The sequence below is a fragment of the Phasianus colchicus genome, chromosome 16, assembly GCF_987193195.1.
Source record: "Phasianus colchicus chromosome 16, bPhaCol1.hap1.1, whole genome shotgun sequence".
NCBI lineage: Eukaryota > Metazoa > Chordata > Aves > Galliformes > Phasianidae > Phasianus > Phasianus colchicus.
The window spans coordinates 9,727,005-9,863,539 of record NC_143451.1 but is presented as its reverse complement, the minus strand read 5'-3'; the positions used below and the strand labels follow the sequence as shown (position 1 = coordinate 9,863,539).

Here is a 136,535-nt window from a genome sequence, read left to right as displayed (position 1 = left end):
GCTTCCAAGCTAACAATCTCAACAGCATGCTTATGTCTGTGCTTTTTGTTGGAGCTTAGCTGTACCCCTCCTGTTGAGATGCACATGCAGGCTGTCCTGGTCTGCATTATTGTTGACCCATTCTATCTGCCAGTGCAGGAGCCCAGAAAGGTATGTCTCTTTTTTTGCCTTGCTATCACAGTTCCTTTTTGTGCATAGCAGCTATAACCAGAGATTATAGTATTTGCCACTGAGTGATGTATTTTTTTTTCCATTGCTGTTGCCTGCTCTGTAGATTGGGGAAGTAGACTTCCTGATGAGCCCTTCTGTTTTTAGTGAAGCAGGGGACAGTCAGCCTGCTGCTTTTCATGGCCTGCAGCTTTTTGCCTTCTGTTTTCACACTGTTGTTACTTAGAGGGTTTGAATTTTTTTTGTTGTTGTTCCCACTGTGCAATTGCTCTGTCAGCCTAACATGAACCCGAGGGGCCAAGTTCAACAATCATCTATGAATTTGTCTTAATTAGATCAGAGTCCTTCAAACTTACTGCTTTGCTAAATGTGGGAAAAGTAAAAGGATCATGACTCTGTGCCCATATTCAGAGTACAATTTCTCCTGAGTTTGTGTGTAGCTATGCATGGAGTGGGCATTTTTCTGGCCTCCACATTGCAACAAGTGAGTACTGAAACCTTGTGTTTGGGTAAAAGCAGCACACTGATATTGCCAGAAGACAATAGTATCAGTCACAGGGGCAAAACTGTATGGATAAAACATTATTTGAAACACTGCCAGTGTAGAACTGTATCTGCAGTTGCTACAAAGAGCATAAAAATTGGAAAGGTTCCTTATGGAAACATGCCTTTGTCCTTGCTCTGTACCACTGTTTTTCTTTAGGAGGCAAACTGAGAACTGAAGGGGCTTGCAGAGTTCAGTGGGACACTGACAAAATATCTCTTCCTAGGCTGAGATGCACAATTGAAAAAGGTATAAAGAACTCAGTTCTGCTATACTAGCTTTTTTTTCTTCTTCTGTCTTGTTAGTCACAGTTGGAGCAGCAATTAGTTTTTAATATGGATGTGCTGTCTATGAGACCAGCCTGCATTTTCATGGAAAGATGGGTCTGATTCAGCAGGCCAGGAACAGTTTACTCATCAGTTGCTAACATGGCTTGGTGCTGCACAGCAGATCACTTTCTAATATCTGAAGCATGGTTACTCTGAAAATGTGCTCGGCTCTGACCTGTTTAACTTCTTTGCTGATAAGGCCTGGAGCTATCTGAAGTCGTGCTGGTTTTAAGACATATGTCTATTCACTGATGGTTTGCACTGGGTTGTTAGTAGGTTTAGTGTGTGCATATATTGTCACTTTCTCATTTGAGGAAAAATTAAAACTTTCCAAATGAGCTGTTACATCACATCTGCTCATTGAGGCTGGAATTCAGGTGTGCGTGTCTCTCCTTCGTGCCCCTTCATCCCCAGCCCTTTTCCTTTACACAGAAACTATATTCTCCACACCTGAGCCCTTTAACATGGCTGCTGTCACCTTCCTGCTTTTTTGGAACTCCTCAGTACTGCATCTTGGATCATGCTGCGGCCCATTAAGCTGCTTGTCTTGCTTTTAATGAGCTTATAGCATGCGAGGCCCTTCCACCTACAGATCTGTGACTCATGAGGGCTGTGCTTCTGTGGGGTGTGCACACTGCTTTGCAAAGCCATTTGCTGGATTGAAGACACAGCATTATGAAAGCATACCTACAGGTTGGGAGCATGTAGGTTCTTTCCATTTCTTAGAAATGGTGTAGTGCTTCTGAAGCAGACAGCAGTAGATGTTTCACCTCTTCCTTGCTCAGAGTTGGCTGCAGCACCTGGGGATGTAGCTGTGCTGGGTCTGTTGTTCAGCCAGCTGGGCTGTGTTTCCAATTCATTTTGCTTCAGGTGAGTGGAGGTAATGGAATTTCACTCTTTTTTAATCAGCAGCATCACTGTCACCTGGACAGGTTCCTGGCTGCTCTGCCCTCACAGTGTGCATTAACTCTTGGAAAGGCCTTTCCATCATTTGGGAAGAAGTCATGTGGGGTCTGCCCCACCACAGGCACTGCCAGGTGAACCTGTGAGACAAAGATCAACCACTGGGAACCAGAACTCATCCCCCCTCCTCAGCCTTGCCGTAAAGTTGGCTGACCTCGAGCAGTATCCATCTCTGATCATCTCTCAAAATTCTCCTAATCTCTACCAACTTTCTAATATCCTACTTGTGTATTCATGCAGATGCTATTTTCTTCCTTGCTGTTCACAGAATAAGAGCTTGTTAATGGATGATCAACCTGTGGTGTTGGACTTGCAGCTCTGACCAGACTCCCCCTACTTCCAGTGCTCCTCTTTCCTCCTTGCTCTTCCTGTGCATGGCTCCAGGCCAGTTGATGGCATTGGTGCTACTTGGTCTGGTGCTGGCAAGCACCCAGAGGGATGTGCCCATCCTCAAAAGCCTTAGTTCAAAGTAATGTGCCAAAAGCATCTGAAATAGCTGGGTCAAAGGTGTTGGCAACTGAACGTGTGGGAAACAAGATAAGGTGCAGTGCTACAGCTATGCTCACAGCTAAGCCTGGTGGTTATGTGACAGGTAGTGTTGTGATCAGTGAGAGATGAGACTTAAAAACACAGATCAACTCAGCAGAAGCTGGGAGTGTCTTCTGAACTGCAGGAGCTGTTCTGTGCTGTGATGACAGCCGGTGCCAACGTGACAGTCCTGGTGGCTTCTTCTGAATTAGATGGGCAAATGCAACAAACATCACTTTGGCAAGGCACTCTCACAGAGCATATCTCCTGGCCCTGGTGCAGCCCACCAAGACATGTGTTTCTGATATAAATGGGCTTGTGATGTGGCTCACTGCAGCTCTGTGCTCCATCAGATAGGCCTCACACTGGCAGGATGTGTTTTGCAGGGATGGGTTCCTGATGGTGCTTTGGCTGGTTTCTGCACAGACAAGCTCTGCTGCGCCTCAGAGCTGTTCACTGAGAGGAGCACCTCTGGCAGGAGCATGGGGAGGTTTTCCAGACAGATTTGGCTTCTGCCTTGGTAGAGTTTGATGAATTTTAATGTTAAATATCAAGGTTAAGGTCCATATATGACTGTTTACTGCTGTCCATAATCAGCCTTGCTCTGCATCTGCACATCTGACCCCAGTCAGTCCCTAACAGAACAAGGTACCCCTGTGTAAGAACCCTTGGAAATTTCCATCCAGCATTACTGTAGCAATCCCCAGTGCTGCTGTTACGCCACAGGATCGCACGTGGGCAGAGGTCAGCCTGCCTGTGTCACTGCTACGAGCTGCAAATAATTCTGCAAGTTCTCATTCAATAGCAGTTGTGTAATCATTTGATTATCAGTCCCCAAGATAAATACTGTCAAGATAAGGCGGTGCCAGATGGGTTCCTTTATTGCTTTGTAGGAGCTGGATATGGATGCTGACTGTGCTCAGCCTTATTGCAGCAGTGCTGTCATGCAGCACCTCCACCTCTTGTTGCACTTCATAGAGGCATCCAGCCAGAAATCTGTCCCATCAAACATATCAGTGCAGTATGAAGAGGCTCTGCCCGCAGCTGGTGCTGCATTTGGGTGCTGCTAGATGATGGCAGTATGTTCTTGGTTAGTGTTAGCACAAAGTGCTGCTTTGTGTTTGGGTGGGTTGAGTTTGGTTTTGTGGTTCATATGGAAAAGCAAGTTGTGGACCTGCATGATTAAGCAAGGAAAAGAGAGCAAAATGCTTTTGGGGTGATTCTAGGCTTAAAAGAGGTATTCAGACCTCTTTGCATATAGATAGATGGATGTTAGAAGAGTTCAACTCCTAAAAAGGGGTTTTCTGAGGTGCTGCTTGTTTTGTACTACCATTTCCTGTACTGATTGACACAGTTGCTGTTGTCACTTATTTAAGAAATCCACATGATCGGTGCAAGCACAAACAAGGACAAAAATAAATGTCTGATAATATGAACAGATTTATCTGTTCTTATCCCCACGCCTTTTCCCATGAGTGTAGATTGCTTTCAGCTCCCTGAAATAGACCCTTCTTTCTGAGCATTTAACCTTACCCACAGAAGCGCAGGGTGCGAGGAGCAGAGCTGTGTCTTTGTGTGACAGTGGAATCCCACACCAAAGGCAGGTGAGCACACAAGGGTGGCTGCTGGGGTAGTGTTCAAATAGGACTGAATCTGTCTGTAGGAATTCCCTTTAGAATTTCCCTTTAGAATTTCCCTTCCCTGTTATGTGAAACATTGTGCTGAAGAGCTAGAAGTCCAGGAGAGAGGGTTCAGAGCAAACAAAGAAAATCCAGTACCCCTGGCCAGTTCGTGGTGATGAATATAGATCCTCTGTGTCGCTGCAGTGAGGTGTGGATGGCACAGGAGTGCCTGGCAGAGCGGGGTGATGCTCTGCTCCCTGGGAGCTCTCCTTACCCAGGCTGCGTTGTCTGAGCGCGGAGTGTTTCCTGCAGCGGGCTCAGCCAAACATCCCTACTCCCTAACAATAATGGTAAATGTTTAAAAGCCAAGGACACTGAGTTAATCTTCACTTTGGAGCTGTGACCTTCTAGTGCTCCCAATCCATTGCTGGGAAAAATCTGAAGAAGACTCTGTGCCCTCTGCCCTGATGGCATGGCACTGCCACCTGAGCTGCAAAGACAGTGGCTGAGAAGTGTCCATCATCCCCCCCCGGTCCTGCACTGCTCTGTCTTTATTCAGCACTTTGAGAAGCACCAAATGAGATCTAAATGTGGTGCAGTTACCTCTCATAAGTATCCTAAAGAATCAAGCCTCTTTGCTCCTTTTATCCAAACCTACACTGCTCCCAGTGAAGCCCTGAGCCATGCAGAGGGGTTGGCTCCATGCTGGGACCCTGCTGGATCTTGGCAGGCTGGGGACACAGCATCAGTTCTGTACCATGAGTCTGTGCAGGGGGATCTGAGGGATGCCCAAGGATCTGCCAACCACGTGGCTCACTTTTGCTATTCTAGTGATTTTTATAAGCTCTGGCTAAGAGGTTTTGTCTACAGGGAACCAAACCTCAGCAAGAAAAGAGAATTTATGGAGGTGCCTGAAGCAGGGTTCCATTCACCTGCTGCCTGGCCCTGGTTTGCATGGCCACAGCAGCCCCTCTGAGACAGACCAGTGGAAATTTCCTTCCTATCCCCAGTGCCTTGTGAAAACACCATAAAACATCGTTGGCGTTCTTTACACTTGCTTACAAGAGAAAAAATACTTGTAAGCCCCAATCCTTAATGACCCACCACAAACATGAAACGATTGCTCAAGGAGCTGAAATGCCCCCAGCACACATCTCCTGGGGGCTCAGCACCCATCCCCAGCGGGATGATAAACACATCCTTAGTGCTTGGTGCAGTCCTGGGGCCTCATGCCACCAGAGCTGTCTCTTTGCCTGTGTGGATGGCAGCAGAGTGGCATTCCCTGCCAGGCTGCAGCTGGTGGCATCCTCATACTCCCTCCTGTGTTTGCACTATGCTGTGTGCCCAGAGATCCCCTGTGTGGTAGGTAGGCTTTGGAGCACTTGTGAGCACTGGCTCAACATCAGCTCTTAGAGCTGCAGGTGGATCCAGGCACACTGCTGCCAGTGAGGTCTCTCTGTGCTGATGCTGTCTGATGTCCTCCTTAAGATCTTAATGCCCACTTCTGTTAATGCAGCAAAAACAAGTAAATGCCATTTGTTCACTGAGTATGTAGGTAATGACAGTGGGAGGTTTTTTGGACACTTTGCCTCCACCCAGGTGCCCCCAACACTCCTTCTCCAGTGCACCCACCTGCTGCCCTGAGTGCTTCAGCCCCAGCACTCCCCATCCGTGCACATTCCATGGCACTAAATTGCACTGCGCCATGAGGGCACAGCACAGCACTGATACCCAAATCTTTGCCTTAATCCTGGGCTGGGGCTTTCCTTTCTTAAAGTGAGTTCAGCCATGGCTGGCAGTGCAGGATTTGGATTCTCCGTGGGCAGAGGGGGGCCCTTCTCTGCATTTCTCAGGGCACTATTGGAATAGCATATGCCCCAGTGCACGCAGTGTCAGGGGATCCTCATGTGTTCCGTCCCAGCAGCAGCAGCTGGCATCCCAGAAACATGCAGCATGCACTGTATGAGGAGTCACGTCCTCTGCCGTGGTAGCAAAACCTAAACCAACAATGATAACCAAAAAAAAAAAAACAAACAACAAAAAAAAACCAACCAAACCACCAGGTGAAGGGAAAAAAAAAAAAGCAAAACCTTGAACCAAGGAATGACGGTGATAAAGACGTTTTATATTCCTGGGGGCTGGCCTATCTTCTTTATTGCCCCTTTTTCTCTGTTGTTTTTTTTAGCAATGCAAATGCAATCCATCTTCTAGAGCCTCCCAGTCACAGCCTCTCCATATACAGGGCAGGGGGAGCTTGGTAGCAGTTGGGACCGTGCGGTGCTCCTCAGCACCCACTACCTCCTGTGGCCGTGCTGGCGTCGGGCAGCACCACCATCGAGCTCTCACAGGGTGAGTGTCCCTGGGACAGCATCAGTGCCTCTCTGTGCTGGGCTGCCAGGCTGCTTGCTGGGATGTAGGCTGTGCTCGGTGCACATGGGGCTGGGATTTGGGCTTTCAGCTCCTTGTTCAACAGGACGTTGCTTTCTTCCAGCCCCCCTCGTGCAGTGTGGGCAGCCCTCCACCAAAGAAGAGATGGAGATAGTGGAATCCAAGCACCCGCCAGCCAAGCAGCACTGGTACGAGCGCTACGTGCTGCCCTGCTTTGCTGAGCTGCTGGGCAGTGCGGCCTTCGTCTTCGCTGGCTGCATGTCAGTTGTGCAGGACACAGAAGGCACCGGGCTGATGCAGCCAGCACTGGTCCACGGGTTGTCCATCGTGCCCATCGTTGTCAGCCTGGGGAACATCAGGTAAGGGGCTGGTGACCCCCAGGATGTGCTCACGGTTCTCCTATCACACAGCCCTGGGGTCCCTTCCTCCCTGGGAGCATCCCCAGGTGCACCGTGCCTCTTGGTTAATGGTTGTGAGTGAGACTCTGGGTCTGGGGGAGGTTCTTTGGCTTTGGTTGCAGCATTCTGATTTTAGCTCTTTTTAACGTAAGGAGAAAAAAAAAAGGTCAAAGCTGAAGTAAAAGCGTCGCTTGGGAAATCTGTGGCATTTCCTTCTGAAGCAATGTCAGGATGACACATTTTGACCTGTGTGCTCTATTCCCCTGTGCACTGGGAAACACTTGGATTCCATTTACAAATGGTTTCAATTCCTCTAAAGCAACATTTAGACAAAGCTGCTCACTGAAATAGGTGCTATTTGACTCCCAAACACAGCTTCTTTCTGGATGGAAAATCTGAATGGGTCCCTACGGGGCTTCACTGCCTTCTATATCCATCTCCCTACTCTGAATCTGTGCAGCTCAGGATGGGTCCGGGGGCTGCCCCTGCCCAGGGGCTCACAGCACCCTCCTGCCTGGGCCTGTCTGAGACAACCCGACTTCGGATTTTAATTAAAGCTGAAGAATAAGACATAACTGTGGGCTCCTAGGCGCTCTGACTCAACGGCTTCACCAGCAATTATTATTAGGGCTGATTGGTTATGAAACTTGTTCATTAATGCGTGTCCCATGATAATCTGTCTTAATTAAGAGATATCTGATCTTGTCTGGCATGTGGTCTTTGAGATTAACAATCTGAGTCCCATTGCCAGGCAAGTGCCTGCTGCTGCATTGGAGTTGGGGCATAGCACTGCCCAGTGTTGCGCTGGGGGCTGTGGAAAGAGGGGTGTCATGTCCTTTACATGGGGCACAGCCTTTGTCCTGCCCTCTGCCTTCTTGCGAGATGTGTCCTGCATGGAGTGGAGTGTCCTGGCAGCTTCAGGGCAAGGGAAACCTGCAGCCATACCATGCCGTGCCATGCTGTGCTGAGCTGTGCTGCGCTATGCTGTGCTGAGCCATGCTGTGCTGTGCTGTGCTGAGCCATGTTGTGCTGTGCTGTGCCATGCTGTGCTGCTGAGCAGAGGAGCAGCACAGAGGCCAGGGCTTGGCTCATTCCCAGCCTGTAACACTGCAAACTATTGTGCACAGAAGAGGTTTGTGCACACTTCCCCCTCTCTGCTCCTGGAAGGACCTGGTGGACTCCTGAGCTCCAAAACCGTCTTTCAAACTGTGCCATGGCATCTGATTCCCTGCATGTGCTTTGGAATGGTCTGCATATCCCATGTGGAATTGCTGCTTCTCCAAATAGCAACTGCAGAGAACAGAAACAGCCGGATTTTGCTCCCCTGCAGTGCACAGCACTTTCTTATAAGTGCTAAAAACATTTTCATGGCTCCAGCCCATAGTGAGCTGCTGGATCTGAGGAGGGCAGCGGGGACAAGGCAGCAGGCAGAGCCCCATTTGGGATGAGCCCCACACTGACTCTTCTCTTCCTTTACAGCGGAGCTCATACCAACCCAGTCGCGTCCCTGGGCATATGGCTGATCGGCGGGATGGAACACATCATGCTTATCCCTTACATTATTGCCCAGCTCTGCGGAGGGATCTTAGGGGCTGCCCTGACAAAGGTACACACGCCAGAGGGGGGCTCGCTGGGGTTTGATGACTGTGCTCCCACTTTGCCAGAGCTGGCATTGCCCTGTGATGACGCACAGCCACAGGTATGTGTTGCAGTGGGCAAGGGGCACTATGGCACCAGTTCTCAGTGTAATTAAGAGCTCTGATGTTCATACGATCCTGCACCACAGTGTGCTTTGTGAGCACAGGGTGTGCTTTCTGCTCTGATAGTCCTGCTTCCAAGCTGAGCTGGGTGCAGGCGTAGGGGTGCTGCCCAAGGCAGAGCGTAGCACATCTTCAGCTTCAGCTGCTTAGGTGCACGGCGTTTCCCTGCCACACTATTCTGCACCATTAATTGAATTTGGTGTGGCCCATCCCCGGGCTCCGAGCCCTGCACAGCCCTGTGCTTTGTGTGTGTCCGATGGAGCACAGCCAGCTCATTATCTCTGGAGACATTATGAGCCTTTGCTAATGAGTTTATATTTGCCAGGCGCTTAGGGCTGGCTTGCAGGAGGAAAGTGCTGAGATTAGCTCCTCTTTAGCCCAGCCATCCACCCGCCCACACTGCCCTAACAGTGAGCACATATGTTTGTAATGCCAACAATATGGAGAGGGGAAGCACTAACCGAGTGTCTCCCCCAGGCCGTGGCAAACAGTGGGAGCTTCGACATCAAGCACGGAGGGGCCTTTGGCGTCATTGAGACAAATGAGCAGATCGGTCCAGCGCTGGGCAACGAGATCATCCTGACCACCTTCCTGTTGCTTGTGGTCTGCATGACTGCAGTCAATGAGGAAACCAAGAGCCATCTAGCTCCTATCTGCATCGCCCTGACAGTCACCATCAACGTCCTGGTGGGGTGAGCTCAAGTTCCCTCTGAGCAGCGGGTGCAGTCCTAGTAGTTCCACTCCAGTGTCTGCAGCAGCCAGGATGGGACCCACAGCTACAGGGATGAGACTCCCACTCACAGTTCCCTGCAGCTTGTGGTGGGCAGAGCCTGGGACTGCCAACTCCCAGCACCAGGGCATCCCACTGCCACCCCAACTGGCACTAGAGTTGCTGCATCCTGCAGCAGAGAGGGGAGAGGAACAGGATGGGATGGGATGGGATAGTTTTGGGTAGATTGGATTGGGATGGTTTGAGTTGGTAGGTTTTGGGATGGGACGGGACGGGACGGGACGGGACGGGACGGGACGGGACGGGATGGGATGGGATGGGATGGGATGGGATGGGATGGGGTGGGGTGGGGTGGGGTGGGGTGGGATATGCCCCCTTGCAGCCCTACTCAGAGCCTTCTGGGCAGGGCAACTGATGGGTTCTGAGCATATCTATGGATGCTGGCAGTTCAGATGCTTGGTCTGCTGGCACTGCTAGGTGGGAATTGCTGTGCAGACCCCAGAAATGTGGCAGGGAGGCCGGAGGCTTGAGTTCAGCACATGGACACCTCATGCCACACCAGCCTCTGCAATTACCTGCTATGGGCTGATAAAAGTGAGCAGCCACCCCGGCAATATTGACAGTAGGAAGCCCTGAGCAAACAAGGGCAGCTCCTCAGTGTGTATCCTCATGGCTGCTGGAATCGCTGCCAGGCTCAGCTGTGAGGCTGGCTCTGAGGGCGACCAGCCCGCGTCCTATGGCACTGCACCCAGATAACCAGCACAGACAATTCTGAATGTTAATGGATTGTTTGGTTAAGGCAGTGCCCCCTCTAGCGGGATTCACAGCTCTTATTTAAACATTGCTCAAAACTCATGTGCAAATATTTATCTGTTGCAGTTTTTTTAAGCTGTGAATGCTGTTGTCTCTCCTATACTGCTCCGCTACCTGCGCACAGCGCAGAGCATTCTCTGGTTAAAAGCTGGGCACGGGTGAGCCCCAAAATGGGCTCAGCAGCTTTCACACCACGCTGGGCATCCCTGCAAATGGATGCAGGACATGGGAGCTGCTCCGCACTCTAAGGAGCAGCTCATGTCGCTTGTTGCTTTTTCAGAGGTTTCATATCCGGACCCTGCATGAACCCTGCTCGAGCCTTTGGGCCAGCTGTGATAGCCAACTACTGGCTCTACCACTGGGTGTACTGGGTCGGGCCTCTGATCGGCTGCCTGATCTCCAGCATACTGATTAGGTACGTGGTGCTGCAGTGAGGCTGCCCTCTCCCTGCTCCCCGTCCCATCCTGCAGCAGAGCCCCAGACCCCTGCTTTTTCCTCTTCTCTCTAAGAAGGAGGCAGCAAAGCATCGTGCTGCTTCCAAGCCTGGCATGTCCGCTGGCTTCATCTGATCTCCTCATGGGGCTGGTGCTGAGCTACTGCACTCTGTGTTCCCTATGCACACCGCAACAGTGCAGATGCTGATCCTGATCTTCTTTTCCCTCCTGCAAGGTTTGTGATCGGTGGCCGGGCAATCCGCCTGTTCCTGAAGTGAGGCTGCACAACACAACCCTGGCACCTCCTGCTGAGCACACTGCTGAGACACTCTGGGATGGCACTGCCATGACCCAGCCATGCACCACGTCTGTCCTGCAGGGCTGTGCCTGGCATTTGTGGCACTGCACGACTCCATGCCACAGGTGCAGCATCTGACTATGGCCGGCAGCTCTGTACCACTGCTGCTAGGCTGCTCCTGGGCCCCTCTGCTCCCCTGGGGGTTGTAAGAGCCACTGGTTGCTGAGCACAGCAGCCACTGTTACCCCCATACGATTGGCACAAAGCTGAGTAAAGCAACACGTGGCATAGCCCCCCAGTGCTGGCACCAATTGATTCCTATATTGTTTATGACTATTATTTAAGGAGTGTGTACATGCTGGGAGCTTCCCAGCTCCAAACACGCTGGGGGCACCAACACTCTCTGCCCACTCATGCAGTATGTGGTTCTCATTCCTGCGTCTCTGCTGTCCCCCCACAGACTGTGCAGCATTCAGTTTTCCCTTGCGTGCACCTGGGGCTCTTTGCTGTGCAGGGAACCTGACTGCACTGCATGTGGCTGTACTGTGTGTGGCTGTATTGTGTCTGGCTGTGCTGCACTGCGTGTGGCTGTGCTGTGCGTAGCTGTGCTGTGTGTGGCTATGGTGCACATGGCTGCAGGTTCTGCACTGTCCGCATTATTTTGCAGTCGGTGCCAACAGAACTGCCCCTGCAGCTGCATGCTAGGAGCCCGGATGCAGTATTTAGACGCTTCTCGGCATGCTGAACAAAAAGGGAAATGGGAATGGTAGGGAAGCTCACACTGGCTGCTGGCAGAAAGACATGATTTCTGAGATAGCATCTGGCACAGGGAGAGCAACCAGTGCCAACATCTGCACATTGGGGATCTATCCCCAGCCCTAAATAACCCTGGCCCCTCAGGGTGGGGGTGCTGGCAGTGACCCCTCCCGCATCTTGGCAGGCTCTGCACAGCAATGACCCCAGCACACGGCCATTCTGCAGTCCCTCCCAAGAGATCTTTTGGTTGTACTGAATTTTGCAAACTTTGGAACACGGCTGGAGGTCTCTGAGCACATCTGAGGAAGGCAGCATTGTCTGGGGGGGGGGGGTTAGCAGAAGTGGCTGAGGTTCCAGTCAATGTCTGTTGCTGTTCCAGCCCCTACAAGCACTGCAATGAGGCGCCCAGGGAAAGGGGTTGTCCTGGGGATGCAGTGCCACACTTGGAATGGGGACAGACAGGAGCATTTCTATGGGGATTGTGGGGCAAACCCCATGGGGTGGGCTGGAACACAGCACCAGAGGAGGAAAACCAATGGGGTTGGGCAGAAATGGCCCCGCAGCACCTGGCACAGGGAAGGAGCCCTTTCCAGCTCCTGGCCATCCCCGTGGGTCTGGCAGAGTCCTTTCCAGTGCATCTCACTATTTTCAGCTCACTCGCTATTTTCAGCCCAGGAAATGACACACACATACGCAAACGCTTGTACACAAAGCCGTACTTTTTATTGCGAGAAGAGTGAGGCTGGAGGGAGGAAAGACCCCACCGGAACGGCCCCGGCCCGGGTGAACGGGGCGACGCGGCCGCTCGCTCGGGAAGGAAAGCGGCGCAAACCGCTACGAGACAAACAGCGCGGAGATGTCACCGGGACGGTCGTCATGGCAACGCTGCAAAAAATGCCGGAGCAAACAGGGAGCGAAGGCGCTGCTTCCAACCCGGAGGACTCCCCGGGCTGCGGGGCTGCGGCTGGGGGGCACCGCGGGCACCGGGAGCCACGTGCGCTGCTCGGGGCAGAGCTCAGCCAGAGCGCGGCTGCGGCCGCCGGGGGGTGGAGCGGGAGATCACCTTCCTCTTTCGGGAGGAAACACGGCCCGCGGCATCCGCAGGAAGCACAGTTATAGCTGCAGCTGCTGCTGCGCGGGAGCTGTGCTGCACCCCTGCTCCGTGCTGCACCCCTGCTCCATAGTGCACCTGTGCACATCCTCGCGTCCTTCCCCTTTTTGCTGTTGATGCGTTCGGCGCACTCATTTTTGATTTGTCAGGGTGACTTTTAATAAAGCATCTGTAATACATGTTGTTTTTCTCCGAGTATTATTAAAGAGCTTAATTTATGCTAATTAAATACCAATTAACTTCCAAGCACTTAATGTGCTTTAAGGACATAAAATACATCTCATTCCCATTCAATTAATTCCACATCAGGCCTGGCCATGGGTCTGCACTGCGTTTAATGGTGCGTGGATCTGCAGCACAGCCAGAACCCTGCATGCTGGCTGCGAAGCTCCTGGTGCCCATCGGGAGGGTGTCCCCAGGCTGTCCCCACGCTGCTCCCCAGCACTGCAGCTCTCCTGTTAAAGAGCAACTTTTCATTTTTTGCATTGGCCTTTTCCTCTCTGAAATCCTAGCACTAGGAGCTGCTCTGTCCTGGGGCAGGTGTAAACATTCTGCATTTTCGGACCAAATAGTTTCCCAGTGGCGGTGTGGAGCTGCTGGCAGCCATGCTTTCTGCCTGTGCTGATGACACTTTTTTGGTAGCTGGTGGCTGCACAGGGCACGGCTGCTGGGATTTGGCACCTCACTGCAGGGCTGAGTTGCTCCATGCACATCTGTGAATTAACGAGCCAGCTAATGTGGCTCAGTTCCTCCTTGCCTCTCAGACCTCTCAGCACCACCACAGCTGCAGGGATGGGGATGGTGAACTGGGGGAGCTGGGCAGCAGAGCAGGGGACCCCAGTATTAATGCCTGTGCTGTAAAGCAACACATGGCAGCGAGGCTGTGCAGCAGGATGGAGGCTGGCAGCAGGGTCGGGGCAGCTGTCCTTTGTCCTTGAGTCAGGACCAGCCAGGTTGGTTTGCTTGTTATGTCCACCTGGGACAGGGCCTCCCTCCTTGCAGCCAACACAGCTGCATCTGCTGAGGGAGGAGGGCTTTAATAAGAGCCCCACAGCAGGGAGGTGCTGTGCTCACCTTTTGCCTGGGACTGAGTGCTATGGCACAGGAGCATGCACCCTCCTGCTCCAGGAGGTGCAGATTTCTGCAGAAGAATGTCCTGTGCTGCTGAATGAGGCTGCAGGAGCAGCAGGACTGTGCTCACCTTTGTGTCCTGCACTGCTGCAGTAGGCAGAGTGCTGCCAGGAGCTGTGGCTGCTGGCACTCAGCTCCTGGGAGCTGGGGAGCACCCATGGATGCTGGATGTCAGGCCAGGCCATGCTGGGGGTGAGGATGGTGGTGGCTGCGTGGGCACCAGCATGGGGACACAGGGGATGACGGAGGTGGGTGATGATGTGTGGGGCTGGCACCGTACATGAGCTGGCATCTGTATGTAGGAGATGGGGAGAGAGGCAATGGGAAAGGGAGTGGGAGTCTGCAGTGTGCACTGGGAGAGCTGTCACCGTGGGTCTGTGCGGGGCAGGGGTGGGCTGGTGCCCTTTGCTTCTGTACCCATTTGGTGCCTGAGGCTGGGGAATGTGCTGCTGTGCTGTTCTATTTGGTCTGCAGCTGGGGACCAGGGCACAAATGCCAGAGCAGGCTCCCCACTGATTAGCGTATATGCAAAGAACCCTAACGAGCTTCAGCATTGTGCACAGAGCTCTGCGGGGGCCCACAGCTGGGTGTGGGGTGCTGGGAAGAGGCTGAGGGGATATCTGCTTGGAGCAGCAGTGGCATCTCCAGCTGAGCTCTGGGATCTCTGCCCTGGGACCCTGTGTGAGGGCATGAGAGGTCCTAGATGGAAGAAAGAGGGGCTGGGGGGTGGCTACCACTCTGCTTCCCACCCCCACTTCTGCTTTTTCTTCTCATTCTATTGATCTTCAATTTCTTTTCACTTTCTGTCATCGCAGCCCACTCGGGCTCCCTGGAGAGCAGCTGGTAGCAGCCTCCTGGGGGGAACGGGGGCTGGGGTCTCCTCCGCATAGGAATGCAGCACTGTGGGACCGACTCCCCCCCCTCCCCCCCCCCCCCCCCCCCCCGAGCCCCTCTTCCTGCCTGCGTGGTGCCTCCAGCCGCGCTCCCTGGCCCCGAGGTGTTTCTCTACCCAGCATTGCTTGAGTCAGGAGGATTTTCATTTTGCAGGGTTTTTAAAAAGGGTTCAGAGAGAGTTTTATTTTCAAGTAGTACATTTTTTTTTTTTTCTTTCAGCTTTTGTCATTGTGATTGTTTGCAGAGAGGAAATAATAAACAGAAACCACACCAGGCAAAGCCTTAGCTACTAATTTGCACTCATGCAGATGTGATGAGGTTCAGGCATGTAACTCCTCAGCCTGCACATGCATGACCAGTACTGTGAGTCTCAATGCCCCATTACCCCAACCCATCTCTGGTCCTCAGAGCTCCCTGGGGCACAGCTGCTGTCCCCCGGCACACAGAGCCAGCCCTTGCTTCTGTCACCATGGAGACCCAGGAGGAGGATTTTGAACCATCTCAGAGAAAATTTGGCAATTCCCTAGGCTTTGTATAGCCATAGGTTTGGGCTGCAGAGCTGTCTGTGTGACCATGCACCCCATCCCAGGCCATGGCAGTGGTGGCCATAGGACGGGTGGCATGGGATGACAGAAATCACTGCATCCCTCTCTTCCAAACTGCATTCCTAATTTGTCCCTATAGTGGACAATCCCACTGTCAACCTTCAACCTGAGGAATGGGTTTGCAGAAACAAGGGTTGCTGTTTGCTGCTGCCGGGTTAGATTTAGGAGGCCATGAAACTTCTGGCTGTGTCTCAGCAGCAAGCAGCCAGATGGACAGGCGGATGGATGGATGGACAGATGGATGGACACGGTGGTGCTTGCCTGCAGGTCTCTGTGTGCAGGGTTCCCTGAAGCTGAGGACGGGTAGGAGCAGAGGCTTGGTTGAAGGGGAATGCTAATCAGAGTGTGTGCTGGCAGCAGGCAGAATGCTGCACAATAAATAGCCATTTTAATTACCGCACAATATTTACAAGATTGCTTCCTCATTTGGGAAATTAAAACAAATGCTCCATCAAAATGATCAACATTGTACAGAGAAGCAGAGGGCTGATAGAGAAATATATCGGCTGTTAATGAAAGAGTAATTGGCACCTTGGTTCTGGCGTGGTGGCTTCCTCCTCTGTACAACCACGGCATGAATGACGGCACAGGACAGCCTTGGGTGGATGGCAATGGAGCAGGACACAGACAGCAGTCCCCATACTGGGCTCCCAGCCCCACTGGGGCTCTTCAAAAAGAGGATGTGGGAAGGCTGGGTAGGGGATACTGAGCTGCAAAACTCTCTTTCACTCTGGCGGGGTTCTGCTGGCTGCTTTTGTCTGTCTGTCCTGCAGTTACCCCAGGAATTAATGGCTGAAAGGACCCAGCTCTGGCTGCTTTGCTGTCTGTCTCCTCACGTTATTCCCAGGTCCTGGAATCATGTGAGGATCTGGGGACTCAGGCTTGAGGAGAAAAAGCTTTTTTGGCTATCCTGGACATGGATAAAACATCTCAGAATGTAGCCACAGACAGGCAGAGGGGATGGAGTAAATGATATTGGGTTTCTGAGTATTTGAGGTGGGAAAAGCTGTGTTGGGACTAAGGGAAGTGGGACAGTGCTAAGGTCCCCATGGGGGCACTGCTGTGGTGGTCCCCACACCGATGAGCATCCCACCACCCCAACCCACAGGGACTGTCCTGGGGTGTTATGGGCCCTCTGGGAACTGCAGCCCCTCTCCAGGCTGCCCCTTCCCTTCCCCCTCCCTATGCCTTTCTTCATCTCCATTCTTTCTTTTTTTGCAGCGCTTCTGTTGCCATGGGAACAGTGATATCAGTAATCGGGGTGGGGCTTCATGACATTGATGAGCACAGCAAAAGCCCATTTATGTAACGAGCGCGGGGCCCCTGCTCCTGTCTGGACACACGGAGGGGTGAAGCACTGTCATGGCACCCCACCCTGCACCCCTATGTGCCTCCCACCCATCTGGTGCAGAGGCTGGCAGGTGCAGAGATTGCAAGGTGTAGGGATGCATGCAGTACAGGGATGTGCGGGGTGCAGGGATGTATGAGATGAAGGGATGCATGGGGTGCAGGGATGCGTGTTGACACCAACCAAGGCAGAGGCAGGCAGGCGGGGACCAGCTCTGTGCAGCCCTGCCTGGCCATCATTCCTGCCCACTACACGGCGCTGCCTTTTGCTTTTCCCGCCGGGTGTATTAATCACAGCCTGTGTCAATAGCTTTTACTGTTTGGTCATTAAACCACAGAGAACGTCAAACAGTGACAGTGCCCTGGCAAAGGCAGGGCTCGTTTGCTGTGTGGCTGGGGAGGTTTGGAGGACGGTTACAGAGATGCATCAGAAATAGGTCAGGCATACGACTTCCAAGGACATCTGAAGAAGCAGCAGGATTTAATTATGTTCAGATACCCGCTGACAGTCCAGCGTTCAGAGGAGGAGATTCCGCCTCAAATGAATCAGGGGAAATCATGACAGGATGGCCCTTCCCATGCCAGAGAAGGGATCTCCTGGGCTGTGCTTGGGGCCCTGGCCTGTGGGAACGCATGGAGCTACAGGAGAGGTTGGGGAGATAAATGGCAGTGGGAGAAGGTGGGCAGCTCTGGGCTGTCACCAGGAGCTGTGGGGCTGGGAGTCACTGTCACACAGTCTGGGTGTGATGAGTGCGTGGTTGATGGTAGCCACAAACAGAGTGGGGCAGAAACCAAAATCAGAAGCTTGGTGCACTCAGTGCCTGCCCAGAATGCTGCCTGGGGCAAATGGGACCTGAAAGCAGCCAGATAAGCTCTGTGCTCCTGTCCAAATCAAGTCACAGTCATTTAATTTGCAAGCAGTAAAAGCCCCACGCAAATGTTTTCCATTCAAGAATTCTTTTGATTTCTAAATTAGGAAAGCAGCAGTTCTTTCTGTGTGGTTTGGATTTATTTTTTTTTTTTTCTGTTGTCGATTTATTTATTTACTTATTTATTGGTGAAATATTTCAAATATTTCTGAACATTCACCAACAGGTAGGTTGTTCTGTTTTCACAAATTTTTCATTGCTTTTCCTTCCAGTTTTGTTTGACTTTACATTCATGGCCTGGGGGTTGCTATCAGGTCCCCCAATGGAGAGCAAAGCGTTCCTGCCCAGCTCCCACCAACAGTGGGTGTTAATGGTGTTGGTGGCATCTGAGCTGTGGGTCAACAGCCCAAAGCCAGTTCTGCACGTTGCTGTGTTGGAAGCTCAGTGCATGCAGCTGTGCCATCACGGCCCCAGGTCAGAGATCACTCACCAGCACAGGACAGGGAACAGCAGAACAGGGTGTGCCTGGTCCTGCTCTCCTCTATGCCCTCACAGTATGCTGCAGTAATTCCTGGTGGAAAATAGGGGATGGGCCAAGGCCACGATAGGAACATCTCAGGGTTTCCATCAGGGTTTAAGGCTTTCCCCCAGGCTGGCACCAAACCCTGCGGCACGGCACCGTGACGCTGCGGGCTCTGCTGACTCAGGGCAGGCTGAGGGGTGCCACAGGCACAGCGGCTGTGAGCGATGCTCGCAGTTAATGGCTCGGCTGCAGGGGAAGCCCTCGCGAGGCAAAGCTTAATGAAGAAGTCATCGTGCACTGGGATCAGACCTGCCGCCTGTAACCGAGCCTCATTGTTATTTAAATTGGGCTCCTGGCAGGGCTGGGAGAATAACTCACGATCAGACAATTCTTCTGAGCAATGCGATGAACCGTGCACACGGAGCCAGGAGGCGGGCTGGGGAGAAGCTCGTGCTGTGGGGCAGCGGCACTGAGCAGCTCCAAAGGCAGCAGTGTGCTGGGGCTGCGGGTTTGCCCCGTTCCCCTTGGCACACTGGGAAGCAGGAGTGCTCCCGTTGCCACACAGGCTCACTTGTGTGCTCACCCCTCTCCCAAGGCAGTGGAAAATCCCCGCGGTTTGAATCAATGGCAAGGAGCGATGCCTGCTTCCCCTCTTACAGTCAGAGGATATGAAAGCCAGTTATTGATCAAATGGATTTGGAACCAGGCAGCAAAACCCATAGGATTTTAGCACTAACTTTGTTTAAGCAATGGTGCAGGAAGGCGGTTTGATGTGAGCCACTTTTGGGTACATGAAACAGAATTAATTTGTTCTTCCTGAAAACCCAGCAGAGAGGAATATGAAATATTTAAACCGCCCAACTGTGGTTGTGATGCTCCGAACCACGCGGTCCCAGCGGGAATGACACTTCCTATGTGTGGAGGTCTGGAGCACTCCCACTGCAGCTTTGCTGTCCCTGCCCCTTGCCCAAATGGGAGACCCAAAGAAAGACAGAGATCCGCAGGCTTTCCTCACTGCGTTTATTTATCTGCAACGTGCTGTGCCTCGAGCGGCGATGGGAGGATTGTTGCACATCCACAACAAGCTAGGAAGCAGCTCACTGCTTGCAGCCCAGCAGATCTGTATCTCCCTGCCCCGTATGCTCGTGGGTGCTGTGAGTCCCAGCAGAACAACACGGGCTGGTGGGAGAGCCTGGAAATGGGGCACAAGCTGCTGAGAGTGTGCTGTGGTGGGAGGAAAGCCTTTGAAGCCCCCTCCTCTGAGCAGATCTGGCAGCACCCCCTCGGCAGCCCCAAGAGCCCCTCCTGCAGGTCCGAGGAGGCAGCAATTCTGCGCCTGCCCTGCTGCAATGAGAGTTGGAAGTGAATACGAGGTGGCTGCTGCTGGGGTCTGGAATTGGAGCAGTGTCTGTGACTGCACAGCTCTCCCACTGCTGGTGATCCTGCCAGGGTTTACGTAACGTCCCTGTCCTGGCACTGAGGCCGCTTGGCTTTGTGCTGTTGCTGAGGATGCTCTCCCCACAGTGGGTGTGCAAGCTGGGTGTGCAAGCTGGGTGTGCAAGCTGGGCTCTCGCCACTTGAATGTCACTTCTCTCTCTGCTCTCTGTCCTCAAGATGTGAAACATGCAAAAATGGTGAGAGCAGAAAGGGAAACCCCAGATCATCTGACAGAGCTCTGGGCACTGGGGAGCCCCCTATTTACCCCCAGTGTCATTGGGGCAGGACAGGGATACTCGGTGGGGGGCAATATGAGCCCCACAGCACTGCTGCAGGCACATGGCCACAGGTACCAAGGCAGAACCCCCCTGCAGCCCTGTGACTGTGAGCAATGGGAGGTGCTTCCAAAGCCTGATGATGTCCTAAGGAAGAACACTGTATGAGGGTGTCTGCATGGACAATTTGAGGTGAGAGATTTTAAAACTCTGCTTACATCTCCCCAGAGCTGGGGCCAGCAGGAGCCATCCTCAGGGTCACAGGCAACTGGAGCCCATCCCTGTGCTGGGTTTCTTGGCATGGCGCAGGGCGAGACGGCATCCGCACAGCACACAGGGGCTGCTGAGATACCTTTATATCTCATTAGAGCTCCACTCTTCCTCCACCTGCTTCCTGTGGGGGATTTAGGTTCCTAAGAAACATGCACTGAGAAAATGAGAAAATCTGCCGTCAGCCTCATTGGATTTGCTCAGAGGGAGCTGATCTGGCACAGCTGGCACAGTGTCCCCATGCCACAGGGGTTGGTCAGGACCTTGTCTGCCTCCTGTGTGCAAGATCCTTTGGGGAGCACTGAGCTGCAGCTCAGGGAGGTGTAGGGCTGCACTGCTGGCTCTGCTCTGTCTGGAAGGTTCCATAAAACTGCAGGTTTATGGGAATGGGAATGAACTCTGCTGGGTTTGCCTCTGCTCCATGCAGTTGCACTACTGTGAGAGTGTTGGATCAGTTCTGTTCATGTGCTTGTCCTCTCCTTGCACCTCTGAGGACTTTACTTGCATTAATAAATACAATAATTTTCTTATGAAGGAACTGCGTGGATGCTCAGCCCGACGTGTTCCTGGTGTGTGGGGGATCTGAGTACCCAGCTCCCATGGAAATCAGTATGGCTTTGGAAGTCCCACTTTTAATATAACATGAGCCTCAGTGTGTTAAATAATGAAAACGGTAAAGTAAGGGAAAACAAGAAAAAAGAAAGCAGCCTCCTGAAAGCAGAAACCATACCTGGCTTTTGTGTTTTGCAGCTCACCAGAAGGAGGAAAGCTTGAATGTGAATACTGACATGATTATCAGTGCTTGTATGAGGAAATTAAAGACATCTCCGCAGTTCCTGCTGCTGCTGTGTTTCATATGCAACAGCTATGAGGGCTGCGTTTGGAAAATGGGTACATGCATTAAAAGAACAACAAAGAAGAAATAGCAAAGCACAGTTAAAATGAGCAGAATTTAGCTTGGCGTGGCTACATGCTAAGTGCAGCATGCACTTAGGATTATATACCAGTTTCTTTTGCAAGAGTACACAGGAAAAGCATCAAAATGACCTGTTATTATTTTTCTTATTCCTCCCATTCCTTTGCATGCATAAAGAGCTATTTCTGTTGTGAAGATTTCTATGTGCAAAGCTCCATGAATGGGCCCAGGCCTCAATCAGGGGCCCCGCAGCTGCACCGCCTCCAGCCAGCAGCCAGGAACGTCTCTGCACCTCCACGGGACAAAAGCTCTGCACGAAGAGGGATGCCTGCAATTTGTCTCCCCTCCTTAGCATTAAGATTGCAGGGTGCTGGGTGTTAGTAACAAGCTGTCTGCTTATGGAAAGACACTGCCAGCAGGACAGGTCAGCTCTGGATTTATGATTATAATGGAGCTTTTTAAACAGCTGCATAATAGCAGCTCTGGGCCTATTTCTGGTGCCCTCCTGGGCACCAAATTCCATGAAGCTCGGAGGGCATTCTTTGGAGCAAGAACCTGTGGGCAGGAGGGCTGAGATAAGGCAGGGCAGAGACAGTCACAGTCATAGTTGCTATGTTTTGGTAAAGCTGCCTTCCATTCTGATTTAATGCTCCCCAAGCAGGCTCAGTGCACGGGGTTGGCACAAGGAGAGCTGAGGGGGTAACTCTGGAGGACGGGTGGGGGGGAGCTCTCTGTAGTGCCATGGGCAGGGGGTGAGGAGGACGGTTGGTATGGGATGGGAGTTGACCTGGAGGCTTCAGTGAGATGGGAAAATGAGGTTATTGTTGGAGCTGTAATCGCACCATAATCTTTTGAACTGCTATTGTTTGTACTGTGATCACCCTAGGTGCACCCCTGAGCTTTGCATCGCCTCTTCCCGGGCTGCTGCTGGCTCACATTTTGCAGGAAATCAGGGCAGAACAAACGATCCTGGCTTTAGCACTGTAAAGCTTTTGAGTTTGGGAACAGCAGTCTTCCTGCCAGCTCTGCAGCAAGCATTCATCACCCAGCTTAGGTGCCTCCTGCGAGTGACCTGAAGCCAGGATTTCCCCGCGGATGCTTATACCCCAGTTACTGTCTCTACTGTTATTGCGTGCCCGCAGCCCAGTGACTCACGCTCGCCCCGTCCCTGTCTGCAGCACGGCACGGGCCGAGGATGCGCCCCCGGGCACGGGGCTGCGGTACGGCCCGCCGGGATGCAGGTGCTGTATGCAAATCAACGCGTGGGCGGAGCCCCGTCGGGCCACGCCCACTCGCGCATCAACACGGCGCTATGCAAATCAGCATGCAAAGCGGGGGGTGGGGGGCGGGGCTCGGGCCGAGAGGCTCGAGCGGGAGGCGGGGTCTGTTCGCTAGAGGGCGGGGCTTGTTATGCAGATGAAGGGCGGGGCTGAGGTGATATGTAGATGAGGGGGCGGGGCGCTGCCGGTGTGTGTCGCTGCCTCCCGCCACAGCTGCAGCCAGAGGTGCTGAGCGCCGCCGAGCCCCGCAGCTGAGCCGAGCCGGGTGGAGCCGAGCCCAGCCCAGCCCGGCGCCCGCAGCGCAGCATGGCCGAGCCGCCGGCGGCGCCGGGCCCCGAGGGAGAGGAGGGCCCGGTGCGCTTCGCCCGCAAGGGAGCCCTGCGGCAGAAGAACGTGCACGAGGTGAAGAACCACAAGTTCACGGCGCGCTTCTTCAAGCAGCCCACCTTCTGCAGCCACTGCACCGACTTCATCTGGTGAGCGCCCGCTCCGTACCTTCCCGCACCCCATCCCCCCTCCCCATTCCCGTCAAACCCCCTCCGCGCTCCCCATCCCCGGCCCGAACCCCCCTCAGCCGCACCAGACCCCGCTCCCCCCCTCCCGGTCCCCTCACCCTGCCCCGTCCCCCCTCCCTCCCGGTGCTCAGCCTCTCTCTCTCTTTCCCCGCAGGGGTTTCGGCAAGCAGGGCTTCCAGTGTCAAGGTGAGTGTCGCGCATCGGGATCGCGGGGCACAGGGACAGGGCTGAGAAGCAGCTTCGTCATTTCATACCCTAATCTGGAGCAGACGGTCGGTGCGTTAGGGTCGCTCGTGGGTAGGGTTTTGGCACCCCGAAATGAGTGTAGAAGGCTGCATAGGCACTCCCTTCATCCCTGCCCCTCGCATCCCCCCCTCCACCTTTAAAAAAAAAAAAAAAGAGAGACAGAGTTTGATGGTTTTTAATACATTTAATGCATTTAATGTGTAGTGGTTTGATAATGGCAGCGGGCAGCTGGCCCGGCAGCGCGGGGCCGTGGCTGTGCAGGCTGAGGAACTTCAATGGCTCCGTTGTGTTGCTGGGGAAAAATGAGGCGTTACAGCAAAATGTGCTGTGAGACCTGCTGGGTTACTACAGGTGGAATTCTTGGTTCTGATAGTGCCAGGGGTCAGGAGGGGCTCTCTGAGCTGCCTTGCACATCAAGCTGTGGTAACCCTCCTTTCCCTGGCTCTTGTTGTGAGGCTGCGAGATCCCCAGCAAAGGAGAGGAGGAGCGGATGCGGGTCCCACCTGTGTGGGGTTACAGCCCTGGGCTCACCACTCAGCCTTGTAATTGCTGGCACTGTCACCTTCCTGTAGTGAGGATTTGGGTAAAGCTTTGTTTTGGCAGGAGTCTGAATGCCAAGATAAGGAATAAAACCACTGTACAAATCAGTAGTACAGGAACGGCTCATTTTGGCACACCTTACTTGTGCCTCGTGCTCCTGGGTGACCTGGGCAACCCACCAAGGCTGCTGTCTGCCTCAGACCCCCAGATGCTGGTGCTTTTGCTGGGGCAGAGGAATGCTGCAACCTGTCCTGCTGCTGCTCCTCAGGGCAGCGCTCCCCTCCACCTGAGGTTCCATAGACAGGCAGTGAAGCGGTGCTATTTGAAAGAGTTCTGTGCATCTTATACCTCTGTGTGTCTTCCTAGTCTTACTTAGCCCTTAATTCCGCCTTTCCTTATGGTGTGTGCAGTGTGCTGGTGGGCATATTTGTACAAACACAGCAGCTCTGAAATCTGTCGTGCCCTAGGGAAGGCTGGGGGACAAGGGGGGGTCATCTGAGGGTGGGGCAGGGCTTGTTCTTTTCTCCTGTGTAATTCATGGTTGTTTGCTCCATTCTTCCTGTAGTATTCAATGTCAGATCATTTGAACCTTTCCAAGCATCTTTCAGCTGTTGAGAACTATTGCTGAAACCTGTCATTGTGGGCTTGCTTTGAGGCTTAACTTAAGGTTTTTGATATCAAATTTGTCTCTAGTATAAAGGTAGTAAATGGGATCCATAAGAGCAGCATCAGAGGTACTGATGCACAGCTGTTGGCCATCAACTGTCCATGCCTGGCCGTGGGGCAGAACAGAGCTCCTGTGCCCTCCTGGAGGCTGCGGGGCTGTGATCACACCATAGGATTCCCATCGCAGTGCTCATTGCTGTGCTCGGCGATGCTGCCAAAAGTGTGTGACTGGTCTGTAATATCCTTCTGTCATAGAAACTGCTTTCCAGGTTATTCTGGTATGACAGACATGAGAACAGCTTTAATTCAACTTTAATAATTGCCCGACTGTTGTATCCTACTGTTATCAGGGATGGCTGGAAACATAGCTATGCCTGTCTTGTTTCTAAGCTGTTTCTTATTGCCATGCTTAAGTAGGTTTTCACCTGTGCCCTGATTTCTTTCTAGGGCATTTGCAATAATTAGATTGTTAATTAGCTCATTACTTGTGACTTTTGGCAGGAAGTTTGCAGAAACTGACTCATTGTAGCTTGAAATACTAATGTATACTGCAAATGCCACCTAACTGCTTGCTAATCTCTTTATCCTTGTATGCAATCTCCTCCTTATCCTTGCATACATCTGAAGGGAACACTTCTGGAAGCTGTCAATAATGGAGCTCTTGGTCGTCTTCTGCTGGGAGCCGCTGCCTCTGTTAGCATTTCCTTTTCTGTTCATATTCCTGTTTAGCATCCTTGGGGCACCTTTCTCCTGTTGGCCAGCAGCTCTCAGGCTCCGTAGGTCGGGGTGCTGGGTGTGCTGGAGGCATTAGGAGGGCACCTGTGCTGTCAGCAGGGTCTGCTCAGCTGCAGTTAATGCTGTGCTGCTGGGCTGTGCCTGACCCAGAGCCTGGGAAGTGGTGCTCATGGGGAGGTGAGGAGTCACGTAATGTGATTCTCAGTTACAAGCAAAAATAACCTGCATCTGTTACACTGCTTTCATGTGTACGAAGTAGGAAAGATCTTGGAAAGAAGGATCTTGGTTCCTTAGGAGGAGAAGGGGAGGAATAAAAAGGGCACCATTCAGTGATGAGTGCTTGGATCTCCTACAGTGAGTTTTCTGGGTACATTGTTCACTTCCTTCCCCTAGTAGTGACACAGTAAGCAAAGATACCTTTCAAATTTAACCTTTCCAGACTTGGTCCCATATGCGCATCCTTCTTCCACAGCTTCTTCTCCCAGCCCTCCAACACCAGTGCTCTTCTGCTCTCGGTACAACGCTCACTACAAAGCCTGAGTGCCTGAGGGTGTCAGGCAGGGCTCACCTCCTCCTGGAGTGTTTCTCATGTATTTCTCAGCTGTCACAACCCCCTTCCTCCCCCACCTCGCTGCCCTCCAGACGGAAGTGAAACCCACTGCAGTGAAACCCAGCGTAGCTCAGGGCTGGGTTCATCTCATCGGCCGTGCGCTGCTATTGACTGCGTGAAGCAAGGGAGAAACAAAAGCAAAACAAACTCCAATCATTCAGAGTTGCCTCAAACCCAGTAATTTCGTGTCAACATATTATGCACAGTGGAGAAATGTTAGTGTTCAAATAGACTAATTAAAAATGTTACTGCAATTACTTTTGCGACACAAATGGTGCTAATTATATAATGCAGCAGAAATTGGAAACATAATTTTGGAGGGTTTCCGTGTGTCTCTTGGTGGTAGTACAATTTTCAGCACGTGGCAGTGTGGTCTGTGATGCAGGGAGTGCTCTGTGGCTGTGGGCAGTGGTGCAGGGGGGGAGGGAGAAGTGGGGTCGGACCCCGGTGCTGTGCCAGGTGGTCGGTGCTGCTGCAGGGCTGCATCAAACTGAGCTGGCAGGGAAAATAGGAGGTGTGTGTCCCTTCATGTTGTGGCTGTGTGACCAGAGCTCCTTCTAAGATGAGTGTTACAGCCTGAATGGAGCTGGTTTCTCTAATCCTGCTCTTTCCTGTGCTGGATACCTCCTTCCTCAGCTGCTTTTTGGAGTTCTTTGGGCAGGAAATCTGGGCTGGCGGAGGCCTCTTGCAGAGCCTGGCCCATGGCTATCAGGTTCAGCAGGGATCACTGATACCTTCAGCCCTGTCAGTGTCTCCTTACAGTGCTGAAGGGTTCATTTTTGTTGCTCAGTGGATGTGGTTTCTCTCCACCCTCCCCCTTTGCAATTAGCATGGTAGATTTTTCTTTATCTCCCAAGGTAACCGTCATCCTACAGTGATCTTAAAAGTTTGATGACAAAGTGGTCAGCTTCCTTCCTGGGGTATCTCTGCTGACTGGGGCCAGGCAGGGGGCTCTGAGCCAGCCCCATGGCTCCATGCACCATAGGTTTGCAGAGCTGTTGGTCCCAGGGCTCCGGTGAAGGATTTGAGTCTCTGTGATGGTACTGCTCCAGCAATTGAGCCTCCCGGGAGAATTCAGTGCCTGGGCAGTCCCTAAGGAGACCCGCAGCAGATGGCATCAGCTCTGCCGTGTGCCTGCTGGCTCGTTTGCACGCGATCCTGTGAATTCTTCCAGCCTCATGGACTCGTGGGGTGCTGGTGCCTGGAGGTGGTGCTGAGCATGTGGCCGTGTACGGCTGTGCGTGGGTCCCCTGTCCCAGGGACACCTCCTGGGGAGTGAGCTGCAGGTTTTTGCTGGGCCTCCATCTCTGCAGATGGACCCCTGAGAGGAAACCACCAGGGCCGCAAAGCAGAACAAGACCATGTATGATGAATTTTTGGCATAAGGCAGGAGCTCCTCTTAAGTCTCTCCTCTTCAAGTTCAGTGTGGGTTCTGTGAGTGCAGGGGTGGAGCTCAAGCTTGAGGAGTACCACCAGCTCTTTGGCAGTGCTGCTGCCCTCCCAGCCAGCAAGCAGGGCTCTCACTCCTCTGAAGGCATTTGAGTAGACCGAAATATCAAGCTGGATACACTCATCGGTGCTGTCCAGCCCCCCTTTGGATTTATCAGCAAAGAAGTTGCGTGAGCACCATGACTAAGAAATTAACTTCTGACTGTGCCCATTATTTAGTTCAGGGTAGAGCTGCCTGCAACACATAATTAAAAAGTGCACAATCAGAAGGGAAATGTTGGAGTACTGTCTTCTGTTCTGCCTCGAACGTGCGTGGCAACAAGGAGAGATGCTTGTGAGGGTAGAGAGGGGATGGGATTTCATCCAGGAGAAGTGTTTGGGTGTGTTTTTCCTGCAGAAAGTAGCTATGCAGGGGATTAGCCCTGTGCATCGCCCTCAGCAGGGCTCTGGACCTGCTGGAGCCCAGCTGTGGGCTGCTCCCATTGCTGCATGGTGCGGGCTGAAGGGCAGCACAGAGCAGAGGGGGTGTGTGGTGCTGTGCAATTAATTCCTCCAGCGTGGTTCCGTGAATCATTATTCTAAAAGTCCATCAATTAGAACCATTTAGAAAAGGTGAGTAATGAGCTCCCTGCGGGAGAGGAGTGGCCGTGGGCTTTCTGGGCAGTGTTTTCCTTGTTTTCTTCAAGAGCTGTGATGGAAGGCAGAGTGCTGGGAACAAACAGCCTGAGAAGGGTGATGAATGCACCCACAGAAGCGGGGCTCTGCACACAGCTGTCCTGGTGCATGCAGCCTTGGGCTCCCATTGCCATGTTCTGGTGTCACTGTGTTGCCAGTGCCAAAATCCTTCACTGCTGTCTGATGGCCTTCGGCATGCTGCCTGCAGCAGGAGGGAGGTGAGGGCAAGGCGGACCTGTTCCAAGTGGTGCCACAGGAAACAAAACGAGCAGCGCCTTGTTCAGCTCACACTGTCATCATCTCATCCACAGAACCCTAGGAGAGAGGGGTGGGGGCACGGGAAGGAAGGAGGCCCCGGGGCTGCTGGGCAATGTGTGGAGGTGATGTGCAGCTGCTCTGGGGGCTCTGGGAACTGTGGCTGCTCTGGGTTAGTGCTGCTGGGCTCTCCTCTGATCTGCAAGCATTTCTCAACCTTGTTCTCCATTGGAAAGTATAATAGGCTCTGGGTTGGCCACCTGAATTCTGTGCAATTAAACCACCAACTCACCAGCAGCTGTCTTTTTCCTTCTGAGGATTATATGGCTGTTCGTTGCTGCAAGAGGAAGCACGAATGGTGCGGATGGGGTCAGTGCAGTGACTCTGCTCTCCCCATTGCTTCCGACAGCTGATCCCGCTTCCCTCCGAGGGAAATGTGTGCGCAGGCAGTGGCAGCTGTCTTCCTGCAGCTCCCTGTGCTCAGCCTCTCGGTGTGGGGTGCTGTGGGGTGGGTGGCTGCTGGCTGCACGTGGGTCTGCAGTGCACAACACCTCGGGGCCGTTCCTGCAGCCGCTTCAGCTGCAATTTGGTGCTCCTCTTCCTGGGAAGTGCTTCCTGGAAGGCAGTTAGCTCCTCTTGTTGCTTACCAAGTGCCTCTCTCCTGGAAGCTGCCCAAGGTTAGGCAGGCGTGGGGTGCATCAATTGCTGCTCGATGCTGCTAATTGCTGCTAATGAGGACATGATGCTTTCTCTTGCCACTGGGCACACTCAAACTGAGCTGCCCCACACGTGGATCTGTAGGCATGTGCAGCCCAGTCGGGATGCTTGCAGCCAATGGGCAGTGTGCAGGCATTAGCCACATGGCTGTGTCTGGGTGATGCTGACCTGGAGCCTAGCTGCAGCCCTGCCCAGGGCTTTTGAGAGTCTGGGCTGCTTTCTGCTCTGCTCAGAGCTGCCCTGCTTATCCTGTGCTTCCAGAATTCTACTGAGTCTGCTTGCTTTGAGATGAGCACCTGTAAACTATTAACCTCTTGCTTCCAGAATTTAATGTCTGTGGCACAGGATGAGTGCAGTGTGGCCCAGGCCTTACTGCTACACTTGGCATCAGATACACTGGTGCTGCATCTCCTTAGCTCAGTTTGCTTCCATATTTGGTCTGGCTTTTGTGCCAGGTTTATATATCTTGTTTAAATGTGCTAGGCAGGATGCTTTCTGCTGACCCTGGCTGTGCAGGCAGTGCTTGCTGAAGGGCCCAGCAGTGACACATCACAGCACCTGCAGATCTGGGGCTCACTGCCCTCAGGTGCATTGCAGTGCAGCTCCCATTACACCCAGCTGTGGGTTTGGGGATTATTATTTTTTTTTTTTTTAGAGATGCAGTCTACCTGCAAACTTTCCTTTTTGTCTGGAGGTGCTGATTCCTCAGAGGAATAAACTCTTTCTTGCTCCAAACAAGTGGAAAGAATGGATTATTTTGTGGGGATGGCTGGGAAGGTAAAGTCAAAACCAGGGGGCTCTGCAAAGGGTCTTCTGAGCAAGATGGGCTTTTAGGCAGTGGCAACAGCTGGCTGCTCAGGATGGCTGGGAGTCATATTACGTTTGGGCTTCAGTTGTCTTCATCACACTGCGATGCCTCGGCCTCTGCCCATCGGTCCCTCCGTTGCCATGCAGGAATCGCTTCACCTTCAAAGAGAACAACGAGCAGCCAGCACAGCCAGCACATCGCCGGGCTGCCACCCTCAGCGCATGAACAAAGCGTTTTCATGGTTTCTAATTATAGCTGAAGAATGAGAGCGTGTGGCTGTGAAGAGGTGGGAAAGTCGTCCTGGCGCTGGTGAATGGCTCAGTGCAACTTAGTGACATCGCCGCGAAGGCAGGAGTCATCCGAAGGCTGTTCTGGAAGATCAGTGAGAAGCCGGAGTGAGGGGGAAGTGGCCCACGGATGAAATTTGCATCACTGAGTGGATTAGCTCCTGACGCAGTGCAAAGTCATTATTTACCGCGTCTCCAGCTCTGCCGCCTTTATCGGCGCCGTGGTTTGGGGAGAGGCTGATTCAGAGCTCGTTCCATCGTAGTGTGCTGCTTGGCTGGGACCTCCAGCATTGCCTCGTAAGCAAAATGATGGGGCTTGTCAAGATCGTTAATATTGTGCCTCCCCAAAGAGGCTGAGTAATTTGTTTTTAGGTTTTATTCGTTCTTTGCATTTGTTACGCTAAATGCTTTTGCTTCGTTCAAGAATACTTGGAAATGCTCTGTAACTCAATGCTGCCCTGGGGCAGCCGAGCAGAGGGGGATGGACCAGGAGCTGAAGCGGGGGGCTGAGCCCTGGATGTGTCTGTATCCCTGCCCAGCTGCGGGAGGTGAGGCAGTGCCATGCGCTGCATTCTGCAGCTCTGGTGCTGTCAGTGCTGATGATAACTGTCACCTCTCCTGATGTGTTCATGCATGGCTTGAAAGAACCCTTCGAGCTGTGGTTTATAGCTGGTGCGAGCTCTGGAAGCCACTTGTGCTGTGATGCAACCTCTGCCTCACCGTGATGGAGGTTAGCTTTGTCGCAGCGTTAGTGCTTCCTTGCCACTCCTCAGCTCCTTGTCCAGGAGCATGCCCTCAGACGAGAGTTGGCTGCTCCAGCTGTGCCTGGTGAGCCAGGAACAGCAGCTTGGGGGCAGGCTGGAGCTCAGGGCTCTCTGTGCAGCAGCTGGTGTTGCAGCAGGGAGTGCTGAGATCCAGCACAGCTGTAGGGATGGGAGCTGTCTTCGTGCGAGGAGAGCTGGGGGCTGCAGCAGAGCCCCCTGCACCTCCACCTGCCCAGGGCAGCAGCCATGGAGCCGAGCTCGCCCGTGTCTGTGATTGTGCAACTAAGGGCCGGCTCCAATAGCTCAGCCCATTAACTTTCAAATGTATCTTATTCATCTGTCTTTGATGGAGAAGTGCCTCAGGGCCAAAGGCTCCTGGAAATGAGGCTTGTAGGGCTGTGGCAGCAGCGTGCAGCTCTCCCGGATGAGACAAAGTGACCTTCATGGCAGCGAGGAGCCGAACGCAGTGCTTCTGCTAGGGTTCTCCCTGCCTCAGACGCAGTCATTCTGTGGCCCAGCAGCCATCCTTCGAGCTGCCCAGATCTCAGCACTGTGTCCCTTCCTGTCACTGTGTGACCTCCTTGATGCCATCCCCTCCTGGTGCAGGGGCATTCCATTTTACAGACGGCTGCGCAGTGGAAGCAGAGCCAGGTGCTGCAGTACAGAGCCTGCAGAAGTGGGATGCTGGTGGGAGAGTTGTCCTTGAGCCTGTCCTCATGCTTTGTGGCTGAGGGCAGTGGGGTGTGTGCCAGGACAGCAGCCTGCAGCGGGCACAGCATGGGCAGCTGTGTGGCTGTGGTAGAGGTTATGGCAGAACCGTTGACCTGCTGCCTTCTGGGATGGATGAAGTCTCTCTCCTTGGGTCATTTGGAGGCTCTGGGACTGAGCTTTTGGCAGGAGGAGAGGCTGTAATTAGCAGTTGCTCAGTAGGGTTGCTATTAGATCTTCAGAACAGGATGCTGCTGGACTGGAAAAAAAAAAACGTAACAATAGCTCATTTGCTTAGGAAACCATGATGGAGATTTGCATTTTTGTTGAGTACCAAACCCTTATGGAGAATCTTTGCTAAAGTAAATTCGAACTCTGCAGTTCAAATTTCTTCCTTCCCTGAAACTATTGGAATATGTGTCTCAATGCCCAACAATTCAGTCTGAATTCCTTTGTTTTGCTTTTCTCTCTCTGCTGTAAGGGAAGAGCTCTCATCCAGGCTGTGGACAAGTGCTGTCATCAGAAGCTGCGTGATAAATGGCTTGCTTCTCCCAACCTTGGAGCAGAATTAAATTCTCCCTGATTATATACCTAAAAGCATTTCTTTCCCTACCAGCAGTCCCCTATTGACCCGAACACTCGCAGGCATGTATCGGGGCAGGGGGAGGCTTTGCAGTGTAGTTCTGAATCAGCTCTGCTGCTGGGTGACAGCAAAGCACCTTGAGATGCGCTCTGTGAACCTGTTCCTGCTGTGCCATCTGCTTGTGGAGCGCTGACAGCACAAAGAGAGGAGCTTGTGGCCATGAGCCGATGGCTCCGGGAGGGGACCTTTGGGATCTGCCTCAGCCTCCTTACCAAGCTGCTGTGTGGGTAGGAGATGTGGGGTAACAGCAGTGTGAGCAGTGCCTGCAGGAAGGTGCCTGGTGTGAGCAGCACAGCACAGCGATGTCCTTCCTGCTGGGCAGCACTGCTGCACAGCACGTGCAGAGCCCACTCCCCATCTTGCAGGGAATTCTGAAGAAGGCGATCATCTCTGCTGTTACTATTATCTGAGTCCAGGAGGATGAAAATAAATGACTATTGCGAAGGGCAGACTGACTCACTTTCTGCTTCTCCTGTAAATTTCCATTTAAGTTTCAGTTTAAGCTCAGGTATGAGGGGAGTGAAAGCCAGTAATTTGTGACAAAAACTTCTATTTTAGATCAGTGAAGAAGAACTCCCTTTCTAATTGCAGAAATTATAAGGCTGTGATTCTTGTAAAGGAATACTGAATCTAGCAGTTGCTTATGAATTGCTTTAGATGCTTCTCTGTAGAGCCAGAAAAAGGAGCTGTGTAGCCATATGCTGGTTCCGTGTTCCTGGATGAGAGTGGTACAGACCTGTGTGCTGTCCCTGCCTCTGTCTCTTGCTGCAGAACATTTGGGACCTGGTCAGTTCCTGCCTGCCCCTTCTGTGCCAACTCTGGTATTTTGTCAGCTCTGTTGTGTCCTTCGGGTTGCAGGGTTCCTCTTGGTAATCCCCCATAAGTTAGCAATTCTGTAACTTGAATCTTCTTCCCCTTTCCCTGGGCCCAGATGGAGGGGTTGGAAGGTGCTTCCTATTCCCAAGGGGGGGGAAAGGGGGACTGCTGCCCACCCACAGAGCAGTTCCTAGGGCTGGTGGGGGCTCACTGCCCATCCCACTTCTGCACCCATCGCCCCAGCAGCTCTGTTGCAAGTTCCTCCCTCCTCACTGCTCGGCTGCAATTTCCCTTCCACCATGTCAGAGTGAAACAAGAGTACTTCTTGAAAACACCAGAGGAAAATCATGTGAACAACCAGTGTTCTGTCAGTGCTTAGAGAGGTTCAAAATAACATGGTTGGGCTGGTAACTTCCCAAGGGGGAGGAAGAGGGGTGCGAGGCACGGGGGAGTTCTGCATTCCTCCTTGTACCGGGGGATGTGCTGTGGGCATGGGATGCAGCCGTAATCCTGTATGGGGGTAAAACTGCTCTTGGCTGTTGGGTACAGTGCGCTTGGAGCTGCTGGGCCAGCTGCTTTGGTGGGGCAGGAATCCCACATCAATGCTTTTCTCTTGTGCTGCACACCTCTGAGATGCGGCTGTGCATGCTGCATGGCCTCGCAGCATGAGGAGCTTTCTCCCACTGCAGTGACTGAAGGCATCTCCCCCCGAGGTGCTCCTCTCTTTGCACAAAGTGCATTTTCCACCTGTAAAGCAGCGAATTCCCTAAGGGCACTCAGGGGACACGTGCTCTCATTGCTTCCCACCCTCCCGCAGCCACGTGTGTGCTGCAGCCCCGCAGTGCTCCGTGGGGCCGGGATGGAGGCGCAGCCATTCCTGCGTCCTTCTGTGCCCTAAATTAGAGCTGCAAGATGCTGCAATGGGTCCAGATGGAGACTCCTAAAATAATAGCTGTCAGCTCGCTGCTGACTTGTATGGGGCGCTAAAGCTTTTGCCTTTAGGACTGGCAGCGAGTGAGCCTGCTGTGGGGCTGTATCCCATGGAGCAGCACCATGAGGCAGCCGCTTTCTGGTCCATGACCTGGCTATGGAGATGGCACATGTTCTTGCACAGTTGCTACTGCCCACCTGTTTAGCACAGGACCCAGGGAACCTTCCAGGAGTGCTGGGTCATTTCTTTTATCCCCAATGGTTCACAAAGCTTCCAGAGTACGGATGTGGCCCTGCAGGGCAGCAGAGGTCATGTGTGCATCTGTGCTGAGGCAGCTGCTGCATAGCTGCTAGGTTATAGTGAAGGAGGTGTCTGCAGTGCCCTCCTGTTGGTTTTGATGCACTTTTCCTACGTGAGGGCCAATGGATGCTCATAAAGAATGTGCCTCTTGCTTCCCATTGCTTCAGAGGCTGTGGGGTCTGCAATAGCCTTGTGCAGACTGTTGCCAGTTGAGGCAGCTGTTCCCATTGATTGGGTCATTGCACATTCAGCTCTTGTCCTGTTTGGGTTTTATTTGCTGTCCAGCCCCGCTGTATGGGAGCTGCCAACCCATTGCACAGAGAGGAGCAGTTCCATTGGGGAGCCTCGTGCCTGGCATCCCCGATAGCTCAGGTGTGGACCTGAGCCTGGTGCTCTCTGTCTGGTACTCCTGCAGTGTCCCATTTCTGAGGCACAGATCTCAGTTGCGCTGTCACATAACGTCCTAGCATTGTCATATTGGTGATTTCAGGGGGAGATGAGGGATGTGATGTTGCCCTGCTTGCATGAAAGAGATGAGGGAGGAGTACAGGGTGCTGCTGCTGTCACCTGTGAGGTCTCCAGGTGTTATACTGTTCTCCATAGCACTGGCAGTCCTCAGCCATTCACTGCTGTCCCTCACCTCAGGCAAGGCGTACCTGTCTGCCTTCCCCTTGCAGCATTGATGGAGTGTGCTGCCTTGCAGTGGGTACTGGGAGGGTTCTTCAGCACACACCATGGCTATGCAGCTCAGCTGGTCTGTCACCTCCCTCTGTGCTGCATCACTGTGTTCTGAGTCCTGCCCAGAGCCTGGGCTTCTACTTCTGCTCTTACGGACTATGGTGCCCATCTGCAGCACTGTGCACTTGTCTGCCTGCTCTAATTCAGCGTGATCCCATCCATCGTGCATGTGGGGTTCCATCAGCCCTTACAATCCAGCAGCAGCACCCATATAGCACCAGGCTCACAGCTCACTTTCCTTTTGGTGCAAGCCCAGAGCCCTGCGCGCTGCCTCCTGCCTGAAGGAACGCAATCACAAGTTGCAAAACCTGAGGCAATGCACCCGTTGCATGAGGCTCCCAGAGGTGATCCTGACTCTCAGCATCCTGACAAGGGACAGCAATGCAATGTCCATGGAGTGCAGCTGTCCTGCAGCCCAGCTCAGGATGCACCAGGCACCGCTGGTGCTGCAGGAGTCGATGGGGAACGCTGCCAGCCCAACCCCAGAAGTTTCCAGATCCTCGTCCTGTTGCAGCTCTCCCCTGGGCTGAGCGCATCTCACGTGCAGGCTCCAGCTGCCTCAGCCTGTTCTTGTTGCAGCCTTTCCCAGTGCTTCTGCTGTTATGGCAATCAATATCCCTCTCTCTCTGTTTCTGGCCTGCCACGTGGCAGGATCTCTTTCTGTGAAGATTTGAGCGATGTGGATTGAGGAAGGGGTGGGTCACCTGCAGAAACTGCACTGCTTCAGTTGCAAGCTGAAATATTTTGAGGTTTGACACCACTTCAGCAGCTCCCCTGCAGGGAAAGCTGGGGCTGGTGGTGGCGGCAGGTCGGGTGGGCTATTTTTAGAAATCCTGTTTAATTGTCTGACATTATTTTTGCAATGCTCATTGCTGGATGGTTAGTTAGCTAATGTCAAAGTTTATTGCCATAAGCCAGGTCTTACTGCATGCTTAAATAATAGATTCATTATAGGGCCTTGGATCTCTCGCTTCATCCCTTGATCGGGAGGGAGATGAATGATGTGGGAGCACTCAGGGTCCGTGTGTGATGTTTCTTTGCTGTTAAAATTCCGTTCTCACAAGTCAGCATTCTGCATCGCTCCCCATTATCGCGTGCGTTGGGGTCAGATAGCATCTGCCCTGCAGGGCTGTGCTGGAGGCTGCCACTGCCGTGCGCTGCTGCAGCCTTGTCCATTGCTGGGCTCTCTTTGTGCTCTCATACTTTGTCTGCATTGTGTAAAGAAAGCATTCTCTGCTGTAGAGGGTTTTTTAACTAAATGCTTTTTATTCACACTAGCAGTGAAAAGCTGCTGCTTCTCTCTGTTGCCCTGCCCCGTATCTGGTGGAGTAACAAGCCCTGTTCTGACCCCTGGATTTGGGCAGCAGGTGCCATCCCCACACATATTGTGTGAGTTCTGCAGCCGCACAGGCTGGAGCAAAGCTCACAGTATTCATCTCCATTGAGAAACATGGTCCCTCAAAGCAAAGCCCTGAGTGTTGGTTGAAGTGAGACTGCTTCCTACAGCAACCTGCTGCAGAGGGCGGGAGCTGCAGACCAGGGCTTCTTGCTGCATCCCAACTCTTGCATTTGGCTTTGTTTAGGGTCTTGAGTATTTTGGAGCATGCTGGCTTGAGTGAATAGTTTTAATTAGTTACATTCTTAGGCTGTGGTTTGCTGTGCTGACTCACTTCCAGCTCTCTGATAACTCAAACACATGACTTCATATCAAGGCAGAAGAACAGAAAATAAACTGAGGGAAGATGGCATTGCACAGCCATGGTGCAGTTTGTTCCTCTAGTGAGTGGGTCCACTTTCGGGGGAGTGTTTTTGGGGAAGCTGAGACCAGGCTCTGCTTGAAGCAGTGTGGAGGGGACTCATGGACAGCAGCTTCTGCTCCGAGATGAGCACAGCGGTGCAGGAGAGGGCTCCAGCAGCCCTCCAGCACAGACTTGCACTGTCCCTTTGCTCTTCTCATGGGATAGCAGCGAGTGCAGTGTGTGCCTGGGTGCAATCTGTAGTATCGCTTCCCCAAGTTATTTTTGTAGCCTGAAGGTTCTCACAAACCATTGTGAACATGAGCAGTGCTTGGGGGTGGCAGTGTGTCCCGCTTGTCCTGGTACCGAGGGGCTGTGCCACATGGAGTCAAATCACCACAGGCACTCTGCTCCTGGAAGTCCTGCTGTGAGATGGAGCAGCTGGCATACGCTCAGTCTTTGTCCATCTGTGGGTGTTGTTCCTGGCTTTTCCTTTGCCAAGAAGCCAGGATTTCTCCCTTGGCCCTCAGTGCCATGCCACAGCACACGGTTCCTGTCTGGAGCTGTGCTCTGCTCTTTGGTTTGAAGGCTGCTGACAGGGATGCTGCTGGTACCCAGCGTGCACTTCTGTGCTTTGCTCCGCTTCTGCTTGATCTATCCTCCCTTGGACATGAGAGCAACAAATCTGCCCCCAGTCCCAGCAGAGGACACTGCTCAGACACTGCCATGCTCCATGCACAGCCTTGATTCCCCCATCCTGTTGCTGGTGGTGCTGAGCAGTTGCAGAAGGTACAGCCCTGCGGCACTCAGGAGCTGCAGTCCCATCACAGCTGAGCTCTGCTGGTCTTTGCTGCTTTCCCTTCCTTCACCTGTGCCTGTTCCCCTCAACTGCTAAGGTCTGCAGTTCTCCCCTGGGGCTGTGCCCTCCCCGTGATGCTCTGGTGCAGCCCCAGGCACTGGGTGTGAAGCAGCTCTGCACCAGGCGTGAAGTTGGTTTTGTGGAGCTTCGGTGCATGAGCAGAGCAGTGGCTCCTGGGGGACCCCATTAGGGCAGTCAGGTCACCGCGCTGCCGTGGAGAGGAAGTTTTGGTGCAGCCCACAGCAGCATGGCAGCTTTCCCTCCTGCTTGCTCTTTCGAGTATTTTTTTTTCTTTCTTTTTTTCTTGCTTAAAGTCATCCTCACTGCAGACTCACTGCTGGAGACAGGCAGTAAAACATGCAAGAGGTTTCTTGTAGGTATTGGTGGTGCGTGGGTGGTTTCCTCCAGGCTGGGGCTGCACAGAGCCTCTCCCTGCAGTCTGGCAGTAGCCTACAAGACCCTTCATTTCCCCACAGTAATGCTCTGAGGCTGCCATGTAGCCTCTGCGTGGTGGCGTGCAAGAGAAGACGTGCTTGTGCTCAGTGGTCACCTTGAGTTGGTGCAATGCCACGAGGACATGGAGTGGGTGCACAGTGCTGCTGCGGGATGGGTGCTTCTGTCGGGGATGTCAGCACATGGTTATCTATGTGGCCCTCTCTTGGAGCCCTGCCCTGGTTCTCAGCCACCCCGAAGCATAGGGCAATGTGGGCATGCCCTGCCTGCACCTCTCCTTGCTGTGTCCTGTGAGTGATGGAGATGGGCAGAAATCCACGTGCCAAATACCTCTGTGTCTGAGAGCCCTCTGCAAATGCTGCTGTTGCTACGGGAACGGGCTTTCTTGTGTTTGAATGCGGATTTAATTCTTTCTTCTCCCTGCTCCCCACCGGTTAAGACACTCAGATGGGTTTAAGTTGTGCATATAATGGTCTTTCCGATTGTGCAGGGAGCTCAAGAATATCTTTCACTAATGAAAGAGCTGCCTGAACTCTCGAGGGTTGAATGAGAATTCTTCCTCAACACCTCCTATCAACAGCTGAGTTTACCAGCCCTGTGCCTCAGGGCTGCTCTCAATGCCACCTGCATAGATAATTGAGACCTTTCGGGTTGCCATAGAGAATGCTTTGGCTTCCAATCTTACATCAATCGGTATTTGGGATGGTTTTCTTTAGAACCACCAGAGGTGGGAGTGCTGTCTTTGTAGCATGCAGGTGACAAGTACAGAATCACAGAACCATTAAGGTTGGAAAAGACCTCTGAGACCCTGGAGTCCCATCCCACTGTGCCCATTGACTGCATCCCTTGGTGCCACATCTCCACAGCTCCGCAACACCTCCAGGGATGGTGGCACCATCACCTCTGGATGCGGCAGTGCCAGTGCCCAACTGCTCTTTCAGAGAGGAAATTGTTTCCAATACCCAAGCTGAGGTGGGGCACTCTTTGAGCGCTGCACCCTATGGAGCCATGTAATGCATCACCGCTCTGCAGGCTCTCGTGGCAGCACCCAGCCCCAATGGGTGCAGGAGATGGAAAAGCTCTGGGCTGTCATTGGGGCAGTGCCTCTGTTCTGCGTGGCAGGACAGCACTGGGAACAAGATGAAATGATTCATTGCTAGACCTAAGGTTGGGTGGAAGTAAAGATGATGATCACAGTGCTGGCTGTTCCTTTACATTAGGGGTTTTAACATGCGTTGTCCAGAATGTTCCTTGCTCCCAAGAGGGAGTGTCAGCAGCCTGTGCAAGGAGCAGTGGGATCCTATGTAGGCCAAATTCTGCTCAGATAATGGAGCAAGCTGCTTCACAGGAATTGTTCCTCAGATACATCAGCCAAACTGAAAATAATTTGGCTGCTTCTTGAACTTGGCACACTTGAGCGGCTATTACAACTTCAGAGGAATAACACTGAAAGAGGGATTCATCTTTAGTTCTGAGAACTCACAGTGCTTTGCTCCTGGGAGCTGGCTCCTGCTTTCTGACTCCATGGCAGTGGTGTGGCTGTGCAATGCCTAGGCACAGCTGGAGCCCTGTGGCCCCATCCCCTTGGTGGCAGCCACCAACCTGGAGATGCTGCAGGAGAAACGATCGCATCAGCCAGAGGGATATCCTGGGTTCAGCCTTTGCCATCCAGAACAATGCTGTAATGAAATAGAATTCTAACCTAATTATTATGGATGTTGCGGAGGTTGGTGGGGATGATGTTGGGCTGCTGCTGAGCAGCACTGCTTAGCGGTGACAGAAGAGGAAGATCGTGGAGGTGCTGAGAGGAGTGGTGATGTAGCAGAAGAATGTGCAATGAGAAACGGCCTCTGCCATCTACGTACACTCTGCTTGAGAACTGCGTTTGCAGTGAATTAAAATCCTGGCAGAGTGTGGAACAGACAAATTTTTTTGGGAAACACCTTTTGGTGGGTGTGTGTTTCATGCTCTGGAGTCTGAAGGGCAGAGAAGTGCTTCCCTGGGGGTGGCTGGCAAATGAATCTGCTGTCCTAGGCTGAACCTGTTTCCTTTTCTGTAGCTTCAGCCTGCGTTGGTTCCAAGATAAATAGCCTGTGTGTTTTGCAGCGTGTTGCTGAGGGGCCGTGCTGCTTCTGGCTTGGAAAGCTGTGTGCAGGGTCCCTTGTGAACCAGGCAGGATGTGCAGCCTGGGCTGAGCCTGGCATCACCAGCAGCAGTCTGAGTGTTGGGATTGAGCAGGTTCTGGGAGCCTGGCAGCAAAGAGCAGCTCTTCAGCTGAGCCTGTGCAATATGCTGCTACTGTTTATGCAAAATAACAAATCCTTCCAAATATTTATTACTGCATCAGGCGTGGAAAGCCGCCCCCAGGCAGCTGCCGATCTCTGAGGCTGAGCCCAAGACCCATCAGCGGGGCAGAGCCAGCACTGTGGTGCTGTGGGGTGCTGGGACTACAGCCTGACCCCACAGCAAGCGGCTGTGGGTTGATGAGATGTGGGATCATCACTGCTTGGTGTTGGTAGGGTTGGAAGGCAGCACGAGGGGAGGGCTCAGAAACACAGTCTGGTTGGAAGGACTCAGAGCCGTCCCAGCACACACAGCTAGGTGTCTGCAGCAGTATTTGGGGCCCCACCTGGCTGCTGCAGGTACCTGGGTGCTCCTCGTCCTCAAGCACCCACGTTTCTGTACAACCCTTTGCTCCCAGAAGCATTGTTTCTCACACAGGGACACCCAGGAGGCTGCTGCATGAGACAGCATTGGGGAAGTTTGTGGCTTTCCTGCAGTGTGGGTGCAGGGGTGCATGGCAGGGTGCCCTGCACAGCTCAGATGGTGTTGCAGGGGTGGCACAGCTGAGAGTGGAGTGGAAGGGACACACTGCAGGAGTACCATCAAAGCCAAGCTGCACTTATCATTGATAGGCCTTATCTCATTTATATGGAGTGCTTTGTAGCAGCCAAAAGAAATTTTAGGCAAGCTTAAATATTTTTATGATTCCCTTTGGGTTCGTATGTATGGTTTTCTCTCCTTCATTGTTTTACTTTAATAAAACCAATGGCTGTAAAGCTGCCTTTTGGCTGGCTGGGAAGGGCTGTGTTCATTGTGCTGAGAGTGGTGCAGGGATGGTGCTGAGCACAGCAGTGAACAGCCACGTGGAGCTGCACCTCTTGGTGTGGGGATGCCCCTGGTAGCAGCAGGATTGGATGGAGGGTGGAGGGGCCCGTGCTCTGTGCATGGGTGGAACTGCTTATCCAAATCCCATTAAAAATGCAAATGGTTTCTTTCACCGGGACAGAGCCGCATTAAAAAGTAGGCCATATTGTAAACATTAATGTAGTCCTATTGGCCGGTGGGGACGTGGAAGGGGAAAGTGAGCCAGGAAGGCTCTTTGCAGAGCTCCATGTAAATAAAAGGACTCTTCTCTCTTCTCCCATCCAAAATCTGGCAGCCCATATAACCCTCTAATTGAGCACAGTGCCATGTAATCGTGTAGGACTGCTGCCCAAGAAAAGCAGCTCCAATCCATCACTTGATGAAGTTTTATTTGCAAGGTAGGTTCTGAACAACCCAACCATTGAGAGCTACAACAAAAACACAAGCAAAACAAAAACCCCCTCTGGTCTGATTTCCCTCCCCCATGGCAGCGTGCTGTGGGTGCTTCCCTTAATGTGATACCGCAGTGTCTGATTGCTGCTGGCTCTGCACCGTTGTGCTGCAGCCACTGCGCCTCATGGGGTTCGGACCTGGTGCCGAATCCCAGTGCTTCCTGCAGCATCCATAGAGCCCCGTGCTGTGCGGCTCTGGCTGGAGGGAGAGCAGCGAGCAGATGTGGCAAACCTTCATGCTGGAAATGGTGTTTTAGTAGTTTATTTGTATAACATCAAAAGGAGTGCCAAGTGCACGAGAGATCCTGCCAGCTGCAACCCTTTGAGTGTCTTAAAGGCAGTCGTGTTGCTGTGTAATAACATATAGCGCTCCGAACTGTCATGAGATAATGGCCTGTTTTCAAGGGAAGAAAACCAACAAAAAACTGTAATCTGCATCCCTTCCTGCATCCATGTCACTGGGGTGTGTGGGGATGCTGTGCAGGAGCGCCTGTGTCTGGAGGGTTGGAGCTGAGGGATCTCGCTGCTGTGAGCCTCCTCCTGCTGAGGGACCTGTGACCCCCTGACATTGCCCCATGAAGGTTGGGTATCCCTGTGCTGGGCTCTGCTATTCCCCTGCCTGGGCTGCCTGTGCCCCCCAGTACTGCGTGTGCTCCCTTGTGATGTGGCTGTATTTGATAAATAACTTCCCTTCCCTTCCCTTCCCCTCCCCCTCCCCTTGATTGGAAAATTTCCAAATTGTTAGGCTTGGGGTTTTTTTGCCTGCCCCCCCCCCCCCCTCCCCAGCTTTTCTCTCACCTCCTGGTGGGAGGAAGGGATCCATGTCACAGCACCCTGCAGACTTTCCAAGGAAATCAGCTGTCCACGTACAGAAAGTGTGGGAGTTCCTGCATTTAGCTATGCGAAATGGGGCTCAATCGGGCAATGGTGGCAGTTGTTCTCCTGGTTGGGGGGCGGCTTTGAGCCATGGAGTGGGGCTTTGGTAAGCTGAAAGCTGAGGGTAGAACTGTTCCCTGTGCCTGGGGGTGCCCAGGGCTCATTGTGGTGCCTGGTGCTTTTGCTCAGCAGAGCTGTGGTCCTTTTTGTTTGCATCTTGCTGGCTCTCTGCTTTAACATATTATTTTTCCCCGTTCTAAATGGACTTTTTCAAGCCTATTGCTGGCTGCTGAGCCCCATGCAGTTGCTTCAAGCCTGCTCCCTGCTCACCTGGGGTGTTCGTGGGGTAAGGGGGTGCTGAGAGGGAGCTGCAGCCACGGAACTTTGGGCCCCACAGTCCCCAGTGGGACCTCCTGGTGTTATCGAGGCTGCAGAGTTAGAGACCAAAGGAAACACCTGCTGTGTCTCAGAGCTGCTGGAGATGAACCTCTGCTCTTTGCTGGAGCATGGCAGGAGGAAGTGGTTGAAATAACAAGATAACGTCCAGCGCTCTGCTCACCTCGGCTGGGGAGAGAGGAAGGGAGGGAGCAGCAGGGCTGTGGGTTCTGGGCAGCATCACCATGCCCTGGGCTGGCAGGAGTAGGAAGGAGCTTCATCTCCAATCCTGTGCTGTTCCACGGGATTGGGAGCTCTGCAGCATGGTGTGGGCTGGTTTTGGGGCAGGGGAAGGTGGGAGAGCTGGAGGACATACTTAGTTTGGTGCAGCAGCCCCCTGCCATCCTTCTCACCTCCGGGCACTGCAGGTGTGTGCAGAGTGGCACACTGCTGCCTGCGTGAGCTGTGCAGCCTGCAGGAGGCAGGGGCAGAGATCTGCTGGGAGGGATCGTGGGAGCACCTTGCATGCTCCTGATAGCCGCGTGCAGGGGAGCTCTGTTTGTGTCAGGAGATGTTTGTGTCTGCACCTCGTGGTGCTGTCGGGGCAGACGAGGGCTGTGTTCCTGCTGGGTTCCACACTGGGTTATGTGTGGAAGTGCAGTGTGCTGGGTCGGGGAGCTCTGCAGGAAGGAGTGCTGCAGGAAGGGCTGTGGCACAATCGCACAACACGATTGCGGCATTTCACAGAGCCTCCATAGGAAGCTTTGCGTTAAGGGGACCCCGGCTGGCTGCTGCTCTCAGCAGTACTTAAACTGATCCGCTGTCTTTCCTGGGGGTACAAGAAACCCTTCAAACATTTCTTTGTATGGAGAAAAGAGAACCTTGCAAGACGCAGCATGCTTGGCGTAAGCCACAGGCAGCAGCAGAGAAGTCATCCTTCTTTATATTGGCCAAGAAAATATTTTGCTGTTGTATTCATGATGGTTGTTTCTGCACTTCCTGAAAAGCAAAAGGACCGTGCAGCACCTATGGCACTGCTGAGTGAGTCCCAGGGCAGCCCTGGTGCTTCACTGCATTGTTCTTAAAGAGCTCCTGGGAACATCCCAGGCCCTGAGAGGAGCAGCATCCAGAGGCACAGCCCCACAGCCAGGGGATGCTGGGGGAGATTGGCCTGGCAGCTGGGACTGGGCTGTGCCCTGGGCTGAGTAGGTGAAGCAGGAGCTCGCTCATGTGGGAGTACTGTTATGTGATGTGAAATGAGGTCCATGCGTGTGCTGTGGGAGCACGTGGGACCCAAGTGCTGAATGGCGTGTGTTGTTATCGGGGAAAATACGTTGAAGTGAGGTGAGAAATAATACACACCTGTGCTGTTCAGTTGTTTAAGGTAAATTTACCCCTGTTTTCCTGCATTTGGAGCAGTCTGAGTAATTTAAAGCTTGGTGATTGGTTTTCCATTGTTTTTATTAGAAACGTAGGGGACTGAGAAGATGCTCACAGACAGCGCTGTCTCATTAGCAGTATGTAAATGCAATATGTAAATGTCTCCCGAACTTCACTGCACAGCAGCTCTGTGTTTGGGGTCTGGTCTTGGTTGAAGACCCCTTTACACTTTTAGAGCCAATTTCAGACCCCAGTCCATAACCCTCCTGGCTGAGAGGTACCGGAGAATGACCCCAGTGTTCATGGAAGTCAGCATAAAATAAAGCAGCATTTCTGGCCAAGGGAGCTTGGGAAATGCCTCATTTGTGTATGAGCTCTGTACCCTAAATAGAATATCTGAAGGAAATGACTTCTTTATCATGCAGCATGTGCTCAGCATAAATTCTTCTTGCTTTGGTGTTCAGAAGCAAAAAGCTGCTCAGTGTCTCAATCTCCGGTGCCATAAAAGATGAATTTTAGGATCAGAGCTGTGAAGCCTGCTGGCCAGTGTCCATGGGCATGAGAAAGCTCTCTGCTTGGGCAGGCTTCAGTGGTGCTCCCAGTTCAGGAAGATACCGCAGTGCGTTTGGGACAGGCTCACATGGCACCAACTCGTTTAGGCAGATACACCCACCAGCCCCAGTGCCTGAATGCAGATGGGTCCAGGAGCAGCCGCTGCCTCTGCACCTCCCTGCATGCCCACAGTGACAGCAGTGCTATTTGAGCACTGCTGCTTAATGACCCCGCTTTCTGGCATTGGATGCCAGACAATGCTCAGAACATCTCAAATTTAAGAGAGGGATAAGAGGAAGAAAAAAGGCAAGTGAAGTGTTCCTCTCTGTTTTGGAGATAAGTGACAAAATTCAACTTAAACTGAGTTATATTATTATTAGCACTTTGGGGACTGGGTTTTTATCTTCCTTGAGCAGGATTAATGTGCTCTTACAGCAAGAAACAAGGCTTCAAAGCCAGCCTGCAGCTATCTCCCAGGGCTGTGTGTGCAGTGACAGGGATGCACCAGGACCACCCTCTCCTCAGTGCCCACTCCCACCCTGCAGGGACACCTTGCCATATTTCTGCCTCCTCCCCAGAGTCTGACCCGGCGTTTCAATTACAATATCAAATTACCAGGTCACCGCCGTTAAAGTAGGCTGCCAAGTTTTTAATGATCTGCTCTCTCTTGTCATGTGCTGGGTTGTGTTTTTTTTCTTTTTTTTTCCAAGCCTCTTTTCCATCTCTGTGCTTCTAATTGAGCCCATCTGTAACCCAACACAAGGCAGCACCGAGCAGCACCACGAGGCTGTGTAATTGTGCCCCAGGTCGGGCTTTGCAGCTGGCTCAGCACTGATCCTCTGGGGTTGCTGCAGCTCCTAGCACCTCCGGACCAAACCCAGAACTCATTTCTAAGATGGTTTAATCTGGTCCCCTGGGAACATGATTGATCACACAGCTGCCATCCAGCGGGACTGCACCAGGCTGAGAGCTGGGTAGGGAGAGGAACCTGATGAGGTTCACCAAGGGCAAGTGTAGCATCCTACATCTGGGGAGGAATAGCCACATGCATTAGTACAGGCTAGAGGCTGAGCTGCTGGAAGAGTTCTGTGGAGAAGAATTTGGCTGTTTTGGTGGCCAAGAAGGACTAAGGGTGGCCTGGTTGATCAATGGTTGATCACAGGGTGATCATTAGCCAGCAGGGTGCCCTGGTGGCCAAGAAGGCCAGTGGGACCCTGGGCTGCATTGCACAGTGAGGCCAGCAGGTGAGGGAGGTGATCTTCCCCTCTGCTCTGCCCTGGGGAGGCCACACCTGAGCACTGCACCCAGTGCTGGGCTCCTCAGGTGCTGACAGACAGGAAACTGCTGGAGAGAGCCCAGCATAGGGCTGCAAACCACCTGGATGCATTCCTGTACAACCTGCTGCAGGGAACCTGCTTTGGGGGTTGGATTGAGGGAGTTCCAGGGGTCCCTTCCAAGCCCAAAGTGTCCCCATCCCCTTGTCCTTGGGCATGGCTCTGAGCACCAGCATTGTCTGCTCCTTGCAGCCCTGTCCCCACAGGCTGAGGCAGCGCGCTGCAGTAATGGAGGCTCTTGGCTTGTGCTTTGAGAAACAGGTTAGGGGGATGTTAACGCTGAAAGAAACAAATTCCAGCTTGAAAAATTACCTGTTAGTGTTGTGGCACTGTGCCACCTGACTATAATTAAAGAGCAGAGCCGAGTCTGTTTCCCTCCTGTTCATTCAGGGCATCTGTCAGGGCCCACGCGTGGGCAGTTGCGCTGCGGGCTCAGTTCCCCCTGCTCTGTGCGTGGGTCTCTGAAACAGCACTGGCACGGGGAGCGTGGGGGGAGCACACGGGGTGCAAGGAGAACACATGGGAGGCTTTGCCCTCATCGCTCCGAGCCCCTCAGTGGGTGCTGGGTGTGGGTCTCTATTCCGTGAGGAGCTTTTGGCCGCCCCTTGAGGTGCTGCGGTGAGGCTGCAGGGAGCAGTGTTGGTGCTTTTATGGCCTTAGAAGCTCAGGGAAGGCGCAGGAGCTCGTTCCCATGCCCCCGGTGCAGGAGCTGCCTGAGCCCCTGCCCGCAGTCAGTGCGAGGCTCCGGGTATTTACGTCTCATGCGGTGGGAGAACGGAGATTGCTCCCCAACCTGAGCTCTAATGCAGTCATCGGCCCCTTCCCCGCCCACACCTATCCTATTGCCGTGGATGATTGATGTTCCTCATCCCGCCTGGCTTCATTACGTTCATTGTCATGCAGAGTGTGTTGTCAATTCACGCCTGGTATTTCATATAAAAGCTGCAGACTTTTTTTCTTTTTTTTTTTTTTTAATGTTTTCTTCATACGTACTTAAATCCTTCTAATAGTGCATGGCTGGGCTCAAAATATTTAACTCCTCTAAATAAAAAAAAATGAATATTAAAAATGTCTGCTTTAGAAATGAGCAGCGAGTGGCCTTCCCCCTGTGCTTCAGCACAGCTGCTGGGGGCTGCCTGTGTGTGCAGGGCGCTGCGGGTGTGTGCTTGCTGCATCCTGGTGGCGAGCAGCTGCTCCTGGAAGCTGGAAGCACTGCTGCGCCCAGTGCAGCACCCACATAGTGACAGGCAGCAGTCGTCCTCGTTTGGGAGCTCAGCCACGTGGCGACCGAAGGATGAGGAGGAGCCCACAGTGTTTTTAAGAGCCTTCCAGAGGAGCCTGCGGCGAGCGGAGCAGCCTGGATTCTGCCCACACAACCTCTCAGGACCTGCGTGTGTTTTCCTCCCCACCCCCAGGATTCACCAACACGGGCACATTCCTGGCACAGTCCTCAGAGTGCTGCAGTGTGCAGAAGGGTTGGGGCTGGGGGGGCACCCTGTGCTGCCCTGCAGAGCCCTGTGCAGAGCTGGGGAGCTGCTCGCTTTGACGATGCCAGCAGCTGCGGCGCGTGCCAGGCGGGAGCAATGGAGGCTGAATTATTCAGCCTGAAAGTGAATCTCTGTTACAGCTCGGTATGTGAGAGATGTTGATGAAGTATTTAAATTCTGAGCTCTGTAATGTAAAATTCATGTCTCTGTGCCTCTGGAAGAAGCTGCCAGTTGAGCGAGTGGTGCCGCTGACCAGGCTGAGGGAGCTGGGACCTGGTGCTGGGGTCTTCCTGTAGCTCTGGGATCACAGCATCACAGATTTGTGGGGATGGGAAGGGTGTTCTAATGCACCTCCAGTCCAACCTCACAGCAGGTCCCCTGCAGCAGGTTGCACAGGAACACATCCAGGTGTTTGCAGCCCTTTGCTGGGCTTTCTCCAGCAGTTTCCTGTCTGTCAGAATCTGGGAAGCCCAGCACTGGATGCAGTGCTCCAGATGTGGCCTCCCCCGGGCAGAGCAGAGGGCAGGAACACCTCTCTCACCTGCTGGCCTCACTGTGCAATGCAGCCCAGGGTCCCATTGGCTTTCTTGGCCACCAGGGCACACTGCTGGCTGCATCACCCCGGGCACAGCCAGGTCTTGCAGCTGAAGCATGTGGTCCCTGCTCCTATGGCTGCTAGAGAGGACAACAAGCAGTGTTGGTTGGTTTCATAATGGCTGGGAGATTGTGTGGCTAAAAAAAAAGTATCACATTGCAGTGCCTGGTATTTCTGAAGGAAAACAGTTTTATCTTTTTGGCACTGAATGACAGCTTTCTCAGTGCTGATTTGAAAGGCTGGGCCTCTTCAAATCTGTAATGAAGGCTTCTTTGTATTGTTAGTGCAGAATTAACTGTGCTGATTAAGAGTTGCTTTCTTAGACTGAGAAACCCTTGTAGCTGCTCGGGCAATTGGAGACTTCTAGGGATGTAAAGCTGGTGAGGTCTCTCTGGAGAGAAGCTGGCAGTCTTGCTCTTTTCTTCCCCTTTCCTTAAGAAAAACAAAACAAAAACAAAACCTGTTTTTTAAGAAGCTGAAACCACACAGAAATGCCTTTTCCTGCTCCCTACCTCCTTTGCCTCTTGTCACCTTGGGTTGGTGACATCATCACCCCCTCCCCATGCCCTACTGGCCCCTCAGCATCCCAAAGCCCTGGTGTCTGCTGAGGGTGGTGCCTTCGGGCAGGCAGGCAGAAACCCAGCCAGGAAGGGCTGCCCTGCCAGGATGGATGCATACTGGTAGGAAGGTTAGGCTTGTAGGACAAGCAGAAAAGCAAAAAATGCAGCATGGATGTAGTAGCAAAGCAAAATGAGTTGAAAAATGAAGAGAATTGTTCAAAACATGAAATGATCAGATGCAGCAGCTGGGCAGCCCAGGGGCTCGGAGCAGGGGTGGCAGAGCTGTGATTTCCCTGTCCCCATCACAACGTGTGCCCTCCTGGCATCTCTCTGCAGCACAGAGCCCGGCAATCTCAGAGCTCGTCTGCTCTCTCTGCATCTCTGGGGCTGGCAAGGGAAAAACCGCTGAAGTCTGATGGGGAATTAAAGATTTTTGTTGTGTTGTAAGGACTCCAGAAAGCTTTTAACCAAAGCTGGGGATTAAATCCAAACAGCACAAATTTTTAGCTCAGCTTCTCCTTATGCGCTGTAAGTGATTAAAAGCTGTAAAGCGCTGTCAGAAATTTAGGACTTCCCTTCCTGGAAGCCTTCTTTCCCCTTATTTTACAATTACCATGCTTCACTGACTTTGTTTGATGTACCGAGCCATAGTTCTGAGTGCGGGAATGGAAAATGGTGGGCTGCTGCTGTACACTTGGGTGCGTGGTGAAGGCAAAGCCGGGCTAATGCATCTGACCTCACAGTTGGCCCAGCGTAGGTGGATAAGCACAAAGCGCCTTTAAAAATATTTTTTTGTGTGTGCTATTTTGTTCTCTCCGGCTCCGATAATCAGAACTGCAGCCCGTTCCCCGGATCTCTCATTATTTACAAAGTGGAGGCATTATCCAAATGAGAGCTTCCACCGGGTTGCAGGGGAGCAGCTACGCACTGAGATGCGCTCAAAATAATCTTTGAGTTTCATGCTATTAGAACCATCTGCCCAAGTGAGGATCTGTCAGCTCTCCGGGGAGGTCCTTACCTCCTCGCTGGGGCTGATTTGGAGATGAGTTTTGCTCGGTCCTTGTTCTGTCTCTCTCAACTCTCCATCTGTCTGCTTTATTTGACATTCTGCATCTGGTGCTGTCCTGGGTGCCTTCAGAACTTTGCTCTGCCTGGAGGAGGATGACAAGGGGACACGAGTTCTGGGAGAAGTGTTCTTGGCGGGGAGCATTGAGGTGACTTCCCTGAATTATTCATTTTGCGAAGGACTTGGGGAGAATTGATTAGCCCCTTCTTCAGAACAAGGAGTCCATACAATGAAATTAGAAACAAATGGAGATCAAATAAAGGCAGCGCTGCTTTATGTGGCATCCAGTTGCTAGGCAGGGTTCATTCTTGCAGGAAGCCGTTTGTCATGGTGTCTGGGTTTTGAGGAGGGCTGGATACCTTCCTGCCAGCTAACTGCATTTCGTGTGGGAGATGAGGCTAATCAGATCCCATGTGGCAGGCTCTCAGCCAGCAGTGTGCAGGCTCAGGGGTTGATGTATGGCATGCCCAATGTGCTAAGGGTCCCTGCGCTGCCTCGGTGGCCCCAGATGTTGCCAGCACTGCATTCCAAAAAGCCAGCCTGGAAAAATGGGCTGCCAAAGCAGCTTCTTGGAGATCATGTGCCATCTCTGAAGAAGGCATTCAAGGCCAGGTTGGATGGGGCCCTGGGCAGCCTGATCTAGTGATTGGCCACCCTGCCATTGGCGAGGGGGTTGGAACTGCATGATCTTTGAGGTCTCCTCCAAACTAAGCCATTCTGTGATAAAGGAGCTGAGGGTGAAAGCCTGGACTGTCTGGGAGGTACCAGACACCTCTAGCAACGGGAGCACTTGGCCAAATGAAAGCTGCTCTCTGTGGTGCTGGCAGGGTCCTGCCCTTTCTGGGCTTTCATGTTCCTGGGTTCCATGCATCTGGGCTGGCTCCCTTGGCAGCCTGAGCGCCAGGCTAAGGAGCTTAATACTGCAATAGAGGGCATCTCCTGGGCAGAAGCTGTTGGGCTGAGGAAGGATTTTATATTCTAAGAGCAAATCTTTCTGCATTGTTGTGTCTTTGGGCAAGCTGCCCAACTGTCTGCTGTTAGAAGCGCATCTGAATGGAGATAGAGCGTGTGAGGTGAGGGATGTTGCATATGGCGGGGGAATTCATTTGCATTTGTTTACATTTTGTAAACAGAAGAAAATACCCCACACGAGCAGGAAGATATGTGCACAGGGACGTGGAGCCAAGGAGCGCTGTGTTTACCATGACCAAATCTGGGGGACAGGTGTGATCCTGACCCGCTTGTTAGCAGGGTGCAATCAGCAGCTGCCAGGGCTGCGTGGGGCTGCAGCTGGGCAGTGCCTCATGCTGGCATCTTGCCTGCTGGCCCCGCTGGCACAGGTCCCTCCAAGCAGCATCCTTGGCATCGAGCAGCTCCTGCGGTCATGGCTGCATGTGCCAGAGCTCTGCTGCGATCTGCCCACTGCAGGTCTGGGGCTGCTCCTCCCTGCAGCTTCCCCACACATCGGTGTCACCGCACCTTCATGTAAAGCCACTGCACCTTAACACACTGCTGCCTGCTCCTAGGGCTGCTGCCGGGCTGTGGGAGTGTCCTCCCCTCTCCCTGCGCTTCGTGTAGTGCCAAGGGCTGTGCCCTCACGTTTTTGCTTCTGCTGGAGATCTCTTCATTAGTTTTCCCCTACTGACCCAAAAGAGAACTGAATCACAGAACCGTATAATGGTTTGAGTTGTAAGAGACCTCTAAAGGCCGTCTGGTCCCACTCCCTGCACTGAGCAGGGACACCCACAGCTCCATCAGTGCTCAGAGCCCCATCCAGCCTGACTGTGGCTGTGTGCAGGGATGGGCACCACCACCTCTCTGGGCACCCTGTGCCACTCCTCACCTCCCTTGGCATAAAGAACTTCTTCCTTCTATCCAGTCTAAATCTCCCCTCTTTTATTTTGAGGCCATTTCCCCTTGTCCCTCACACAGCCCCTGCTATACCAAGTATCACTGGTGTCTGGAGAGCTTCTACCTGCAGCTCATGGCAGCACTCCTGCACAGTGTGATCACTGTGTTCATCCCTCCTGCCATCACCAATGGCTCCTCTCTGCTGCAATATCTTACAGCATCATTGTGAAGTATGCAAGCCTATAACTGCTCCTAGCTGTGTGTTTTCTGTCTGTCCCTGTGTACTGCTGCCCACTCTGAGCCCGGAGGTCCCTCCTGTGGTGGAAATGAAGCCAGACACGTGCTGTGCTCTTGGGACATTTCTCAATGCATTTTTTCTGGCTTTCAGGTTCTGTGATCCATGTGTGAAACTGCTTTATAGTTTTCTCAGGGATTTCTGAGCAGTGATTCAGACAAAGAAGCCTCTAAGTAGCTTTGGGTTTTTTCTCCCCCTCAACCTTAACAACACCTTTAGTGTTTTCTGTCCTCCCACCTTTTAAAATAAGGCTCTTCTCAGAGATCTGAAAATATGCTATGCCACTGTGCTGGGGCAGCCCCATCCCTGTAGCTGCAGTGCTGCCACACAAGTCTCAAACCTGCGGAGCTGCAGCACGCTGCCTTGTGTGGGCTTTTATGTTCCTCACCTCCCCCGAGACAGTGATTTCTCCCCAGATGCCTGTAATGGAGATGGCACTGAAAAAGAACTTAGGGCCAGCGAGCAGCCATGCATTACACAGCAACAAATGGTAAAGGTTAATGTTTCATTTTTGTTGTGTATAAATGACTCAGGACGTTCGTAGCTCACCAATGGGATTTGATAACTTTATTATCGCGTAATAAGATTTACAAATGAACTGTCTAATTAGCAACCTGGGAAAGCTGCTGCTTGTGCTGTAGTTTCTAAAGTGATGAAGATGCGGTCCTAAAGCTCTGCAGCAATGGAGTGGAGCGTGCTGCCCTTCAGCATGGTGCACTGCATCGGCCATGGGAGAGCACCTGCCATCCCTGTGCCCCTGGCTAGGGTGCACACGTGGGGTCAGAATTAGAGCATAAGCTGCTATACCTGATTAATTCTTCGGGCTGTTTTTCTGCAGAGATTGAGTATTCCCCTAAGCGTGCATGAGATGTTTGCGTGGACCTTTTCGAGGCTTGCAGAGCTTCATTTGAAGTGCTGGATGCAAATCCCCCACCACTGCAGTGAGCCTCCTGCTTGCTTTGGAAGTGTAGGCGAGCGTTCCGCTTCATCATCATCAAATGGATTCTCCTTACAACCCATATTAATATTGATTGCCGGGGAGCCCACTGCTCCTGCTAAACACTCAGTGGCCACAGAGGTGGCCCACAGTGGCCACTGGGTGCCATTTACTTAATTGAACAGTAGTGTGGAATGCTTTGCGGACACCGCGATCGTTTTTCCACTTGGATTGATAATACCATGTGTCTGCTGTTCATTGGGTCCCTGCTCAAAGGGCAGGAGGTGTTAAGTGGGCACATATATTTAATGCCTTCTTTAATAATTAAACTCTCCGATAAAACCTTAAAAGAATATGGTTGTAATAAAAACCTGGCATGCTTTTGAGCTTCCCAGGCATTGGCTTTCTGGTTCCTTGCCACCAGAAATGGGCATTTCACCTGTGCTGAGGTCTCTCACAACCCCACAGTACTTCTGTGTGATTTGCAGCTGAGGTGAAGGACGCACAGACACAGCTGCTGCTCCCTCCTGCAGCCTCAGCTGCCCTGGTTTACCTTCCCCAGGCAGGAGCAGATAGCGCTGTCCCCAGTGTGCAAATCTTTGCAGGAGCTGGGAAGGATGGAGCACCTCAGGATTTGCTTTTCTCTCCTTTCCACTCTTCCATCATGTTTGCATCCAGCAGCTCATTGACATGGTGCAGGGGAATGCCATACAAGTGCAGCCCACTGAAAATCCACCCCTCCGGCTGAGCCCAAACCACTGCTGCCGCAGCACTGCTGCAGCACGGGCTCCATGGAGCTGCTGGGGGTTGTTGCAGGACAAATCTTTGCTAATACGGTTCTAATTTCTTCCTTCCTGCTTCCCAGATGCTTCTGTCTGTGTGTATTAATGACAGAAATGGTGAACAATGTTTTCAAGAAAATGTTTATTTGTTTGGCTCAGAGAAGCAGCTCCTCTAAGGAAGGAGTTGTTGGCAGCTGTTGTGCCTCCCAAACCTTCCGTTTGTTCTTTGCATAATGAAAAATGTGGAAGGGAAAATGCATTTGAAACTGGATGGAGCAGGGCACAATGAGTGGATTGTGAGCTTAATGGGAAACCTCACTTGCTTTTTCTTTGTTCCTTAAGGAAAGTCCCACGTGGGTGCAATGGAAGTAGGCTTCATTTCTGTGCATCTCCATCTGCTGCCCGTGCTCTGATGCTCAGAACCCTTTCTTCACATGCATCTCCTCTCTGCTGCTCTGGAGTGGGGACCGAGAAGCAGAAGGGGCACTGAGGTCTTTCCCAACCTTTAATTGTTTTGTGCTGAGTGGGTCAGTGCTGCTGACAGGGCTCCCTGCTGCAGGGGGTGCTGTCGGGGAGGTGGCACACGAGGACGAATTTCCTGCACTGCTCCAGAACTCCGACTTTGTGATCTATGTGCGTGCGAGGAGGGAGGAGTGCATGTCTTCTGGTCTGGCAAATGGAGGCTGGGGAGCTGCTAAAGAAAAGCAGAGCTGTGGGAGGAATGTTGCCCACCTGTTCCCTTTGGTATAACGTTCTGTTTTTGGACACGCACACTCTGCAGCGCTGCCTCTCATACATAGGTGACCTCAGCAAGCCCCAAGTGAGCGCAGGGCACCCAGCCCCTCTCTGACATTCATTTCATGTCTTCCTTCTGCTTACTTTTCTGCTTTTAGTGCCTGATAGACATCGATAAGGAAATCCCCGTGGCAGAACGTTAAATTTTAGCGAATCCTGCTCAGTGTCTGAGGTGCTGCTCCCCGCAGATCAGATACAATCACGTTTCATGGCTCTGGGTGTGCACGGCTGAGGTCCCATTACGCAGCTCTGACGCTGTCCCTCTTCTCTCTACAGTTTGCTGCTTCGTGGTGCACAAGCGGTGCCATGAGTTCGTCACCTTCTCCTGCCCCGGCGCAGACAAGGGCCCAGCTTCCGATGTAAGTATCTGCTGCCCTGATGTTATCTTGGTGTCACCGCCCTGCCTGGGCCAGCTCCCACACTGTACTGCAAACAGTTCCCCAGGGCCAACCTGGGGCCCCTCAGGAAGAGCAGGTATTGTTCTTCCAAGGGTCTGCTTCGTGTCATCCTGCAGGATTAACGAACCCAGTGTGTGTGCACGTTGGAGGAGCATTCCCTGCCCCCAGATTCCACCTGAATGGAATGGAATGGAATACTGCTCTTTGTTTTCGGGGACCTGTAAGAAAGAAAGGGACAAGTTCGGCAGGGGCTGTTGTGATAGGACAAGGGGAAATGGTTTCAAACTAAATGAGGGGAGATTTAGACTGTGTATAAGAAAGAAGTTCTTTATGCTAAGGGCAGTGAGCCAATGGCACAGAGTGCCCGGAGAGGTAGCAGTGCCCCATCTCTGCACACACCCACGGTCAGGCTGGATGGGGCTCTGAGCACTGATGGAGCTGTGGGTGTCCCTGCTCAGTGCAGGGAGTGGGACCAGACAGCCTTTAGAGGTCTCTTACAACTCAAACTGTTCTGTAGTGCTGTGGTTTTCAGAAGGACGCAGCTCCTGGTGCACCCCAGTGCTTTCAGCAGACCAGGACTCACTTGAGCTGCTCTGTGTAGCTCTGCCAGCGCATTCCTGCTCTATCTGACAGCTTTTGTGTTTTACTGTGGAAACTGGCTGATCTGGGGAACTGCAAGGAGAAAGAGAGCAAATTGGGGAAACTATGGTGCACCAGAACTCTCACCTTTATAAATAGAAGCAGTGGGTGCAGGAAGTGCAGTACACAGCGGAAGGTGGGGGCTGCACAAGTGCTGTTGGTCACTCTGCCCAGAGCAGGGCTGGTGCTGGGATTTGGGGATGTGGGTTTGGGTTGTGCTGCTCACAAGTGTGGGGAAGGGCAGAGCTCTGGGACTCTGTGCTGGTGGGTGGGCTGCAGGGGCATGGAGCTGCTTTGCTTTTGCAGCCAGCCCAGCACCCAGTGGAGCATTAAACCTCTGTGTGTAGCAAGGTGTTCCTCACACCTCTCCTGGAGGATGGCAGCTCGCAGGAATGCATGGCTGTCATTCACAGTTTGATAAGCCCACTTATATCTCCACTTCCCACTAGACAATTAGTCAAGATCTTCTGTTATGTTGTTTTTTTTTTTTTAATTCCCCACCGGCACTCTGCATGTGCCTATCACTTTTCCTGCTGAAGGCTTTCTGCTCTGCAGGGACTGCTGCTAATTGCAGTGTATTGGGAGCTATTGAACCTTACAAATTAGTTAGTGGAGGGGAAAAGGAGATGTAGTACAGATGCCAACCAAAGAGACCCGAACACATACCCAAATTCCTTATTGGCCCCTTACTGTTCTTTATGGGCTGGAGCTGCACAGGGGCTGCTGTACTCTGTCTGACCCCAGAGCACCCAGGGGTGTCATCCCCAGCCCAAGGAATAGCCTTGTCCCCTGCCTGAGCCATGCAGTGCTGTGATGGTTTTGCAGCATGCAATTTCCCTGCAGCATGCTGCAATTACACCCAGGGGGATGAGAAGGGAGCGAGGTCTGCCTCTATTGCTCTGGGTGGTTTCACTGCTGCTCTATGAAGTGAAAGCCTGACAGAAAAAAAGCAAGGAAAACTGGAGAAAGTGCGGGGAAGTGTGATAAAAGGGGATTTACGCTCTGCCCTTTGCTCAGCCAGGCAGGCTAGCAAGCTATCCCATGTGCACACCCACACCCGGTTCCTCTGCACTGTGCTACTGCACAGCACGCAGAGCTGTAGCCCCCAGGGTGGTTCTGCAGCACTGCTGCTGCTGAGTGATGTCACACAGTGAGGTGCCTTCAGCCACGTGGCTGAGCTCTATCGTGACGCGTTCTCTATTCTCTATCATCTGAAACTCATAAGGATGGCAGGGAGAGACCCACTTGCACCCTGCAGACGTGGCTCAGGCTACAAAAGATAGATGTCATAGATACAAATGTATATACATTTAGGAACATATTCAGATATTTGTGCATAGGGATCTGAAAACTTACAAGGCTGCTGCAGCTGGACGGGGTGCTGCAGAGTCCAGAGGCTCCCACCCTATCCCCCTGCACTGGGTGGTGTTGGGGGCACAGAGGGTGGCAGCTGGTGCTAGAGGAGACCTGCTTGCTTTCCTGCTCCCAAGCAAACCTGAAACCCACCAGGCTCTGGGTGCTGCTGTTTGTGCTATTTGCTTTAGTGCTGGGGGCTGCAGGTAAAAACCAGGCAGCATAAGTTGGGGGTGCAACTGGGCAAGACTCCGCAGTGCTGCTTGTGGGTGGCAGTGCTGCAAGCCATGCCCATCGCAATGCAAAAACAGCAGGAAGGTGCCAGCAGCAGCAGCGCAGCAGCAGATTGCAGCAGAGCTTGAATGAGGGACCCTGAGATGCTGTGAAAGCACTTAACCTTTCTCAAGGAAAATGAGGCTTGGCAGCAGCAGCGTGGGGCGGGCTGTGCTCCAGGTACCCCTGCTGCATGGTGTCAGGCACAAGCAGCATGCCCAGCTGGGCGCTGTCCACATCCTCGCCCAGCAGCTGGCCAGCAGCGAGCAGGAGAGCAGCAGGTGATGGGAAATGCTGTGCCCATTTCTGCATGCTTCTGGTTGTGGGCTCTTGCTGTGCTTTCTTCCTGAGCAGCCTTGTCCAAGTCGGAGTGAGAAGAAGGAACAGGGAGCACCCAATGCCCAGTCCTGCTCCCGGCACACGGCACTCCTCTGCTGCCTTCTGCCAGCCCAGTAGCCCTCCAGTTATCGGTGGGCAGCCTCTGCCTGCCAAAGGGAAGGTTTGAAAGAAATCCAAATTGCCCCTTTGTAAGAGGCACCACTTGGTCCAAGGATGTGCACAAAGGCTCTTGATCAAATCATCTGCTGTTTGCTGTTATTGCCACGTGAGTGCTGCTGCTGTGCTCCTCGGGCAGACAGGTAAATGCTGCCCAGCTGCTGTCAGATTATTAATGCATTATTTCTGAAAATAGAGGGAGGTGTGCAGATGCTCAGGGCTTAAGACAGGTAGTAAAAATGGCCTTTTTGTCATGTTTTTGTTTTTTGCCATTTAGTTGAGCTTTAGTTCATACCCCTGGATGGCTGTCAGCTAGGATTTAACTGGGGGATGTTGCAGGGCAAACACTGTTGGTTCTGCATGGGGAATCAGGCTGCTTACAGCGACCTAATCCTGAAGGAGCTTTGAATGGGGAGACAGCAAACTACTCCAGCAAGTAGCAGTGCCCTGCCTGCAGCAGGACTGGCTGGGGATGGGGGCTTCACTGCGAACTGCTGCGGAGCTCAAGCTGAGCTTTTCTCTGCACTGTTGCTAACAGCCATGGCATGAATCCAGAGCGACCTGTAGTTATATCAAACACTGATAGGATCTAGGTTGTAACAATTTTAGCTATGCTTTTTTTAGTCTGTGGAGCAATCTGGTAACTGTCATTCCTTTGACAAATACTAATACCCAATTAAATCTTGCAGAAAGAATGAGTTTAAATTATTGCAGTTGTGTAAGCCTCACAGAGGGTTCTTCATTACAGCGGGCCACGTGGCTGCTGCTGAGCTGGAGAAGGAAGAGGTCCTTTCCCCGTGGTGGCACTGGCAGTGACATCCCTGCCCCAAACTGCTGCAGGGCAGTGTGCTGAGCTGGGAGCACACGAGCAGCAGTCAGCCAGGAGCAGTTCTGTTTGATCTGGTGGTGTCTGAAGCTCTCAAGGAATGTGTGTGCTTAACTTTGCAAAGCCAATGGGCACAAGTCCTCCATCCAGGAGAGGGAGAGCAGTGCTAATTGCACGATGATAGCGCATTAAGAGAAGGGATATAATTGCTCCTTACAATGCAGACCGAGATTGTCAGTATAATTGCTGGGGCTGAGGTTGTGGGGCTGCTTTATGTTGCATTGTACTGAAGTCATGGCCAGGCACTTGTGCTTCTGATGTCTGAAGATGTGACAAGTGGTCTGTTTTGCCCATCAGCACTGCTGTACGTTAGTTCTGCAGCACCGGTAGCTGAGGACAGTGGTGTTGTTTATGCCATTTACTTCTCCAATTAGGTCCAACTGTGTGTAGCACCGAGCTTTGAGGCCCTGGAATTGCAGCCATGTGCTGGGCTCAGGCTCTCCTGCCCTGCAGCCCTGTAGAAGGCTTTGGTTTTGCCATGGTTTTTACATTAATGCTGTTGAAGCCCTTATCAACACCATGGTACTGAAGCATGCTGCTCTTCATTACAAGCTCTGGCGCTCCAGTGCTCTGCTTGTAGCAGGCAGAGCTCGCGTGCCCATTCAAGCTGAAGTTCTTTGAAATATGGCAAGGTCTCCAGGAGCTGAAATCAGGCATGTATAATGTAATGCAGTTGGCAAACCTAATTATAGCTGGAGCTATTAGTAGAATGCATAATTATTTAAATTGTAGACAAAATAATCATTAAAATGACCTTCTTTGCATTATCCTGCTAAAGGTCATCCAATCACAATGCATTAAAAAATATCAGAGTTGCTCCAGGAATATAGCAGGCCACTATAGGTTCATTTTGATTTTGCATTTTATTTTTTCAGCTCCTGTAGCTTTGGGAAAGGGTTTTTGTGACACTGCTGTGTGCCTGTGCTCACTGCTGACTGCAAGCAACTTCATCTTTGTCTTGCGCTCCCCCATTCCTGAAAAACTCCACATTTGTTTGTATTGCAGAAAGGGTTGATGATGTTTGCTTTTAGAGGAGAGAAGCTTCATGGGAATGCGAGAGCTGTGGGACTCACAGGTGTTTGAGCAGCAGAAGCTGTCTCAATAGCATCAGTGCATGCGTACTGCCCTGACCCCATCGCTGGGTGCCACGCTGCAGCTCACAGCAGGGTGCAGGGACTCCCCTAAGTGTGTGTCACCCCCACTTTTCAGCGCACAGCTATCAGCAGCACCCTGCCCCTCCGGCAGCCCGGTTCTGCTCCAGCCCCATGCTCTTCCAGCCTCTCTGCAGCTCACTGCTTGCTTTTCTCCCGCTAATTAACTTCTCCAGCTCCTAGCGGGTGCCATCTGCCCCTCGTGTGAGGGCACATGTGGCTCCGGCGGGCGCAGACGGCCGGTGACAGCTCCTGCGGGATGAAGATGTATCCACACTGCTCCCTCCCAGCACCTTCTGCTGCTTCCCTGGCTCTGCGGAGCTGAGCTCACCCGTCTGCCATCCGCACACGGCTCCAGCCCTGCAGTTTGAGCAGCTCTGCTCTGAGCTGCCGAGGATCACTGCCTCGGGCAGGCTCTGCCTGCTGGGTGCCATGGCCGTGCCTGGGGGCTCTGCGCACCTCTGCCCTGGGCAGTGAGGGACTTCTGGAGTCACTCGTGAGTGCATGGAACCATCCCAACGTGCCGTGCTGAAGCAGGGCTCTGAGGAGCTGCAAATTAACAGTGGAGGTACCGGAGTGCCTGGCCCCAAGTCTGTGCCATCTTGTCTGGGTTGGACAGCTCGGCAGGAGAGGTCCCAGCCTCCTGCTGACACCCTGGTGACATTTCTCAGTGCTCCAAAGGGAACATTTCCTGTTCTGTCCTTCAGGGCCTGCTCTGCTCTGGTGGGAGGGAAGGAGGAGCAGATTTTCTTTTCTTGGCAAACTTCGTTGTAACTGTTCTTGCTTGAAGTCTCTCAGCATCTGCATGCGCAGGGATCTCGTCATCTCTGTCTCCATGGTGCAAAAATAGTCTCGCTGCGCAGAGACTTCAGCCCTGCTTGAAAATGATCCCCAGAACACCCAGTTCTGGCATGTTCCGCAGCACGGGGAAGGGGAGGCAGTGCCTCCTGCTCTGTGCACTCAGGGCTCAACTGCACAGCTCTAAGCTGCTCCTCCATCACCCGCAGTGCCGTGTGGGGCTCAGCTCCAGCTGCTTCCAGGTCCCTGTAACACCCCCAGGGTGGCAACTGAAGAGGAGCCCCCGGCACCTGGGGATGGGCCTGGTTTGCTCGGAGCAGGGGCGTGGGAAGCTGCTGGGAATGTGCCCGCAGGTCTCTGCGTGCTGCGTGCTTGTGTTTTCCACCTCTGACTTCTTTGAAACTCCCACTTCCAGAGGGAATTTAAAACCATTTGCATGAGGTGGAAGCTGCCTCACTTTGCAATGAGCTTGTGTCTTATTTTATGAATGACTAAAGCCTAAACAGGAATGCCTCTTTCCAGAAGGGAACACAGGAACTGCAGCACTTGGGGGCGGTTCCTGCCCGTGCAACACTTCGGGGCTCAGTGGCACACGGCTCCTGCTGGAATCACCCTGGTGCCCGCACTGGGCATCCTGCAGGGCACAGCCAGGGGCAGCCTGGGGCCCTGGCACCACAGCTCAGCCCTGTGCTACCTCAGAGCTTTGGGGATGCAGAAGGTTTCTGTCTGTGGGCTGTTCCCCATCAGTGTGTGGAAGCTTTTGGGTGCATTGTGCCCATATCTCTGTGGGTCCCTGTTCCACGCTGCGCTGTGGGAGCACCTGGTTCAGCTGGGGGAGTACATGGGATGCTTCCAGCTCCCAGTACAATGGGTTTGCTGGAGCGTGTACCTAATCCGTCGCACTTAGCGGGTGGAATTAAATGCAGCTCAATTACCAGTCCATCCTGGTATCACTCAAGTTATCTGCGACACTGAGAAAGAACAGAGAATCTCAGTGGTTAATGCAGCTGAAAGCTTCAGTACCTGGCGTGCTTGGACAATTCATTTAAGGGAGGGTGCTGCATAGCTGTGCCACAGCTCTGTTCTGCCTCCACTCTTTATTTATTTACATACCTTACAGTGCCCTGCCAAGCTCTGTCCTGGTGCCTGGGCATCTCTCCAGGCTGTCAGCTCAGATGGCGGAGCTGGGAGCCATGCCTCATCCCAAACCCCAAGCAATTAACCTGAGATGGAATTAAGCTGGGCAGTGCCTGCCATGGCCTCACCCTGCCTCCACCCTTAGGAGGGAGATTTCTGAACTTGGTGCCCTCAGAGCAGGGGGGGCTCACTGACCCCCAGAGCAGTGGGGCTGTCACAGAGATGGTCACTAGGAAGTCCTGATACAGACAGAAATCAGATCCCACTGACTGATCTTTGGTGCAGGCTTATAATCTTTGTCTTTTATTTCCCTCCTAGGATCCCCGGAGCAAACACAAGTTTAAAATCCACACATACTCCAGCCCCACCTTCTGCGACCACTGCGGCTCGTTGCTGTATGGCCTCATCCACCAGGGGATGAAATGTGACAGTAAGTAGTGGTGCAGTGGGGACAGAATGGGAGGGGGATCAGCACCCCCGGAGGGGGACAACATGGGTCTGTAGGGTGCAGGGAGCCGGGGGAGCTGAACAGGGAGGAGATGGCGTGAAAGGAGAGGGAGGAGGGTAGGAGAGAGACTGGTTATTTTCCGAGTCAGTCTTGTACAGTCCTATTTAAAATGACTGTGAACATACAGCGTCTGCTTACGCCGTCTGCGGGGAGCTGCACACCCCGGTGCTTACCATGTGCTGGCATCCTCATAAATATAGAAGCTTACTGTCTGTTATGGGAACAGCATATTCATTATCACCTTTAAAATGTTACCAAGTAGAAAGGGATTGGTTTAAATGATCTGTATATGGGTAAAGCTGTGGGGGTATTTGGTGCCCTTTTTGTATTCCTGGTGAATCCAGCTGAATTCCTAGTGCACTGCGGTGGGGTGGGAGAGAAATAGAATCACAGAATTGTTTGCATTAGAAGGGACCCTAAAAGGCCATCTGTTCCCACTGCCCTGCATTGAACAGGGACATCCACAGCTCCATCAGGTGCTCAGAGCCCTAGCCAGCTCTGCAGAGCTGGGGCACCACCACCACCTCTCTGGGCACCACGGGTAATGGGAATGATGACTAAAAGCCCTGCAGCCTGTGTAGGCATGGGAGGAAGGAGGGAGGGGGCACGTCTGTGCAGCACCCACAGCCTCAGGGCTCTGGTTGGGTTTGGGGTCTGTTTGCTATGAACTCACCCCAGAAGGGGGGGCCCAAGCAAACCTCTCTTCTCTCCCGCAGCCTGCATGATGAACGTGCACAAACGCTGCGTGATGAACGTCCCCAGCCTGTGTGGGACCGACCACACCGAGCGCAGGGGCAGGATATACATCAGGGCCGACATCGAGAAGGACGTGCTGACTGTCGTGGGTAGGTGTGACACGGGGGTGAGCCCAGGTGGAGGGTGGGAATCAGCATCATGAAAATGCGTTGCTTGGTTCGTGCTGTCCATGACATACGAACATCTCTCTGCCGTCATCTCTCGGTGCCGTTCGCAGGGCTGCGGGCACAGCGGCCCCCAGCGCCCCAATCCCGGTGCGCCGCTCCCGGTGCTCAGCGCGGCGCTCCGCTGCCCTCTGCTGGGCTCTGTGCCCACACCCGCAGCTTTGTGACTGGAATAGGGCTGTTCCTTCTCAGAGGGCTTTGGCCGCCGATATTTCACAGAGTTAGGGTAGTATTAAGGTTGGAAATGACCTTTAAGATCACCAAATCCAACCGCAGCCCATCTCACCGGGCCCACTAACCTTGTCCCTCAGTGCCACATCTCCACCATTCTTGAACAGCTCCGGGGACGGTGACCTCAGCACCACCCTGAGGAGCAGTGCCAATGCCTGACCGCACTTTTGGAGAAGAAATGTTTCCTAATATACAACCTGAACCTCCAGGCGCTTCGTGTCCAGACACAAGCAGGGCTGACCCAACCCAGTGTCACACCTGGGTTGGGGTGGATGGACACTCAGAACTCACAGCCCTAAGAGCACAGAAGCTCCTGGCATGGGGTGCCATTCCCATGATGCTGGAGGCAGGGCAGAAACTCCCTCAGCCTCTTCTGTGCAGCTGGAATTTCTTTTCTTCAGTTAGATTTGAAAGACGGTTTTATTTCTGGCCCATTATGGAGGTGTTGGTGAAAACATGTCATCTGTTGGCTTTTCCAGAAAGGCAGGGAAATGTACTGTGCTCCCCAGCTCTGCTGCATGGCTAATGAAGGAGTGGGAGCACTTTGAGAGAGGAGAGACTCTGTGCACTCCCTGCTAAGCTCCCTCCTCCCCGCCCAGGCAGGTGAGGCCTTGGGTTTCTCAGTCCTAAATCTGAAGGGGAGGTAGAAATGTCTGCTCAGACCCAAGCAAATACACCCCTGGTCTTTGGGAGCCGCCAGAAGTCCTGCTGGTGCCTGTGTTGAGTCACTTCCAGGGAGTCAGCAGAGATTTCCATTGCCTCAGTGACTGTTTGCTTAAAGAAGACTCAACCTTCAGATAATGGCTGGGTTTGTGCTGTGTTTTTGGCAGGAAGAGGGCAGCTCCTGCAAAAGTGGGAGTGAACTGAGCATGGCACCTCTGGGGGCACATGAGTGTGGCTGGAGGCAGTCTCCCCACAGCCAGTGCTTTCCACAGCAATAAATCTAAAGCCCCCCCCTGCTGCCAACCTCAGAGATTCACCACGTTTCCCAACCCTACACGTTCTCCCTGCTGCCAGCTCTGACAGCTCAGTGCAGAGCACCGAAGGTCCTGCAGCCGAAATGCAACCAGAGAGAGGCAGCAGTGCTGCCCATCTTGGCAATGGGCATCAGGGTTATAAAATCATAGAATCATTTGAGGGGGACCTCTGAATGCTGTGTGGTGCCACTCCCTGCACTGAGCAAGGACACATCAGTGCTCAGCACCCCATCCAGCCTGACTGTGGGTATCTGCAGGCATGGGACACCTCTCTGGGCACCCTGTGGGCCTTGCTGCCCTTACCATAAACAACCTTTTCCTCATATATAGCCTGAATCTCCCCTCTTTTAGTTTGAAACCATTTCCCCTTGTTCAATCACAAACAGATCCTGCTATGGAGTCTGTTCCCTTCTTTCTTACAGCCTCCCTTTAGGTACTGAAAGACCACTCACGTCTCTTAGAAGGGATGCTGTGCCATGCGGACATCAGCAGTTTTCCAGGAGCTGTGGCTGATGTCTGTGCACCTTTGGTCCCTGGCTGCAGGGCACAATGCAGATCCCGCTGCTGGGGCCAGATCCCTGTCCTGGCAGCTGTGGCGCGGAGCATTGCAAATGGAATAGGAAAACGAAGGTCCCTGGTGCGTGCAGCTGAGCAGCAGCGAATGCCTGCAGGTGGCAGCATGGGCACGCGCTGGAGCTGAGGAGCGCCGGTGCTTCTGGTTTTGCATCAGTTTAAATTTACAGGGCTTTGAGGAATTATTTTGGTAGCATGTTTTTATTTTCTCCATGCTTTCTCAGCTTCTTTTTCTTTGTAACGATTTGTTTTCCCTCCAACTGGGAGAACGAAGTTTTTTGATTAAATAGCAATAGTGTTGTTTAACCTGAAGGACTTTGATCATCAGGTGACCCGCAGCTTTGCATCTGCTCTGGGTGCAGGAGGCGCTCACAGTCTGCACCTCACCAAGTGAGAAGCACTGAGGAAGGCAGCGTGCTGGAGCAGCCTGGCCGTGCACCATGCAGCTCACTGCTGTGAGGTGCAGGTAACCACAAACCTCAATACAGCGTTGGAAAGGAGTGGGCACTGTGCAGTAATTCAGAGCCCAAGTTCGGACGTTGCTGTGATTGCCTGGAGCCAAGCTCTTGCCTTGCTCCCTGGCAGCACTCAGCATGGCATGCTCCTGTTCCCAGCGTGTTTTCTAGGCCCTGGGACCATTAAATGGTGACATGAGAAAAATCCCAATTTCAGGCTGCAGAAGCTGCCCCTCCTCATTAGAGTCTCAGTTTTAATTGCTTGTTTGTGTTCCCAGAGCAGCTCCCTTACAGCTGCTTGCTTTGGATATCAGTGAGTAATGGGTGCATTCGGGAGGGGTCAAAGCACTGTGAGTGCCATTGTCTGCTGTGCAGGGGTGTTGCTGAAGTGCAGGAGTCTATTGATGCTTGTGGAGTTTAAAAGTGCCTGGCTCTGTCTAACACACGGGTGCCCAACCTTTTGGCTTTCCTGAGCCACACCGAGTGAAGAGCAATTGTCTTGGACCATATGTAAGAAACACAGGTCACTCTGAAAGTAATGCCTCCTATTTATTTTTGTGGAAACCAGAACAGGTACAAAGAGCACAATGTCACTACTGGATAGAGTAGTTTCTCATCCCAAAAACACTATTTTGCAATGTAGTCAATACCATTAGCTGTGCATTTTTGCCAGTGATCAGCAACAGCTGCATGCCTGCAGAAGGACCCCACTGTTACCACTGCTGAAACGTACCACCAGCACCTCTCTGTGCCACAGCCACTGTTTGGTCTCCATCAATGGTCACCAAGTGTCTATGTATGTCAGTGGGTGCCATTTTTTCTGCATGGAGAAATTCAGTTCCACCACGTCGCTTCATCTGCACCTCCATGTCAGATGTCGTTGTGTCAGAGTGCCCCTCTGCTGCTGTCTGTCACACAGCAACAACATGTAATGGGATGTTGGTGGGAAGGTTCAACCTCTGCTGCCATCACACCGACAGCTGCCTCTGCTGTCATGGGCCGATGTAATAGAATAGGAGGCATTACTTTTGGAGCAGCCCATGCATGTAATAGTTAATGCATATAGGCAACAAAACTTTATTAAAACAAAAAATAAAAGAGAGCAACAAAACTATAAAACTGGTGGGATGTTTGACCTGTGTCAATGGAATTAGCTGCAGTTCCTAGTGAGCTCTCAAGGGGTTGGGCAGAACACAGCCTGTGTTCTCTTCTGGGCTTTGCTAAGTGTCTTATTAGTGGGAAAAGACTGCTGGATAAAGTGGGAAATTGTAGCAAATTAAAACATCATCAAGGCCGTGCACATTTTTGCTTTCATAATGGAAGTGCTTTCCAATGCAGATTGAAGCTGTAGTATGAAGAGGCATGGATATTTGATTCTGGGAAGCAGAGGAGCAGAGAACGTGCAGCCATCACTGGCTGTGCTGAGCCGAGGAACCCAGCTTGGGCTTCTTGAACTCTCTAGTTTTCTTTCACCGAATTGTTGATTTCTGCTTGAAAAATCAGAAAGTGACTTAAGGCCAAGCAGAAGCATTTTGATTTTTTTTAATGGAAAGATATTATTATTCCCATTAATGGAATGCCTAGGTCTGCATGCTGAGATCATAACACAGGGTAATCAAATCTCATGCTTCAGGGCATCAACTGATTGACTCCGAGGGTCAGGAGGTATCTTTCTGTGCTGTGAAGAACTGAGCGATGGCCTGATACATTCCTTAAGAATGCCCTGGTGCCACGGCTGCCTGGACAGCAGCAGGTGGGCTGATCCCAGAGACTTGATGTGGCACAGGGCCATGTTCCCATGCTGGGATGTATGGCCATGAACCTGTTCTGCTTGTGCTGCTGGTGCCCAGACCCAGGAGGTGACGGGCTCATCACGCGGTGGCTTGGCAGGATCCCATGTGGGACAATGACACTCTTAGCTTTTGGGTGTTTTTACCATTTGAATATTGAAAATAATCCTTTTTTTCCTCTCCAGTAAGAGATGCTAAAAACCTAGTTCCCATGGATCCCAATGGCTTGTCAGACCCCTACGTGAAGCTTAAACTAATCCCCGACCCCAAAAACGAAAGCAAACAGAAGACCAAAACCATAAAGTGCTCCCTGAACCCTGAATGGAACGAGACATTCAGATTGTGAGTACAATATGCTTGAACTTGTAAACTAATTTTTCTTGTCCCCTAAGAATTAATGTGACTGCATTTGCTCTGATTTAATCATTTGGAGATATTAAGCTGATTTGGCTGAGAAATGATTCCTTTCACCCCATACCCATGGCTGGGAGGCGCTCCGTGCTGCTCCCAACTGCTTTCCAGAGGTGGAGGGGTGCAGCCATGCTGTCCCCAATGACATCCCTTCTCTTCACTCTGCTGCAGCCAGCTGAAGGAAGCAGACAAGGACAGGCGGTTGTCAGTGGAGATCTGGGACTGGGACCTGACCAGCAGGAACGACTTCATGGGCTCCTTGTCCTTCGGCATCTCCGAGCTGCAGAAGTCTGGAGTTGATGGATGGTGAGAATGGGGGTGTTTCAGAACAGCAGAGCTCTGGACACAGTGACTTCCCCAACGGGAATGTGACTCCTGCAGGGACAGCAGTGTCCGCAGCCCTTCTGTGCAGCTCCTTGTGGGCAGTGGGACCACGAGGATGGGCTCTCTATTAACCAGGAACATTGCATGGTGCTGGCATTGCTGTCCTCGTTACTGTACCAGAGAGGAATACTGGGCATGCACAACCACACAGAATGGGTCTGCTCCTTCCCATTCTATCCCCTCCAGCAGGATACATGCCCTCTCATTCATTTTCTTTTTTTCCCCCAGTCACTGATGCCTGAGAGCTATGCTACACTCCACACTTAGCATGTGAAGTGCAGTAATTGAAAACAGACATTGCATGTAGATTTTGCAAACCCAAATGGTGTGGCATTAATTTACTTGGCATGAGGCTGGGACATCCTCCTGGCTCAGCAGGAGCAGCAACCCCAGGCTGTGTTTTGCCCTACAGACCTGGATGGAAACAGAAATTCTGTTGGGGAAAAATAAACGCCCCTCCCTCCTTAATGCACCATCACCTGTGGGACTGCCATGTGCTTCAGCTGGAGTCAGTGCACCACCTGCTCCCCATGCAGCACAGCGATGGCTCTCCCAGCCTTTTAGAAACCATGTAAGCGGAGATCTAAGTGATTTTCCTTGTCACGGTATTTGGCAAGAATAAACTCTGAAAGGAGCTCTGATGTATATTTCATATCTAAACAACTGCAGTTAATGGAGAAAACGAGCTCAAAGAAAGAGTCTGTCCCTGTATTATGCAAATGGCGCTTTGTTCGCGCGCTGCAGCCGCAGCCTCTGTAGATAACAGCCGGCCGATAACTGCTCCGTTCGGCTGCTGGGGAAGAGGGCTGACAGAGCCAAAGCTTCGCCTGCGGCTGTGTGAAATGCCTCAGATCTGAGCGGCACCTCCATGATTTCTGATAATTGCTGGTTAAAGTCTTCCTTTTCCTATGAGAGCTCTGGCTGCATGCTGAGGGCTGCCAGTGCCACCCCGTCCCCCGCAGGATGCTCCCTGTCTCATGGGATGGGCCCTGTTCCCTATGGAATTCAGCCTGTCCCTGCAGAGTAGGGCTCTGCCCTAGCCAGGAGGACAGGATCCCACACCCTGCCCCATCTGGAGGTTTGGGGTAGGCTGGCACATTGGAGGTGGCATCAGGTCTCCCTCCTGCAGGGTGGGAGGGTGCTGGCCAGCCTCCAGCCCCACCATGGACCCCAAAACCAGTCCTGCTTGGGTACGTGTCTGGAAGCTCTGTGGATAGGGGGCCAGGGAGTGGAAGATTTGGGATCCTTCCCACCTTCTCTTGGGAAAGGGTGACCTGGACAAGGAAGGTCGGCATCCTCCCACCCCCTGCCCTGACCCCCTGGCTGTCTTCTTCCAGGTTCAAGCTGCTGAGCCAGGAGGAGGGGGAGTACTTCAATGTCCCGGTGCCTCCTGAGGGTGAAGAAGGAAACGAGGAACTGAGGCAGAAATTTGAGGTGAATTGAGTTGGGAACTCAGCAGGGTCTGTGGGGTAGGGCAGGACCAAGAGAACCCCACCTGTTTGCACTGGGGCAGATTCTGAGCAGTGGGGCTGCAGCTCATAGCTCGTAGTGTGTGGCTGTGCTGGGGTCAGCGAGGCTTAGGTAACAGTGGTCAGGGAGTCAGCAATGTGCTGTGGGCTGGCCATGCACACCTGGCATTCAAGAGCCCAAATTTTATTTCCTTCCATCCCCCTGCCATACCTGTGGCTGGTTTGGATCTCCATGAAGGGCTGACACACTTTGTATCGTGGTCACTTCTCAATTCAGGTCTGCAGGTATGGTGAAATCCAGTGTGTTTCTGCGTGTGTGCATGAAATAGAGCTGGAACCTGGTTGGTGCAGCAAGCTCTTCGCAGAGTGCTCCTTGCACTGCTGGGCTGCAGGGAGTGGCTGCAGTGAGTGCATTGCAGGGTCCACAGAGCACAAATTAAAGCACAAGGATTTAGATAGAGCAGAGGCTGGGAGGAATGGTTCGTTCCCATAGTCTTCTCCTGGGATTGACAGGATGGTTTTAATTGCCGCACACTGAGTGAGCTGTCCTCCTCCTGGAGCATTTTATTCTGATTTGGAGATGCAGTGACCTCCCTGTGCATGTCTGCAGCTCAGCGGGCAATGGCAGCAGTCAGGGGAGGAGCGGGGAAAGGGAACAGTCGGTGGTGGAAGAGGAGGTGAGAGGAGAATAGTACTTTGGTGCTTATGTCCATCTGAAAATACAACAGAGAACATCGCACAGTGCAGCGCTCTGTGTAACATTTGCTTTGTGCACTGCTAAGTCTGTGCTTGTTCCCACGTCTCTATCTGCAATCCCATGGTTTTTAAGAAAACATTTCTTCCAGTTGCAAGGAAAGCAGTGCAGCAACCATCACCCTTTCACTTGTGTTATTTCAGACAGTGGAGCTTGGCCTTTTTTCAGTAGGGCTCATACCTTCCCAGTACCCTGGGAATGCACACAGGAATGAGCTATGCACCAAATGAAATGCTCATCATTCCAATGCCATCATGAGCTCCGTACCTGCAGCATGGGACTGGGGATTTGGTTCCTTTTTCTCAATGCTCCTCCTTTCTCCAATTTCACATATGTCTCATTTATATGTAACTTGCCTGAATATCGAAGAAAATAAGGCAATTCTAATGTAACAGTTGACATATAGCCACATGCCGTGGTTGTCAGCTCCATGAAGAATCCTTGCACTCCACGGTGCAAGCGGTGTTAGGACGGTTTGCTGGGAGCTGTAGGTGCTGGGGTTGGCTGCAGGTCGGGGAATGCAACATCCAGAGGTGACCTCACGTGGCCATACTGTGTCTGCATCCCCTTCTGCATCTTCCCCTGGTGGCTTCGCATTGCAAAGCCCCAGAAAGGCAGCAGTGCCACTCCTGCTCTGCCTGCGCTGTGCTGTCCAAAGCCCAGCAGGATGCCTGCAGCACTCACTGCCAGTTCTGCTCGGCCCTTATCAGCTGCTTGCCGGGACAGCTTGATAGATGCGAACGTCAGCTGCTATTGCATAAATTCCGATGTAGTAAATTAACTATGACAAATGGAGCTGGATAACGAAGGTCAAGTGCTTTTTTTTTTAATTTCTTTTTTTTTTTTTCTGTGCGCAGTGCTTGACATGCTTCAGCTGTAAGCCTTAGAGGTCTCCAAATTGTGTCAGCGTTAGATGTGCATTAAAAACTGGTTTTGAGGGCCTTTTTAGAGACAGGTGTTGAAGATGATCATAGGCAAAAGCAAGGCACCTCACTTCAGGGCAGGGATACGCTCTTCTTTCTGAGTGGGCTCTTGCCTGGAAGACCTTTTCCCTCTTGGCCCAGCTCCATCCCTAGCCTGGTTTTCAGGTGGATCCCCATCTCCTATCAGGCACTGTGTGACTGCTGGCTTAAGCACTGCAGGGTGATGAGATGGACGCCCCTCCCTGCCCCTCCTGCTGCCTTTCTGCCCCACTGCTGCAGGGCTGGGGCTGCACAGGGGCAGTGTGCTCCTAGGTGTGATTTAATGGGAACATAATGATTGCCCTTGAATCTCTTTAAAGCTTGTCTTCGCAAAGGTTAATTTAGTGTCAAATTTGATCTGACAAGATTGTTTTTTAACCGTGATGGAGTGTTTAGGAAAGGTTTCACAGAACATGACTGTTTGCCTGCTGATAAGTACACATTTCTTTTAGAGATCGCTTTGGAATATAATAGGGTAAGGATTGCTGAAGGCAAAGTTACATGGCTGTGTTGGCTGCCATGGTGGCTGGGCTGCTCCTGCTCAGCTCTGTGCCTGCACTCAGCTCCGGTGCATCCCACAAGCAGTTCACAGCTGGGGCACACATGGGGCCTCCTCCTTCAGCAGTGGGGTGAAGTGGGAGCATCCCAGGCTCTGTGCTCTTCTAACTGGAATCATGAATCGCTGTGATCTGGGGGAGATGCAAGAGGTCTCTGCTGCTGGGACAAGGGTGCTGCTGGCACCCTGCAGAAGCCTGAAGGTTGTAAGTGGGGAAAGCTTTGCAATCCCAGAGCAGTGCCTGCATTTCCTTTTCTATGTCCAAACGCTTCTTTTTTCCCTATCTGAAAGCTGTGCGTACTGCTCCGCTTGCAGTGCTCGCAGGTCTCAGTCTGTTGAATGCTTTCAGCCTCTTCCCTGGGGCACTTGTTTGGAGCTGTGTTAGCAATTATGATATTTGCAAATCCTTGAAGCCATTCCTTTAGTTTTCAGCGCAGGGCTTTTTCAGATGTTTGTAGGTGCTGCAGGTGACCTTGAATGGGGGATTTTACAGCGAGGAGAACCTTGCAATAACCAATTAGCAGCAGCGGAGGTTGGGAGCTGGCTGGTGAGGCTGCTATCTGGAGGAGCTGCGAGCAGCAGCCAAATTGAACTGCTGGAATCGGGTTAATGGAATTTCATGCTAGACTGAGCTCAATGCAAGCCCTACACTGTGGCATATTTCTAAAAATTAAAACCGAAGAAATTGTGAGATAGCTTTTACAAATGGTAGTTCAGCAAATGAGATAGCCCCCGGACCAATGAGGAGGTGCCAAGCAACTGATGAGATTTTGTGGTTAAAAAATATGGGGGTTTGTGAGAGCTCCTTAATAAGCAATTGTGATTGAACTGGCTCGTGTGATTGCTGGGGGATGCAGAAGTGCTTTCTATTCTGTCCTTTCAAAATGAATTTGTTGCTTCCTGTGTTCAGCCTGAGCTGGCACAGGAGAGCAGTTCTCTCTGATATCAGATAGTAACCATGCCGGAGCTCAATAAAAATTCCTGCATTTTACATTAAAATATTTGTATTCATCTTGTTCTTCACTCACGAGGTGCAAATAGTGGTCAGCTCTGTGAGGACAAAGCTCAGTGAAGCCCCAGTGTTACACTGTGGGTGGCCCTGAGCACACTATGGGGCAGAATTTGGGGCAGCAATGGGGGCTCAGAACATGGAGCGCTCCCAATGGTGCGTGGTTTGGGTCTGAGAGCATCCATGGGGATCTGAGAGCAACATGAAGATCTGAGGGCATCTCTGGGGGTCTGAGGGCAGATCAGTGTTTTTATGATAATTCCTCCATGCCCTTTCCAGTAATTTTTGTCTCTGTTTTTACAGAGGGCCAAGATTGGCACGGGCTCCAAGGCTGCGGATGAGAAGACGACAAACGCCATTTCTAAGTTCGATAACAACGGGAGCAGAGATCGGATGAAGCTCTCAGATTTCAATTTCTTGATGGTTCTGGGGAAAGGAAGCTTTGGGAAGGTGCGGTAGGATGCGTGCATTTGCACACTTTGCACTTTTGCAATGCTGTGAGCTGTGGTGTGTGGCTGCAGGCAGGACAGGAGCTCCGTGGGCTGTGGTGAGTCGAGGTCAGCTCTGAAACTGCCAAATTTGGCCACCACAATTGAGACACTGTGCTCGGGAAACAGTTTGTCCTCTGCCTTTGAAACTCTTTTATTTGGCCTTTTTTTCCCTTTAGTAATTACAAATATACACGAACATTTTAATTAATTTTCCAGACTGGCTATGAGCAGTAACAGAATCTCATTCTTCCACTAATTATGTGACTTGGAGCCTTCATTTTTCTTGGGATCTCGCCAACGTTGCCATGATTTCCATGAGAAATCCCAGCCCTCGGGTTGCTGCTGTGAGTTCCGTGTGGGCTGGGCAGCTCTGTGCTGCCACGTGCTCCGGGGCCGCGGCACTGCGCTGACAGCCGGGCTGACGTGCTCTGATTAGCGAAGTGTTTTAATTGCAGGAAACATGGCATGTAAACCTCCTGAGTGGAGGCGGGTGGAAGCACAGGGGGAGCGATGCCGACTCACCTGCACGGAGCAAAGCACCGTGGCACCGCATTCCTCCCCATGAGATGAGCAGTGGCACTGCTGGGGCACGGGTGCTGCTGCACTGCTCTGTGCTTTGCGTGCACTCTGCAGGTGGGTGAGCACTGTGCATGCACCTGTGCTGCTCCCAACTTAGCAGTGCAGCTCAGCCGCTTGCAGGCGCAGCACAGGATGCAGCAGCAGCTCTCTGCCCAGGGCTGGTATGTAGGTGCAAAGTGCCCTGTCCTCACAGAGCCAAAATCCTGGCTCTGAGCAACAGCCTTTGCTTCTCTCTCCTCCCTCCCAGCAAATAATCTTTTAAAGTCTACTGCTTGGCATCTGGAAGCTGTCGTTGTTTTTATTCCTTCTTCTTCCTTCTTTTAATTTGAGAAACATTAACAAACCCTTCAGTCGGCATCACGGCTTATATAAGGGAATGTGTGACAGAAACTGTTCCCTGGAACAGAATGTTATAAATATGCTAATTAGCGCTTATTAAAACCGAATGTTGGGAGCTGCAGCCTCAGCCTCACGTGTGCCTGCACTCTGCTGGAGCCGTGCATTGCACTCAGGGCCACCCAAGCACCGCTGGTCCCAAGCCCTAATGCTTCCCTGAGGCCAGCAGAAGGGCAGCAGCAGCAGCTCACTGCCCCCGGGCACCACTGCCAACCCTGAGCACAGCCCTGCTGAAAGGGATGAGGGGAAATGGTTTCAGACTAAAAGAGGGGAAGTTTAGATTGGACAGAAAAAAGAAGTTGTTTACGCTAAGGGCAGTTGAGGAATGGCACAGGGTGCCCAGAGAGGTGGCAGTGTCCCATCCCTGCACACACCCATGGTCAGGCTGGATGGGGCCCTGAGCACTGATGGAGCTGTGGGTGTCCCTGCTCAGTGCAGGGAGTGGGACCTGATGGCCTTTAGAGGTCCTTTTCAACTCAAACCACCCCATGAGGCTATGAGTCAATGATTCTGTGGCTGCTGCGTCCTACTTTCATCACTGCTCTGCCACGGCCATGTAGGGTGAGCAGTAGCCACACATTGGCCTCCCTTCCTCTGCACTCAGCATCGGAACATCTCCAATTATTGCGCTGGAGCCTTCCCAAACAAATGCTATGTATTACAGGAATAAATCAAGTGCAACATTAGCTGTTTGTGCAGGAGTGCTGTGGGATGAAGGCTTAGCTCAGGTCTTGCTGCACTCTGGAAGATGGGACCGACCCCTGGGCACGTGGCTCCCATGGGTGTCCCTGTCCCCAGGGCTGCGAGTGGTGCCAGCGCTGCCCCCGGCTTGGCATGGGGATGGGAGCTGTTCCTGGCTGAGGAACACGGCGCTTGGCACAGCCCACCCTGGGTTTGCTTTGCTGTAATATAAATAGAGAGGAGTTGAATTCTGTGGCTTGCTCATATTTTTGCAGCTAATCAATCTGTCGCACTATCAAGCTGTCAGTTGTTTCTGGGGATTTTAGGGTGTTTTTTTTCTGATAATTTTGCCTCTACAGTTATGGTTTAGAGTGTGATGGGAGATAATTTTCCTGTCCCATGAACATCTTCCATCTGTGAGATGCTCTCCCCAGTGTGGGACGTGGCTGAGGGCCAGCAGCTGGCACGTGTGGGCACAGCAGGGGCCGGGACTTGGCTCTGTCTCACAGTGGTGCTCCAGCTCCTGGGCATCTGCAGCAGTGAGCTTTGCTTGCATTCCTGCTGCTCTGCAAACCTGCATGTCCTGCACAGCGCTACTCAAGGCATTAGCAAACCGCACTGGGTGAATGCACTTGTCCTAATCTTCTTGATTTGCAATGCAATGGGTACAAATCTGTGCTGTCACTAGCAGTGTTGCTGAAGCCTGCTCATCAGCGGCTGTTCTTCTCTTGAGACTTCAGCTGTGCTTCAGTCACCATAGGAACTGTGATGCCAGCACACTGAAGCCAGCCTGGTGCAGCTCAGTGCAGGCTGCCTTGTGCATCTCCAAGCGGGCTGCCTTGGGCAGTTTGGTGCAGGCTGGTAGCCCCTGCAGGTCCTGCTGCCCCTCTGCTGCTTGGAAACAGCCCCATTCTGCTGCTGCTCAGGCAGGCTTGATGTGTGGTGTTCAGGTGCAGAGGTTATTATTCTCTCACTGGGTGGTCTCTTCTGCATGCATGGGCAAACCTGTAGGGGTGACAGCATTCTGGGCAGCACCAGTCTTGACTTACTCCTCTGGAGCTGCTCACTATGCCAGCCCAGATGTGCAGAAGCAATGCAGTAACGTGGTGCTCCTCATCCCTTCTGCACACATGCGTGTGCGTGCTCACACTCGGACTGCTGGATGCCTCTGGGCAGCATGCAGCACAGCTGAGTGCTGGCAGCTGCACAGAAGCCCTTTTGCCCTTCCCTTGCCAGGGTTGGATCAGCTGAAACACCGCTCTCATTGGAACATGACACATAAAACACTCACAGCCCTGTAAGGCCGCCAGCAGTTCTTTGCATCAGCAGTGCGCTGGCAGCCTCTGCCCTGGGTTGGGAGCATGTGAGGATGTCGAGGTGTCACCCAGTGCCACACAGTGCCATTTCCTGCTTCAAGCCTGTTCTCCAGCAGCTGCTTTTGGCAGTACATCTGATCTTTTTTACCACCAGGGAAATTTTCTGGTGCGCTCGTCCCCAAACACAGCCTGTTACCAACAACAACATGCTCTCTTCCCTGACAGTCTCCGAGCAAAATGTCTGGGAAAGCAGCAGGATGCCTCCCAGCCCTGCTGCGCTCTGCAGTTCCTGTACTCCTCCTATGGGCCCCCCCACAGGTCCATCCCTGCTGGCAACAGACACTGGGTTCAGAGTCCTAGTTTTATTTTTCTTGGAAAGGATTACGGATTTCAAGGTACATCCATGTGCTGACAGCACTGTGTGGGATCCACTTATGGACACATAACACTTATTTTCTCTCAAACTACTCTTGGAGGGGCTGCTTCCCTTCTTTGCCAGCTTTGAACTGCCTCTGTCAGGTAAAAATCAGCCCCACTTTGTAACAATGTGCACAGCATCCTATAAGTCTCAACTGCAGATAGCCTGTGAAGGTAACGGGAGGAAAAGAACTGAAGGGTTCTGTTTGCCTGGCCCTGCAGAGGGGGTGCCCTTTTGCCCTTGGCTTAATGCATGGCATGGGCCTGGAGGTGTGTGCAGTGCAAAGGACTCAGCTGCTGCAAGGCACCACAGGGCTGAGGGCAGGAGGAATGGAGTGCTTGCTGTGGTCCTGGCCCCTGTGCCTTGCTGGGTGCAGCACAGCATCACTCCATTCTGCAGAATTTCCACTTCCTATAAGCATCAGTGAGAAAATAAATCCTATCTTGAAGCACTGCCATGCTGTCAGCCTGCTTTGAGTGCTGCCGACGGATGGCAGCCATGTGTGTTTGTTGCAATCCTATGCTCCCCTCCCCAATGGAAATGGAAATGTCAGTGGCTTTTCCAAAGCAGTTGGCGCTGAGCAGCCCTGATGCCTTCCTCAGCTCATGACAAGCAGTGTGGCAAGGACACCCACCTGGCACTGAGCCAGAGCCAAGTGCGTGCACCAAGCCAAGGAGCAGCCGCATGCATTTGGAGAGCATTGCTCTGTGGGGCTGCAGCTCAGCTCTGGGAAGTGGGCAGCAGTGGAGATTTCAGTGCCGTGCCCCTGTGCCATGCTAGGACCCACAGTGCATCCATTCCTTGCAGTAAATAAATCCACAAACAGGTGAAAGCAGTGTGAAATGTGAGGTTGAACAGATTCTTGGCTGGGTGGTGGGCTGGCTCACGGGTAGGTTCTGAACACTGTGCAGGGTATGTGCAAGGCAGGGGAAGCTCACTGGGTTTGGATGCATTGGCCTACAATAACTCTTCCTGCTACACATTTTTACCATTCCGTGATCTGACGGGCTCTGTGCTCATGCTCTGGGTACATTTGCTGGCACTGAGGGTGCTCTCCCCACCTGTGGGTGCCAGTCCTCATGAGGAGGGCTCAGGGGATTCACCCCACGGCTGGGCAGTGAGCACGTCAGTGTGTTATTTGTTAGGGTTAAGACTGCTGGATGAAGCTTTCCCAGTGCTTTTGGAAGTACTACTGAGAGCAGTCTGCACTCTTTGGCACCTGAGTCTCTTTTCATGATTGTGATAGGAGCTGTACAATGACAACCAGGCTGTGGGTTTCTGACTGCTGGCAGTGGCAAGCTGGGAATGAGACAGGTACACATTTACCTGCATCTGCTGTCATCTGCCCCACTCAGGTGATGCTGGCTGAGAGGAAGGGCACGGATGAACTCTACGCTGTGAAGATCCTGAAGAAGGACGTGGTCATCCAGGACGACGACGTGGAGTGCACCATGGTTGAGAAGCGTGTGCTGGCACTCTCTGGAAAGCCCCCATTCCTGACCCAGCTCCATTCCTGCTTCCAGACCATGGTGAGTGCTGAAATGCCCTGCATTGTGCTGTGGACGTTGGGGTCCCTTGGAATCACCCTTGCTGTGGGCAGAAACCCCTTTTGGGGACCCTGCATCACCAGGTAGCAGCACTGATGCCTTCCAGGTAACCTGTTGGAGTGGTGATGGTACTGTTCACGAGGATTACATTTAATGTTATCTCAGAAATTTCATTTACCAAACGCATTCAGTGTTCTTAAAGGGTGCAGGCTGGCTTTGAAACAACCATGGAAATATGGCAAGGAAGGGGAAGCTGTTTCACACAGCATCTCTGTGGCATCTGAACTGAAGTCAGTGCTGGATTGCTCCTGGCAGACCCATAGAAGCTTCGTGGTAATCATGTTTGTAATGTAACCAAAACGTACAGTGGGGTGTATTACCAAATGCTGCACTTGGGTTTCTGGGACCGCTGCCCAGAGCATCCCTCCCAGCCTGGGCTGCGCAGTTAAGAGCAGGACAGGGGGACTAAATGAAGGATTAATTAGAGGAAGGGCTAATTAGAGGAAGGAAGACATTGGAAGGAACCCCAGAAAGGGACATGTGCCAGCTCCCCGCAGGTCTTGGGGTGTTCTGTGCTGCTGCTGGGTGATGCTCCAATCCCACGGAGCCATCCCCCTCTCACAGCCACAACCAGCACCAGCCCGCATGTCCCTGTCCCAGCCGTGGGCTGGCCACCATCTGCCTGCTCTGTTCAGGGTGTTTTTTTCCTGAAGCAGCAGCATTCCCTTCACCGCCCAAATGAGGAAAGCTCTAATTCTGCTTTTAGAGCTCAGCTGGCTGTTTCAAGAGACCGTCCTTTTAATCCTCCCTTCTTGAAGCTGACGATATGTTTAGGAAGCAGCTGCAGACATCACAGCCCGCTCTGCCTTGCCCTGGGGGTCAACATATAGAAGTGTGGCTGCTCCAACCCTCAGCCCCAGGTGCTGTTGTGTGGGGACTTTCGGGGTTGGCATACACAGAGTGCAATGTGCAGAAATTCCCCATCATCTGACAAAGCTGAAATAGCCTTTTTATCCCATCAGTGCCACGTGTTGTACACAGCCCAACTGCCCCTTCAGTGCTGTACAGAATTGTCACTGCTGCCCTGAGTGTGGCCAAAGCAGTGGGCAATTGAGGGAGTTACCATAACAGTTGTTATGATAATGATCACATTTGCATATCTTCTAGCTCCATGTCCTCAGTGTCCTAAATGCAGGGCAAGGGTTGTTTAGGAAGGAAATGAAGTAAAGAATGGGAATTATTATGTATTATGGTGTAATACTGCAAATGTGAAGCTGTGCCTTTGCCCAAAGCTGTCGCTTTTCCCTCCACTCCAAAACATTCTGAGCCCATCAGGGGAAGCTTCCCAGGCTGGTGCTTTGGGCAATCTTGTCATCTTCTTCGTGGCCATTCCCATTTAACTGTGAAGGATCCGAGGGAAGTGGCATCCCGATGTGACCACCACAGCTCCTGAGCTCCGCACTGCTAGTGCTGTGCTGGCACTCTGTGAGATGCTGTGAGATGGGATGCAGCCGCTCTCAGTTTTTTAATCTGCACTTCTGAGCTTTGTGGAAATATTCAGGTCTTGTTTCTTAGTGTGCTGCTCTCTTTGGGGCTTTGCTTATGGCCCACACTTGTCAGATTTCTCGCAGTGTTGAAGGACTGGGCTTCCATCCAGCAGGAGTGCTGTTAGCAGGGAGCACAGGAGCCGTGCAGCTGATCAGAGCTGTGTCTTGCACTGGGACAGCAAGTTGCAGGGAATGGCACTTTAATGAAGAAATGGGAATTTCTCAGAGCTGTACCTACGTGGCTGCTGCTGTATCTGCCTGCAAAGAAGCGTGATGATTGAGAATGGAGCATCAGGCAGGAATGGCTGCAGCTCTGTGTGCACACGAGCTCCACCTGCACTCCATGGGGAGGGCAGCCAGGATAATTGTATTGCTGTGAAAAATTGGAGCTGTCATTTGCTTCGGCCAATGTTTGTGATCTCTGCAGGTTCCTTACTCTAATAGTTCTGCTGCTAATTGTTTGCTTTTTCCTCTAGGATCGCTTGTACTTTGTGATGGAATATGTGAACGGTGGGGACCTGATGTACCAGATCCAACAGGTTGGGAGGTTTAAGGAGCCACACGCTGTGTAAGTTCAGTGCCCAGGTGTGGTGCCTTCAGGGTGGGTATTTTTGTGCTTGTGTCATATCCCTGTAGCATAGTCCAAGGCTTCAGCTGTGCACATCCTGAGCACAACAGGAGGGGAAGGAAAGGGCAGCAGGAATGGAAAAGGTGAGGTGATTCCTTTTCTGGTGCTGAGGGTGCTGTGCCTGCAGCTCTTCTGTAGGACATGTGGCACCTTTAAGTGCCTGAGGCAGTGAGCAGAGCCCAGGTGGGTTTAACCAGGGCACCCTGCAGCTCCAGCACAGCAGCCTTTAAGTATTCTCTAAAGGAAGCAGTGGCTCCTGTTGTCTCCTATGATAACCAATAACTTTTCAAGCTGCATTGCCAGCACTCAATAACAAACAGCTATAGATCCCAGCTCTCTCTTAATGAGAATCTGTGTAATGAGGAGTGACAACCCCCTGCCAGCCCCCAGCGACCTGACCGCATCCTGGCCCGACGTGGTTATGCTGTGTCCCCCCCCCGTGTGATGCCTGTCTGGTATCTTACTGTAATGGCTGTCGTTATCCTTTGGCCATGCATGTCCTGTGTGTTTTTTGTGGTGCAATTGGATGTGAAAGGTTTTCTTTTTGATTCATCTCCTTTAATTATCAGTCTTCCTTCTAAATCTTTCATTGCAGATTCTACGCAGCAGAAATAGCCATTGGCCTCTTCTTCCTGCAAAGCAAAGGCATAATTTACCGGTAGGTGAGCAAGTCCTGGGGACACCATGGGCCGCGAGAGCAGGGCTGGCCCCAGGTGTGCCCTGCTCTGCACCGGGAGGGCTGCAGCCCTGCTCCGAGTGCGTGCCCCAAAGGGAACAGGAGCCACACTGTGCCACTGGGATCTGACAGGTGCTCAGCTTTGTTCCAGCTTTATAGGACAGAGAGCTCAGCAGAATGGTTCTGATGCTTCTCTCACCTCTGTCTCACACATTTATCCCCATACAAAACCAATGCTGCTGGCAGCAGCAGGGACTGATTCTGAGCTGTGTGCTTTGCTGCAGGGCACTGGTTTCTTCTTATTAACATTAAAGTAAGTGCTTATGAATGGCTTGTTCTGAGACTTGCAGTGCAAGTCTGTCACTTCCAGCTCAGACTCTGAACCTTCTCTTCTGTTCACAATACGATGTGCAGTCCCCAGGGACTGTGAGTGGCTGTTGAGAGGGGGCCATGTCCAGGGTCTGGGTTAAGTGCTGGCACTCAATGCCACTGTGCTCCCCTGCCCAGAGCATCCCCAGCACAGGGCAGAGCATCCTAATGAGTGTCAGTGTCAAGCAGCACCGCCTGCTCTGCTCTGCAGGAAGAGAACAGCTGCGCTGCTGGGTTGTGCTGCTGAGAGTGCTCTGAAGATGAAAGAAGTGGAGCAAAGCTTACACGAGGGATGGTTTTTGCCATCAGCTGTTGCAGAGATTCTGGGTCTGCCGGTCCCCAGTGCCATCTCCTCCTCCGACCCCAAATGCTGACACGTGTGCAGCTGGCTTTGGCCCATCAAGCGCTGTCTAGAAAAAAAGTTCTCTTAAAAATCAGCAAGAAGTTGTAAATTAGGCTGTTCCTTTTGTGGCTGTTCCTACTATCATGCTCTCACTTAACCAAACCAAGCTGAAGTGTGTCAGCGCTAGTGCTGCCCTTGTGGCCTTAACACAGCCCTCAGGCAGGGTGCATCCTGTGCAGGCACCTGCAGCCCTGGAGCCCTGTGTGTAATGCCTTGCTGCACAGAACCAGCATGGCACAGAGCACCTCACTGCATGGTGATGTATGCCTGGTAATGTGCAGACGGTGCCACGTGGCTGCTGCAGAACTGCCCTTCAGCCTGGGTGTCCTATCCTGGGCAGTGGTGGGAGTTGAGTCAGGGATTTCCATAGCTGGAGCAGCCTCAGCTGTGCTAAGCTCTGACAGGGGAATAGAGCTAACACAGACAGTTTGTGGATGGGGATCAGAAGCAGCTGATTTGTATTTTCATGGGGGAGAATGCACAGGTGATGCAGGGAGTTTTGCTGAGTAAGTGCCTACTTTGTTGCTGCTGAGCCTTAAGCAGACTTTGATTTTTCATAGGTGCAGCAAAAGCTCTGTGAAGTCTGTCTTGCTGCCACGCGAGAGCACTTTCTGTCATACACTTAAAAGTGATTTGCCCAGCGTGGTGTTCCCATGGGTTAAAAGTAAAATGAAAAAGTAAAATGAAAAAGTAAAATAAGCACTTAGCGCTGCCAGCTCTGGCTTGTCTGCGCTCTGCTCCCAGACGTGATCCTGGGCACGTGGCCACAGGATCGGAGCCTTTGCTGTGCTGCACGGCTACACGTGAGGCTGTCCATATCACTGCTTTGCTCTGATTGCAGAGACCTGAAGCTGGACAATGTTATGCTGGACAGTGAGGGGCACATCAAGATCGCGGACTTCGGCATGTGCAAGGAGAACATTTGGGATGGGGTGACCACCAAGACCTTCTGTGGCACCCCCGACTACATCGCACCCGAGGTGGGGACAGAAGGCGTGGGCTGGGGAGGGTGGTTCATGGGACATGGCAGAGTTGGGGTGCGTGGTGAGGACAATCTCCATGTCCACAACTCAGAAGTGCCTAGAAATGATTGAGTGTTGGGTTACTGCTCACGGATTATTGCTCATGGGACACTTAGTGCAGCGCCACATAGGTGCAGGGTACTGTTGGATCTGTGACATTCAGGCAGGCAACCATACCCAGATGCCTTAAACTAAAAGCATCCCTCTGAAATCCTCTCATTCTGCAGAATTTTCAATAATGAGATTAATATTTATTCATTTAAATAATTGAGAAAAGAGATTCTCCTTGCTAAGGCGATGAGGTGCACCTGCATGCCACACCACCTTACATTCTGCTGCAGCCAGAGAGGCTTTTAATTACCAACTCCAACGTGCACTGCATACCCTCGTCCCACCAAGATTAATATTGGTGTCCTACCGCCTCTGCTGCTCGCTGTGATTAATATTCTTATAAAACAGAACAAATGACCAGTTCTCTCAGTCTTTGGCTGGGCATTATCACTTACACTCTTACTTTCTTCTACTTGCTCTAATTATTTTTTTTTCCCCAAAAAAGAAAAACAGAATGAGAAATTGGGATGCGAATCACTATGGTATGCAGGGACCACACTGGAGGCTGCTGGCAGTGGAAGGGAAGTTTAAGAGTCTGTAATGGCTCTCCTTTCAGGAGAGCAACACAGAGGAGCTTGGAAAGCTCTCAGTGAGGATATCTCTGAGATCTGACCTCAGCAGGGCACAGGCCAGGCTGAGTGAATATTGTTGTTTTTTTTTCCTAATATTTAGTGCACAGTTGAGGACTGATTATTATTTTTTTTTTTAATGCCCACACTCTTTGCCTATCAAACGCTCTGTTTATAATTGCTGTTTCTCACCGTTTTGGAGTCTCGGTAAATAACTTGTCCTTTTGACCTGGCCTACAGTGTGAAATCAGTTTGCGTTGTGCTAATGGGTTAAAATTGGAAGTGTAATCCCAGGTTTGTGTTGTTTTCAGATAATTGCTTATCAGCCCTATGGGAAGTCGGTGGACTGGTGGGCATTTGGAGTCCTGCTCTATGAAATGTTGGCTGGCCAGGTAATTGAATTGTAATTGATTCCTATGGGAAGGTGCTAAATTCCATCATGAGAATATGCCGATATGTAATTTGTTTTGTCGCTGGGAAGCAGCAGGGCTCTGCTCTGTGTGGGAGATGGAGCTGTGGTTTGTAGGATGAGAGGTGGAGGACAGGTGACAGGGGGACGTGGGCTGCATTCCTGGCTGTACACTGCAGGAGCAGTGGGACCTCCAGTATACGGACATGGGCTCCCAGAGAAGTGTGTGTCCCATCCTTGGAGGTGCCTGAGGCCATGGATGGGCCCTGGGCAGCCTGAGCTGGGGGGGGACAGCCAACCCATGGGTGGGACTGGGAGATCCCTTCCAACCCAGCCATTCTGTGATGTCATGAATGGCACTGAGCCTCTGCTTGCTTTGCTCCAGGCTCCCTTTGAAGGAGAAGATGAAGATGAGCTCTTCCAGTCCATCATGGAGCACAACGTGGCCTACCCCAAGTCCATGTCCAAGGAGGCGGTGGCAATCTGCAAAGGGGTAAGGGCTGGATGCTGCGTCTGCAAGGAGCAAACTGCTCTGCCTGGTATTGCCAGGCTCAATATTAGGAACAATTATTTTCTGAAAGAGTGGTCAGCACTGACACAGGCTGCCTAGGGGGGTGGTGAATTCACCATCCCTGGAAATGTTCAGGGACTTTGGAGATGTGACTCTGGGGACATGGTCAGTGGGCATGGTGGAATGGGCTGGGGTTGGGCTTGAGGGTTCCAGAGGTCTTTTCCAACCTCGGTGATTCTATGATTCTGTGATGTGAGAGCTTGCCTTTTCTTGCTGGGATGAAGGTGAGGAGGGAGCTGTAATGTTTGGATGGCACTTGGAACGTGAGGGCATCTTCCCACAGGGCCTGCTGGCTGGCAGCAGGGCAGGGCTGTGCAGCTTTGCATTGATCAGAAATGACATGAATGTGATTTATAGTTTTCCCGAGTTCAGACACAAAGCCTTCATCCTGCAGACACCGACTTTAGGTATGACAGGTCTCTCGCTTGGAGCTGAAGTTCAGCATTGCTGGGCATCTCCCTTACATGAGGGCTGTTGTGTTCTCAAATCTCCTGACCTGCAGTGCCCTGAGCTCTCCATGCCCCAGGTGTGGACAGAATATGCCCTGAGTTCCCTTTACATGAGATGGAGAGCCTTGGTCCTGGTGCTGTGCGCGTGGTTGGTGCTTGGCACTGAGCCCCATCTCAGCCAGCCAGTGTCAAGCAGGGCTATAAATATGTTTGTGTAGGAATTTAAAAAATGTTAGCTTTTAATAGTTAATACTTAAAACATCTGAGTGTTCTATATCTCAAAATAGTGTTTCTATCTACAAACATCACATCTTGTGTTCAGTGCTGCCATGGCATTTCAAAGTCCCTCTCCGATTTTACCGGAGTTCAGAGCTGTGCCACAAACAGGACATCACTTCTCCATGGGGAGGTGCTGCTGGAGGTGTTCTGAGTCCCAGGGAACAAACAGCACTATGCAATCATCTCCAGCACAACACAGTAAAATCCACACTTGAATTTAGGAACCACAGCAGTGACCAAAGAGTTACCCCAAAACTTCCTCACCCTCTCTCATTCCTCCTGGTGTTAGGGTTGGGGCACGAGGGCACAGCCCGTGGCTCTGTGGCTGTGCAGGGTGGGAGGATGCTGTGTGATGCTGAGATCATCCTGCAGAGCCTGAGGGAGTGAGCGGGGCTGCAGTGGGGACAGATAGAGCTGTCTGCTTTGCTTTGTGTGGCACCAGTCACAGTCTGAATGCTGGAAGGAGACAAGGAAGAACTGTGACTGGAACGTCTGCTGGGTGTAGCTGCAAAGGCTTTTCTCACTTCTGGAAATGTGAAGCTGCATGGGAAGAAATTCGGCCATGCACAGAAAGCTTGGTGCTTTGTAATCCTTGGGTTTGGGCCATGCAGTGGTTCCCTGTGCACAACTACTGCTGTGGGGAAGTGTGCAAATCTTGTGATGTTCTTTGCCAACACCAAAGTATTCATGAACCATTACTGAGCTGGAAACAAAGTATTTGCATTTTCCCCCTCAAACACAGCAAAATGCACCTGAGTTCACCACACTGAAGTGGTGTTGCATGTGTTGGTACCTGGTGTTTCTTTTGGAGGGGCAGAACCAGCCTTGTGTCAGCCCAGAGACAAAGCAGCCCTAGGAGCCTCTCTGTGCAGGTGTGAAGGGTCCAGTGCTCCCCTGCCTTGCTCTCCCATTGCAGAGGAATATTGCTGCTCCTGCAGTTCAGTACCATGCAGGTGCTGGTCACCACTTGCTGTCAGTTCAGGTGTGGTGTTGTACAGCTCTGAGATGAAGTATCTGATGCTGAGAGCTGTGTGTCAGTGTGAACCAAGGAGCAAGTGTTTGTCTGCCCAGCAAGCAGGATGCGGAGCTAACAGGACACAGCTCCCTAGCTGCAGGCAGCACCAATTAGGAGATCAAATGGAGCATTTTCTTTCTCAGCTGTCAGCTCAGGTTTGGTCTGAGTGCTGACGCAGGAGCTGCTGTCCCAGTGTTGCAGGCACTTGGCCTTGCACCGACCCCTGCATGGTAACAGCAGCCAGCTCCCATCACACCCGCTCCCCTTGCAGCTCGCAGAGCAGCATGTCTGTGTGCACAGAGCCTTGGCATAGGTAGCAGCCCTTCTCCTTCCCATATGGAGGGTTTCACTGTGTCTGAGCAAAGCAGCCCTTTCCAGGTGCACAGATTGCTGCAAGCTCACTCTCTCTCTGACTGTCGGGAGCAGAGGCGTAGCATGGCATGTTTTGCTGCCTGAGGTGTGTAGGGAGGTGTATTCTGAGCGGCATTCCCACTGCTGGCACTGCCTGAGCAAAGCACTCAGTGCCTGCAGAGCCACCCGGGTGTCACAGTGTCCCTGTGAGCTGTGGCATGCTGTGGGGGAGTGGAGGGCTGAGCCGTGGCACTCAGCACCTGCTGCCTTTGGGAGTTGAAAATCACAGCTGCAGCTGAGCAAAGCCCTAAGGGCCCAGGGACCTTCCCATACCTCAGCCACAAACACCATCACAGGTGTCTGTCAGCCCCCTTCCTCACCTGCAGGGCCTCAGAGAGTCTCAGGGACGAGGATTAAATCAACTTGTTCCTGTTTAATACAAAAAAGGCTCAATGATTACCTTACGTAAGCCTGTAGAATCAGTCTGCATGTTTATGGGTCCTATATATCAATAATAGACAGTGCCTTCGTGCTCACATGCATAAAAGTACAATAGGAAAACAAGGAAATGTAATTTCTGGATGCGTGTATTGAAAATATTGGATTTGTGTGCTACAGTACAGCTCTGCTCAGCTTCACAGCAGGTATATGAAGTAGAAAATCCCATGTGGTTCATTAATCAGGCTGAGCTGCTCTGCTTGCGGTGTGCATTGGTGGTGCAAGGAGGAAACTGTGGGTTTAACACCGACACATCCGCTGAAGCAGGCGGTGTGTGTACGAAACCACTTCCAGCCCAGAGCAGCAGGTAGGAAATGGAGTTCTGGCTGGGAGCAGCCAGTTGGTACCTGAGCATTGGCTGTGCATAGAGCAACTGCAAAGCAGAACAGTGCTGGGTGCAGCCCCGCTGCCCTACAGAGCCCGGGGGCACAGAGCTGCTCCCCATGCTGCTTCAGGACAAGCGTGCAACACCAAAGACTGGAGAATAGACTTCTTTCCATTTTGGCTGAATGCAAACTAAGCCATTTGCAGCGACAGCCAAATCGCTCCATCAGTTTATTAGCACATTCCAGGCTCTTGCATTGTTGTCAGAGCTTTGCTTTAGGAAAACCTTATTGAATTACAGGCGGCTTTTTATGTTCCTGCTCCAGCACAGTGAGGCGGGATCAGATTGAGCTGTCAGGATGCTGTCCAGAGCCTGTCGGGGGGAGGATGAGTTCCTCATGTTTCACAGAGCCAACATCAGTGGGTCAGCCATGGACTGAGCCTCATTTTCCAGCAGGGTGGCTGTCAGCTCCACTCCTCCTTCCCATTTGTTAGGTGTGCTCTGTGCCTTCAGTGCTTTATAAATCCCTGGACTCTCCTTGTGCCTCCTGACACAGCTCCAAAAATGCCCCAGGACAGGAATGTTTGCACAGCCGCCCTTGGTTCCCGCAGCCCCTGTCACTTTTCTCATAGAATAATGTGTGTGCCTTTTTCTCCACGTTGACTCTTTCATTAACAGCATGTCCCCACCTGTGCAGCCCTGTGTCTGGAGAAGAGGGATCCCCTGGGAGTGATGGAAGCTTTTGAGGGCAGATTGCTCTCCTGAGATGGATGGTGGCCTTAAACATGAACCATGCTGCAAAACTGACTGCTCGACACCCAGGCAGCCCCATTGGAGTGGTGCTGGCAGGCGGTGTGCAGGCTCCCAGCACAGGGTTACCCATGCCTGCATCCCAGGCACTGCAATATTGTTGGGATGTCACCTCCCGCTGCCAGCCCTGGAGACGCTTCATGGCACTCCATATGTGACAGCTGCTGCTTTTTCTCCCCACAGCTCATGACCAAGCACCCTGCCAAGCGGCTGGGCTGCGGCCCCGAGGGGGAGCGCGACATCAAGGAGCACGCCTTCTTCCGCTACATCGACTGGGACAAGCTGGAGCGCAAGGAGATCCAGCCGCCCTTCAAGCCAAAGGCTGTAAGTGCTGCGCTCTGCGCTCTCCCTCCCTCCTTCCCACTTCACAGTCCCCAGCCCCACTCACTGTGCCCACATGCACTCGTGTGGGTGCTGCCCATGCCCCCACAGTGTGCAGGAACCCCCTGTGCATCTGTTTGGGTCACCCTGAGGTTTGGCACCGCTGCGGTGAGAGCAGCACTCCGCTGCCACTGGGCACTCAGTCTTGCTCTTACAGGGGTAGCAGCACCACGTGCATCACTCTTGGATTTAATTGCATCACAGCGCGCCTCACTGTGCTGTCTCAGGGCTCAGCCTTCCTGTTTTCTCTCTCTAGCTGCACAGATCTCTCTCGTTTTTCCTCAGTCTAAACTTTACCATCCAGCTCCGCAGCACCGTCTGCCCCCGGTGGCTCCGCAGCTGTGTTTCCCTCTGCAGCTTCTCTCCCAGGTGAACTCTGGAAGGCCGCAGCTGGTGTGGGTGTGAGCAGAGCTCGGAGCTGCAGTTCTGCACCACGCCGCTGTGTTGGGTGCGCTCAGCAGTGGGGCTGCGTGTGCAGTGAGTGTGCTGCTGTAAGGCAGGGGCTGCCAGCAGGGTCAGCAAGGTGGGAGCATGATTTGTACAGAGCTCAGGATGGGTGAGGCCATCAGTGCTGCGAGGGACAGGCAGGAGGTGCAGAGCCCCTGTGCGCCCGTTGGCTCTGTGCCCTTGCTGGGAACTGAAGCCTTACAGAAAAGAGCAAATCCAGAGTTAACTCTGATTGGCAAGGCTAAGACTGACAGGTATCCCCAGCAATGGAGGTTGGGGCATTGCTGGCTCACTTAATCCACCATCCTAGACCACATCTCAGTGCCTAGAGGTGGTTCCTGTGTTTGACTGAGCAGAGTCAGGGCACTCTGCACATTTTAATGTCACAGACGTGTTTGCAAACTCAGTCCTTCAGTGATGCCTTTGCACAGTGCTGGGGTACTGCTGACCTCAAAGCCTTCTGCTGCAGTGCCCACAATGTGTGCAGCCTCTCTGCTCCCATCAGGAGAACATGGGGAGGCATTGACTGTACTGAAGCACATCAGTGCAGAAGGTGTTGGGCTGTGTGCACGCATCATGATGTTCTGGCTTACAGTGGGACCCCACCTTCGTGCAAACGATCCAGAGCTGAGAGCAGAGTGAGGCTGAGCTGCTACCTCAGGATGCAGAGTGCTGGGCATTCCCTGCTCTGCAGAAGCTGCTCCTGAGGTCAGCGGCTGCTCTTGGCTCTCAGCTCTGTGCTCCCTCCCTGCCGCCTGCCCCTTCCCCACAGTGCTGTTCTCTGCGTGCTGTGACACAGTGTTACTGCTTGTTTGTCTTGTCGCAGCTGAAAACAATTTAATTCTGCCTAAAGTGCTTTCTCACTGTTCTTATGTTTTAAAATATGCAGATTTTGTCCTGTTTTAAATGTCTTATTTCTTTAAAAATCCTTTTGATCACGGCCCGCAGAACGGGGCCCATAAGCTGCCGCCTGTCATTGCACACGTACCGGCTGCCGGCGGGGAAATGCAGTGCTGGGTAGCAGGGAGATTAATGGGAAGGTAGCACAGCTGGTTCAGGATTTAGGTAGGATTAAGCCAAGCCAGGTACTGCTGATAGCTGATATTTCAGAGCAATGCATCTGTGCTGCAAAGCGCTGCTCCTTCCTTGTGCCATCTGTGAGCACAATCAGAGCAGCACAGAAGGGGAAATGAGGGTTTGGGTGATGTTGGAATACGTTTGGATGGGAAAGGGACCTCTGGCTGCTTGTGCAGCACGGAGCACACCCTGCAGTGGGCTCCGCTCCCCCCTCAGAGCTGCAGCACCCACAGCAGGACAGCACGCAGCCTGTGCCCTGAGCTGGAAATCAATCCCCAGGAGCTCATGCGCTGCTTCGTGCTTTGTGCTTGATTAACCTTTATCACGGAGACGGTAACGAGACAGATCAGGGCCTGAGCTGTCTGTGGTGTGCAGAAACGCGGCGGTTCTGACATGGGGCTGTGCTTGGCTGCTCCTGTGCTGGGCTTGTGCATAACAATTCCATCCCCAGATCCGCAGTTGCCCTGGGAAGTGTGCTTCCACTCACCTGCTCTCCCCATCTCTCATTGAGATAATTATTGTTTTTGGAACCTAATTACTCCTTTACTTTTCATAACGCCTGGTGATTTGAGAAGTCTTCTCGTGCTGAAAGCACTGGAATCCCATGGCAGAGCTCAGCACTGATCACAACAGGACAGTGGTTCTAAAAAATGGCTTTTAATCTAATAATTTTAATAGCATAAATTACTATTCCTCTAATTACTTTGAATTAATTGATAGTGAGCTGCCGTTTACAGACCTGGATTTGTAAAAGCTCAGGTTCTGAGGGCTCTCTGAGATTTCCCCCTGTCACTCAGCAGTATCCTCAGTGCATTGGGAAGAGTCTTCTTGCTGCTAATGGGGGAGGATGGCAGCCAGCCCTACAGCAGCAAACTGCCTCAGCAGCTGCTCCACGCCCTTGCTTAAAGCACACTGAGCTGCAATCATTAACCAATCTCATACTCCCTCAAATTGCTCCTGGCCTGCATGGGCACAGCCCTGTCTCCTCCCAACACTACTGAATAGGACCCCAAAAAAGGAGAACATCCATAGAGTGATTGTGACATGGCAACAGCCCACTCAGCCTTCTTGACTGCATCTCGGGGATCAGTGGAGAATATTTTATGGTCCCTTTTGTCTCTATTTGAAATCAAGCTGAAGCTGATAAAATAAAAAGGCTATCTTTGAAAGTGACAGGTTTATTTCTGCAGCCAGAAAAAAAAAGTCATTTGGTGCTGGCTATAAATATTAGGCAGGACATGTTGGGGATTTATGTAAGATAAATTCCCACCCTCCCCCTTTCTCCATTCAGGGTGGAGTGATGCCTGTACATTAATATAGTGCTAACGGTGGTTTTTCATGACGTGGTGTTGGATAAACGTAAAGATTGACACTGCATGTCTCTGTCCTTTAAAGAGGAACTTAATTTTAAGAGCTGTGGAAGGGTAGATAATAGCAGGACGAGGGAAAATGGTTTTAAATTGAAGGAAGGAAGATTTAGGTTGGATATCAGGAAATCCTTTGCTCTGAGAGTAGTGACGTGCTGGAACAGGCTGTCCAGAGAGTTTGTGGATGCCCCATCCCTGGAGGTGTTCATGACCAGGTTGGATGGGGCCCAGGGCTGGTATTAAATGAGGAGGTTGGTGGCCCTGCATGCAGCAGGGGGTTAGAGCTTGACGATCCTTAAGGTGCCTTCCAGCCCAAGCCATTCTATGATTCTATGATATGACTCTATGGGGCAGCGAATGTTGTGTGGTTGGAGCTGTGGGGATGCTGCCCTCTGTATCCATGGAACACTACAGGTAGATGCAAATTCGACAGTTTCCCATCTGCATATTCTTGCCTCATTGCATTGAGATGGAAATCACCATTTGTCAATATGTGTATTAAAAGTATATTGGTGCCCTCCATCCCGAAACTGGCAGCGCTGCCCAAGGATGCATTTTTGAGTCATTCCAATGGGGTTTGATGGTGTGAAGACGTGCGTTGCCTTGCAGCACGGGGGCTGCCCCACACCTCCTTCACGTTTCGTGGAGCTCTGTCTTTTCCTCATTGTCAAAGTGCTGCACAGCCTTCAGACTGCATTGGCAGTTGATACGATCTGCAGGTGAGCTGCTTATTAGCAGGTGAACCCCGCGCTGCCGCGTGTTCCCGCACTGATAACCTCCAGCACTGCAGACTCCGTGCTAATCTCACTCGCACTGTGCTTTATCACAGAGCTGAAGGCTGCTGACAGCGTGGCCTAGAAAAGCCCCTGTCGCTTTGTTTCCCGATGTTAGCTCCCAGGCTTTGTGCTGCCGGCAACTTCAATTTGAGGAATTTATTTTCTATTTTGATGTTAAGACGATGGCTTTCAGGAAGGCACTGGGCTGATGCTGACTTGTCAGACACCCAAAGCTTTGCAGGGATCCTGCACTGTGCTGGGCTGTGTGTCCTGGAGTGCAGACAGGAGCTGTGCTCGAGGCCAGAGCTGCACAGCAGTGCATTGGGGGCATGGGCGTGTGAAGGGGGAGTGCAGTGCAGTGCAGTGCACTGCAGGGGAATGGCTGTAGTGGGGTTAAATAGACTCCGTTGTCACCTGTTGGACCTTTTCCAGAGAGCTGGGAATAAGGAGTGTCTCAGTATAGGAATGTGGTAAGGGCTGCCCAGAGAGCACAGCAGTGCAAGCTGTGGGATGCTGCTGCTGCGTGCCCTGAAGCCTCCTCTCTGCAGAGCCAGGCACCGGGGGATGTTGAAGTTTAGTGTATTTGCTTTAATATTTCATCAAGTTTAGTCTGATGTTTATTAAAAATGTAAATCTGTTTCCTCAGCAAATGTAAGTTAAATACCAGGAGAAACATCCCAGCACTTGGAGCGTGCGTTCTCCATAGGGAGATGGAGGGGAGGAGAGGTGAGGGCTCGGAGGTGCCGTTTCTGCAGCTCTCCTGGGGAGCAGGGCCAGGGCAGCGCTGTGTGTGAGGGAGTTCGGCAGCCAGAAAGCAAAGTCATCAGCTGCAGCTCATTGGGATGTGACATGCGTGTGCTGGGTGGCAACCGAGTGCAATTTGTAGCTGCTGCAGGAACCCGGCCTCCACCTGTTTATAGCTATCACTATTATTAATACATTAAATAATTGTAGCACGGGAAATTACAGGACCCTTGTTGTGATTGCTAAGGAAATTAAATAAAGTCTCTGGCATGTCGCCTGCTCCCAACCTCCCTGATTGCTGCAGGTGGAGATGCACTGATGGGTTCTTTGCTTCTGCTGTGCAATGGCCCTGGGGCAGCCCAGGGTGGTGCTGGCTGCAGGGGCTTCAGTGTGCCAGGCTGGGCATGGGCAGGGATGGGGCAGGAATTGGCAGCTCCAGCACACAGCCTGCAGGCAGCAGTGCCATAGCTGGGGGGCTCTACAGGCAATGGAAGCCTCCTCCTCAAGCAGGAGAAGGGAGAAGCATCTCAGCAGCACAGGGTGAGAGCTTCCTATGCCAGGTGCAGGAGGAGGGCCTGAGCATGGATGTGTGCATGGTTAGACATGGAACCATCTTCAGCAGAGGAACTGCGTGTGTGTGGCACAGTGCGAGGTGGTGCAGGACTGTGTGCAGGCAAGGGAAAGCAGCAAGTAATTGCACTCCCATCTCATTGCTCCCTGCAATTCCTTGCCATGGTGCAGCCAGCAGTCCCTGCCTGTCTCTGGCTATTTCATGCAATAACATCACCTGATGACTAACAAAGCTCATACATGTTTTGCACCTTTTTCTTTTCTGCCATTGCTGCATTGAAATAACCCTCTCTGCGAGGTGTGCTGGGAGGGGTTGCTGCACACACCGCATCCTGTTTGCTTTGTTTCTCCACCCACCATACGTTCTTTTCTTCCCCTCTCATAGTGTGGACGCAATGCTGAAAACTTCGACCGGTTTTTCACTCGCCATCCACCCGTGTTAACACCTCCTGACCAGGAAGTCATCAGGAACATTGACCAGTCAGAATTCGAAGGATTTTCCTTTTTTAACTCTGAGTTTTTTAAACCTGAAGCCAAGAGCTAAGTAGCTGTGTAGATCTCATCTTCATCATCCAGTCCCAACTGCTGCTGTGGTGACATTGCATTCATGGTTTTTCTTTAGTAATACTACTAGAGTGACCATATTTCAAAGCCAGAAGTGTCTTCACATAATTTCGGGCATGCCTGAAGTGTAAGTGATGTGCTGTAAGTAAAAACAACGTTTTTATCGATTTTTATTTGTAGAGAATGGAAATGGTTTATTGGCTACCAGGTAAAACGGACAGGTGTGGGCCACAACAACTGGGAGAAATCTCTTCAACACGTGCTTTGATTCCTGCTCTTCCCCTTCCAAGTCCTTTAATAAGATCATGAACGTTCCATCTGCAGCCTTCCTGATCTTAGTGTGAGGAAGCGTTCCCTAGCGGACCTCACACAGCGCAGGATCTCCCAATAGAGCCAGGGGCTGCGGGGCAGCTGGGGGCTATGGGGCAGCTGGGGACAGAGCTGGCTCCCCCTGCTGGGTCTTCCGTAGCAGTGGTGAATTGCTGGGGAAGCAGCTCTGCTTTCAGCACAGATTTCTCCTGATTGTGCAGTTTCCAAGTAGCAATTTTTTTAATCGAATGAAACGTATCCAGTTATAAGCAGGAAATTTTTAAAGAGCTGCTGTAGATGCTTTCAAATCCATGGTCACCCTAGTAAATAGCACACAGTGTTGGTTCTCATAGCAAAACTTTTTTTTTTTTTTTCAAATGCCAAAGCAATTGATGGAGTTTGTTACCTGTGCTTTAAATGTGTCAAAAACAGTATTAACACGAATGAGATGCTATTTAACATTGAACAGTATTGTGAATTCTGCTGTGAAGCTTGTAAAGAGATGTTTCCACTAATATCCCTATTTTAAAAAGAAATGTCACTGGATATTTAAATGACCTCCGTTTTGTTTCTGGCATCAAAGACAAAGTTTCAGGTTGGATGAATTTCTCTTGAAACAATACCAGCCGCACAGCTTCCTTTTTTTACTGTTCTGCAGGTGTTGGTGGGTTGTCACTTTGTATCGATTTGCTTTAAGTTGTAATGTGCCAATTTATTTTTTTTTTTTTTCCCAATACCGGTGATAATAATAATAATAATAAAAAGAAAGAAAGTAAGAAATACCGTAAAAGAAACCTGCATTTGTCTGGAAGCACTGCACCTGTGCAGCCCTGGCCTTTGGGTGGAAGCACCCAGCGCCTGCCCATTGCTTTCAGCATCCGCCCCAGCGCAGCGCCATCAGGACGGATGCGCCGGGACTGCGCCGCGTCACCCTGCGGCTGAGCCTGGTGGGATCTCTCCTTCCTTCTCTGAGCACAGGGAGAAGGGCAGCCCCGCAGGAGGGGCGGCGGATGGCAGAGGGGCTGCTGCTTGGTGGCTCTTTGAACGCCTCAAACGGAGACAATCTCGGAAAGCACTGAGGATTTCTGGAAGCTGTGGCCGCGGCTATCTCAGTGCGGCAGCGTGCGCTGTGCCGGTGACTCATCGCCCTGCCTGCTCGCTCTCAAAGGAGCAGTTGTTAAAAGCAATTGGCAGTTTCAGCTAAAGAGGGATTACGGGGCTCCTGCTATCCTCCCTCCTCCTGAACGCGTGCAGAATTTCCTTTCTGTCTTTGGAAACCCACTTCTGCTCAATTGCTGCAGTTGGGATCACTGCGGGATCTTTCCAAACAGTGCTGGACGGCAGCAGCAGGAGCCGGTTCCAGCGGGAGCATGGGGACAGGGACGGTCACTGCCCTGCTGCTCCCTGCCCTGCTCTGCCTCTCCGTACCTCCTGGAGTCCTGGAGCATTTCCAGCCGTGAACTTCCCCTTCCTCCTCGTCCCTGTTTGCCAGTTCTGTGTGGCCCAGCTTGCGGGCTGTTCATCATCTTTGGCAGAAGCCAACTTGCCTGCAATTTTGGACGAAGCTCAAGGTAAGAAGTCAGCAGAAGTTGCTTTGCTGTGCCTGCAGCTGGGCACGGCTGGCTGGGCCAAGGCCCCAGAGCAGGGCAAGGAGGAGGCAGGGCAGGGGCAGCCCCAGCCCTGACCTGGCACTGCACAGCCATTTCTGCAGCTGCTCACCCCAAGGACTCCTGGGTTGGGCACCCACTGCAGAGATGCAGCCCTGGCACCATCAGCACTGCTCTGGAAGGCCAAGGACTGCAGTGCACAGGAGCCGGATGTGTACTTTGTATTCCCCTTTGCAACTCTCCTGCTGGGTAGGACAGAATCATCTCGGTGCTCATTGGCTCAGTAGCCACTAGACAGCTCTACAGCCTACGTAGCAATGGGCAAAGCCCTCTGCCCATTGCTGGGCCCACACTGACCCCTCTAGGAGTTGTCTTTTATCCAGGTCTGTCCACCACCTGTGTTTCTGCTGCCTTCCTCTTTACTTGCATCTGAAGTCTTCCCCTCCCCACTTCTGCACTATGCCCTGGATTCACCTTTGCTTCTTCTGTGTTGTTGGGAGGGGAGCGTAGGGCTGCAGCACCTCCCCTCTGTCTCTTGTCCAAAGGGAAGCACCCAGCCAGGACTGTGACAGCAGGGCTAAGGGCTAACGAGATTTCACATGCACATCCTGACTTTTCTCCAGCTTCATCTTTGCTCCTTGAGCTCCATCTCTGTGTTTCTTCCTACCTTGTCTCTTCTTGGACATCCTTGGCTCTCTCTACCTTCTGATCTGGAGATGTCCCCACGTGATTCTCCCCTTGCAGAGCACTGTCCCCACAAGGAGATCGTGGTCCTGGGCTACCTCTCAAGGTTGGATTCATCTCCAGAGGATCAGCTGTGGCTGCAGAGGAGCTGGGCTGGATAATATGCCATGTTCTGGCTGTGTCAGCTGAGCCAGGAGGAATTGTGGTGAAGGCACAGCTCATTGCCCATGTATTCCATCAGTGAGGAAAGCTGGTTGATGGCTATGATGGGGGGCAGGAAGCAGTTCTCGTGGTTATGTGACAGTGCAAGTACAACGGTGCTGCCGCTCCAGAGCCTCTGGCAAGAGCTGGCACCATGAACAGAGCTGGTACCCTGGTGCTCAAAGGCAGAGAGGCAAAAGAAAAGCATTTGGCAGGTTCCTACATGGCAGCAAGTGTAGCACCTGCAGAGTCCCTGGTTCAGCCCAGTGAATGCTGGCTGCAGGACTTGCAAAGTATCTCAGCGCAGTCCTGCCAATGGGACTACAGTTCTTATAGCAGGTTATCAGTGTTAATTAAGACAATAACTTTTAGATGGTTTTAGTTTTGTTTGTTTGCTTGCTTGCTTGCTTGCCTAAGATGTAGCTGCAAAGTTGTTCTTTTTTGTGACATTAAAACGATGAAAGGTTGCATATGTGGAATTTTTGTTCTTCGAGGTTTTTATTTATTTCTTATATACAGCCCTGGAGCAAATGACATCCTCAAATTAAATCAGTAAAACACTGTGTTGATCAATACCATACCATAGAGGAACCTAAATAATAATGATAACAATGGGAGACGAAACTCCAAGCACGAGGATCCCTCACACTGACGGTTTGGTGCAAATTCAGCGCGGCGCTGTCCATGGTGCTGATCCTTCCCGCAGCGCCCGCGGCCCCGCTCCCTTTGCCGATGGCCGCACGAAGCACGGCCCGCTCTGCCCTCTTTAACTCTGTGCTTTCCATTTGACAGAAGGACAAACGCGACACTTCCAACTTCGACAAAGAGTTCACCCGGCAGCCTGTGGAGCTCACGCCCACCGACAAACTCTTCATCATGAACTTGGACCAGAACGAGTTCGCTGGCTTCTCATACACCAACCCGGAATTTGTCATTAACGTGTAGGCACGGCACGGACGCCGCCTCCCTGCTCCCGCAGCCCCAAACTCCAGCTCGCCCTGTAAATACCACACCAGTCTTCCGGGATCAGCAGTGCGTACATCCACACCCCGGCACGCAACGAGCGCTTGTTGTAGGAGGCCTCTGTGTGTGTGTGTCACCCGCTAGCTTGGTTGCCCTTGCTGGAAGCGCGCGGGATTTTGAGTCAACAAGCAGTAATACTCCTAGGAACTGTAGTTGGTGGTGACTAATAGAGTTTTTAAACAGAAATATACCAAATTGCTACGGTCTTTGTAATTTTCGAAATCAATCAGATGCTGAAATTCCTGTGAACTTAGGTATTCACAAATTGTTGCCATTGAATGCTAAGCATGGTTGATATTTTAAACCATTGTGCTGAAGCTTGCAATGACTGTGAACGTGTCTTAGAAGAGCCTTTTGTTTGAGACATGGATACATTTGATCAGTGTGGAAACCTCTGCTTGTAGACATCTCTCAATGCCTTGTACATGCGGTCACGCTGGCTCACTGAGGCTGTCTTCCTCCCCAGCCTGCTGTAAGCGTGCGTTCCACCACATCCCCTCCTCTTACTCAGGCATTAAGACTACAAAATGAATTCCATTCCTGTTCTTGTAAATCAGAGAAAATCTTTTTCTAAGTGAAAGGTAGGATTTTTTTTTTTCAACATCTGGAACAGTTTGCAGTTTTGATATACTCTGTCAGCACTCCCATAAATCTTTCTCCTGTTTTTTTTCACAGACACTGTCAAAATTTAACAGCTCTGTAAAGGATATTAATATTCTACCAAAACAAAACACATTTATATTCTCCGTTTACCAACTGAAAACACGCCCACTTCAAAGGGGCTGTACTGAGGGCTATTTATAAAGGTAACTTTTATACTTTATACCCTCTGCTACTATCTTAAAGGCTCAAAATCATGAACTTTGCAGGCATCTCAGCTTACCAGATTTCAGGCAAAATTCCTGGGGATTTTGTTCAGTAACCCAGGGCCTTCTGTATCGTTTCAAAAATCCCAGCCCAGAGGATACTGCTGTGCTGCAGACACACATCTCCTGTGGTGCTGTCTCGTTCCCCTCCTGGTGCACACGAGTTTGGTTGGTTTGCAAACCAAGCATGTATATTCTTTCAAACCTCGACCAATTCTAATGTAAATACACATTGCTTCATGAATACAGGGGAAAAGCGGGGGTGGGATTTTATGAATCACAAGGAATCCTATCGAGGAGATTCTGGTTTATAGATCTTTTGTAGACATCCAACTCTACCGTTTGCAATTATTTCTTTCTTCCAATGATTCCTGAAATGAAAAGGCTGCTGGAAGCTGGAGCTGTGCGTGGCCGAGCCCAGCCCTGCTGCATGCTTTGGGATGTGTGAGCTCTGTCTGAAGTTCAGGTGCTGAGCTGGGCTCAAGAAAACCAAACAAAACACAGCAAAACTGCAAATTGTGCCAGATGTGCAAGGGAGCTTATGGGCAGCTTTGCATCATAGTATGACCAGGGCGGTGAGAGGTAGCTTCTGATGGGAGTGCTCATAACTCCAGCACACGTCTCAGAAGACATCTCACCGTCTTCTGCAGACCACAGTTGATGTTCAGAGCATGTATGTTGCTGTAACTTTCAAGTCTGTTGCTGCAGAATTAGTATTCCTTCAATGGTGAATGTTTCCAATTTCTATACCTTCAGCTCTGAGGATGCTTCCATGGTGAAGTCGCTCAAGGGATGCTGTGGTGCTGTGGGCCTGACCCCATGAGAGCTGCTGCAGAAGGAGGGATCCCACAACCTGGGGCTGTGTGCCTGCTGCAGCCACACTTCTGCACAGAGCAGCTTTTCTTCAGCACTGTGTCCAGGGCAGGGTGCAGGGTGTGAGCATTGCTGACGCTGTCCACTCTGTTACGTGCAAAACTCTTAACTTAAAGTTTCTTTCCAGATAGCCTGATTCTTCTGTGCAGAAATGTAAAATGGAATCTACCCTGCACAGATGCTGCAATCTGTGTGAACTCCTCCAAGGAAGGGTAGAGTGACAGTGGCTGACTCACCTCTTGCCATAATTTGATGATTTAATCTTTAGTGCCGGATGGGGAAAGCAGTACTCCAGGAAGAGATTCAGATCCAAGAGCCCTCAGGAGATGCTGAAAGGCACCAGGTGCTCTGCCACTGACACTGAGTGGGGTGTAGGCTGCCTGGGGAGACTCACTGTGGGGCAGGGACAAAACCATCTCCAGTGGCTGCTCTTCTCCACTACTGCTGTGGAATAGGAAAGGGTTGCATGGGGCCAGGGCGTGAGGGCTGTGAAATGTATCTGGTGTGCCATGTTCTTAGGGTGGTGTCAGAGTGGTGAGGCTCTGGCACTGCTGCCCAGAGAGCTGTGGGTGTCCCGAGCACCTGGGCAGCCTGAGCTGGTGGGAGGCAACCAGCCCACAGCAGGGGCTGTGAAGTCCCTTCCAACCCAACGGTGCTGTAGTTGCATGGTTCTGTCACCTGGAAATTTCACCTAAGGCAAGGAAAAGGGCTGTAGCTGCTTGTCCTGCACTGCTGCATCCCGCAGGCCATCCCAAAGCACAGCTGCAGATGAAGCAGGGGTGTGCAGGCTCACAGAGACAAGGGGACACAAGGAAAGGGGGAAGTGATATGGAGCAGGGCAGCAGGGACTGCCCGCAGGCAGAGGCAGCAGAGAGGCTCTGTTGGGTCCCAGTCTGGTCCCAGGAACAAATGAAGAGCTGTGATATCTAGCACAGAGTGCCAGGCTGCAGGGTTGTATCTGGAGTGTGGAGGTGACCCATCTGAACCCAACGTGCTGCAGCTCCTCTGCTTTTGCTGTCTGCGGAACCTGTATCAGCAAAAGCAGCAAGAAGCGTCTTGCTCCATGCAGGGAAGTGTCATCCAAGCTGTTTATTTCTGATCACATTCAAACTGGCAATTAAAACAAGGAGGAAACAAAAAATAAAAATAAAAAAAAAAATAAAAAAAAAGAAAGAAAAAAAAAGAAAAAAAAAAAGAAAATGTTTATTGTTGAACAGTTTGTGTTTGTGAATTTGATTTCACCTGCAAGTATTTGATGACTTTTCTACATCCTAGACTACCTGCTGTGTGTTTGTCGAAGGATTCTCATAAAGACCTCCTTTTAGATGGGCATATACTCTTTATTCTATTTGCTGCATGTTTGAAAAACATAAAATAAAATATATAATTTTAAAGAAACCTTGTGCAGTTGCCTTTCTTTGCCTGCAGGGCTGAGTTCATGCTTGGGGAAGGGTCCCACAGGGTGTCCAGATCTGGCCTTTGCCCTCTGGTGTGGGGCCACTGAGCGGATGCTGAAACCTTGCAGCATCTCTGTAACAAAGATGCAGATCCGTATGGATAGATAGCATCACCAAAAGCACAGGAGCGTGGTCCAGGTCTGGAAACCTACAGCAGGAGCTGTACTTAGGGATGCACATAGACCACAAGGAAAGGAAAGTGTTGGTTGTTTGGCTTTTCAGCTATTTTCTGACTAAGGTGGATAAGTTAACAGTGCTGCAGGTGCTCTTTCAAGCACCCCATGAGCACTCCATGGCATCACAGCATGCAGGGGGTTAGGGGGTGACTTCGGGGCATGCAGGTTCCCATCTCTCCCTGCTCCCCAGCAAGAGATCTGAGCATTCTGGTTTGCTGTCTTCACACACACACAAAGGCTGATATCTGGGGTGAGATTGGTTAGAGGAACACTCCAAGGTGGCTGGCAATGCCAAAGCCAACCCAAGGGCAAAGCTGAGGTGTGACTGCAGTGAGGAGAGCAGGGACAGACCAGGGCTCTGTTGGCCAATCCCTTCCCATGTGGCCTTGGAGGCATTTGTGGCCACCAGAGGATGCCCCAGATGGCATAGGGGCAAAGCCTCAAAGCAAGAGAGTGCAGTGGGATGGGGTGGCCAAGGGTTGGGCTTCTCTCATGTGACCCCAGTACACGATCTCAGCAGGTCTGGCCAAGCTCCTCTGGGTGCAGTGCTGCAGTGGTGTGTCCATGTCTGGCATTTCGGAAACACTCCTGAGCTTCAGTCATTCTGGCTTCTGCAAGTGAAACATTTGGTTTTGTGACACTTTCCTTAATTATGGGAGCTAATGACAAAACCATTGTGACAAATGACTCAGCTTTTGATAGTGAAGTTAATTAATCCTGAAGTTAGAGTCTCCATCAGAGTATCTGGAAAAACCCGATTAAGAAGTCTGCTTACCCAGTGTGACGCGGGCAGCAGAAACTTCAGTCTCCGTGACAGCCCAGGTGAAACCCTCCCCACCGAGGCCAGGGGGGCGATTCGCTCAGAGCAGGGAGAAGAAAGGCTGAGCACGAGCGTGGCAAATGCTTCCCTTTTCTCTTTCCATCAAAGGCATCTGGGGGAACGCAGCCTCATTAGTGTTTGAATGAGTGACCAGCAGCAGCTCTGCGTTACACGCTGACCTTCAAGAGCCGTCTCCCTGAAGCCATCTTTCATCTCTTTCATTTGCATTACAGTCCTGTTTGCCTCATTATTCGTTACCCGCTTCTTCTTCAAAGAATTTAAATGAAATCAATTACATTGTGGTGGGTTGGAGTAGCAGCAAACCTTCTATGGGGGCTCGGAGTGATCCAGCTGGACTCAGCCTTCAAAATATCTCTTAATCTACCGCGATTTGTTCCTTTGTTACTTGTATGCTACAGTTGCCTTACAGAATCCCTTTGATCTCCTTCCTCCCTCCCACCCGTCCCAGAGCACAGCGCTCCACGCAGACGCTGCTCTCCCTGTGACCTTGGGAATGGGATTCCCTCATCCCCTTCCATGGGCTGCAGCCAGGCTGTCCCCTTTGGTGCTGCTGTGATGGGAAGAAGCCGACCTGTACGTTGTTCCTGGAGCCCGCACGGAGCAGCTGGGAACCCTGGGCACTACCATGGAGTTTGCTGCCCCGTGTCATCCATTTCCCTGTGCCAGGCTTGTTTTGTCCTCCCAGTGTATGGGAATGGGGTAAAAAAGATGCAATTGTGGTGCATGCCAGCAGTGCATGGGAAAGCAGAAGTGTGGACAAAGCAACATGGCCTTCAGCATGCAGCAGCTGATGGCTATTCACCCGCATCTCCAGATAGTCCACATGCCTCTCGTTTGCCCATGCATGGCCGCTCCTGCGTAGCCTGTGCATGTTCCCATGACAGGCAGCCTTAATAAGAGCAGGTTTCTGTTTCTCTCCCCTGCTATTTTTATTGCTATCAAACTGTAGGAAGCCCAGCAGGGAGCTGCAGAGCCGGTAGGCAGCTGCACAGGCGGGCAGCGCGTGAGCTGGGCGCACTGCAGACAGCGGGCAGGGGGCTGCTGCACCATGAATACATCCCAGCAAGGTCCTTACCTCATGTCCCCCACCATGTCTGGGGTGGCCAGTGGCAACTGAGCACTGCTTGCCCATGCCACAGCACAGAGAACCACCCCAAACCCAGCTGCACGCAGAGTAGGGCTGTGCCAACCTCACTGCTGGGTCCCGTTAGCACAGGATTGCACCCAGTGCTCCCAAAGCATGTGCAGATAAAAATAATCCATGTGTAGGAAGGAGGAAGGATGAACCCACTCAGAGGAAGGGGAAGGATGAAGCCATGTGCCAAAGGGTCTGCAACTCCAGCCCCTTGGAGCCCGAGGAGGAGGAAGGTGCAGGCAAGGCAAGGTCAGAGCTCAGTAACATGCTGCATTGCTAACAACCTCAGCTCACCGCGGATCAGCATCTCTCTTCCTTCAAGGAAAGAAATCTAATCCAGTGAGGGATTATTTCTGACTACCTTCTTTCTGTCACTTTGCCAGTTTAAAAGCAACAGAGCTTTCATCACTGGATTTGGAAGGACAAAGCCAAACAGATCTTGGTTTAGGACAGTTTTGTCTGCAAGGACAGCTTGTTTTGTTTTGTTTTGTTTTGTTTTTTCTGCACAACTCAAATCTTTGCAGCAGACTCTGGATTTTTGTTATTTATTTCTGCTCTGCCCAGCTCAGAAGGGCACAGGCCCACAAGCAGGTGCCTGCTGACGGACACAGCAACGAGCTGCAGGGAGCGGCAGAAGTGGAGCTGGAGGGGAAGGGCTGTGCCATCACAGCAATGCCCTGCAGAGCCTGAGCTGTGTGCCAGGGCAGTAAGGTCCCAGGTCCTTGTTGACTTCACAGCCCCTTGCACGTTCCCTAGGTCCCCCTGTGCTGATGCAACGGGCAGAGCTCCACACTCACTCCTGGGCCTGGCTCTGCTATGCAGTGAGGATTGGAAGGGTGCAGGGCTTGGCAAAGGGGGTCCCATCCAGGGACCACAGCAATTCAAGACGTGGACTTTGATTCTGTTGGAGCTCGCTTTGTTAAGAGCCTAGGAAACGGTACATGTGCACCCTGCACACACCTACACACACGATGTTAAAATAACACAATTAAGGCTGCAAAATCCCCCACTCAGAATGCAATTTGCAGCCCCTTCTCTGTAGGTGTGAGATCTTTTTGCTGCCTCCTCCCCGGGGCAGCTGCCCGCGTGCAGGAGGGGGGCTGTGCAGGGTGCTGTGCAGGGCTGCAGGCAGTGGGGGGTGATGTGTGACATGTTGCTGAGGCAGCATCCCTGAATGGCACCCACCAAGAGCTTGGGTGGATGCTTCTGATCAACTCCCCAAGCACCCACCTCTTCCTCCTCTTCAAAGACCAATGTCCACCATTCTATCCCACTGGTGGAAGTGCAGTGGGGCACAGCTGTACTGCAGCCTTCCTGCTCAGCATGGCAGCAAACACAACGCAAGGCCCGTGGCAGAGCAGAGGGTCTACAGCCATCGCAGCCGCACACGATAGCGTGACATTGTAATTAGAGTGCCCCACCTAATGAGTATGCATAAAGGGGGTGATTTAGGGTTGTGGAAGGTTCTTAATTTTCACACTTCTCAATTTCTCAGTCCTTCGTTTTTGGTAACCTTCATAGTTTTCTGTTTGCATTTTGGAAGTAAACAACTAGCATTTACACGGAGGTGCGTACAAATGGGAGCTGGGAAGCACACGCCATGGGGTAAATCATGCGTTGCCCTGTCTCACACGAAGCCCCTCAAAGACTATTAATCGGAGAGGTGGATATGTTATCGGGCTTCTTCAAAAGGTCGCATGAGTCATAAGCTCATCCAACTGGCTGCAAAAATGTTTGAGAGAGATGAGGAGACAGCAGAGAGAGAGAGAGAGAGAGAGGGTTTTACTGCAGGCAAACAATGAGGAGCGTGATGTGGGAGACACCCCCGGGTCTAATATCTGTTTCTGGGCCCCCTGCTTTGCTCGGGCACTCAGACAGGTGATGGACACGGCTCCCCCGGGGCAGGCAGCTGTGCTGGGTGCGGGAGGCGGCTCTTCGGCCGAGGAGAGCCCGGGCCATCGCTGCGGTGCCCCCGCCACGCATTCAGGTGGTCGGATGGTGCTCGGAGCGTTGTCCCGGGGGGGGCAGCGGCTCCCGACGGCGGGGCGAAGCGGGGCCGGATGAGTCCCCGCCGGGTTTCGCCCCAGCACCGCCCCCCTCTCCCCCGCCCCGGCTCCGTCCCCCGCGGGGGGAGGTTTCCCGGTGCCCCCCTCCCCCCACACCACCCCCCGCGGCCCGCCCTCCGCTGCCCCCCGCCCCCGCCGCCCCCCGCGGCTGCCTTGGGCCGGGCGGCGCGGGGGAGGCGCCGCGAGAGGCTCCGCGCTCCCCGCCGCGGGCGCACGGCGGAGCCGCTCCGCTCCGCGCCGCCGTCGCTCGGGCCATGCCGGCCGGGAGCCCCGGGGCTCGGCGGCCCCGCGCTGCGCCGCCGCGGGGGCCCGGCTCGGCGCGGGCCGCGGGGGCATGAGGCGCCGGGCGCGGAGAGCGGCGGCGGGCGGCGGCGCCGGCCCTTCCCCTGCGAGCCGCCGCCGTAGGATGAAGCAGCATGAGGATGTGTGACAGAGGCGTCCAGATGCTCATCACCACGGTGGGAGCCTTCGCAGCCTTCAGCCTGATGACCATCGCCGTGGGCACCGACTACTGGCTCTACTCGCGCGGCGTGTGCAGGACTAAGTCCGGCGGCGACAACGACACGAGCCGCAAGAACGAGGAGGTGATGACCCACTCGGGGCTCTGGAGGACGTGCTGCCTGGAAGGTACCGACCGCCCCCGGCCGCCCGCCGAGGCCCGGCCCCAGAAGCTCGGGGGAAGGCAGGGGTGCCCCGGACCCCCGCCCCACGTCCGGACCCCCGCCCGGAGACGATGCGCTCGGCGGTGCCGCGCTGCGGGCGGGGGAAACTTTGCGGGCGGCTCCCGCGCGAGGAACGCGGGGTGCCGGAGGGGTTCCCCCCGTGCCGGGAAGCGGTGCCGACTGCGGGCGGCCGCGGTGCGTACCCCGAGCGGCGGGGCCGTTCGGCGGGGCCGGGGCTGCGCGGCCACAGGTCCCTCTCTCTCTCTGGGCCCCGGGGCCGCTTTAATGGGAATCGAGCGGTGAGCGCATCTCTGAGCCGCTCCCGGCGGGGGCTCTGCGGGCACCGTGTTCGCGCCGAGGGTAATGCGCTGCGCCCGCAGCCGCCCCCCGGCAGCGGGGCCGGCCCTACTCCGCCGAGCGGCACGGCGTCCTGCTGCTGCCCCGCCGCTGCTCGGCCCTGCGTCCCTCGGGGACCGCGCCCCACGGCTGCCCCCCCCGCCTGCCCTCAGGGCTCTGCCCTTGCAGCGGCAGCACCCTCTGTTGTCCTGCTTCTCTGCCCGCGGCTCCGGAGGTGCCGTCAGCCCGAAGTTCCTGGCTGAGATTTGTGTGAGCACCAACAGGCAGCGCTCAAACGTGAGCCTGAGTGGAGTCCAGGTGCTGGCACCTGTGCGGCAAAAAATGGCCGATGGGATCACCCTAACTTTTAAAATGAACGGTAGCAGCTGGTGCCCTGCGGGCTAATGGGCTGCACTCCATCCTGTGGCCCTGGGGGTGCGGAGCTCTCCCCACCCCAGGAGAGGATCTGCTGACATGGGGGCAAGCGAGCATAGCACTGAGCTGCTCCCGCCGCCTCAGAAAGTTCTCGGTGAGTCACAGCCACGGCTGCAGAAATACCCTGTGTGCTCCTGTACTCGGCCCTAGGCCCACTGTAGGCAGTCGAAGCTCTCCTATTGATTCAAGGAGGGTTTGGATCATGCTCTAATTCCATAATAAGTAATTGGCGATAATCTGTCTCCCCTCTCAGGCTGAGGGAGCAGAGGAGGCAGCAGACAGGGCTGTGAGAGATGGGATCACTGAAAGCATGAGTAATTTCTAAAATTCTTATTTTTGCTGGCTGTGGTTTTCTTCAGTGAATGTTTTATGTTTCCCTCACTGTCATAAATCACTGCTTTGGAAGGAGCTGGTACAACCCTGGTCTCTTGGGCACAGCACGCTCAGGAAAGGGCTCAGCGCTGAATCACAGGTCCTCGCCCTGAATGTGGCAGGGGAGGGCAGGGGGCACCGAGCTGAGATCTGAGTAGGGAGGTCCCAACTGGGGGTCCCACCCCACCCCACCCTGTGTCAGGGCAGCACATGGAGCCTGAGTGCCCTGTTGCTGGGGGACATATTGGTGCTGGGTGCAAGAACACCATGTGCCATGTTCTGCTCAGAGCCATTCCTGCATTAGGGAGAGGAACTTTGGTGGGGGAGGAAGGGGGCAGAGGGGCAGGGCAGCCCCTCCTGCTGGCAGGGCCTCATCATTGTGCTGCTTCTGTGCATTCATCACATCTGGCTTGCAGAATAAGGACTGTTGCCTGTTGTCAGCCTCTCTCGGTGGTGAACCTGGCCCTGGGGTGCTGGGAGCACGCAGCACCGAGCAGATCTCTGTGCTTTAGGGAACGCCCGGGCCTGGAGATTTCTGCTGCTGACAGAGGTTTAGCGTGCGCTGCGACAGAGGAATTAAGCGTTGCTCCGCTCCTCGCCTGCCTGCGTGCGTGCAGCGGATTATTGAAATGACCGAAGCGGCGCCGGGTGCACAGCATCACAGTGCTCTGCGAGCCCACAGCAGCAGCACACAGCCCTGCGTGGGAGCTGCGTCACATGGCTGCTCTGAGCCCATGGCAGGAGCGGATAAATCTTGAATGAAGCCGCAGCAGCAGAGCTGTGTGAGACACCCACGCCGGCAAACACAAATTAGCGGCTGCCTCGACAGCGAGAGCCCGGGCAGTGCTCACCACTGCTGTGCTGGCGCAGCCTTTGCCGTACTGAACATTGCAGTGTTTGGGTTGCACGCAGCAGGTTGGGGCTGGCTCCCCAGCATCAGGAGGCAGAGGAGGGGGGATGGCAGGGATGGGGAGTGGCCGTGCTGGAAGCGGGGCTGCCCCTTCCTCCTCTGGGAACAGGGAACAAAGTGCTTGGTGCTTCTGGAGCACCCTGAGTGCTCCTTACCACTGCTTAGCAAATGCTCTGGGGTCCCACTGGCCCCATCTGTCTGTCCATCCTGCTTTCTTCATCTGTCCTGCCAGGACATGTCTTTCCCCCATATGCCCTGCTGGCTTCTTGTCCTGGACTTGGATGGATGCAGGGGACACGGTGTCCCTCTTGCCTGGACCAATTCTCCCGTCTCACAGTAGCAGCAGGGCCACAGTACATGACAGAGCCCATTTCTCCCCACTGAACTCCGAGAACTTTTCTTAAGTATTGTTGACCTTCTTAGGGGAATTTGGCTAAGAGTAAAAATCACTCTTTTGGATGTTGTCAGTGAGCAGCAGAGGGAGGACCAGGACCTGCCTGCCCCACGCAATTCCCAGAACTGCCTTCACCTTCAGCCAGGGCCCAGCCACCACTCCCACATCTCAGCTCCTCTGCCCCCTCCGTTCCCACATCCCAACCCCACTGCAGTTGCAGTGCTGGGAATAAACAAACTCAGTCCCTTCTCCAATATGTCACCTCATGGGGTTCCTGCTCTACCTCTTGCACTCTAATTCTGACCAGCTTTCTTCTGCGGGGCACCTCCCTGATGACTGCTCACCACCTCCCCACACCCCTTCTTTGCTGTCATATCCTGCATGGCAACTGCAGCTCCCGAAGGCAAAGCCTTGGCCATGCCTCTGCAGAATGACTGTGGGTAACTGAGCCCACCTCTGCACCTGTCCCCAGCACCCAACCCTCCTCCATCATTCCTGACTATTGCAGTTGGACTTTCCCCTGCCATTTACATCTTTTATCCACAATTAATTCATATTATCGTTAATATTTTTCCGTAAAGACACTGTTGTAGCCCAGTGCTGTTTCAGCAGCAGGTCCCACGTAGAGACATCCCATTGGAAGGCAATTCACAATCTCTACAATCTGCTTAAAAAGCATAATACCACTCTTTTACTTCTTCAGGACAGCTAAATCAAACAGCTTGTGGAGCTCTGGATGTGTTATGGTAATGCTCTCCTTTGCAGCCCAGCCCATACTGCACTGGGAGCAATGCAGCTCTGCTCCCCATTGGGGCTGTTTCCACAGCACCGGTGCCACATGGCCCCCCCCACTGCCATTGCTTGTGGGGATCTGTAGGGGCAGATTAACCATAAAGCCAGCTGTTGTCCTCCAGAAACTCACCAGATTGCCAAGATGAATGAAAATTCCTTTTAGGCCTTCAGAAAACTCCTTAGCCTGTCCTCCCAGTGCTACCAGGATGGAGTCTTTCAGCCCCATCAATTCCATGTGCAAATTTAAGGGCAGCTGTTCAGCATCTTCCCTGATCCCTGACCGTGCACAGAGCTGCTTGTCTCCCAGAAGAGCAGCACCTGGTGCAGAAATCATTGGGTGTCACTTCTGCTCGTGACTGACAGCTGTACTGCTGTCACCCAGCAGTGGCAGGGAGCTCCTTTCTTTCAACACGACTGAAGAATTTCTCCTTGTATTACTCAACCATGCAGGTTTATTTTAACCGATCCCATTAGCTTGTATGATTGGCCATGTGCATGTGATAACTTCTGTTTCCAATAGCAGGAGTCCCACTTTTGAACTCTTTTAGTTGCAATTTTGAGTGCCTCTCTCAGGCAGTAGCTCAGGGTGCAGGGAACTCCTGCCATGGCTCTCCACCTGCAGGGGTGGCTCTGCGCTCTCCTCTCCCCCTGGCTGTGCCCAGAGCTCCTCTTGGCTCTGCAGAGCAGAGCTGCTCATACTGAAGGCAGCCGTGGGCAGTGAGCAGCTGCTGCTGGCCAGCCACCAGCTCCTGGAGCCTCACAGCCCTCCGAGGGAGGCCAAGCAGAGAATTTCCCCAAGGTGACAGCAATATTGTTTCTGTTAGAAAGTTATTATCTTTAATTTTTAAAAGCGCCAAGCAAATGTCTGTGAGATTGCAATCAGCCATGATGGAGCACATTTTTGTGCTATTCATTATCAGCAGGTATTTAAAGAGCCGCTCATCCTGTTCCTCTGTCTGGATGCCATCTGTGATGGGTTCTCACCAACACTCTGGCTGCCATTTAACACCTCTCCACGGTGCTCACAACCCCACTCAGCTGCACTATCTGCGCTGGGGGTGAGTGGAGCAAAGGCCTCTGCCCCCATGCAGGGACAGGGAGCTGCAATGGTGCAACAGAAATTAGACACAGAGGCACCTCAAATGGCAGCAATGGGGGAGGGTGAGGAGGGCACGTTGCCCATGCCCTGATGCAGTTTACACGCTGCAGGTTTAACCCCATCCTTCCTGCCCCCAGAAAAAAGATATGTGGGTATGCGCAGGGCTTGCACCTAGTGCTGGGGGCAGAGCTGGTGCTGGGGGCAGAGCTGGGCTAGGCAAAACCATTGAGCATGGGACTCAGGTCAGACTTCTGACTTGGGCATCCCTACCCTTTGTCTTGTTGAAAGTTATATTGCGTAAGTGTTCATTATGCTCCTCCAATGGAGATGGCAATCGAACTGCCTGACCCCTGGCCTGCTCCACACCCCTGTGCCTGCACCAAGAGCCATAGGAGCCCTTCTAGGCCAGAGCTGGGCCACAGCTCATCCTGCTGCCATTGGAGGATCTCACTCTGCTCCTGCCCCAGCTCTGCTCTGAGATGGGTGTGTGGAGCAGCGGGCACAGCACTCACCTCGTGGGACGTGCAGCAGCTGTCAGCACACCGCTCCCATCGTCTGGGGCAGCGTGGGGAGCCAGCTCCCACATTGCTGTGAGCAGCACGTGAGGAGTGAATGTATGCTGCGAGCAGCTCGGGAGCAGGCGTTTTATTGCTGCATAGGCGTGGTGCAGAGTCTGTCATCTCAAGAGCTGCTCCTGTTTAATAGAGGTGGAAGGCTGAATCTGAATGAGGCTCAAAGTGTTGTTTTTTTCCATGCAAGGTCACTGTCTCCATTACGGCTGTAAATAACTGGTGATGGCTCACAGAGGCAGCCAGCCCAAGCACTGGGGCAGCCACCATGATGGTGCCAGGTCTCCGTGCCCGGTGTCTCTGCACTGGCCAGGCAGTGGGAGAGCAGCGTTGCTGCGCAGTGCAGGGTTACATGGCTGCTGGTGAATCACTTCTCTTCCCACGAGCTTTCTGCCTTTCATAATGCGCAGCTGGAAGCAGGTCTGGGTGAGTTCACTGGTGGTAAGGGGTACACACAGCCCCTCAGCTCTGCTTAGTGGGGTGCAGTCCCTCTGACACAGCCACTGCCCTCTGCAGTGCCCGCACTGCTTGGGATGAGGCGAGGTGACACAGCCATGATGGCTCGGTGATTCTGGCACTATTCACATGGATCTCACCACGGATTTTTAATAAACACAAGGTGCACTTTGTGAATAGACATTAAGACCAAAATTGCTCTCAAAATTCTGTAACTGCGCTGAAATCCCATGGAAGAGAACTCCTTACAGCTGTACTTGGCTGCATCTTTGCTTGGTGCTTGGTGCTGGGCTGCAGGTCCCCACTTCCCCTCCTCGGGGCTCTGCTCTGCCTGGTGCTGCACGTGGTGTTGTGGCTGTTTGTTGAAGGATGAGCACCCTGGGGAGCTCACCGTGCTATGCAGTCCTCCAGCTGTAATGAGGCATGGCTCGCGCTGGGGAGCGCAGCAGTGGGCATCCCAAGGTGCTCCTTTGATTTAGAAGACACCTGCTGTGATAAGGAGTGATAGTGCTGGGGTGACAACTGCTGTTGTCGCTCCATGCTCGTGCACACTGGAGCTCTGCAGAGGAGACGTTCTGGCACTGCCCCACAAGCACTGCTCATGATGCGAGCCCAGTCTTGGTGGCTCGTGTGCTTTGTGCATCTCCTTATTTGATGATTATGTTCCCTACCAACTATCTGATATAGAGGAGTGTTTTTCAAACTAAGTTTAAAGTAGGGAATACTCCATGCTTCATGCTGTCCAACATCCTTTGGACTGGTTGTATTGGAGATGGATGGTACAGAAATGCTCCTCATGGTCATTTCCTGAAGCAGAGGCACACTGTGCCAGCAGTACCCCTGTGCTCAGGCACAGCATTTACTCAGCAGAATTACTGGGTGATGGCTGCAGACCTGCTGGGGGCAGAAGGGGAAGTGGTGCAGCAGTTGTGTGAGGAGAACTGATTGGAACAAATGCTGCAGAGCTACGGTGACCAGGTGCCCTGCTGGCTAACAGGTGCATATCCCAAGCTGCTGCACTTTCATTGGGCTGCACACCTGACTGAGGCTACCAGGAGTGTTAATGGTAGAGCTGCAGGGTCTTTCCTTCCAGCACTGCTTGTGCTGGGGCTGCACTGTCCCGTGCTCAGCACCAAAAGGAGCTTCTGGAGGTGGACTGTCATTGCAACAGGGCTTTGCTCCCTGCTGGAATGTGTGCCATGACAGCTGGGTTGTGCTTGCCTCCCTAACCCCTGCAGAATTCACTCGCGCACTGGCTGACTGCGTTTGACAGGCTTGAAAATATCAGGGTTTGTTTGCAGTCATCGTGCAGAGAGGCAGGAGGAATTATTATGGCTGCTGAGCAGGTAATGCTGCATGATGCTGTTCTCAGATACTGCGTGCTCCTTATCTCCTGACACCACAACCCGCAGACAAAACCTGGCACTGTCGGGCTGCCGCCATCCCTATGTCAGGTGATGGGGAACTGCGTTTGATCACGCAGAGAGCGGGGTCAGGCCGCCAGGTAGGGCAGCAGGCAGGGGCAGGGGCTGCAGCCCAGCAGTGGGAGGGCCTCATGCATCACTTGGCATCGAGCAGTTCGTGTCCCATGCGGAGCACCGGGCCGTGAGTGGGGCAGCAGCTCAGGGCGGTGCAGGAAGGAGCAGTGCGTGACTCAGCCTGAGCACAGTGCAAACAAAAGGCGTGTGAGGGTGACATTTGTGCTCGTGCCTGGCGGATGCTCACTCTTCCAGTTTGTTTGGTAACTGTCCCACTGTTGTACTTTTTGTTCGTGCTGGAAATGTAAAGGGAGGGGGAAGCAGCCCTCCCCCAGAGATTACCAATACTGTTATGGAAGTGTTCCTGATTTTCACTTGTGCGAAGGGACCTTTGCCATGTCCTCGTGTCCTGCACAGCCCCCCGTGCCAGCACTGCTTTATGGTGGACAGGGAGCCTGGAGCACCCTGTGCCACCCAGCTGTTGTCATCCAACCTCTGGCAGCTCTGTCCGGGCTCTGATGCAGCAGTGCTGGTTGCATCACTGCTGCCAGCACACAGTGATTCAGGGGGTGCTGTGCCCCGGGTGCCTGCTCAGTGTGAGATCTCTTAGACGAGGGAAGAATCAAGACCCAGATCTTCCACCTTTCAGTGTCCTTTCAGCAACCAAAGGAGGGCTGTTAGAAAGAAGAGGAGAATCTGTAGCAGGATCTGTTGGGATAGGACAAGGGGAAATGGTTTCAAATCGTAAGAGAGGAGACTGAGATTGGATATAAGGAAAAAGTGGTTTATGCTCAGCACTGCAAACCCTGCTCCTGGAGCTCAGCCTGTAGGATGCTCCCAATAAATGGGGAGTGAAGCTGCAGTGCTGCTCACCAAGCACTGCTTGTCCCCCCCTGGGGCTGCAGCCCTCTGCACCAAACAGGGTTGGATGGGTATGGCTGCTTTCAGCACTTCAGCTGAAATCTTGGAATGTTTCTGTTGTTAGGGAGATGCGAGAAGCAGTATAATAATAATAATAATAATAAAAAAGGAGGTGTTTAAGTAGCAGTCCCATATCTGAAGCTGAAGTACTTAGCTTCGAATCAGCACTACGAGAGAAAGAAAAAAGAAATTTAATATCACTTTTGCAAGGAAAACAGCCTGCCGAGCCTCCTCCCAGGCTAAATGTGCTTCAGAGATTGACTGTGCAGCTGTAAAAACTATCGATGAACTGTAAACATGAAAAGATCACCCCGCTCGTGGCCTGTCAGAAGCATTAGGTTGGAAATGCTCTGTGCTCCGCTCCAGCATGACTCACCGAGTCCTGAGCAAATGTGTTTATTTGTAAAGATCCCTCTTTCAGAAATAGTGACCTTTTTAATGCCTCATGCAGCGAGCTCAGAAATTCTAAATTGCCTTTTGGCATCTTCCTGGCCTTGCTGAAGCTCTGGCAGTGCTTGCCGTGGCGATTTACATATTTTTAGCCTTGATGTTCTGCACTGCTTGACTCCTGAGGAGCGATTTACTTCTCGTAGCTCTCAGAAAGAGATGGAGGAGCTCTTTTGGTGCCTCCTTCCCTCCCGCACGGCCCTCCTGCGCCGGGTTCCTGCTGGCCCGTCGTGCCCCGCGTCGGGGAACGACGTTGTGGTGGTTTCTGTGCTCTTTCTTGGTGTCCTCTCAGCGCTTCGCAGTTCTGAGCTGATGATTTAAATGCGGATCCCCTCCCTCCCTTTTGTTGGGTGCACTTTTGTTTTCGTGGCTGTTTGCATGCTAAGCGGCCGGCTTTCCGATTGGTGCAAGCTCGTGTCTCAGTTGTGAAATTTGGGGGTCAAACACTCTTAAATCATCCTCTATTCACAGCTGTGTTTTTATGCGTTCTAACTGCTTGGGCTCATAATTGTTTTTTCCCTGTGAATTGACCGGTAAAGCTCCGCAAATGTACGGTAGTGCCTGAACTTCGCTCTGTTTGCCCGTAGGAAGTGTAATCAAGCCTTGATTGCCGGGACCTGAGCCGCATTTCTTAATGTCTTGATCCATTCCCCTTCAGCTGTCAGCGCAGAGCCCGAAGGAGCGCTCCCTGAGCGAGGGACCGTGCTTCAGAGCTATGAAATTGGCATTTATGGGTTCTTGGGAATCCGCTGGACGCTTTAATACGGGCAGAGCGAAACCTCCCGCTTCCATCATCACGCAGCTTCTTCTCCTACTTGTTACAAACAGGCACTTCAGCCGCCGCCGCTATGATGTGTCCTCTGGTGCAGCTCGGGGGCTGCAGCAGGCACAGAGCACCGCGTCTCCTACCCTCTCTCTGTGTTATCTCTGGTTAAACACGTGGCCGCTAATTCACACGGAGGATCCCCAGGAGGTCTGTGCACTCCTGACCCTTGTTTTTCCCATCTCGTCCTTTCTGGATGGGTTTTACCACCGATTTTTTAGCATTCTAGTTGTGTGAATCGCCCCGTAGGGTTCAGAGATGCTGCGAGGGTCAGATGGACTCCCATAAATGAGCTGGTCCTGGCCCTCTGGTGTGTTATCCCAGCTCGCAGCAGTGATGTGCAGGCAATTACCGCTCTGCCCTTTGCTCTCTGACACGTCCCCCCCTTCTCCCCTCCTCCCGCCTTGATGTGATGCTCCGCTGCGCCCTGCCTCCTCCTTCCCGCTCTGCTGCAGGCTTACAGGCTGTGGGGCCGGGGGCAGCTCCGGCTGGGGCTGTGACACGGTGCCCCCGTGCCTCTGTGTCCCTGAACCTCGTGGCTCCCACTGAGGACAGCCCCGGAGCCGCTGTGCTGCGGGGACGTGCAGAGGGCAAAGAGCAAAGGAGAGAAAAAGGCATCGCAGAAACACAGAGGTTGTGCAGAAATAAGAGAGCAGAAAAGGGTGTGATTTGCAACAGGTTGGATGGAAAGCTGGCAGAAGGGAGCAGAAATGGTGGGGAGGAGCCCCACGGGAGGACATGGGCTCAGCTCCTGTCCCTGTGTGTGTGCTGCAGGAGTGCTCAGCCCCTGCTCCCGCCTGCCTCTCTCTGTCATCATCTCTGAGCTGGTGATTTTTTCAAATTTCTACAGTTGTATTAATTTAAAAGGATAAACTCAATCAGCGAAGCTCATTACTTTTCATCTCGTGGCTTATTTACATGGATTCTGGCTGCTCCAGCCCTCACTTTGCTATCATAGGAACGTCAATTACTTTTTACAATAAAAATCGATGCTGTTGAAACAAGAAATGTTCTCCTACAAAATGCCACAGAGCTGCCCCAGCCCAGTAGCTGCCATGTGCCTCATGGGAGGTGGCTGAATTCACCCTCTCCTTCCCCCCGAGGAGTCTTTGTGTCCCTGCTCCCACCCATGGTCCTCATCCCACTCCACTGCAGGGCTGGGCTGGGGGGTAGCTGTCATTGTAGGGCCTCTCTGGTCCCTAATGAGCTCCAGTGATGGAGAAGGAAACCTGGGGGGTGACCTGGGCATCAGCTCTGGTGCGTTACCTGATTGCTTCTATCGTGAGAACACCAAAGCTGAGCCCTCAAAGAGTGCCAGAAATTATCCATCCTTTTCAAACTTTTTTCCTCCTCTATTATTCAGAATTGTTTTTGCTTTTCTGAACTGCCTTGTGTAGGTTGTAGCAACCCCACAGATTCCAGAATGGGAGATGATGAGTCACTGTCAAAATGTAGATTTTTTTTTTCCTTTTTTTTTTTTCCCTTTTAGCAATGCTGAGGGAATAAAGTCTGTGACACTCGGGCGCTGGCACTGCCTGCAGCAGCAGCAGCATCTCTCAGCAGCCATGATGCCAGAGCCCGGCTGTGCCCATGGGGACACCCAGATCCCACCAGGCACTGCCCAGCCCTGAGCTGTGGGGTCATCGCTGGGCATGGGGCTGCCCCTGTGCTTTGGTTGCCCACATTCAAGCTCCTGTCTGAGCCAGCATCTGCCCATCCAGCTCTGCAACCACACTGCTGCCTCTGCCACCTCCTTGCTGTTGCACTCCGTTAGTTTGACTTGGGGATTTTCCACTGTTTTTTTTTTTTTTTTTTCAAAGGGTAAGGGAAAAAAAAAAAAAAAAAACACCTTCAGAAAATACATATCTGTGTAGGTGACAGCTGAGACACCAACCACCACCGGAGAGGGGGAGAGGGTGTGAAGGAGGGGGAGCCACATCCCATGCCATTGCCCTGCTGGGAACCTGGCTCTGGGCCACTGCAGGGAGCAGGGATGCTCAGGGGGGCTGGGGAAGCAGCATGCCATGCTGCAGGGAACCCATCTCGGCAGAGCTGTGTGGAGCACAGGGCTTTTCCCAACCATTGCACACACTAATCTTAGTTCAGCAGCTCGCCAGCAGGGTTCGTGCAAGCAGATGCCTTGTGAGAATGTGGCAGGCTGCTGTCTGAAGGACCACAAAGCCTATTTCAGGATGAGAAAACACCAGCCCTAAACCTGCTGTGTCCTCATCGCTTTGCATCGAGTGCACAGGGTGCAGCTCTCGGGCAGGCAGTTCTCAGCCCGGTGGCACCACATGAAGCTGGGGAAGGGAAGGAGAAAATGAATCCTTCCAACTCCAACTCTGCAGGCATCTGGGTGGTGGGCGGGAGGTAAAAAAAAAAAAAAAAAAAAAAGAGAGAGAGCTCTGGAGTTTGGATTCCTGGGAGATATTTTGGAGTCTTGCTGGGAGCCGGGTTCCTGAGCATCTCCGAGGTGTGCCACAGGCACACAGCACAGAGTGCTGCAGCTGAGCTCCAGGCTCTATTCTCCTGTGGGTGGTGAATGCCAGAGGGCTCAGGGCACCACAGCCATGTCTCTCACACTGTGTGGGTTCAGCCGGATGGGCTGTCTGCAGCTGAACTCCCCAGGCAGTGCCAAGTGCTGGGCCTGACCTGGCAGCAGGTCTGTGATTCCCACTGGGCTGAGCCCACTGAGGGAAAGGCTGGTGGGAGCTCTTTTCTCATTGAAGAGCAGTGTTAGTTCATCATCCCAAGCCCAAGTTGTGCTTTGCACACTGAGCAGCTGCAGCGATCTCTGAAAGCTGTTTGCTGGATGAAAAATAATGAGGTGTTAAAACCACAACCAGAGCTCTTTGCTCTTCTGGCTGCTCAGGTGAGGGTCTGTGTACCTGACTGTGTTAACACTGTGAGAACAGTGCTTCTCCCAACCCCTTTCCCCCCCCCTGTGGCCCTCTCTGGGGAAAGGGCTGTGAGGGGAAACGGACCTGAGATAAAATCAATTAATTGCTTTTGCATTCTCTGATAAATGCAGTGCAGAGAGTGCCTACATCGAAATACAAATGAACTAAACCAGCAGCAGCAGAAGGCTGAACGGAAACATCGCCCCTGGAGCAGGGGGAGCAGAGGGCAGCATGAGGGTCGTGTGCAATGGGGGGCTGCAGCCTGGGGGGGTGAAGGGGGCTGAGGAATTGCCTGGAGCACACGGTGGAGGGAGTGCAGTCCAAAATGCTGAATGCAATCTGTGTTCTGTGAGTTCAGCTCTTCCAGGTTTACCGTTCCCTACGGGCAGGGCTGCCATGAGAGCAAGTCAGTGGGCAGAAGCTTTTCACAGCCCGTGGTCCAGTTCTGTTGCACCACAGTGCTGTCCTGCAGGGCAGAGCAAAGGGACACGGAGCGAGCAGCGGCATGAGAGCAGCTCCTCCCCAGGAGAGATGGGAGTTGGGGGCACTCGGCGTTGCATTTGTTTGGAGTTTGGGACATTTTTGGTGTGTCGGGTGACTAAACAGTCACCATGGTAACAGTCATCAGTTAATGAACAGAATGGAGTAAAGGATCCGACATAAATGTCAGCGCGTGAAATAGATGCGGTGGGGCGGCAGCGTGGGGTGTGCAGTGCCATGCCCCATAGGATGGGGCTCAGAGCTGGGGCTGAGGGGTGTGGGGACCCTGAAGTACTGCCCCTAAGCATGGGCAGCAGGCAGGAACTGGTGCTCAGTCCTGCAGCTGAGCAAAATCTCTGTGCCAGCACTGGAAAAGTCACTTTTTTATGTGTGTGTCGTTTGTTTGTTTTTCTTGATTATTTTTTAAGTCATTCTCTGTTGCAAATGAAGTGTTTTGGTGGGTCAGGAAGCACTGAAGCAGAGAGGTTGCAACTTTAGCTGGGGAGGAGAGTTGATGCAGCACAGCTGTGTGCATCCTGCTGTGCTGTTCTGCTGCTGCTCAGGGCTTCGCTCCTGATGGAGTTGTGCTGTTGGGTTGCACTGGGGAAGGCAGAGCTGCCTGGGCAGAGCAGGGCTGGGGCTTCACTGTTGTCGAGGCACTGAGAGACAGAGACAGACCTGTGCTGAAACCTTGGCTCTTCCACCAGCTAACCCATCCCTAGCTGAGAGTAGGGATATGTCATGGTGGGCCTGGTGTTAGGGTGCTGGTGTTTGATGTGGTCTAACAGCTGGGTGACAGCTGAGAAGGAAGAAGAGATATACAGGGGGCAGTGCATGGGGCAGAGCATGGCTGATGGGCACAGGGTGAAGGAGATGCAGGAAGCCAGGAGCTGGGAAGGAGGAGGAAGAGGTGGCTGTGCCACATGTGCTGTCGTTGCCATGCCCAATGCTGCCTACCCCACTGGTGCTGCCCATTCTCAGCCTCCCCTGCGCCCGCAGTTCCCAAAGCAACGGGAGCAGGCGCTTCTCCCTCCGATGCCGCATCTCTGCTCCGATGACAGCTTGCCACCTCCAGAGCTTCACTGCCAGGCTTTAATTGATGCCTGTCACGATGCTCAGCTCCCCCAAGCCCAGAGCTGAAGCTGATGGGAATGGGGTACAGTAGGAAGCAGCATGCCTTGCAATGGCTTTGGGTAGGCCAGGAGCACATGGTGCAGCTGTATGGGAGAAGAGAGGTCCCCAGGACCTGTACTGCCACCATCTGCACTGGGTCAAATTCCATGTGAGCCCTGGCTGCTTCATGCAGGAGCCATAACCCAAATGGAGACAGCTGCAGGATCCCTCCTGCCCCATCTTGATCTTTCAGTTCAGAGAAGACACACTCCATGCCTCAGTTTCCCCATGCATGACATCAGGAACAACATTTGTCAACACTTGTGCACACTCCTGCATTAATGTTTGCTGCTCGCTTTGGAGACAGCAGCTCTGTGGGTCCTGCAGGCTCTCTCTCCATGCTCGCTCCCTGCACCACTCTGCTGTGCATCACCTGGCAGGAGTGGGCTCATCCTTGGCTTCTTCCTTCTGTGGCACCACCACATCACTTTGGCACAGGAGAGAGCTGAGCCCTGAATCACAGCAAGGAATGAGCCAAAGCAAACAGGCAGACACATAGAGGTGAAATGCTTTTGTTTTGCTTCAGAGGTAGGAGGGGAGGGAAAAGACCAAAAAAAAAAGAAAGAGAGCCTTTTTTTCCAAATGTGAACTAGGAGGCTTCCAGGTGCAGAGCATCAGCTGCCCCAGGCCCTCCCAGCAGCTGTGTAGATCTGAAGGCCCCGCCTTGTGTCTCCCCAGGAACCTTCCGAGGAGTCTGCAAGAAGATCGACCACTTTCCTGAGGATGCGGACTACGAGCAGGACACAGCTGAATACCTCCTCCGTGAGTCTGCTGCCCCACACATTGTCCCGAACCCCAGGGCCTCAGCATGGACCCCCAGTGCTGGGATGAGACCAATCTCCCCCAGCATCTTCTGAGCCCTTTGCTCAAACGTGAGGCACAAAGGTGCAAACTGACAGATGCTGGGGAGAGGTGAGTGCACACAAGGCAAACCCTGACTGAGCAGGGAATGCAAATGTGCAATGCCCAACTTGTCAGCAAACATCCATGTGTCAGGCTGGAAAGTTTGCATGGCACATTGGGTGGGCACCACAGGCACAGAGGACCCCCCAGTAGAGCTGAAGCTCTGCAGGGAGTGCTGTGCTGTGCACCCACCTGAGGTGGAATGTGTCTAATAGAGTTGGTTTGCCATTTTAGTAGATGAGCGTTTAAGCTCTTCTCCCACCCCCTCCCACAGTTAAAACAAAAAAAAAAGTCTATTTTAAAGCCCCCAGAATGGCATTTTAATGGGGCTTCTCTGTATTACTGTGCATTTAATATGGGCCCTGAGAGAGGCATGAGAGCCCAAACCAAGGCACAGTATATTTTAGGTGCCTTTGTTTTAGCAGCAGGGAGGGATTTGCTGCATTAATTGCTCTTCGCAGTCAGTTTGGAAGCTGAACTTCTGAAAGGGTGAACAGAAGAGGCCCCTCTTTAAGTAGTGACTCCCGAGATCTGATATCCGTAGGGCCATAGCAGCAGCCTGTGGGCCAACCTAGGGCAGGCCAGAGCCCAGCAGAGCCTTAGCCTGTGCCCTATCTTTACGCCACAGGTGCTGTCAGAGCCTCCAGCATCTTCCCCATCCTCAGTGTGGGCCTGCTCTTCTTTGGGGGGCTGTGCGTGGCAGCCAGCGAATTCTACAAGAGCAAACACAACGTCATCCTCAGTGCCGGCATCTTCTTCGTCTCAGCAGGTGATGGGCTCTGGGCTTTCTGGGGAGCACAGAGGCTGGGGGCAGGTCCGGGTCCCCAAGGCCAGCAGCACGGGGGGCTCAGCTGTGGAGCTGTCCCAGAAGCAAGGGGGAAAACCCACACAGTGCCAATGAGAGTTCAACACAGGACAGGTTGTGCGGGATCTGCCCTCAGCCCCATGAAGCCTGCAATGCTGGGCAGCAGGTGGAGGGACTGCTGCAGACTTCCTGCAGAGCAGTACCGTCAGGGCTGCCTCTCTCTGTGCACAGCTCCCCAGTGCTCCCACTGATTGTCTTATGACAATGTCTTTGTCTCAAGGAACTGCTCTATTCTGTGTTTTTCTTCTCCCCACAAAGAGCCAAATTACTCTCCCTCTTCTGGCTGGAAGGAGCCGCTGATGCAGATGAGAAAACAACAGAAAAAACATAATCGATTCATTAAGTAAATTCAGAAATCTATCAGCAGCTTCCCAGCCCTGAAGCTCTGCTGGCAGTGCAGAAATTGCCCCAAACCCAAAGAAATCTCTGGGCTCCATCAGGAATTGAGAGACGGAGTCACTGCTTCGTGCAGGTCTCAGCCCTGGGAATCAGGGCTGACGCTGTAGGGATGCTGCTGGCCCCATCCCTCTCCTCCTCCCGCAGGTCTCAGCAACATCATCGGGATAATCGTCTACATCTCAGCCAACGCAGGGGACCCGGGGCAGAGCGACTCCAAGAAGAGCTACTCCTACGGCTGGTCCTTCTACTTTGGCGCGCTGTCCTTCATCATCGCCGAGATGGTGGGGGTGATCGCCGTGCACATGTACATCGAGAAGCACCGTCAGATCCGCGCCAGGTCCCACTCGGAGCTGCTGAAGCGGTCGGCATTCACCCGCCTGCCCCCCTACCGGTACCGCTTCCGCCGGCGGTCCAGCTCGCGCTCCACCGAGCCGCGCTCCCGGGACATGTCGCCCATCAGCAAGGGCTTCGGCACCATCCCCTCCACCGACATCTCCATGTTCACCCTCTCCAGGGATCCCTCCAAGGTCACCATGGGGACGCTGCTCAACTCGGAGCGGGACCACGGTTTTTTACAGGTCCACAACTCCATCCCCAAAGAGTTCAAGGAGTCTTTGCACAACAACCCGGCCAACAGACGAACCACGCCGGTCTGAGCCCCGCCGCCGGGCGCGTGTACAGAGGTGTTTTGTCAGGCTGCATGACATGATCCTCGTGACGGTGTAACCCATGAAACCCCACTTTTAAGGACACCCCAACGAGCTCCCCGTGCCCCTTTCCCCAGGTGCCACCCTGGGGGACGCCGGGCTGGGACGTGCTGTCCTGGTGGGGACAGCCCCAGCACCCAGAGGGCAGATTGGGGGATTCCCAAAGTCACCATCGTTAATGTTGATAATAACCGCAGTGTTCCCTTAGCTGTATGTCCCACTGGAAATGCTGGCGACAGCCCTGTCTGTGAGAACCCCGTCGGGTCGTTACTCCCAGCGGAACGCCTGGAGCCCAGAGCTGGCTGCTCTGCTCATGGTCTTGAAACCGCGTCCCGTTGTGGTGGGTGGAGTGCTTGGGATGGGCTTCTTTATGGTGTTTCGTGCATGCATTAAATAGCTTGGAATTCAATTTTGTCATGTCAGGTTGGAAGAAACATCCTTTTGCAATTTTCTGTGGTCATGAAAGGGCTTCTTTCTTTCCTCCATTCTTTCTTTCTTCCTTTTGGTGCATTCAGACCATGAATGGACTCAGGAGCAAAATTTCTCCAATGACTGGTAGCAATTAGCCAGCATTTAATTAACCTCTAACGTTGCAAGAAAATGAAATAATTCCTGAAAATTAATACCCTCACAGCCACAAATTACTGTCTGGGTACAACAGAGGAGGCTACACTTGACCTGGTCACACTGAGAAGAAGCTGGGATTATGATCGGGCCTTGGCTGTGGTTGGTGTGCTGATGGTGTGTGGTTCTATAATGAATACGACCAGGAGATGAATGGGAAAAAATAACAATAAAGTCATCCAGTTTGGCAAGCAAGTTCCTTGGCTGGATGGGTGGTGTGTGCTGTGCTGTGTCACCAGGGATTGTGCACAGCATCTCATTGGAGCTGCACCCCATGCAGCTCCAAGCTCTCCCACGGAGCTGTTGGGGGACGCTGGTGGGCTGCATGGGGAAGGGGCTACTCTGGGTCCAGGTATTTCTGGGTGCAGTGGGAGCCCCTGTGCCACTGGGCTCTGCCTTCTGCAGGTGGCCACGGGGTTGGCTCTGAGCACTGAGCCGTGTCTGTGTCCAGAGCAGGGCTCATCTGGATGCAGCAGGGCCTGACCAGCTGCTCCTAGAGCTGTGCACTTAGAGGAAGCCTCACATAACTGCCTGACCAAAATGATGGATTCCCATGGCAGCACCATGGGTGTAGGGGCAGAAGAGCTCCCGACTGCCCTGTGCAAGGGAAGTTCCCGGTGCAGCTCCTGTCCTCATGGCTTGTTTGCTGCTGTTGTAAGGAGTGGGTGAGAAGTCCTATTCAGATGCTAATTAGGCCTCTTAATTGCAGCAGTCGCTGATTGCATGTATTAAAAACAGCCAAGGAAGTGAAGCATCCCGATCCTAGGGAAATATTTAAACATGAAGTAATGAAAGGGCTTGTGGTGTAGAATGCAGAAACAGCAACATTTTAGTTTACCTGGGGTGTGATCACCAGCCCTGCAGGACTCCACAACTCCCAGCACACCTCTTCCAGGTGGGTGCCCTTAGAAAACAGCATCAAGCAATGCCGTGGTGGCATTGCTGACCATGAGCCAGAGGTGTACTTTCAAGGCCAAGAAGACTAATGGTGTTGTCGTCAACCTATGGTTGACTAATAGCTGACCACAAGGGTGCCCATAAGCCAACAGCGTGCCCTGGTGGCCAAGAAAGCCAATGGGACTCTGGGCTGCATTGCACAGTGAGACCAGCAGGTGAGGGAGGTGATTTTCCCCTCTGCTCTGCCCTGGGGAGGCCGCACCTGGAGCACTGCACCCAGTGCTGGGCTCCCCAGCTACTGACAGACAGGGAGAGAGCCCAGTGGAGGGCTGCAAACCTGCCTGGATGTGTCCCTGTGCAACCTGCTGCAGGGAACCCGCTCTGGGAATTGGACTCAGGAGGCTCCAGAGTGCCCTTCTGACACCTACAGATCTGTGCTTCTGTAAAAGTGACATTTTTTTCAGAACTAAATCTCCAGAAAGCAGCTTCCAGCTGAGTCACCAAATACTGCAGGTAAGAAGCTCTGACTGTACTTACCGGGAACAGCAAAGCGTCTGAGCGGGGCACACTGGTAGCTGGGAACAAATCCCAGCCCGGCAGCAGGGCTGCTCACACACACGCTCCTGCCCCCCCAGCAGGCGGAGCAGCTACAGGGCTGGGTGGAGCGCAGCTCACTGCTGGTCTGCTGCAGGCAGAGAAACTCCAGTGTCATGGCAATTGTCGGTGATGTAATTGAGAGTGCTGTAAGGATGATGACATCTGCTGTCTTGTATTTACTGCCTTCGTGGTCACCTGCGGGAGCAGTGCTTGGGAGGAACAGGGGTGTAGCACTGTGCTATGTGCTGCACCAGCACAGCGTACTTTGGTGCCCCAAAGTCAAGTTTGGGCTGATTTGTGTTGCTGGTGTTTTCCTTGAGGGAAGTGAGCCAGGAGACGGCAAAGGACAGAGAATTGATTTTCCAAAGGTAACTGAGTTATCCCTGATTCACTGACAAGAAGCAGGAGGTGCCCCAGGACATGGTCTCTCTGTGGGGTGCCAGGGATGCAGCAGCACAGGCTGCACACCCCCGCTTTACTTTCCTGGAAGCTGGGCTTGCTATCTGAAGGGTTTGTTCGGTTATTTCTGAGGCAGACCACCTCCAGCTATTGATCTTTTTAATATCATTGTCCTGTTGTTGTTGTTGTTGTTGTTGCTTTGTCCTTTGTCTTTTGTCCTCTGTCTTGCCAAGCCCTGGTCAGCACACGGCACCGCTGCTTCTGGTTGGGAGAAAACAGGTACTGCCACTGCATCTGGTGGTCGTGCCCCAGCAAAGGCTGAGCTGGAAGATGGTAGCAGAAAAGAGAGACAAGCATGGAGACCTGGGTGCAGAGCAGATCAGTGGCACAGCCTTGCAAATGGTGACACTGAAATGAGTTGCAGCTGCTCCCTGCAAGCCTGAGTGGTGGTAAAGGGATGCGGGCAGGTGGCAGTGGAAGATGCTCTCTGCCACATGCCACGTCTGCCCTGTGTGCCAGTGTCTTTGCCCTGAGAGAGAAAATCAATACCCAGGCTAAATCCAGAGGCTTCAATATTTTTCACAGAAGTGTGAATCAATATGGATTTCTTAACAAGTTTAATTTCAGTACCTGAAAGTCTGCATTCTGCCTCTCTCCTGATCTTCCCAACCATTCAGGGAAAAAAGGATTTAAAAAGATTTGTTCAAATTCAAGGAATTGGACCAGCATTTACCCCCCTTACCTCGTTCTCTTGCTGCCAATCCCAGGGAGCAGTGCAGGCAATCACCACATACTGTGTCCCCACTGATGCCACCATGGGCAGGGGTTCCTGCTGCTCCTCCTTCCAGCCCACACCAGCCAGCCAGCCCCAGCCTACATGGTATGTGAGCAGCCTGATTTAAGGGTGCTGCAGAGCTCAGGAACAGCTCTGTATTTATCGTACAAAGCCTTTTTGTAGTTTTAGATCATTGTATGGTCACTGCAAAATGAGCACAAGCTGTGGGCTCATCTCACCTGAGCAGAAGACTTCAGGTAATGTTATTGCCCTCGGAATGACCCCGCTGAAAATGTAACGAGCTTCATTCTGGTTACGCTGCTAATGAAACTGTGTCCACCAAGGTCAGCGTCTGTTGTTCCAATGTCAGCACAGGAGTGGCTGTTGCCATGGGTACTGCATCCATCCTGCTGCAGAGGGACCGCACAGTGGGGGCATGCAGGAGGCAGAGGGATGGGGCCAGAGGCACAGCCCTGGGATGGGGATGGCAGTGGGGAGCTGCAGCCCCTGCATTCTGGTCACTGCAGGTCCTGCTGCTTCTTGCATCTTGAGGGAGTGCTTTAATTGTTGTATTCCTGTTTTAGTAGACAGAAATCCCAACTGGGAGCTGCACGCATCAGCTGGCAGAAGTTGGCACACGTACAGACATGGAGGGAACATCACCCGCATGTGGATCAGTGTGGAGCTTTCCTTCTCCTCCTTCCCTTCCCACAATGTTTTCTCAAGCCCAGCTCTGCAGGTACCCACATCCCACACCATGCTGTAGGATGGGCTCCTCAGCCTCAGCAGTCACCTCCTTGGTTGCACCTTCCTTGACATTGTCCTTTGCCCTCCCTTGCTTTGATTTGTTTGTAGTTCTTTTTCTACCATTTGAAATAACTCTCAAAAGCCCAGGTGGGTCCAAGCAATTCATAGCACGTGTTTATTATTTCCTTGATGGACAGTAATGGCTTCTGCGGTGCCATTACTATATGTCATCTAAATCCAAGAGCTGAGGTGCTCCAAAGGGCAGCCTTCATTCAGCAGCTGCAAGAGCTCCTCCAGCAATGCTATCAGCTGCCAGGAGTGCTGTGCACCTAAATCTTTGCCTGGCCATGGCTGCAAAGCCCAGCTCTTAAATTTCCCCAGGAACTGCCCAAGCAGCAAACCCTCATCTCAGCAGCATCTCTTTGCTGACAAACTGCTGTCACTCCATCACAACTTCCCCCATCTTTAGTAACCGCCAGGTCTGCTGGAAAACTGCACCAAGTAGAGTTAAGAAGCAACTTGGTACGTTTATTTTGATGAAATACAATAATTATCATGCTTAGCAGCTGTTGCTATTTAAAATAAGAAAAAACGGGGCTTGCATTGAAAATGTTTTGTAAACCATGTGCACCAACAATCTGTTTCAGTGAAACCAGCCATTATGGAAACCGTATAATAGCAGGAGCTCATTATGGAAAGTTAAATTGCAAATCATATTTTGTTTTAAATGAGCAAGATGAATGCATAATTTGCCTCAAAGAAATAGTTTTGCAGTTCTTATCCTGCTGCCAAGCACCGAAGCTCTCGGGCTGCAGCTGCCGGAGCTCTGATTGTCCATTTCAGACAACAGGAAGTTTTGGTTTCAAAGGAAGATTTGAAGAGAGAAAGGGAGGAACAACAGCAAAGGAAGAAAAATAAATAGGCCAAACACTGCTGCTGCTCTCACAGTGCAGCAGTTGCAATGCTCAGCAAGTTTCACACAGAGACCCCAGCAGCCAAGTGACAGAAGGCAAAGGGCTGCAGGGCTTGGACCACCCTGTTGTGACACCAGGTGATGGCTGGGGGTTCCTGCAGGGGTCTCTGGTGGGTGCAGCCTTTTCTGCACAGAACTCACAGCACCAACCTTCAGCCTGCATGTGTTCTTCCATAGTGAGAGTGTCACTTAAGCACATGGCAGTGGTTATTATCCTTCCGTCACTGCTCTGTCCCAGTGAGTCCAGCAATCCCCACAAAATAATGCCATCAGAGCTCATCCATTTGCACCAATTAAAAGCAATAGGAAATGCTCCAGGGAGATTCAAGTCTCGCCTGCTCCTCCTCAGGGCCCGGAGTTCCCCTTATTCCCTATGGGAACACAACACTCAGTGGCTCTGGGGCTGCTGAGTGTGCAGATGCCATGTGTTCCCTGCACATGTCCCCAGTCCACAGGGATGGAGCAGCACTGGGATCCCAGCAGCTGGGAGAGGCTCCCAGGAGCAGCACTCTGTGCAGCAGCGCTGTCAGCCCCCACATGTCAATGCAAACCACTGGCACCAGGTTTTATCGCCAGCCTTAAACCAGAGCACATGTAGCAATGGGGCTTGGCAGGGGATCCTGACACTCTCCTATAAATTCTACAGTTGATAGGGAACAGAGCAGTGAGCTGCTGCCTTCAGGGAACACCACAGGGAGGGGAGGGGTGGACATCAACCATGGGATGGCAGCTGTGGGAGGTTTGTCCCAGCAAAAGCCATTCCAGGAAGACAGAACTGTGGGAGGAGGGGTTGTTCAAGAGCCAAAGTACAACAGGAGCCTGCCCTAAGGTCACCACATGGACACTCCCTGTCTCTTGTCCCCTAACCATGACACTACAAGGGCTCTCCAAGAAGCCAGTAAGCATAAAGCACAGGTGCAGCAGTGCTCATTGGGGTGGCATTGATTGCAGCTGCACCAAAGCTGCAGGCAGCTGGGGGGGGACCAGGCACAGCAGGGGCAGTGGGGTCTGTTCCTAACCTGCAGGCTGGGGCTGGATGGAGCTCACTGCATCCTCAGAGTGCCAGGAACTGCTGTGCCCAGTGCCAGGTGAGCCCATTGCTGCTGAGAGTTCTTTAAGTGCTGCTGGCACCAGCGACATGGCTGAGCAAAAAGTGCTCCATTTGTCTCTTTCAGGCTTACAGCAAATGGAAAAGCAAGAAACTGGCAGCAGGTAAATTGTTGCTATTTGAGACTATAAAATAATGGAGAAGGAGCAAGCACAGCAAGTGGTGCCATCACAGGGCTGGGAGCAAGGACTGCTCTCCTCCCAGGGCAGGCATGTGGCTTCTCAGAGCCTTTCAAGATGCTGTATATCTTCACAGAGGATTTCAAACCAGTTAACTTAGCAGCAAGCCAGCACAAATAATTGAGAAGGCTAACGAGTGTCCCGTAACCTTCATAAAAATAGCAAATATTTAATACTGCAAGCTTTTATTTTTTCTTGAATGTGGGCCTTTTTTTCTTGTCCTGGAGCTCGAATCATATAGGTGATTCTTCCTGTTTCGCAGCCTTCATTAGCCTCTATTTCCTGCCTCTTGTCAGCACTGTGCAGCCAGTTCATTGCTTCGTGCTGCTGGGTATCCGTGCTGTGTGGCTGTGCTCTGGAATTAAAATGCTTATACAAAAGCCAAGGTTGCAAAGCCTGCATCTTTACAAACCTCCTTATAGGAAACAGCAGCAACCCATGGGCATCAGTGCCCCATCCTGGATGGGATGTGCCTGGTTCACACCTTCCTCCCACCAATGTGGGGCTGCAGAAGTCTCCAAAAGTCTCTCCAAAAGCCAGGAGGACACTGGGGATGGGCAGCTCAGCCTCAGGCAAGGCACAGTGCCAAGATGCTCGCAGGCACTCATGGAGTTTTCACCTGAGCTGCAGGAAAAAGGCAGCAAGGGATTGTCACACAGCACCCGATGAGTGCAGCAGTCCTATGAGTCCTGGGGGAGACAGAGCCAGGCTGAGGGCCAACGACATGAACTCAGAGAGTTCAAAGTGCTCCTAGTGCTACTTTGATTTGTACAAGCTCTGCTCCTCTGTGAACTCACTGCAGTACTTCTCCCCCACACAGGCAATCCATCTTGCTGCTTTCACTGGATTTTTCTCTTTTCTCTCTTTTTTTTTTTTTTTTAAATAATTCTCCTTTTGCTGCCATTGGATTTTTGTTGCTGGTTCCCCACTTTGCTGGGCATACAGGACTTCAGGGTGAGAACAAAAGGCCCCATGTGTGTCCCCACCTTGGCCCTCATACCTGGGAGGGAGATGGATTGTGGCAGAGCTCCATGCCTGAGCCCTGCAGAACACTGCTTTGGGGCATGTGGGGGGCTCGGGTGGCTTTGGGGGCACCATCCCATCACCTCCCTTTTTCTAGACCATGTCGGGGCACTGCCCCCCATCCCAGATCCAGGATGGTCACAATGTACCCCAGCACTGCCACAGCACTGTGCAGGCACTGAACAGGCAGGGGTCTGGCTCTGCTTGCAGTGGTGACAGCAACACTTCTTCCATCACATCCTTGCCTTACTCTCTTTTCAAGCATGAGGCTGATACCCTGCACCAGGTGTACGGAGGCTGTTTGCCCTGTGACAAGGCACGTTTGGGCTGGTATACTGTTGTGCTGGCCCTGATGAGAAACCCTTGTCAGATGCACAGATCTTCCCTGGCTCACACCCTGGCGGTCGCTCATTGGGCATTCAGCGCAGTGCTGGCTGCAGTTCCGCTGCTCACAGCCCACATCGCCCGGCTTCTCTGCCTCCAGCACTGCTTAATCCGAAACAGCGCCTGGAGTGCATGGCAATGATTTTGTCCTTCTTGAATCCCCTGTCCTCTCTTATTCCCTCTGTCCCACTCCGGGAGAGCTGCAGTTCCCTTTGCGGGATGTCACAGCTTAGTGCTGCAATGTCCCGAACTCTATAGACACAGGTCGTGCCAGGGGAAGTTCAGGTTGGATATTAGGAACAATTTCTTCTCTGAAAGAGCAGTCGGGCACTGGAACTTCTGCCCAGGGAGGTGGTGGAGTTGCATGGAGATGTGGCACTGGAACATCAAGAAACATGGAGATGTGGCATCGAGGGACACAGATGGTGGGCATGGTGGGATGGTCTGGGGTTAGGTTGGTGATTTGAGAGGGCTTTCCAACCTCAATGATTCCATGATTCACAGCCCTGTGCTCACCGACCCCTGCTCATGGAGCCATCCCACAGCACCAAAAGTATTTGGGTGGCAACAGGGCAAGGGCAGGGCATGGAGCAGCCACAAGGAGCCTCAGTAGGGCCGAGCTTGGAGCAGGGTTCAGGTACACCTACCCCACAGGTGCTGCTTCAGCTCTGCTGGCAACAGGTACCAGCTCCAAAGCGTTTGTGGTTGATAACAAGCTGTGTCTTTATGGCCAGCAATCAGCAGTTATAGCCTGACGCAGTGTTCCTCTAGCTGCCATTTTGCAGCCTGCATATCTCTGATGTTTTTCTTCTAATTACTCTGTTAAAGCTCCCTTACAGAGCACTGACAAACATCCGTCCAGCACATTGCTGCCTGTGGGTCCCTGAACTCTCCCACAAAGAGCAGTTTCCCAGGGAAACAAGACAAGAAGCAGACCAAAGGAACGCGAGCATCCTGCTTCCTTCCGCCACCAGAACTACAGCTCATTCTGCTCTTTCACTCTCCTAATACTGTCACCCACTAATTGGCATCAGGCCTCAACACCGTTTGCTCTTCTTCCTCTATTTGTCCCATTCATCCTGCACGTTGTTGTCTCCTCGCAGCAGCCGCTGCCTGGCTCCCTGCTTGTCCCTCTCTGTCTCTATTGCACTGGGGAGATGAAGCCGGTGCCCAGTGCCAGGTCAGAGCCAGTGGTGCTGTGGTGACAGAACGCTGAGCACAGAGAGAGCCAAAGTCTTCCTGTAAAAGGGACATGACAAATGCAGGACGTGCCGCAGCTGCTGCTCATTGCCTGTGTCCTGCTCATGGGTCTGATCATTATTTTAATGAGCTGCAGCACCTCGTAGAGCACAGCACAATGAAAATTATATTAAACAACTGTGAAAAGAAATCATTTATTTCAGTAATGTCTGTGTTTTGGATTGCAGGGGAAAAAAAAAAATTGACTCCAGCAATGCGACTTTTCCTGCCGAGCCACAATGTGGCAGGCTGCTCGTTAGCTTAGATCACTGCTGCTCAAAATGTAATCATCTTTTAAAATGATTAAAACCATGAGCCTCGCCAACAAAACGCGTGGAGGCCAACATGGCAAAGGGCCTCAAGTTTCCAGCACCTGGGCTTCACTGTGGCCTGTGCTTTTCCCACCTGCAGACCTTGATAGCTTTAGGGCTGGAGGTACGTGTGCCCCCAGCAGAGCCAGGAGGTGCTGCTCCCTCACAGGTCTCTGGCAGAGCCCTCTGCCACACAGCCAATGCATGAACCCCGGTGGGAAATGAGCATGAAGTCTGATTTCTGCAAGGTTCAGCAGAGCTGATGGGCCTAGGTAGCTGGAATGGCTGCACCTTGAAGGAAGCCAGTGCTGCTGGGCTCTTCCAAGCATTGTTAAATAATCATCTATAGCCAATGATTATTCATGAGCACAATGAAGATTATCATTCAGATTCCTTAACAATTCCACACGGCTCCTGTTTGATGTGGCGAGGCTCTAGCAGTGCATTTGCATTAGAGAAAGTATTACTACTTTTGATGGAGAAGGATTACAGGAGAAATCTGCATAAATTTATTGGTAAATGTCATTTAGCATATGTCCAAATGTAATGTATCACTGTTCGTAGTGCAGACTGCCTGACTCACACAGGGCTTTTTTTTCAGAAGACAGACAAATAACCCCTGGGACATCATCACCTCGCTGTGAGACCGGACATTAAGTCACCACAGCAATGCTGGCTGAGTTCAGAGCCAGCCCCATAAGCTGGGCTTTCCATGCATGCAATGGAAGCCATGCAAACACCCTGGGGCAGGGGAAACCTTCACCTTCTTCCATCAGACATTTACATCTGCAGCAAATTCTGCACCAGATTCCCAGTGCTTCACTGCCACACGTATCTGCCAGGCAAACAAAGGCAGTGCTCCATTGTGACTACCTGATACATCTTATCATCTTGTTAGCAATTAATATTAGCATGGTAGAAATTGCTAATATGTGATATACAATAATTAGAATTTAATTTAATTGCTGAGGAGCTCTCGCACTTCACATGCAAATGTGGTGCTTCCCCCCTGGATCAGAAAATGGTGCACGGAGAGGAAGGCATCCCAAGGAGAGGATGAGGCTGATGCAGCCCAGCTGAGCTCTGTGCAGGGCAGCACCTCCATGAAGTACAGCATCTCCATATAGGGCAGCACCTCCTAGCCCCATTCCAGTCTGCTGTATCTGCAGAGCTCTGCAGCTGTGCTTCACTGAGTCCAGCAGCACCCTGTGTTCAGCTGTGCCTTATTGCAAGAGGACAGGGCCTCTTCTCTTCCATCTATGTCTAGGGGAAGGAAATGCTTCTCCTGGATACAGCAGGATGCTTTGTGTGTAACTGCAGGTACAAGAGAAAAAGAGGGATGTAAAGAGAGTTTTGCAGGGGCAGCACCACACACACCAGTGTAGGTGGGAGTGTGGTCTGGAAAGCAGTGGCTCTACAGAAGGCCTTGGGGCCATGGCAGGCACCCAGCACCACGTGGCCACCTGTGTGGTGTGCAGTGCTGGCTCTGCAGCATGCCCAGGACAGCTCCAAGCAGGAACTCATCCTGAACTGCATTTACTCCTGTGCAGAATGGGCTGGCTGCTATCTCCCAAGGACTTGTGGCTGCTGGTGACTCAGAACTGAGATGACTCAAAGAAAGGCAGCATCCGAGGAATAAAGTCAGCTGCTACAGCCCCACCATCAGCCAATTCCACAACCCAGCATGATTTCTGGAGCGATTAGTGCACTGCATAGGGACGTTGCAGAGGAGAAGCTCTCCGTTTTGGCTCTGGAACTCTTCATCTGCTCACTGTGATAGTGCCATGTACAGCAGCAGGGCCCGGCAGGGGCTGTGAGAGGAAGGCTCTGGAGGATGCAGAGAAAGGGCCTTTGATCCCCGTAATTAACTTTGATTTAAAATGCATTATGAAACTGAGCATTAGGAGGAAGCTGGGGCTGCTTTGATGTGTGCATGGGGATGTGGCAAGGAGGCAGTGCGAGGCAGAGGGTGTGGAGCTGCTGGAGCTGCATGCAGAGAGGGAGCATTGAGCAGGATGGGCACCTGGGTGCTGCCCTCGGAGCCCCAGAGTGGGAGAGCACCAAGAATGGTGCAGGAGCTGCAGGTTCCAGACCTGCTTTACAGCAATTGCTGTCTGTGCAAAGGGCTCTGGCACTCAGAAACAGAGGGCTGCTCTGTGCTGAGGGGAATTTCGTGTCCTTCAAGCAGCCTTGAGGTGGGGAAGGCTATTTGTACAGGGCTGCGTTTTGCAAAACTGTCACTGATGATACTGCTGAAGGTGACCTTGTGAGTTAATGACCGGGTGTTTCCTGCCCTTCATAGCAGGAAAAGGCACAGGTGCCTCTCCCACACTTGTACAAGTAGTCACGGCCGCAGCAGCTGCTCACACCTACGGCTTTGATGTCTTCGCTACGGCCCGGTGAGGCTGCGCTGCCAGGACAGGTGAGGTCCCGCCCCGGCTCCGCTCCGTCTCCGCCGGACCCGCAGCGCTGAGAGCGAAGCGCACGGAGCGAGGTGCGGGGAGCGGGCCCGGCATCTGCCGGCTCTGCTGGAAACTGCAGGCTGAGCTTCGCTGAGCTCAGTCGGTAGCTCCTCACTACGTAGGAGCAGCTCTGTGGATTTGTTTCCTGAGTTTTGACGTAACTTTTGCTGTTTCCCCCAACTCTAAGTCCTTCAAGCCTAAGGGAGCTGTAAAACATCACCAAATGCAAACTGGGAGAGGAGATTGGAAAACGATTTTGGAAAACAAGCAGATGAGCTGTGCCAGTGCCTGCAGACTCATTTTGAAAGAATTCCCCCATTTCCTAGGGCATGCACACCCAGAGATGAGGTCAGGTTTCCTCTGTCAGGCAGACTTAGGGTGTTCTATGGCATATTTATAGGATTCTTCCTCCCTCCATCCCTCCCTGGGGCCAGGAGGGCAAGCAGGGCAGCAGTACGCAGCACCTGGTGGTTTTCTCCCTGAATTTGCTCAAACTGAGGCAGTGCTGATAGGCAAGAATTGAGCCATAATCATGAGCTCTGAAGCTTAAGGAGCAAAAGCAGGAAGAAAAGCTGTCCAGCTGTGTGGGACTTGGGACGTTGTGCTCAGAGTCTGAGAGCTCTCTGGGGCCGTCTGGCTGTGTGCTCTCACACTGCAGCTACAGCCCTTCCTTGATGCTAGCAATCTTCAGGGCTTAATTAATGTTTGAGAAGCAATTTACAGATGAAAATTGCAAACGTACAACAATCCCAAAAAGTAAGTTTGCCAACAAGAGGCCTGACCCATGATGTTTCTTTGCTGAATGTTTCCTGGACTCATTCACTCACTAGAAAACAAGTTTGTTTTGCAGGGGTTCTCAAGCAGGGCTGCAGCACTGGCAGAAACTGATGGAGCAGCTGCTGGCCGGGTCCTGGGAGCCTCTAAAGCAGGACAAAAACCACACATAGTTTTCTTCCTTGTTGCCAGGGATGCTGGATGGCAGCACTTCTGGTCACATGCTGTTTTGCAAAGGAACTACAGGGACAAGTGGTTCCAAGACCTCTGAGTGCTTTTGGTGACTTAGATCAGTGTGAGAGCAGTTAACATCTTTGGGGGTGTTAAATCCTGAGAAATAAATGTGGTATTGCGGAAAACCTATAGGTGGTCCTGTAAAGTCAAACTGCCCTTCAGTGTCTGTAGATCGCTCTCCTTTGACTGTTAATTACTTTTCCTTCCTTTCACTTCATGCTGCAGGACATTTGCTCACAGCTCTCTGTAATATTTATTAGCACTTAAGGTTATAAACAACTCCTCCTGTGTCCACCTGGGGCCCATTCCTCCTGACTTCAGACCCCATCTGGCAGCAGTGATGGCTGCATTGCAACACGTAGTGATGATGGGGTGCAGGGGTCAGCTGGGTCCTTATCTTTAGTGAACTGTCCTAGATCTCTGATGATTTTTTTTCATGGAAAAGTAACCTGACAGCTCACAGAGGAGCAGGCAGATGCTAACAGACTCCTGGGAGCTCTACCAACTTCTACCTCTGGGGGACTGCTCTGTAACAAGACAGGTATGTAATAGCCCTGGGATACCATATGAATGAATTTGCTGTTTTTCTCAAGTTTCCAGGCACAGGTACAAATGTCACCACAATGCTCCTCCTTATTTGTCCCAGCAGAAGGGTCAGTGATTCAACTACGGAATCACTGGGAAAGGCACAAAACAGGAGAGTTCTGCTACTTCATCTCATAGTCATCCTGTATTGTCCTGGAAAGAACTGGAGGATTCACAGCTCCCAGCTGGGCTATCAGTCCAGCACACATCTCATGCATTCATCACCATTTTTTCAGCCTTGGACTCAGAACAATGAAACAGAATATTTATTAAAACAGGAGGATGTGTTCTGATTAGCTCTGCTCTGCTTCTGACAAAGCTCCTTCTATTTACAGTGGCAAAGATAAGAAAAAGCCTGGATTTATCCCTCAGCTGACACTGCTGTCCTAGGACAGAGCCAGTGGGGTGGGCAGCAGGGAGTTCATTCGTTGGATGGTTTTTTTGGTTGTCGTTCTGTTGTTATCTTTTAGTGCACTAATGAGAATGCCATTCTTAATTAAAGCTTAGCACTAACCAGTGCCTGCTCACAGCAGCTGTGTTACCTCGAAAGCAGCACGGATGACACTGAGCTGTGAAACTGTGACATTGCACAGCCATGTGGTTACTCCAGCAGGACTGGCCCTGTGGGCTGACAGATGAGGCAAGTTCCTCTTCTGTTGCACAGAAGTCACTGCTACAGTTAAAAAAAGGGGGGGGGGGGGGGGGGGGGAGGGTTATAAAAGATACAAGTAACTTAAAACTGCAGAAATAGCCCTGATGCCAACAGGTGTGCAGAGAACACCCAGTCCTAACGCTGCTCTTCTATTTGCATACAGACTTTCAGATGCACTTTCTTTCAGAACCTGAACCAGCTGGCTCTGAAAGCCGCCCGGTGTTTCCTCATCCTCCTAGGATGACGCTTTTTGAAGTTATAAATGAGTAGCTGAGGATGCTACAAGCTAATTGTTTGTTATGACACGAACGTTTCTGTTGGGTTTGGTAAGCATCATTTAACAGGCTTGTCAGATCTTCTGTGCAAGGTGAGTT

At 52.5% G+C, this 136,535-nt stretch overlaps 3 protein-coding genes across 5 annotated transcripts; all 3 read left to right on the top strand.

The window, feature by feature from the left end:
• The first annotated feature begins 4,054 nt into the window (after positions 1-4,054).
• AQP8 (aquaporin 8) lies at positions 4,055-13,021 on the top strand. 2 transcript variants are annotated; one of them, XM_090151633.1, is made up of 7 exons: positions 4,055-4,136; positions 6,340-6,503; positions 6,646-6,901; positions 8,420-8,546; positions 9,178-9,392; positions 10,524-10,658; positions 10,913-13,021. In XM_090151633.1, exons 3-7 carry the CDS (start codon positions 6,687-6,689, stop codon positions 10,953-10,955), a joined length of 735 nt encoding a protein of 244 aa, XP_090007759.1. In that variant the 5' UTR covers positions 4,055-4,136; positions 6,340-6,503; positions 6,646-6,686; the 3' UTR covers positions 10,956-13,021. The 2 variants fall into 2 exon arrangements, with proteins under 2 accessions (XP_090007759.1, XP_031462760.2); XM_031606900.2 differs by lacking the exon at positions 6,340-6,503 and having other exon boundaries at positions 4,069-4,136.
• A 9,548-nt stretch (positions 13,022-22,569) lies between these two features.
• Positions 22,570-100,778, top strand: PRKCB (protein kinase C beta). Of its 2 annotated transcripts, none has more exons than XM_031606481.2 (17): positions 22,570-22,865; positions 23,059-23,090; positions 54,601-54,683; positions 61,773-61,884; positions 62,679-62,807; positions 67,094-67,250; positions 67,491-67,625; positions 69,041-69,137; positions 72,757-72,903; positions 77,690-77,863; positions 79,905-79,996; positions 80,652-80,714; positions 82,346-82,484; positions 83,518-83,598; positions 84,001-84,108; positions 88,097-88,237; positions 93,661-94,006. In XM_031606481.2, exons 1-17 carry the CDS (start codon positions 22,696-22,698, stop codon positions 93,817-93,819), a joined length of 2,019 nt encoding a protein of 672 aa, XP_031462341.1. In that variant the 5' UTR covers positions 22,570-22,695; the 3' UTR covers positions 93,820-94,006. The 2 variants fall into 2 exon arrangements, with proteins under 2 accessions (XP_031462341.1, XP_031462342.1); XM_031606482.2 differs by lacking the exon at positions 93,661-94,006 and adding an exon at positions 97,433-100,778 and having other exon boundaries at positions 22,571-22,865.
• Positions 100,779-105,426: 4,648 nt separating this feature from the next.
• CACNG3 (calcium voltage-gated channel auxiliary subunit gamma 3) lies at positions 105,427-123,018 on the top strand. Its single transcript, XM_031606605.2, has 4 exons — positions 105,427-105,704; positions 120,003-120,086; positions 120,856-120,996; positions 121,636-123,018. Exons 1-4 carry the CDS (start codon positions 105,494-105,496, stop codon positions 122,145-122,147), a joined length of 948 nt encoding a protein of 315 aa, XP_031462465.1. The 5' UTR covers positions 105,427-105,493; the 3' UTR covers positions 122,148-123,018.
• Positions 123,019-136,535: the final 13,517 nt, after the last annotated feature.

Bases quoted from the DNA above. Each gene is read 5' to 3' on its own strand.
- AQP8 (XM_090151633.1), top strand. From the start codon at position 6,687: ATGGAGATAGTGGAATCCAAGCACCCGCCAGCCAAGCAGCACTGGTAC. The intron at 9,393-10,523 runs GTGAGCTCAAGT...TTGCTTTTTCAG, and splicing joins ACCATCAACGTCCTGGTGGG to AGGTTTCATATCCGGACCCT. The intron at 10,659-10,912 runs GTACGTGGTGCT...CCCTCCTGCAAG, and splicing joins ATCTCCAGCATACTGATTAG to GTTTGTGATCGGTGGCCGGG.
- PRKCB (XM_031606481.2), top strand. From the start codon at position 22,696: ATGGCCGAGCCGCCGGCGGCGCCGGGCCCCGAGGGAGAGGAGGGCCCG. The intron at 22,866-23,058 runs GTGAGCGCCCGC...CTTTCCCCGCAG, and splicing joins CACTGCACCGACTTCATCTG to GGGTTTCGGCAAGCAGGGCT. The intron at 69,138-72,756 runs GTGAATTGAGTT...CTGTTTTTACAG, and splicing joins AACTGAGGCAGAAATTTGAG to AGGGCCAAGATTGGCACGGG.
- CACNG3 (XM_031606605.2), top strand. From the start codon at position 105,494: ATGAGGATGTGTGACAGAGGCGTCCAGATGCTCATCACCACGGTGGGA. The intron at 120,087-120,855 runs GTGAGTCTGCTG...TTTACGCCACAG, and splicing joins CACAGCTGAATACCTCCTCC to GTGCTGTCAGAGCCTCCAGC. The intron at 120,997-121,635 runs GTGATGGGCTCT...CTCCTCCCGCAG, and splicing joins CATCTTCTTCGTCTCAGCAG to GTCTCAGCAACATCATCGGG.